General features: G+C 46.0%; 2 protein-coding genes and 2 pseudogenes across 5 annotated transcripts; 1 reads left to right on the top strand and 3 right to left on the bottom strand.

The window, feature by feature from the left end:
- Window positions 1-5,168: 5,168 nt before the first annotated feature.
- St14 (ST14 transmembrane serine protease matriptase) lies at window positions 5,169-47,658 on the bottom strand. Its single transcript, XM_052188767.1, has 19 exons — window positions 47,333-47,658; window positions 21,711-21,873; window positions 21,218-21,345; window positions 20,954-21,024; window positions 19,899-20,056; window positions 19,683-19,718; window positions 19,201-19,441; window positions 16,832-16,971; window positions 16,087-16,184; window positions 14,349-14,458; window positions 14,115-14,245; window positions 11,373-11,477; window positions 10,910-11,020; window positions 10,685-10,798; window positions 10,298-10,420; window positions 9,465-9,651; window positions 7,270-7,544; window positions 6,337-6,473; window positions 5,169-5,814 (listed from the first exon to the last, which is right to left on the bottom strand). The coding sequence occupies exons 1-19, from the start codon at window positions 47,411-47,413 to the stop codon at window positions 5,653-5,655; spliced, it is 2,571 nt and encodes an 856-aa protein (XP_052044727.1). The 5' UTR covers window positions 47,414-47,658; the 3' UTR covers window positions 5,169-5,652.
- A 19,418-nt stretch (window positions 47,659-67,076) lies between these two features.
- Window positions 67,077-133,324, bottom strand: Aplp2 (amyloid beta precursor like protein 2). Of its 4 annotated transcripts, XM_052188763.1 has the most exons (18): window positions 133,116-133,324; window positions 101,374-101,547; window positions 100,481-100,604; window positions 90,396-90,508; window positions 89,242-89,444; window positions 87,903-88,111; window positions 86,821-86,988; window positions 84,100-84,230; window positions 81,776-81,850; window positions 80,054-80,212; window positions 79,542-79,670; window positions 76,189-76,288; window positions 75,468-75,620; window positions 73,968-74,003; window positions 71,204-71,289; window positions 70,304-70,378; window positions 69,836-69,991; window positions 67,077-68,448 (listed from the first exon to the last, which is right to left on the bottom strand). In XM_052188763.1, the coding sequence occupies exons 1-18, from the start codon at window positions 133,218-133,220 to the stop codon at window positions 68,347-68,349; spliced, it is 2,298 nt and encodes a 765-aa protein (XP_052044723.1). In that variant the 5' UTR covers window positions 133,221-133,324; the 3' UTR covers window positions 67,077-68,346. The 4 variants fall into 4 exon arrangements, with proteins under 4 accessions (XP_052044723.1, XP_052044724.1, XP_052044725.1 ...); XM_052188764.1 differs by lacking the exon at window positions 73,968-74,003; XM_052188765.1 differs by lacking the exon at window positions 86,821-86,988.
- Window positions 100,706-101,109, bottom strand: LOC127689492 (40S ribosomal protein S21-like; annotated as a pseudogene).
- Window positions 110,271-111,036, top strand: LOC127689276 (40S ribosomal protein S6-like; annotated as a pseudogene).
- Window positions 133,325-133,650: the final 326 nt, after the last annotated feature.

The raw sequence follows: 133,650 nt of genomic DNA, 5'->3' as shown, positions 1-133,650 counted from the left end.
TGTGTTGTCCTGTAGACTGTCTAGGAACGACCCTCCACGAGAGAGGGCTAAGGCACGCTCTCCTTTATGAAATGGCCTCTGAATGTCGTCCTGTTTGAGGGGACCTCCGCCCTTCGCTGGAGGAACTCCTCTCAAAGTCTCTACCCCTGCATGCCCGGTCCTTGGAGTTCCTGCTGGGCCGGACCTGAAGCCTTGCCCTGTTGAGTTAAGCAGGACCATGCGGAGCGGCAGAAAGCTGGCGCACGGAGAAGCTGTCGTGGATCTCGGGTGTGGTGGAAGACGCTACGATAACCTCGAAGGCAAAGACCGTGTGTGGGGAGCAGATGAGCTCAGGGGAAGGGAAAATTGAGCCCACGCCCCAGGAAAGCAGGGCTGTCGGCTGGAAGACGCTGAGACAATGGAACAGACCGACAATGGAGCCTCTCCGCCTACGCCTAGAAACGCGGAGGGAGGTGGGCGGAAAGGGCGTAGCATTCAGGATGACAGAGCCGGAGTGGAGAGAGAGGTGGGAAACAGGACGAGGCTCGTCGAAACCCTGAGCTGGGAGTCTCCATTCCGTATTCTCCCTGCAGGCCTACAAACCCAGCAGCCGTCGGTGTGACATACACACTGCTTGGTGCGGGACATTGGACGGTCACTCTGTGCAGCGGGGCTGCTTGCTTCCTAAGTCCCTCTTGCCACAAACTCGGAGTCATCTCAGAGCAGAGCTGGACCACAGCTGTCACCTCTGCGCCTGCCGAGTCATGCTATACCTCTATGGAAGAGCAGCCTGGGCATCTTTTTTTAAAAGATTTATTTATTTATTGTATATGAGTACACTGCAGCTGTCTTCAGCCACACACTAGAAGAGGGCATCGGATCCCATTACAGATGGTTGTGAGCCACCTTGTGGTTGCTGGGATTTGAACTCAGGACCTCTGGAAGAGCAGTTAGTGCTCTTAACCACTGAGCTGTCTCTCCAGCCCGCATCATCCTTTATGAATGAAGATCTAAAACCAGGAGAGAGATAGCCTGCTCTCACCGTGGGAGTCGGTCTCATCATTCCCAGGGGTATTCGGTAGCTTCCCAGAATCCCTTTCTCATTGTCACCCTACTTCAAGTAACCTGGCAGTATCTCTGACATACAGAAAAAAGAAGACCCCAAACTTAGATCGTTTACAGACTTGTGTGACGAGTGTGACCCACCTTCATTCAGTCCCAGTGTTAGTCTCTCTTTGTGGAGGAGAGGTAGGCTGTCTACACACCCGAGCGGGCTGGAGCAGACATTATCTATGTTAGCACAATAGATAGTGTGGGGCTTCCGAGTGCCGGCTGTGGGGCTGTGTCACCTGTGTTCAGAGCCTGTGTCCACTTTCCTCTAAGTGTGAGCTTTGGGAACGCCGCCATCTAAAGTCCTGGTCCCCTGGCGTTCTCGGGAAAACATGGGCGTTGGACTATTGTGGGGATTTAGCAAAATTGCATACATAGACCCCTTAGGCCAGCATGGTAGCGCACACTTGCGGTCCCAGCACTTGTGAGGCTGAGGCAGGAGGATTGGAGATCTAAGCCAGGTACACAGCAAGCCCCCACCCACCCACCCAAAGAACAAAAAAGAAAGGAAAAAAATTAGGCAGTGTCATTTTTTTTTTTATTAAATTCTGAATTCTCCTATCATTTTACAGCTTCAAGAAACTCTACCGCCTGAGGCCCACTGGCTGGAAGAGCCAGTCTGCCTCACAGGTGGGCAGCACACAAACTCCATGCCTGGAAATGTGAGGGTTGTATCATTAATTCACACGGCACAGACTCAGAATCCATAGGCACCCCGCATGGTGCTTCAGAAGAGATGCCCTGTGCGACAGCCTGGTCTTATGACAAACGCTAACCTCAGCATACCTCATATACCCGCAGTGTGTGTGTGTGTGTGTGTGTGTGTGTGTGTGTGTGTGTGCAGACATGCCCATGTGTGGTAAGCCCCAAGCTAAGCTGTGACAGGCACCTGTTATGTCCCACAGGATACCGCTGTACCCCTGCTTCTCTCCTAGAAACAGCATCTGGCTGAGGTCATGTGCACCCCAAGTCTGCAGGTAAATGAGCTGTCTGAATTCTAATGCTGAGGGGCAGCAGGTCCTGCCTGCAGACAGAGGGCTGGAAGGCCGACTAGAGAAAGATTGTGCTGGGCCCCTTGGATGCGAACCCTGAGACAGGCCCCGATTCTACTTTACTGAAGGGTAATAAGAAATTAGAGGTTCCGCCTCGTGAGGGACTCTCACTTCTGCGACAGCACAACATCGCCACCTAGTGGACAAAAATCTGAAAGGCCATTTACCAGCCGGTTCTGCGCAGTGGCCGAGTCTGGCTTCCTAATCCTAGATCTGGGATTTGAAACTTTCCCTCTTCTGTTGGGTTTTTGTTCTCTAACCTATCTCCAGGCGTCTCCTGCAGAACCTGGATGGAAGCAGGAGCAAACAGGATCTGAGTTTGTCCACTGAGCTTCTAAGGTTTTGATCAGTGACTAAAATAATTGAGATTCAAGGCAGTTTGGGAGGAACCGGAAAATGAAGTGCTTTGAGATTCCCAGCATAAGACGGCCAGCCAGGGGACAGACTCCATCGTGTGTGCTAAGCTGAAGAGGCAAGCCGAAACCCTGGACGGTCTCCAGAAGCCCAGCTGCAGTTTTCTGTGAACAGGGCGGAGCCAGCTCTGTATTGCCTCCGCCTCCTCCTCGGCCTCCGCCTCCGCCTCTCTTATAGACCGGGCTACAGCCAAGTAACCGGACAGCAACGTGACAGAAGCTAGGTGGTTAGATATTAGACACCAAGTCTGACCACTTCTGACAGCCGCCGGCCCCCAGTCGTCCTTTATCCCACACCAGGCTACCTAGAAACGGCACAGGGTGCAAGGCTGGCTACGTAATCCATGGAGCAAAAGAAAATGCGTAGACCCTTGTCCAAAGGCAAGAGTGGAATGTAGAACCAGCTAGTCCCTATCAGTGATGAGTCTGCCTTCCTGCTGGCTCGGGGTTTGAGCCTGTTTTAATCTGCCAACAGACCTGGCTTCCTAATCTTTATATAATTTTATTTGTTGTTTTCACACATTTCTCTGTGCGTCTGCCGTAGCACAGGTACACAGGGCAGCCCGAGGGAGGTCTTCTCCTTTTTAATGTGTCCTCTTTCCTTCCACTATGACCCTAGGGAGAGATTTCGGGTTGTGAGGCTTGGCAGCACCCACTGAACCATCTTGCCAGCCCTCTGTAATCATTTTTTGGAGGCATCAACATTTGGTTGATTTCCTAGGGATTGAATGTGACTGTCATTCCAAGAGGGTCTTCAGGATTCACCTAGCACCGCGGCGTCAAGAGCACCAGACCTTGCTCAGGGTACCACATGGGTCCCTTGATGGCCACTAGTCCATAGCAAGTCAGAGTGACATGAGCCTCTGCTAACAGTGCTTCTCCAGCTCTGACCCACGTTGGTAATCCTCTGAAGGCCTCCAGAGTAGCCTCCAAAATGAGGTCTCAGGAGCTCTATGTAAAGAGGGGAGTTGAGCCTGTGAATTCTGCAGGATCTCAAAGCTCCTGCCCAAGGCCCCACTGGAGAGGAGGAGAGCGGCCCGAAGGGTAGCTGGCTCCCAGGTGTAACAGAGTGCAGTGACTCCATTAACCTAGGACAGTGGGGCCAGAGGCCGCAGGATCAGGCAGCCCTGCCTATGTGTTTGCTGCGGGAGAGAGTTGTGACTGTGGACGGCAGCTGCGGTGGACACTGGTGTGCTATGTGGGTTGTACTGGCTGGTTTTGTATGTCAGCTTGACACAGGCTGGAGCTATCACAGAGAAAGGAGCTTTAGTTGGGGAAGTGCCTCCATGAGATCCAACTGTGGGGCATTTTCTCAATTAGTGATCAAGTGGGGAGGGCCCCTTGTGGGTGGTTCCACCTTTGGGCTGGTGCTCTTGGGTTCTATAAGAGAGCAGGCTGAGCAAGCCAGGGGAAGCAAGCCAGTAAGGAACATCCCTCCATGGCCTCTGCATCAGCTCCTGCTTCCTGACCTGCTTGAGTTCCAGTCCTGACTTCCTTTGGTGATGAACAGCAATGTGGAAGTGTGAGCTCAATAAACCCTTTCCTCCCCAACTTGCTTCTTGGTCATGATGTTTGTGCAGGAGTAGAAACCCTGACTAAGGCATGGGTGGTCCAGGCTGCGCCAACCTCCCTGACATCACATGTGTGTGAGCTGACTATGTGCACGGGCACATGCACGCGCACACGCACACGGAATCAGCCCACACATATGCCCTGCCAAAATCCCTGGCTCAGTCCTTCTGCCCCATATCACTAGGAAGGAACAACCATGTCAGGAGGACAGGAATGCCACTTACATGGTGACTCTTCCTGGAGAATACTCTGGCTAGAATCAGAGGCACAGTGCAAATACCACATGAGCAGTGAGAACTTCATGTAAACCAATGGTAAGTACAGCATTGTGCGGGAGTCACTGGGAGACGTGAGATGGGGAAAGTGATGGGCAGAGCCAGCTTCCTTCACGACACTGGCACAGTCCCCTCCCAGTCAGCCAGAAGCCACTCCTTCTTCAGCCTTGGCCCACACAGGGCCCCAGGAGCCTTCTAAGAGCCTCTCGGAAGATCTCTAACCTCTCCCCAGGTCTACAGCCCCGTCTCCCTGGGCCACTCCAACTAGGTTGAGAATATTTTATAAAGTAGAAAGAGGCGCCCATCACTAGTGCAACATCATTCCTCCAACTGGAACTCATCCTCCCGTCCCACGCCGGGCCCTGTGTCCAGGCGCACCCTGTGTATGCATATGTGTGGGTACACACAGCATGTGTAAACCATCTGTGCACTGAAAGCAAACCCACAGCACTTCCTCTTCCTCTGACATGTCACCATGACTGCCACCACCTGTCCTCATGACCCAGGTAGGGCGAGGCCAGGGTCAGGCCTGGACAGTCACAGTACCCTCTCTCTACATGACTTCTCTCCCCCTAACTCCCTCCTGACCCACCCTCTGTCGCAGTCAGGGCCCTGGCTTATAAGTGAGCACTTGCTATAACCTTAGGAAGACGAAGCACTGTGGTCTGCACCCAAGATCACACCAGGGTCTGTGCTAAGGGAAAATTAGTTCCAGTCAGCGCAAAGGGATGGGGGAGAGGGGATAGTAGTATAGCAAGAAAAACAAATTTCCTAAAAAGAAATAAAACGTTTTACTCTCAAATACCCACCCCTGGCACCAGCAAAACAATTTCAGCCGCAGGGGTCACTGTTTTCTGGGCTCCCTAGGGATGGAGCTTCCTGAAAAGTGTGACCCCGAGCCCCCCTCCACCCAGAGGGCTCCCAGGAGCTCAACAAGAGTTTTCCTGTCGGGAAGCGGCTCTCCGGGAGATCATCTTCACCCAGCTCAGGGCTAGAGGGGAAGGCTGCCATCAGACCCTTGCCCCCGGCGGGGCCACTAGCACAGAAGTTCTCTCTCCAGATCCTGAGGGGTCCCACTTCGGAGGCACAGGGAAGAACTCTGAGTCCTAAGGATGCAGTTCACAGTCTGGGTTGTGGGGGAAGAGGCCACAGCATAAATGTCCTCAGCGCTCCTCTCCGGTCTCCAGGTGCGCCTGCCGGGGCATCGCTGTGGGTGCTCGTGGTCGGCTGTCTGTCTGTCTGTCCGTGCTGCTAGACCCCAGTTTGCTCTTTGATCCAGTCCCGAACCGCAGGGAGCCTTGTGTACACGCCTGGCTTGTTCCTCTGAGCGCAGCCTTCACCCCAGCTCACCACGCCAGCCTGGAAGATTCGACCCTCTTCCTCCACGCTGGACAAGGGGCCACCGGAGTCACCCTGCGCAAAGTCAAATCCCACGCATGAGGCCATTACTTGAGGCTCTTAGCAGCTGCCTCCACCAAACTGGCTTCTCCCATGGCGGACTGACCTCTCCCGGCAGCCCGACCTCCCCTTGACTCCTGGTTACCCCAGGCTCTCCCAGCCCTACCTATCCCCAGCTCCACCCTAGCTAGGGCCCCGTCCTCCGCTTCCCCTGCCCTGCCTCCTTCCCTTGGCATTGTGCAAGGCCCTTCCTCTCCCTGGTCTGGCCATTCCCCAATATCGGCCTTTCTTTTCTTTTTCTTTCTCTCTCTCTCTCTCTTTTTTTTCCTTCTTCAAAACAGGGTTTCTCTGTATAGCCCTGGCTGTCCTGGAACTCACTCTGTAGACCAGGCTGGCCTCGAACTCAGAAATCCGCCTGCCTCTGCCTCCCAAGTGACAGGCATGCACCATTAGGCATGCGCCATTCCTGCCCGGCAGCTTCCGCCTTTCGAGGTCCCTCCCCCTCCAGCTCTGCCTCTCCGCTGTCAGGCCACGCACCTGGCAGGAGTCCACACCCCCACTGAGGAAACCCACACACATCATTCGTGGGGTGATCTGCTGTGGCATGAGTTCCTCACAGGTGGTCTGGTTGATGACTCGGATCTCCCCCTTCTGCAGGATCAGTGCTCCGGTGCCTGGGGATCACAGCAAGCAAGCCGGGGACTGAGGCAGGCCGCGCCTGGGCAAGCCGGTCTCCATGGACACACACACACACACACACACACACACACACACACACACACACGCTCTGGAGCTACTCCCCACCGGCCAAGTTTGCAAGCATTGCTTGAAAATAACCCAAGAGCCTGCGGCTGACGGGTAAACCGACAACACGCGGCAGGGTACTGTGCAGCCATTAAAAGTAACCAGACCGCACAGCAGAACTGCTGCGGCTGGGTCAGGGATGCAGCAAGGTAGGAGATGCGTGGGAAGCGGCAAAACGCCGAAAAGCCCGCCAAACGCCACGATGATTCTGCCCTTAAGGGACCCCTGTAAGTCAGGGTTCTACTTTCTGTATGAATGTTCACCATGAACTACACCGATCTGGGTCCACAGGGCACAAGGACCCACAATGGGTCACATACACGGGCCCAGCTCAAACACTTATCCGCGCAGAAAAGTAGCGCCTGGGCTCACACTCACTGGACACGCTTTCGCAGATGGATAACCCCAGTTAACAAATTAAGCAACTGGGCCGCTCAGGCAGTTCAGTGGCAGAGTCAGGGCTTTGATCAAGAGCCCAACCTGCAAAACCCACCCTCTTTACTCGGAGCCTCCTTTTCCTTTCCACCCAACAGCTTCATCCTGCCAGGCAACGGGACGTTGCCACCAGCCCCGAAGCCAGGATGGACTCTGTGCAGCCGTGCACGCCATGGCTTTGCAGGAAGGCCGAGGGCTCTCTGCAGGTTCCGGTCCCGGCCTGGAGCTCACCTCCCTCTTCCGTGTGGCCCCAGCCTGTGACCCAGATGGCCTTGCCAGCAGGGAAGACGTGGGTAGCATCAGGCAGGCAGATGGGGCGCACCACGGTGCTGTACTCGGCTGGCTTCTCCAGCTCCAGCAAGGCGATGTCGTAGTCGAAGGTAAAGTCGTTGAAGGAAGGGTGGGTGATGATGCGTTTGAGCTTCAGCTCCTGAACCCCAGACGCCTTGCGCTTGCTCTGGTCCAGCAGGCCGAGGAAGGCCGTCCACATCGTGTAGTCTGAGTACCTGGGACGGCACAGGGGAGGCGGCAGAGCAGTCACAAGTCTGTGGGTGGCTGCGAACGCACAGGCAGTGCCCTAAGCTCTCACCGAGACTCAGAAGGCTACCCACCATAAAGAAGGCCTTAAACAGCTGCCGAGGAACAGGAGGCAGAGGGAAGCTCTCTTACTAGTACGAGGTGTTGGACTCCTCCCGCCCGGAGCTGGTGTCATAGGCAGTTGCAAACCACCCAATATGGATGCTAGGACTTCAACTCTGGTCCTATAGACGTGCACTCTCTTAACCACTGAACCATTGCTGCAGCCCAAGGCCTTCCCCTTCCTATGGTCCTTCTCTCTCTCTCTCTCTCTCTCTCTCTCTCTCTCTCTCTCTCTCTCTCTCTCAAAGATTTATTTATTTATTTCATGTATGTGAGTACACTGTAGTTGTGTTCAGACACACCAGAAGAGGGCATCAAATCCCATTACAGATGGTTGCGAGCCACCATGTAGTTGCTGGGAATTGAACTCAGGACCTCTGGAAAAGCAGTCAGAGCTCTGAACCGCTGAGCGGTCTCTCCAGCCCCTTCTCTAATCTCATATCTATCTATTCCAACGATGCACCTGTCACCTGTCTGTTCATTCACTCAATCATGAGTAGGCGAAGAGTCCTAGGATCAAGTTCAGAGTGTCCCAGAGATGAGAGGCGTGAGTACAAATCAGAGCACCCCACAAGAGGACAGGGTGGGGGGTGACAAGCCCGGAGTGGGAGGTGGGAGGTGGGAGGTGGGAGGTGGGAGGTGGGAGGGAATGGAGCACGCCTTGAACTCACAGCTTAGCCAGCCAAACCCTGCAGGGTGGGAGTTGGGGTAAGCAGACATGAATCCCAAAGGAAAAGTTTCAGGAGATGAAACTGAATATGGAAATGGGCTAATTCTACTTCCTGTTGGAAGTCTCCTCTATGCAAAGGGTGTTCACAGTAGCAGGGGTCGCAGGCCCCTGAGCTGCCTACTGCAGAAGGAAATTCCCCTGAGTCTGTGTCCTCAGAGACCCCTGTGGTCAGTGGCCAGAGCGCCTTGGCTCAGACACAAGTAGCCCCGGCCTCAAACCCACCTGGTCCTGCCACTTCTTTGACCTCGAAGACTCTGACACCAGCTTGCCTTGTCCTGAGAGACCAATTTGAGCCCTCCCTGCAGACACACACCTACTGTGTGCTAGGCACAGTGCTGGGCCTCAGGTAAATTACCACCTTTAGCTCCCCCAACTCTAAGGCTGAGAACTCACTGTATCATGTCATCAGGACCTAGAAAGGGAATAACCTGCCCGAAAGCCAACTGCAAGCCAGACCATAGACTCAGTCAAGGCTCATCATTAACCAATCCCTAGGAGCCACGAAAAACAGGAAGTAAGCAAATAGCTCCTCCTAGTCTGGCTTTACCACAGATCTGTGCAAACCTAAACAAACACCCTTTCCTCTCCAAGCACCAGTATCTGTAACGTAGGGTCACATATAGAACTGTCTAGTTTGTTAGGGGTGGCACACAGTAGATCTGACTGTGGGGTGTGGTACAGCACGCCCTTAATCCCAGCACTTGAAAGGCAGAGTTCCGGGCCAGCCTGGTCTACATAGTGAGTACCAGAACACCCAGGGCTCTGTAGAAAGTCCTATCTGGAGCCGGGCGGTGGTGGCGCACGCCTGTAATCCCAGCACTCTGGGGGGCAGAGGCAGGTGGATTTCTGAGTTCGAGGCCAGCCTGGTCTACAGAGTGAGTTCCAGGACAGCCAGGGCTACACAGAGAAACCCTGTCTCAAAAAAACCAAATCCAAAAAAAAAAAAAAAAGTCCTATCTGGGATGCCCAGTCCTCCCTCCATCCCCCTGCTGTAGTGCCAGCTTACCCTGGCAAAATTCAGACACAGGACACCCTCCCTGCACACCCGGATACTCACTTGAAGTTTCTGTCATCCTGAAAGCAATGAGCTGCAGAGACCAGCCAGTCTGGAGAGATGAGTGAGGCCCCACACAAGTGGCCCTGGCCCAGGGCGTGGAGGCTCACCTGCCAGGGCCACTCGCCCTCATCCGCATTCGTGCCACCAACCACTCGAGCCTGTTTGGTAAAGGATCGCAGCCCACAGTCTGGAGAGAGGACAGAGAATCAAAGTGCAGCCACTCAACCTCCAAGGGGCATTTCTCACACACGGGAGACTCAGCTCAGGAATCGCCAGTGGGTGTGTGCAGCAACACCAGAGCAGAAGGGTCCCTAAGCCTCACAGATCCGCCATCTTCCCCGGTCCGGCTCTCCCTTCCCCACGCTATACTGCACAAGTGCGTCCGGGCTCTAGACACCCGCTGCTTCCACAGGCTTGATTTACTATCACTTGCTAAGGGGACACAGCTCAGAGCCCAGTGCATGGAGACAGGAAGGCCACCCAGCCAGCTCTTCTAGGACACAGGCTTAAGGCCTGGGCTGGTGAGGACGGAGCTTGGGCAGCTGGGCTCTTTCTCCTCCAAGCCACTCACCTGTGGCTATCTCTCTATCTGTCTATGGAGCAACCAGTACGTTAGCTGTGTCCCCAGAGGAGGTGACATGCTGGCTCCCCTCAGAGCTGCATGTTTGTGCCAAGTGGCGAAGTCCTCCTCTCCTTCAGGCAGATGTGCCCTCTGAGTGGGTACTGGGCTGTGTGAGTGAGGCTCTGGGAAGATCTCCACCCCTGGGTGCTCCTTCAGATGCGAACCTTGCACAGTGAACACCCTGGCCCACCGTGCCCAGTGCCCTGCTTACCACAGTTATTCTCATCCGAGCCATCGCTGCAGTCCTTCTTCCCGTCACACTCAGGGTTACCTTTGCTCAGACAGAGGCCATTTTGGCAGCGGTAGGTATATTTGGTACAAGAGACGACATTCACTGTTGACGGGAGAGGACGGACATGTCACGACACCACTGTCCACCTTGCCGGCCCCTTCATCCCATCCTTGTCCCCTGTCCCTTCAACCTTGCTACAGGTTCACCACCTTCTGGATGATTCTCCTCAGACTTAATACACAGGTAACATGTGTTTATAATCTCTGCAAGCCCTCTATAGAGCCTGAGACAGGCTTCTACCTTAGGGTGTAGTTTTAGGGGAAGCGAGACCATCCCCACGGAAAGGCAGCCAGGCCTGGGTCTTACCGCTGTCACACGAGGCCTCGTCAGACCCATCTCCACAGTTGTCCTTCCCATCACACTTCTGGCTCTCAGGGAGACACTTCCCATTGGAACACTTGAAATTCCCGGCAGGACAACCTATGGAGACACAGTTCCTTAGCAACCCCCAGCATGCCCTGACTCACTAGGCCGAGCGGGCACTGGGGAGCCAGGGCAGTGCCCCGCCCCGCCCCACCCCAAGGTACTCACTGCATCCCTCCTCGTCACTGCCGTCCCCGCAGTCATTGACACTGTCACAGACCCAGAAGAGGGGCTTGCAGAACTGGTTCTTGCACGTGAACTGGTGGGTGGAATTGCATCCTGTTGTGGGAGAGCTAGAATCAGCTGCAGGCTCCCAGGGGCAGCCCGGGCAGTCCCAGCTGCCAGGTTGCGGTCCTATCTGGAAAACAGTGAGCTACTCTGCACAGCTAGCTGTCGGTGCTGACAAACACTCATCTGCTAGCCACGATTTCCAATGGTGTGAGGAAGGGATGGGGGCGGTAGGGGACAAGGGGGAGACCAGGATGGATTGCGCAGAACCAGGGGAGGAGAAGGTCATGCCACTAGACAAGAAAAGGGTAGGAGAGAGGAGGAGGAGGAGGAGGAGGAGGCAGGAGGGGACAGGGCATGGTGTGAGAACGGGGATCCTGGGGCAGGCTGCAGCGGGACTCACGGCAGTAACGCTCATCACTGTAGTCCGGGCAGTCTGCCCAACCGTCGCAGCGCAGGTCCTTGCTGATGCACCGGCCAGTTTTGCACATGAACATCCCTGGGCATGCTGTAGGGATGTAGAGAAAGAGATGAAGTCCATGGCTGCCCCCTCTTCCCTAACAGCCACCTCACAGTCCCACTAAGCCATCGGCCTGCAAGCAGCTATAGACACCACCGAGAGCCAACTCTGACAGGGGACCTTCTGTATCAGCAGCCAGAATGGGTAGCAGGCGGGTGGCCCTGACCACTGACTGCGCAGAGCACAGGCATGGGGGAGAGAAGCCAGCTGCACGTGGCCCCCCACCGCCCTGGGTTCCCCCAGACAGAGGCCTGTGACTCGGCACACCAGGGCCACAGAGCAGTGCGTCCATGGGGTGGGTGTGGTAGCCAAGTGAAAACCACATCCTTCATGCTAACAGTTATCTGAAGTCCAACATTCCCGAAACAGCTCCCTGACGATTATCCCTTGGGCGGAGGACGGAGCCGTGAGAGTCTCTCTCACACACACACACACACACACACACACAGCACAGCACAAACACAAGTTCTGCCACAAGTACGTCCTCACGTCAAAGCTGTCCGGTCATCCAGAAAGACTTTTGGAAGCCATCCAGTTGCCTTGAGTTTTTAAGGTTTTATAGGTTTTCATTTTATGTTTGTTGGTGTTTTGCTTGCATTTCTGTCTATGCACCACAAGCATGTAGTACCCCTGGCGGCCAGAAGAGGGCGGTATATCCTCTGGAACTGGTTCCCGTGCGAGCTGAAAACCATACCTGGGTCTTCTGCAAAAGCCACAAGTGCTTTCAATCACTAAGCCATCTCTGAGAGGGCTCTAACAGGCCAGGGGGTGGCAGACACAGGCCTGAGCAAGGCAGACACCTCAGACAGGTTTTGTCCTTTCACCCATTTCCTTCTCCCTTGCTAAGAACCGTTACATTCCTAAAGCTAACCCCAAAGGTCCATTCCCTCTTTCAGCTATGTCCTCCTCCTGGGGCTGGCTACCAAGGCCCAGCAATCAAAAGCCCTCTTTGGCTCTCCTAACTAACATGCCCAATTAAAATTAAACACTTGCCCCTCAGATGGGGTTTCCTCTTTTACATTTATAAACCACCATTTGCCTGTGGGACACATCTGTGTCCTCTCAGTCTAGAACAGCCCTTTGTCCCTCCAGGACAAATATCCCTCCCCGCCCCCCTTGTTCCCTTCTCCCTCGTCCTCTATCGGCCATCTTTCTTTGTCTCTTATTCCCTGCCCTTTGTCTCTCTGGGGCAAATAAACCCCCTTTGGTCTGAGAACTTGGTCTTGGGGTATCCTGAGCCAACTCCAAGACCCCTACAATCTCTCCAGCCCGTGCAGTTACATTTTAAATTAAATGTGACTTTCAGTACTTAGAATGCCTACCAAATGATTATTCCATGATACGGGGTTGAGATTAAAAGTTGCAGCTAGAGGATCCCCCAGCCAGAACACCAAGGCCCAGAAAGGCTGCAGAACCTGAGGTGTTTTCAGAGCTGGCAGGATGCCACGGGTAGGAAGGGACATCCCTGACCTCACCTGACCTCGTGACTGGAGAAAACACAGGTGTGGTGATGCGGTGCTCTGATGAGTCCCGTTTTGGGTTTGTGAGTGCGGTATGGCTATATGTATACACGTTCCTGTGCCTGTGCTTGTGGGTGGATGTGTGTCAGTCTTCAGTCAGTCACTTTCCACCTTTTTGTCAGTCAAGCCTTCTCACTGAACCCAGAGCACACAAATTCAGCTATCCAGGACGGGCCAGAGGCTCCCGGGTCTGCCTCCCCAGCTCTGAGTTACAGACACACAACCCAGTTTCAATGTGGATGTTGGAGGTCCAAATGCAGATTCTCATGCTAGGCAGCAAGAACTCTACTGTCAGCTCTCTCTGCAGCCCCAGATGTCATGTTTAGACTTGGGGCGGATTTCCAAGATCCACTGTGTGTGTGCAAAGGTTTTAAAATCTGAAGTCTACCGCACTTCTAGTCCCAGGCATTTTAGATACGGGACACTCAATCAGTACTCTCTAGGCCAATGAATCGCTGTTCACATAGCTAATCGTGTTTCCCAATGTTTAAATATTCCAGATTAATCCTAAAAGTGCTAATAGATTCTCAAGGGAAGCACAGATTACCAAAGTCACTGTGACACTGAACCAAAGAGGCGTGGCCCCAGGAAGTTGGTAAGGAGGGTCTAGGGCTCCTGTGTCACTATGGGAAGCAGCTTTGAGAAGCACGGGTTAGACCAGCCATTCACTCTCATTTTCTTGTTCTTGTGCTCGGGACTGAACCCAGAGCCTCGCAATCTCAAAACAGAGCGGCACCCTAACCCAGGCTTTATTTATTTATTTATTTATTTATTTATTTATTTATTTATTGAGTAAACAGTCTTGCTTTTCTCTAAAGCTATGGCAGTGGGATGCATCTGACACTTGGTCCTCTCGAAGGAAGCACAGAGCAGGACAGATCAGAGCACTTCCTGTGCCGGGAGGCAGAGGCAGGTGGATTTCTGAGTTCGAGGCCAGCCTGGTCTACAGAGTGAGTTCCAGGACAGCCAGGGCTACACAGAGAAACCCTGTCTCGAAAAAAACAAATCCAAAAACCAAAAACCAAAAGCAAACAAAAAAACCAGAGCACTTCCTGCACCAATGCCACCAACCATCCAACCATCGCCCCCACACTGGTTGACTCACGGTCATTGGAGTCGTAGGAGAGGTACTCAGCCAGGAACCCGGTGTCCGTGTAGGAGTGATCGGACCGGAAGTGGACGGTAATCTTGCTACTGTTACTGCTCACCACAAACTGGGACTTCTCACCACAGTACCTGAGAGCAAGAGTGAGGCTGAGGGAGATTTGACCACTGGGGGTGCCCGGGACCAGCCCTGCCAGCATCCAGAATAGTGGCTGCACCCCTGGGGGCGGCTCACTTCTCCCCGTTGATCTCCACGTAGTCCTTGGTGCAGGAGCCCACCGGCACATCGGGGTCCACCAGATAGAAGAGTTTGAAGCGCACCTTCACATTCCGGTTGTTGGGCACCTGGACAGAGAGATGCTTTGGGGACTCTGGCTTCTGTGGTACTTCTCAACACAAAGGACATCCACAGGGGGGAGGGGGGCAATGGGACAGGATGGAGAGCGGGATCCTGAAGTAACCCCATGCGTGCTATGACTTTTCCTCTTACATATATACACATACATATACATATATGTATACATGTATACATATATGTATACATATACACATACACATACATATACATAGATATGATGAGCGGCTCTCCAGTTTTTAAGTTTTAGTTACTTTAGCTGTTATATAAAAATCATAAAAATGATATATATTATTAATCCTTAAATCAGATTTAAATATATTAACCTCCTTGAACATTTATGATGCTGTTTTTTAAATAGTGAAGACTTTCCTGGCTTTCTGAGGTCTATAGTAGTTACTGGTACCTCTAGTCGGTCCCTCTACAATACATGGCAGAGTGCCTGGCTCCTGTCTAACTGAACATCATCCCCCAAACCTTAATCAGCTTCTCCCACCCCTCCCCCACTCTCCCAACCTCTCTCATAACCATCACTGGTAACCATCAATTTCTAAGAGGTCAACTTCTGGGGATTCCACAAGAGTCAGGTCATGTGACCCTTGTCTTCCCTCCTTCCTTTCTTTTTTTTTAAAAATTTATTTATTATATGTAAGTACACTGTAACTGTCTTCAGAGACCCCGGAAGAGGGCATCAGATCTCATTACGGATGACTGTGAGCCATCCGTACATGGATGTGGTTGCTGGGAATTGAACTCAGGACCTTCGGAAGAGCAGTCAGTGCTCTTAACCGCTGAGCCATCTCTCCAGCCCAGACCCTTGTCTTTCTTGTGCCTGGCTTATTTCGCTAACACAGTGGTCCACAAGTCATAATCACCTCAACATAATGGTTTTATCACTAGTATCGTAAAACCAAAAATTTACATTTTTCACTTGCAGGAAGGACTTTCTATCTTTTCTGTGGTTTATCCAAAGAGCTAATATTTGGGGGCCGTTCTTAAGTAAGTAAGGGCTACTAGAACACAAGCCCTGAGATACAGGTCCCAGGTCAGTGTGTTAGCACAAAGCGTATTAAGAAACTAACAGCCAAGTGGTGCGTCCAGCACGGGCACACCGAACAAGCCCATTTTTCCCAGCGTATTTATTTCTGGAGTTTTCCACCCAACATTTTCAGATCGTGACTGACGACAGGTAACGACATCTTGGAAATGAAAACCATAAGTGCATGTGTGGTGATTTGCACTCCGTGACTTTGAAAGGCTAGGATGGTGTCTCGTCATCTTTAAGGAAAGACCTCCGATTGGAGGATGCGAGAGGCTCCTGGAAGCACTGCCGCTGTGCTGGGGCTTGCTGTGAGGTCATCCTGACAACACCTCTTAGAAACAGATCCTCAGCCTCACTTTACCCAGAAGCAAGCTGACCCAGAGAGACAAATAAGCACCCCACGCTCTCTCCGTTGCCAATCAAAGAGATGAGGCTTGTAAATCTGGGTGTGGCTAGTCCTGCGGCAAAGACTCTAGTCCTGTGGGTCCCGTTAACACGGTTCTTTGGGTTATTAACGTTGTCTTCCCCTCCTGCTTTCCCTCAAGTCCCGTGGCACTCACCGCCACCTCCTCCTACCTTGATATTCCACGTGCAGTTGATGTTGGGCGGGTAGTGGCCTGGATAGTAGGGACTGCTAAATGTCCCCTGGGTTTCGCTCAAAGAGCCGCCACAGCCTAAGAAGAAAAGAGGAGAGAGCAGAGGTGTGGGAAGGGGAACTCACGCTTCGCACCCTCTGCCTTCAAACAGGACGCTGTACTTGGCAAGGTGCTTAAAGTCAGATGCTTTTAAAAGCGGTCCCTTGGGGCTGGAGAGATAGCTCAGCGATTAAGAGCACAGGCTGCCCGCCCTTCAGAAGACCTGAGTTCAATTCCCAGCATCCACGTGGCGGCTCACAACTGTCAGTAACTCCAGTTCCAGAGGATCTGGCACCCTCTCACAGACATGCAGACAGAACACCAATGAACACAGAAATAAATCAAACTTAGAAAGGGGAGGGGGTCCCACAGCGGGGCATGGTGGTACATGCCTTTAATCCCAGAGGCTGGCAGATCTCCATGAGTTGAGGCAGCCTCTTCTACCTAGTGAGTTCCAGGACAGCCAGAGCTATACACGGAGACCCTGTCTCAACACCCCACCCCATCCCACCCCACCCCCAAATTAAAAATTACAAAAAAGAAGACAAAATGGCCTTTGGTCTCAGTTTCCAACCAATTCACAGAAGGGCCAGTCTGCCAAGCGCCTGGGCTCAGCAATTCCTCTAAGACCTGCCCCCTGTCTGCAGCCTAAGGACACGCCCATCTTTGGCCCTGGCCATTCTTACTGCTCATCTTGGGCAGCTGGAAGAAAGTGGCCTCAAAGCCAGGATGTCGCCGGTCAGTGTTGGTTATCAGCGTGACAAGGAAGACGTTCTGGGAGGAGAGGAAAGTCAGGTTGTAGGAGGGCGAGAAGGTGCCACATAGCCTGCAAGAGAGAGAGAGAGTAAGTGACAGGGACAAAAAGACAGAGACCTTTCACACGAAACTTAGCTCCAAGTAGAGAGGTCAGAGGACCCCACTCCTAACCCTGGATGTGAACACTCAAGGGCACAATGGAAGCCCCAGCAAAGGGGGGCTGAGGTATGGAGATTCTGAGTTCAAGGCTAGCCTATGCTACAAAGTAAGACCATTTTGGGAAACAGGTCTCTGTGTAGTGCCCAGGCTAGCCTCAAATCCTCAGTCTCCTGAGTCTGGAGTCACAGGCATACACCACCATGCCAAGATAAAACTTCCTTCTCAGCCGGGCGGTGGTGGCGCACGCCTGTAATCCCAACACTCTGTGAGGCAGAGGCAGGCAGATTTCTGAGTTCGAGACCAGCCTGGTCTACCAAGTGAGTTCCAGGACAGCCAGGGCTACACAGAGAAACCCTGTCTCAAAAAAACCAAATCCAAAAAAAACAAAACAAAACAAAAAACAAAAACAAAACAAACAAACAAAAAACCTTCCTTCTCTTTATTTTGTTATTCTAAATTATTTATCAGGTATAAATGTAATCAATATTACTGATTTTAGTGGCTACAGAGCAGATGGAGCATCTTGTGCCTTCTGCAAGCTGTACAGTGAGAACCACCAGTCTAAATAGAGCGCTCCTGTCTCAAAAGCAAAAACAAAACAACAACAAAACAAGCTAATACAGTGTAATCCCTCCTTGCACACAAACACAAGTCACACACAAACACCAAGTCAGGTCCAACCTAGCAGTGGTTGATCTTAGGTGAGGGAAGAGAGGTCACTGATGACTACAGTTATCAACCTAATCAAATCTAGAATCACCCTTTGGACCTTAGGACCTGCAAAGGAGATGTGACAATAGGGTAGGACAGCTGTGACGCTATTTCCTGGTGGGGACCCTGGACTGTACAAAATGGAGGGAGAGAGACCAGACATTCATCACTCTCTGTTTCTTGATTGTGGATACAATGTAACCAGCTCCCTTCAGCTCTTGCCAATGTGACTTCTCACAGCGGTGGACTGTGGGCTGGGTAAAGCCTTTCTCCCTTAAGTGGCTGTTCTCAGGGTGTCTTATCACAGCGACCCGAAAAACTAAGACAGTCATAGTCACTTACTCTCCTTCTGGAAAATTTCTTTTTATTATTATTATTATTATTATTGTCATTATTGGTTTTTGTACATGTGTGAGACAGAGAAAGAGGACCTCACACTCTTAGTCCACTCTGTTCTAGAACTCACTAGGTAGCCAAGACAATCCTCCTGCCTCAATTTCCTGACTGCTAGGGCTCAGTTCAAACCACCATGCCTGACTTTAGGCTTTTTGGAGGGAGGAGAGTATTTCTTTTTTTTGCATAATTAACAGATGGGAAAATGTTTATAGAGAAATGAGAAAAGGACTTAGTCTTGACTGTTCAGCAGTGGCAAAAGATGGCTCTGTCCTGGTTTGGGTCAAGATGGATAGAAGGCTTTGACCTGCATCAAGGAGAGGCTGAACATCCCCAACACCCTGGAAAGGGTGAAAAGAACTCCACCCTAACACGGGGCTTTCTGGGGCACCCATCTCAGGCTACCCCCCCCCCAACCCCTCCAACAGGTATATTAATGACACCTTTATTTTCTGCGATTCTGATGCTCTGACAGCCGAGACTTGGCCTTCCTGGTATCAACCAATCCCTATAGACTACTATCAACTAGAGTTGCCTACCAACACCTTTCAGAAAACCTACCAGCCAATCAAAGTCCCCAAACCCTCCCCACCAGGCTGTCACATGTGGGGCCCGGTAGCAGCCAGCTAGGGGCAGCCCTGGCACCAGAGTTTGCTGAGATGATCCCAACGAGCCAGGCCTGTTACCCCGGGTTGGCTTCCTTTCTTAAATGACCCTTCACAGTCCTGTCCCGTCTGCTTGGGAACTGTCTCCTGCACTGCAGGCCTGGCTATGCCCGCTTCACCGTACTCCCGCCTTTCTGGAAGCAGTTAGGGAAGCCCACGTCCGTCAGCCTAATCACCGACAAAGCCAAGGATCTCTGGAGCTCATGCAGGTGCATCCCATGCCTGCCCTCCACTGTCTATTTCACAGTGGCCCTGTGGCCAAATGTCACCAACTATATCCCAAATCTATACCACAATCCGTTCAAATGGTTCATCCCAGCAAGGGCCGGGCTCCCTCAGCCAGCGCCGCCCCTGCTTTCCGGGACACTCACCGCACCACAGCATGGGGCTCCACGGGGCTCAGGCTGTCGTACACTGTGACCAGGTCACTGCCATACTCATCGCAGGGAGCCACATCGAAGCTTCGGAAGGTGAGGCTCAGCACAGAGTCGGCGTCCCCCCGTAGGACCCACTGGCAGCGGGCATGAGCCGGGTAGGGACTGTTAGGGAAGCCGGGGGTGGTGAAACGCGTCACTGCCGCACCACTGGCATGCAGGGCAAAACTACAGCTGTCTGCGGGAGAGAAGAAGGAAGGTGTGGTCCCTGCAGGCCCCACCCCGGACCTAGCTCCACCCCCCAGCACGTCTCAAATCACTGAGATCTCTCGTAGACACAAGGAAGCAGGCTTTGGAGGGGAAAGGAAAAAAAAGAGATGCTTGTCCATCGGTACCATCTAACTTCTGGGGACTCCACAGCTTCAGGGGCATCTAGCAAGACACCTTTCTTCCCCACCAGAGGTCAACGCGATACTTACTGTCCTGAGTCTTCTGCAGCATCCTGGGGTCAATGGCTGAAGAACAAGAAAGCAAGCATTTTACCCAGACAATCGGGTCCCTTACTCTTGTCTCCTTATTACCCGAAAGGAGGTGCCAGTCAGCAAGTGCACCCGGGCCTGTGAGTGTAGCTCTCCCAGCCCCACCCCTCTACAGGCTGGCCCGCACATTCCCACCCTGGTCTGCCCCTTACTCACGAAAGGCCACCACAGAGGTCAGCACGAAGGATTTCAGTGCCCGCGCTCGGGGCGGCAAAGTAACAGCTCGCTCCACAGCCATGGCGCGTTCAACCTCTTCCTCCAAGTGTTGGGGGATGCTGAACTCTGACCAGTAGTAGGCGATGACACTGCCCTCACTGGGGGGGAGGGGGGGAAGGGAGAGCCTAAGATGGGGTGGGAACTCCAGAGACCTACACTCTATACAACAGTTACACACACACACACACACACACACACGCACACGCACACGCACACGCACGCACGCACGCACGCACGCTACGCTTGAGCTCACGGCAGCTCAGTAGAAGCCCCCTGGCTCTGATTGCTGATTTGAGACGCGGGTGAGAATCCACCTGCTATCCTGTATTACAGAAGCTTCAACTGAACAAGCAAAATAAAGGTACTTTGGAGCTGGGTGTGGTAGCACACACCTACAATTCCAGACACTGAGCCAAGCGGGCTACAAGTCCGAGGGCAGCCTGAACCACTCGAGGAGGTGATGTTTCCAAAAGGAAGAGGGTCCCACAGTCAACTCTCAGGACCATGTACACTGGGAGCCAGGCACAGGGACCAAAGCCCACAATCCCAACTATTCCGGACGCTGAGGCAGGAGGACAAGTCCACAAGTTTGAGGCCAGTGTAGGCAACACAGTGAAAGCATGTCTCAGATATGGAGGCAGGGGACCTGGAGTGTGAAGTCATTGGTCATTTGCCTGACGTGGGTGAGGAGACGGATTCCACCCCCAGCCCCGCAGAAAGACATTGAAAGCAAAAGAAGTTTGCACGCAGCCTTCCTGGACACCCCCAACTCCATCAAACCCAAATCTGGAAAGCCAATGTCTTTTAAGAATTTAATGCTCCAGGCAGCTTCTGTGAAGATGGTGTTTGTAGACTTTGCCCAGCCAACACCATCAGTTCCTGCCTTGGAGACAGAAGGGCCAGGCCTTCTAAGTCACTTGCACAAAGGACAGATACACTGACCCTCTTCGCAGACAGTCAAAGCCCATGCCACCACACCAACCTCCAGCACCCACCTAAAGCCAGTTACAATGGACTTCGTGTAGTAGGGACCCAGGACAGGGACTTCACTGTACAGCAGCTTCAGCTGAGGGGAAGAGACAAGGCTTAACGCTGGCCAAATAGGAGAAACGACCCCTTCCCTAGACTGCTCCGAGCCCAGCCCAGCCTCAGCCCATCCCCAGCCCGGGGGTCTGGGAGCAGAGGAGAGAGGAGTCCTTTGTGCATGGCATGATGCTGGGGCAGACAGGACAAAGGACATCCCCTGGTACTCGACTCACCGCTTCCTTCACTTGGCTGGCCAGGCTGATAAACTCTGCGGAGGTGGAGTTCTCATACGCATCCAGAAAGTTCTCATTTGTGATCCTCAGATGGCCATTGAAGAGCTTTCGGACTCGCACATCCCGGTCTACCAGAGGCAAAGAATGACAATGGATGATGGATTGTCACCACGTGACTCCACCAGGCCAACCCTGCCACCCTCAGCTGTAAGGGACTCACGCTAAGAGGGGTCAAATCTGACCAGGCACCCCCCCCCCCCCCCGCTGACCAGGCACACCCCCCCCACCAGGCACCCCCCCACCAGGCACCTCCCCCCCCCATCCTTCACCATCATTGCCTGAAACGGTTCAGAGACAGTGCACTGGACCCTTCCCACGCATCCCTCTCCTCCCATCCCCCCTCATCCCTGACCCCGTTCTCTCCTGTTCGTCATAGGTGGCCCTTCGGCCTGCCCACTGGGGGCAGAGGGTGAGCCGTCACTATGTCACTCACAATGGAAGTGCCACACCAGCAAGCCAGCTGCGAGCGAGAGCATGAGGAAGGCGAGCAGCACGGCCACCAGCACCACCCAGCGCCTGGGGCCTCGCTTCTTCTCCACTTTCTTGCCGTTGTTGGCGGGCAGGAATTCCACGCCCTCCTCAAAGCCATTCACGTTCTAAAAGCAAAAAAAGGTTCCAGGATTCAGAAACACTTTCCCAAAGGCTTCTCGCTCAAGGTCAGTGGCGTGAGGGAGCTTGGGGGAACCAGGATGCGCAATGGAGAAGGGGCTTCACCCAGGAGTGCAGGGCCTCTATGCCCAAGGGCCGCCACCTGTCAGAAGATACAAATCACCACCCCAGCGGTAGAAATGGAGGCGCTCCTACCCGTACCCCATTGGCTGGCAGGCATGAACTGTTCAACATAACCCACAGCAAGGCAGGCACTTGGGATGTGAAGGCAGAGGATTAAGAGTTCAAGACCAGCATCAGCTACATAAGGCATTTGGAGCCAGCCTGAGCTACATGAGACCCTGTCTCAAGATAAACCAAGCAAGTTTAAGACTTCAGGGGTCTCTACACCCAGCGCTGAGGATCTGGGCTTGTGTAAAATGTCTTTGGCATAAATGGCTGCCAGTTACAGGCAGAGCGAACAGTCCAGGAACACAAGCGGCATTGTGGACCCTCTGCAGGGACTTCTAAGGCCATCCTCGACTGTACCCAGTACAATCCCCTTGGTCACCTGGGCCAGAAGCCTGTGGGTCAGATGGAAATTGCCCACCCTGAGACTGCAAAGAAAGCAATGGCCCCACCTCAACCTCCTCAGCTGCAGAACTGTTTCAGGTCTCTGAGACACACCTGCTGTCACCTCAGATCTGTATGTCAAGCTCCAACAATAAACATGTCTCCCCCCCCCCAAGTCTGTCTGTCTGTCTGTCTGTCTGTCTGACATGAAGGTCAGGGGATAGCTTGAAGAAGTCAGCTCTTCCACTTCCACCACATGGGCTCCAGGGACTAAATTCAGGTTGTTAAGCTTGGTGACAGAGGCCATCTCCATGGCTGCTCTTCAACAATCTCACCCATGAACATGAGACATTCTCTGGTGATTCTATCCCCACACCCTCCCTTCTCTCCCTCCCATCCATCAATCTCCCTTTGCCTCCTTACAGTCTCACTCCCCAGATTTATGGCTTTTCGTTTTGTGACCCACTTACTCTAACCAATGTCGTGTGTGTGTGTGTGTGTGTGTGTGAGTGTGTGTGTGAGACCCTTGGATGGGAATTATCCACTAGAGACTTGGGAGTCACCAGTAGCCATACAAGTGAAGACAATGACTTCTCCTTTCCCTGAAACTACTAGATGGACATCACAGGAATGAGAAGTAGGGCCCGCAACCCCTCCCCCAACCACACCCGACCGCTGACCGCTGACCGCCCGCGGGGACCCGAGGCAGCCATAATCATGGCCGCCATAGAATCACGATTGCAACGGCCGTGCCTTGCCTAAAGACGGTGTTCGGCAGCCGTCCAGAACAAAGCTCTTACATGCTTTGCACCTTCCTCTAACTCGATGTTCCCTGGGTCTTGGGACTTAGAGGAGAGCAGTTTAGTGCCTTGGAGCTAAGCACTCATCCATCTCTTACCCTCAGCACCCAGAGCGGCAAGAGTCTTCGCATTCACCACTGCCTGAGCCAACATTTGAGGTGTCACGTGACCTCTATAGGCCCCGCGAACTCTCTGCGGGTTAGGCCCACGCTTCTGTGACCTGCCATCCTGATAACGGAGAGCCACGGAGCTCCTGTCCGGCTCCACCGCCAGCTCTCTGGAGCTGCTGGTCTCTAGGCCTGCCAGGGCCTCCGCTGGGCCATCTTACTCGGAGGTCCCTCTGTTAGCCATGTCTCCGTCATAGGACCCCAAGTTCCTCTTGCTTCCCCACACTCATCCCACAGTCTGTCAGCTCATCGTCCAATAACCTGGTAATACACGATCTTTAATCCTAATTAGTTAGCCAATTAGATGTATGTACATTATAAACACAATTACAAGATGCTAATACAGAACCGGGCAGTGGTGGCTCACGCCTGCAATCCCAGCACTCTGGGAGGCAGAGGCAGGCAGATTTCTGAGTTCGAGGCCAGCCTGGTCTACAGAGTGAGTTCCAGGACAGCCAGGACTACACAGAGAAACCCTGTCTCGAAAAAAACCAAATTCAAAATAAATAAATAAATACATAAATAAATAAATAAATTTAAAAAGATGCAAATACAGTAATCTTAGAGCCAATTGACAATGATAAAAACTTTATCCCAATATTTCCAACCTTTTGATAAATGTATGTCAGCCTCTATTCCTCTTCTCCTCCTGTGACCTCTGTCTCTCTCCCCAACTCCTAGCTCCGCCTCCCCTTTCTTGTCCAATCACGGGCCTTCTGCTGCCCCAATGTGATTAGACAGGAAATATCCTCCAACATATCTATACTGTCACTGTCTTCAGACATACCAGAAGAGGGCATCAGATTCCATTACCAATGGATCCATGTGGGTGCCGGGAATTGAACTCAGGACCTCTGGAAGAGCAGCCAGTGTTCTTTACTGCTGAGCCATCTCTCTAACCTTGCCTAGATAATTTCTAAAAAGTTTGTGTAAGTGTTCGTATCTGTGTGTGGTTATGTTCATGTGAGTGTAATTACCCAAGGAGGCTACAAAAGGGTGTCAGATCACCTGGAGCTGGAGTCGCAAGCAAGCATTTGTGAGCCACCTGAGGTGGGCGCTGAGAGACAAATTTAGGTCCTCTGGAAAAGTGGCCAGTGCTCTCTGCTGCTGAGCCCCGATTTACTAACTTGATAATGTAAATCATAATATTGTCCCTTCATTTTTCTCCTCCATCCTCCCAAAGTTGTAGAATCAAGTTGTTGTTGTTTTTTGTTGTTGTTGTTTTTTGTTTTTTGGGGTATTTTTTGATTTGGTTTTTCAAGACAGGGTTTCTCTGTATAGCCCTGGCTGTCCTGGAGCTCATTCTGTAGACCAGGCTGGCCTTGAACTCAGAAATCTGCCTGCCTCTGCCTCCCAAGTGCTGGGATTGCAGGCGTGTGCCATCACTGCCTGGCAAGGTTTTAAAACCTTATATACAACAAGTCAGTCAAATAGCTCACTTCATTTTCTCCCTGTGCCCCCTCCCTATGAATGTCCTTCCAGGATCTGAGGACATCCTTTGCCTTTGACTTGCTCTGAAGCCTGTTTCCTAAAGTCCCATGTTCATCTCTTGTAGCTCAGTCTATTTTCATTTGGATTCTTTTTTTTGTTTGTTTGTTTGTTTGTTTGTTTGGCTTTTGCTTTTTATTGGTCTTGTGAGCAAAGTTCACAACTCTATAGCCTAGGCTGACCACTATTTAGCCCAGAATAGGCTTGAAGTCAATGATTCTCTGGCCTCAGCCTCTGAGTTCTGGGATTGCAATCATGGAGCCACTCTGTCTGAAGCTTATTCTACTGTAAGAAGCTTTCCGAGAAGGAAAAGTTTTGATGCTTTACGTAGTTTTAAATATAGTTTTTATTTCTTCCTTTATATGTGTGTGTGTGTGTGTGTGTGTGTAAGAGAGAGAGAGAGAGAGAGAGAGAGAGAGAGAGAGAGAGAGAGAGAGAGAGAGAGACTTTTAATCCCAGCACTCAGAAGGGAGAGAGGCAGGTGGACCTCTGAGTTCAAGGCCAGACTGGTCTAGATAGTGAGTTCTACAATGGTTTGGGCCTCATAGAGGGACCCTAGCTCTAAAAAAATTCTCTTTTCTACACTCGTATTTGTTGATAGTTGGGTTGGGTATAGAATTATAGGGTTAAAATAATTTCCTTTTTGAACTTTGAAAACACTGTTTCTTTTTTTTAATTTTTTTATTTTTGACAGGTTTTTCATAATTTTTTTAAAAATATAATCTTTACATTTCAAATGGTAAAACCTTTCCTGGTTTCCCCCCTCCCTAAAAACCCCCAACACCTCCTCCCACCCTCTGCCTCCAAGTATATGCCCCTCCGCCGACCCACTCCCACATCCCCCCCTCAATTTCCCTTTGTTGGGGCATCTATTGAGCCTTCACCTAACCAAGGACCACTCCTCCCACTGATGCCCAACAAGGCCTTCCTCTGCCACATTTTTGACTGGAACCATGAAACACTATCTTTCTTTCTTTCTTTCTTTCTTTCTTTCTTTCTTTCTTTCTTTTTTATTTGTTTTTTCGATTTGGTTTTTTGAGACAGGGTTTCTCTTTATAGACGTGGCTGTCCTGGAACTCACTCTGCTGGCCTCAAACTCAGAAATCTGCCTGCCTCTGCCTCCCAAGTGCTGGGATTAAAGGCATGCACCACCATCACCCAAAACACTGTGTTTCTAATTTTGCTTCTGAGAGCCTAAGTCTGTTATCTTTTATTTAATGACTTGTCTTTCTCTGAAAAAAAAAAAACCTCAAGATGAACCCTAATTTCACTCTGAATTTCAGTACACTGAAGTTGCCATATGTCTTCTGAATTTAGAAATTTCCATGTTACAATCTAAGAAACTTTCTTATGATACTTCTTGTGATATTTATTCCTTTCCTTCATTTTTCCTGATCTACATTTTCCTCACTATATCAATCTTTAGCAATCTTATTCTTTTTTTTTTTTTTTAAGATTTACTTATTTATTATATGTAAGTACACTGTAGCTGTCTTCAGACACACCAGAAGAGGACGTCAGATCTCATTACAGGTGATTGTGAGCCACCACGTGGTTGCTGGGAATTGAACTCAGGACCTTCAGAAAAGCAGTCAGTGCTCTTAACCACTGAGCCATCTCTTCAGCCCCAGCAATCTTATTCTTTAACCTTTTTATTGAGGTTATTCGTGTTTGCTGCTCAAACTTTAATAAGGTTTTTTATTTCTTCCTCTTTTATTGTTTGTAGAAGTATGCTTTTCTCTTTATATTTCTAGTTAGATTTTCTACTAGGCTCTTCCAACAGTATCTTGGTCATGCTATGGTATGGATTAATTGCTCCAAGAAGACACAGCACTCTGATCTCCTGACTGGATTTATACACTGCCTCTGGCATTCAGGAAAAGGTGGGAGAATAAACCCATCTTCCTTCTTCCACTCCTCACTATAGCCTCTTCTGACTTTGTGTCCTTAAGTCCAGATGTACTCTGATTAAATTTCTCCAGCTATCCTTCCCATCCACTACGGAGGTCTACAGTAAAGATTTTGAGATTTCCTAGTCTTATTCCCATCTTCTGTAACATTTAGGCCTAGGGACTCAGTGGTTCAATACTTGCCCAACAGTCATAGGGTTCTGGGAAGGAAAAAAGGAAGAAAGGCAGGAACGCAGGAAGGAAGGAAGGAATGAACAAACAAAGAAAGGAAGGAAGGAAAGGAAGGAAGGAAAGAAGGAAGGTAGGGAAAGGAAAGGAAAGAGAAGGAAGGGAGAGTGTCTTAGTTGATCAAGGCAACTCTTGTAAAGGAAAGAAAGCATTTGATTGGGGCCTTGCTTAGTTTCAGAGACTTAGTCCATTATCATCATGGCAGGGAACAGGGCAGCACACATAGTGCTGGAGTATTAGCTGAGAGCTACATTCTGACCCACAATCCCACCTCTAGTGACACACTTCCTCCAACAAGGCCACACCTCCTAATCCTTATAATCCTTTCAAACAGATCTTCTCACTGGTGAGCAAGTATTCAACTATATTAGCCAATGGAGGACATTTTTATTCAAACCGCCACAGAGAGGAAGGAAGCTGGAGCCCACTTCTGAGCTGCCAGAGAACACATCAATGAAATAACAAAAGTACAAGTCCAAGGAAGATCCGAAGATACAAACAAATCTTCAAGTTCAAAGGACTCACACATGGTAAGCAAGATAAAGGCAAAGTATAAATAACTCAATACATCATGATGACACTTCAGAACACCAATGGTGGAGTGTACCTCTGTCTTGTACTCCCTCTCTGTGTTTTACATCATTTAGCTTTTTCTGGGAGCGTTCTAAGCTTACTCCAACAAGACTTTTGGAACAATTTCCCTGAAACCACACGATATACGATCAACAGTGCCTGTTTAAAACTTCTAGTTTGGAGAATTGTTATGGTTGGATCTAAAGTGTCCCCCACAGGCTTGTGTTTTCAGTGGTTGATGGTAGGCTATAGGACCTTTGATAGATGGAGCCTATCAAAGTGGGCGGAAACTTGTCATTAGGAGCTGGCTTCTGTCAGGCAATCTAGTCACAGCAACGAAAAGCTAACAAATACAAACATATATTTATACTTGTGAAGCCAACATCACAGTCAAAATAACCAACATGATACCACCTTTAAAAGTTTCCTCTAGGTCCTCCCTCCTGATCTTCCTGACTCCCTCTCCTGTCTCCAAGCAACCACCACTTACTGTCACTAGAGTCATTTCCTCTTTCTAGAGTTCAACATGTATAAGTTACATTTCTAGTCCTCATAGCACAACGTGACCAAGGCATCTTGTAGAGGCAAGGGTTTATTCCAGTTTCGAAGGGATAAGAGGAATCCATCACCATTACAGCAATGTAGCAGGCAAGCGTGGCAGCTAGAATTTTATGCTTGAGATTTCTATCTCCACACTGAAGCAGAAAGCCAAGTGAGAGGTTGAATTGGGAATGGCACGTGGCTTTGGTGACCACACGTGAAAATCCCTGAGAAAACAGGGGGAAACGCAAACCACCACACTATGTTAATGAATTGCTCAGTGGATACAAACAGCCCTGTAAGAAATCTTCGTATTAGACTACACAGCCATCTCTGTAGGGTGACGATCTCACTGTAGAATGGTGCGTCCATATGATGGGTTGAATTGAGGAACCACCAAAGTGCTTCACAGAATGGTTGGGCCATTTTATACTCTCATCAGCAACTGTGGAAATTCTAGATGTTCACACCCTACCTAGTACTTGGTGTGGCCTACGGGCTGGTTGGTTTATGTCAACTGGACCCAAACTAGAACCACTTGGGAGGAGGGACCCTCAATTGAGAAAACGCCTCCATCACATTGGCCTGTGGCATGTCAGTGTGGCATTTTCTTGGTTGCTGGTTGATATGAGTGGACCCAGGCCACTCATAGTGGGTGGTGCTATCCTTGGGTAGGTAGCTTGTATAAGAAAGCAAGCTGAGAGAGATGGGTCAGTGGTTAAGAGCGCTGACTGCTCTTCCAGAGATCCTGAGTCCAATTCCCAGCAGCCACATGGTGGCCCACAACCATCTGTAATGAGATCTGATGCCCTCTTCTGGTGTGTCTGGAGACAGCTACCGTGAACTCATATAAATAAAATAAATCTTAAAAAAAAAAGAAAGAAAAGCTGAGATAGCCAGAGGAGAAAGCGTCCATAAAAAGCCATAGTCTTTGTTCCGATTTCCTTCAATGACAGACGGGACTGGAACACGCCCACCACCTGAACCCTCTTCCCGTCCACACTGCTTTGGGTTGTGGTGTTTATCAGAGCAGTGGAAAACAAATTAGAGCAGGCAGTCCTCTGAATTTTCATAGATACACGTGGTTTCTCGCTGTGGCTTTAAATGGCTTTTCCCCAACGGCTGATAACACTGAGCAACTTTTCATGTACACCACAGCCATCTGATTTGTCTTCTTGGCTGAAGCGTTGTCTCTAATCTTCTGCCTGTTCTCTCAATGCCTTTCTCATGTTCCTGTCCTTGGATCTGAGAATTCTTTACATATATTCTACATGCACGTTCTTTATACACTTCCCAAAGACTTCCTCCCTCGGGGCTTGTGTTTTAACTTCATAGCAAGGTCCCTGATGAGTGTGGGGATTTTTATTTGAGGATGACCGACCTGCCAAATATTTCCTTTAGAGTCTGTGGGAGATGATTGTGAGCCACCATGTGTTTGCTGGGAATTGAACTCAGAACCTTTGGAAGAACTGTCGGTGCTCTTAACCGCTGAGCCATCTTTCCAGCCCTGTAGTTTCTTCTAAACATTTTATAGTTTCAAGTTTTATGGCTGGGCCTATAATTCCTGGGCCCAGAATTCCTGTGGGTTTTTGTTTTCATGATATAAGATACGAATAAAGTCCTTTTCATTTCATGGACAGATCTCCAATGAATCTATCATCTTTTACTAGCAAACTACTATTTCTCCTCAGTGCCACCTTTGTCACAATTCATGCAATTAGCTATGGCTTTATTTCCAGGCTAACTGGCTCCATCAGGCTACCTACCCGCCTGTCCTTGTGTGACTATCACACTGTTTGTGAGCCACTGAGACGACCCAGCAGGTAAAGGCTCTCTGCCACCAAGACCGAGCACCTGAGCTCTAGCCTTGGAGCCACGTAGTCGGAGAAGAGAACTGGCTCCTGCGAGCTGTCCTTTGACCCCCACGCACCACTGTGCCACGTGCACACCCCCTCACCGAGCCATTGATCAATGTAACTTAAAAATTTTAAAGAAAAGTTACTGAAATCAGTTAGCAAGAAGGCTGCAGAACTTATTAAGATCAATGAACGGGACTGGAGAGATGGCTCAGGGGTTAAGAGCATTGACTGCTCTTCCGGAGGTCCTGAGTTCAAATCTCAGCAACCACATGGTGGCTCACAACCATCCGTAATGAGATCTGACGCCCTCTTCGGGTGTGTCTGAAGGTAGCTACAGTGTACTTACATATATAATAAATAAATAAATCTTTTAAAAAATCTTAATAAGATCAATGAAGAAAATCTACTGTATTTCTGTATTTCCGCCAAGGAACAACTGGAAAGTAATAGTGAAAGTTACCAGTTACAATAGTTCACAAAGACTTCACAAATAGTTCACAAATAGTTGTCACAAAGACAACTCCTCAGGGGAAAGTCTGACAAAGGACATTCATTCAAGACATGCACACTGAAATTACAGGTCAGTGGGAGAAACTCCAGAGACCAGGGAGCTGGGGGATGTGCTCTGTTCTCAGCCTGGAAGACTCCCTATTGATAAGGTATCTGATCTCAAACGTGTTCGTGACTCAATACAATCCTGATCAAGATCCCAGTGTGTTCCCTAAAGACACTAACTGGCTGAATGTGAAATTCATATGTAAATGCAAAGCCCTTGAAAGAGAGCAAAACTGGAGGGCCCCCAGGATATGACATCAGGGTTAATTATACAAGTGACACTTTGTTCCAAAAATCAGACATCTCATTTCCAAGAACATTTTATTCCTTGAAGAGTAGCACTTGAGCACCTTTTGTTAATTAATCTGAAGTCACTGCCTTTCTGCTCTTTTTTTAGAATGCAACTTTTTTTTTTTTTTAGCTCGTTTTTACTTTTCTATTTCAGGAAATAAGCTTTCTCTAGATATAGAATGGGCCTCGGTTGTCTAATAATATTTATGAATGAAAAACGGGCTAGGGAGGAGGACCGGTGGACAAAGTGCTTGCTGTGTAAGTAAGCAAGATGACCCGCATCAGTCCGGACCCCCAGCACACGCACAAAACCAATGGGGTGGAGACAAGACGGTGCCCGGGCTCACTGGTCAACGAGTCTAGCAGGACTGGTGAGTTGCAGGTTCAACGACAGAACCTGTCTCAAAAAACTGAGTAGAGGGAGACTAGAGAGACGTCCCACTGGTTAAGAGCACTTCTGCTCTTGCAGAAGACCTAGGCTTGGTTTCTGGCACCCAAAAAAAGGCTCGCAACCAACCCTAACACCACTTTCAGGTGGAGCTGTCGCCCTCTTCTGGCCTCCACAGGAACTGCATGCACGGTGCGCATCTATCCACGCAGACAAAACACTCATACATCCAACTAAATAAATCTTTAAGTTGGAGAGAAACTGAGGAAGACATCTGATGTTGACCTCTGAACCTTCACACGCATGAGCATACATCCATGTGTACACACACATTTATATACACCTACATACATGAAGACACACAGAATGGGGAAAAAACCCACAAAGGTTTCAGCTATACAATCTGAAGAGACTGTGTATGAAAGATATCTTTTAGAAAAGTCATTATGGGGGCTGGAGAGATGGCTCAGTGGTTAAGAGTACTGACTGCTCTTCCAGAGGTCCTGAGTTCAAATCCCAGCAACCACATAGTGGCTCGCAACCATCTACAACAAGACCCTCTTCTGGTGTATCTGAGGACACCTACAGTGTACTTACATATATAAAATGAATAAATTTTAAAAAGATAAAATAAAACGTCTTTTATTTTCTTTAGAAAGAAAGGAAGGAAAGAAGTTCATTATGTTTAGATGTATGTTAAATCTATAGAGTAGTTTCCCACCTATTTTCTTCCCAGACCGTCACAATAATCCTAGGAACTTTTCAAGACTGGTATTGTCACCCTAATTTACAGAGAAGGCAGGGACAGACAATACTTCTGCAAAGTTACACAGCACTCGAGGAAGATCCAGAATTTAATTTCTGCCTCCCTGCGAGATCACCTTCCAGAATTGAAGGAGTTCTGGGGTTCTTCTCAACCCAGAAACAACTGTTTAATCAGTAACTTGCTTGCCTTTTTTTTTTTTTCCTGGTTCCATTTTCAGGCATAAGGGAGGTCCTCTTACATAACTCCATCAATTTATTGAAGAGGAAACTGAGGCTGAATGAGAGGGAGTGGTCTGATCAAGGTCTCAAAGATAGTAAATCAGACATCCTGGGACAAGAGCCAAGCTCTTCCCACCACAGGCAGGATTTCCGGCAAGTGTGTGCTTGGCCCCAGAGTCCGGTGCGGGGACCAAGTGAGGAGGAAAAAGGTAGGCAGAGAGCCCTATACACCCTGCTGTTAGTTCACACAAGATCTCTATACAGCCAGAGACAACAGAAGAGAAAACACGCTTGTGCCTGTCTCTGTTTCTATTCCTTAAATGTAAACATACCTGCAGGTGTACAAATAGAACACGGGGCTGCGAAGCAGGTGCTTGCTTACCACAAACAGAAGCCTCGTAACTATGGTGGCCTCTTCCTTACCCACAAGCTCCAGTTTGGTGCTGGCCAGAGGAGCCGGAAACATAACATGGCCCCAGGGCACCGAGACAACTGAGCACAGGGTAATTTCCAGGAAAACAGGAGAACGGAGTGGCTTGAAGTGTGTAAGCCAGTGCAAGCCCTGGGGGCACGAAAGGGGAAAGCCCTGGGCTCAGGTGGCAAGCATGACCTCAGAGTATCTATTCCCATTCAACTTCCTGGAGTGAGAGGGAGCCTGGTCCAGAAACCAGGAAAGGAAGAGTACAGAGAAAGAAAATAGTTTCTTTCTTTCTTTGGAGTGTGTGATGTGTATACATATGTACACGTGTGCTCGCAGGTGCCTATGCGTGTGGGTGCACATGTGTTCAAACGTGAATGCCAGAAGACATTTGGTGTCTTCCTCGTCACTCTCACCTTGTTTTTTTTTTTTTTTTTTAAACAAAAATCACCACGTCTGGAGCCCACCTATCTCACGGCACCGGCCACCATGCTCCTGGGATCATCTCATCCCCTTCCCACGCAGCTGCGGGTGTTGGGGATCCAAACTCAGGCACTTTTACTAAGTGACCCATCTCTCTGGAAACCACATTTTTCTATTATTTCAAGCGCACTGGTCCTCAAGACCAGAGCTCGTCAAAACAAACAACAAATAAAATCCTTATTTGTATATTTTATTTGCTTATGTCAACAAGAACCTCGCAACCTCCTTACTCCATCAGGTAGGAAACAAAACACGGCTGAAAGCTAAATGCTGAACCAACATACTGTTGGAATCAGCTAAAGCAGCCTCTCATTAAGAGGCTCCCTCTCCTGGTTCAGACACATCGTAAGGATACAGCCTATCAGAGGTCTCAGAACCAGAGCATCCCTGGTTCTGAGACTAGCAAGTCAAAGCAAGAATTTTTCATAGTTAGCTCAGAGCACGGGTCCCTGTTAGAAAGAAAGCCTGTAAACCCCTAGTCAAATATCAACCAATCACGACTGCTCTCATTTGCATGTCAGATGGTGGTTGGTGGGATTCAGGATGGCTCTCAACCTGAAGCCCTCTGCCTGTGCAGCCAACTGCCCAAGGCAGGAGGGGTGTTGGTTTTTCTTTTTGTATTTTTTACTGAAACAGGGTTTCTCTGTGTAGCCCTGGCTGTCCTGGAACTCACTCTGTAGACCAGGCTGGCCTCAAACTCAGAAATCCGCCGGCCTCTGCCTCCCAAATGCTGGGATTACAGGCATGCGCCACCACTGCCCATTGAGGCAGGTGCTTCTGACAATTCTTTTTATCCCTGTTACATCCTACCAGCGTGCTTTGCAAACTTAACCATTTTCTAGTCTGGTCTGATCTGGGTGAATTCGTACACTCCCTGCCGATTCCTCACCACACTCGACAAGATTGAGAAGAGATTCCACCAGAATCATAGAAAAATAAATAAAATAAACCTTCACTCCAGACGCATATCTTACAAGTTGGGTGTGACATGCTGAAAAGACAGGAGTAATCAATCACGGAAACCCGGAGAGGTTACTCAGACTCTCAGGGAGGGTGAAGGGCCATCACATGATAAGGGCAAGCCAGTCTCTGCAGCTGGAGATCAAGGTCAAGGAGAGGTGCTGATGTCATCTTTTTGGGAACACAGGTGTGTGGCTCAGATCTGCGACTAAGTCAAGGGTGGCTGATGCCTGAGCCTCTGCCAACTGTCACTGATTTGTGGCAGACGGTGTTCACTTAACCTGTGACTCAGTGTATCAACTCCACAGGTGGGACAGATTTCACTTCCATGATATCACCACCACCGGGCTGAGAGCTGTAAAATATCCCTGTGACTTTCAAATCAGGAACCGAGAGCATGATGGAGGTGACTGAGCACTGGGATGGCCAGCGTCGCAAGAAGACAGGGGGCTACTGTACTTTGAAGACATCCGCTTGTTCAAGAATGGCCTACCCATAATCTTGCCAGCCAGCTCTGGGCATCCTGGCCAGAGTCCCCAGAAATGCCACAGAGCCAGAGGCCACCTCAGTCAACAGAATAGAGAATGAACCCTGAAACGGAAGGAACCTGGGTTTGTTGTCTAGACGGGGAGAGCTGAACCTGGGGACGTGGGCAGCTCTGAGAGATGGCAGAGGTGGAGTCAGGGGAAAGCCAGAGGTCAAGTTGATGATTGCAGCATAGCTCATTTTATTACACTTCACTTAAGATATGGTGCTACTTACAGACCAAGGCAAGGTCACCTTCAATCCGCGGGCACCATTTTTACCAAGGCTCAAACAGTCATTTACATCTTTTAGCAAGAGTGTTTTGGTTTTTTGGGTTTTTTTTTTTTTTTTTTTGGTCAGGGGTGGGGGGTAGGGGCTGTTGAGATAGGGCTTCTCTGTGTAGCCCTGGCTGTCCTGGAACTCACTCTGTAGACCAGGCTAGCCTCGAACTCAGAAATCCGCCTGCCTCTGCCTCCCAAATGCTGGGATTAAAGGCGTGCGCCACCACTGCCCAGCTAGCAAGAGTATTCTTTATTAAGTTGGTACATTGGTTTTTGATTTTTGTTTGTTTGGGTTTTTTGTTTTTGTTTTTGTTTTTTGTTGTTTTTAGATTTAGCAGAAAAAAAGGGAGAAATTAACTTTCATATGTACTAGGTAACCAGAATGTCTACTGGGACATTCTGGTTTTCTGCAGGGAGCTGAACTAAACCCACAGTATCCCCCCCAAGACTGTCCAGCCACCAGAACAGTCCTGCTAAGGACTTTCTCCTGTGAACTAGCTGGCCACCTGCAGGCTGCCAGTGCCAGACTTCACCCAACCATCATTGTTACAGTCCAGAACCCAGGAAACTCTCATCCAAAGAGGAACGTTGCATAACAAGAGAAGGAAAAAACCTCCACCTCCCACCCAACCATCAGCCACAGCATTTGATCAGCCAAAGCCCGTCACTCGGCTCGGCTCGCAGGGGACTCTGGTCCCTGTTGAACTTGCTAGCCAGCCCTTCCCCAGACTTGTCTAGTAAGAAACGATCTAGAACAAACACATTGCTCATTCAGCATCGGGATTCCCCCGCCTCTCTCCCGGTCTGCAGACCCTGGGGTATTGCTCAGGGGAAGTGCCTGGGATCTGGAAAGGTTGTAACAAGTGCCTGGGTCCCTTGGGCAGCTGACACTTGAGAAACTCCACCCACACTTCCCAGTTTCTCAGCAGCCAGGCTCACCCACTTCTCACCACTGGTGAAGGAAGCAGCCCGGCTTACCAGCTCCAGCCAGTCTATTTTAAGCCACCCGGGACGCAAGGTACCTGTGGTGTGGGTTGGCTGTACTTCCTGCCATGGGGACCCTCCCATAATAGTTAAGGTATCATCCCCAAATTCCCTGGGGCTACCAGAAACACACACTCCTCATTCACTCAGCCAGCCTCAGGCCTAGCCACGTGGTGGGGGGGAGGCCTCCCCCCCAACCCTTTCACCATTTTCCCACACAGAACCCCATCTTTGCTCTCTGACCCTATCACTGGCTCCCGCTGTCCCATAAGACGTGAATGCTGGATGCAAAATATATCCATGTATCAACTACAGCCCGTCAGAACAGAACACCAACAGAGGGCCAGTAGCTGTCACAGAGTAAAGTAAACAGAAAGTCTCCATACCTGATCTGATCATGAGGGAAAGTCCCCGGGACCTACCTGGCTCTGTCCACAACACACAGAAAAGTGACTCTCTGCCAGGGAACAGCAGGCTCCTCCTGTGTCTCCACTATGCCTCCCCTCTAAACTGAAGCCCACGGTGGCCGCTGTCAACACAGCCTTGGGACAGAAGTCACGCATCCCAGCGGCAAGACACCTTCCTTCTCAGAAGAGATGAAACGCAGTGTGGGGAGGGCCGCCTGACATGAATCCTTTCCTTTTTATTTTTTGTGGGATGGAGTGGGTGTGACCCAGATTGGGGTTCTGGGTTGAGCACCCCTCAGCTCGTGGGGCAAACACTTCTCATTGGGCCTCAGTCTCCCGCTCTTAAAACTAGGCTAATGACCCCTTAGAGAACATAATTAGCTAATTCCAGCTAATGACAGGGGCCTCTCTACTGTGTCCCTTTGATTTTATTTCCCCGCCCAACATGCATTCACCACCCAGAGAAGACCTGACAGGCCCAAGAGGGACCAAGCCCAGGTGTGGGGTGGGGTGCTCGTCGTCAAAAAGAGAGAGAGAGAGAGAGAGAGAGAGAGAGAGAGAGAGAGAGAGAGAGCCCAATGCACCTTTCTGAGCCTGGAAAGAAGCAGGAACTCTTCTACCTCCCTCCCTTCCAGCCTCCATCCTCAATCCCACCAAGATTTATCACGCTTTAATTTGGGGGGTGGGAGGGTGCAGTGGTTGGAGATTGAGACATGGCCCAACGCCACACCACCCTCCCTGCCCAGAGTGGCCAAGTGTAACAGCACAGGCTGGCTGTTCTAACCCACCCTCCCCCATCCCCTTCCCCCCCCCCAAACAAGCTAAACAACAGAAACAGCAGGAGAGGTGTGACCAGCATCTCCTAACATCTTTTCATTCATTTTCATGAATCCACATCCCAATTTCACAGACTACTGTGTCTCTTATTACTGCAACTTTTGTTGAGATAATTTAGATTTCCGCAAAAATGTAAGAATTTAATGAAGCGCTTTGCCCGTTGTACTCAAGTGGCATTGATATACTCCAGAGAATTCACCCGGGTCTCCTGCCGCATGTGTACATGTGTGTCTTTACACGTGCTCTACCCCTGGGGGCGGTCCCTGTACCCACTAGGGACAAGGCTGTGTCCTGCTTCCAACACAAAGCTCCCTCCCATTGTCTTTGGTTTGGAGGGGCAGGGAAGGGGGTAGGGTTGAGGCAGAGTCTCTCCCTCTCAGAGTCCTGATCCTAGCTGTCCTGACACTCATTATACAGAGCAGGCTGGCCTCAAACTCACAGAGATCAGCCTGTCTCTGGCTCGGAACTCCATTAAAGACGTGTGCCACCACACCCAGGCCATTGTCTTTTTAAACCACACCTACCTTCTTCCGGTCTCCCAAGCGTCTCAGTCCCTCAGTCACTAATGTAATTAAACTTCACTGCTGGATCACGTTTAAAATAAATGGTATCTAAATACACCACCTGCAGGATTTGGGGAGGGTTGGCTCCCTTCCCCCAACCCCAACCCCCATTACACAAAGTTTAGTGTATCTCTGGAGAATCATTCAAGGCCTTGTTTCTACCAGAAGATCAGTGACTTTCTTTTCTATGGTTGAGGGACAATGCATGGCAGGCCCCGGGGATCTGCAGACAAAACCCTCAAGCCTCCGCAAATTAGTGAGATTCAGAAACAGGCGCTCCGTGGCTCCCAGGCCCCTAATTAAGGTGCAGATCCGAGGATGAGCTGGAGCGAAAGGGTTGAACAGGGAAACCGGGAACGCGTTTCACTGAGCTCATAATTACAAGCCAGACTCTCAGGAGGCAGCTCAGAGGATCTTCGGAGTTTCATCCTCAGAGCGGGTTAGCAGATTCGAGGGGACATCCCTGCCCTCAATCCCAAAGCTGTTTGCTTCTCCGGGAAATCTCATTCTCACTGGATACCAACATTACAAGGCCTTCCTCTCGCCAGTGTGATCTGCTTCCAAAAGACCACTTCACTACTAGCGCTAGGACCCGACCAGTCTGATCTCTCTGGCTCAGGGCAGCGCCTGAGTCACTCAGTGTGTGTGTGTTCTTGCTCTGCTTTCTCTAGTGAAACATGCTTGATTCCCGCAATCAGTCAAACAGAATGCTTTCCAAACCTCTGGCCACCTGGCTTACCTTCCTCATTAGTCATATTCCTGTGAACATGATCTGAATACGACAGCATAGCACAAGCCATCTGACCCAGCGGGTTCCCCGGTGCTGCCGGGGGTCAGGCACAGCCCTTGGCCTGATGGATGCATCCTCTAACTCATCCGAGGTGCTGAAACAGAAGTCATATTCATCTAGACTAGGTACTGGTCCCCATCCACAGAGGGCAGATCCCAGGTTTCATTGGATTGACAGTCCCCGGGTCAAGTCACTTGTATAAAATGAAGTACTGTTTGCACAGGACTTATACACGGCCTTCTGTATGCCTCACATCATGTCTAGATGTAAATATATGCAACTGGTGATATATGTTTCAGAGAATAAAAGCAAGAAAAGCCCATACAGGCATATTTTTTTCTTCAAATATTTGCAGTCAGTGGTGATTAGATCTGCAGGACAGATACGGACGGTTATGACCGATTCTCGTCCTTTATTAAGACCCTTCAGATGAACTCTCTGGGACAGATCCCTTTCTAGACTCTCAACATGATAGGAGAGGGAAAGAGAGGCGCTATGGTTTAGCTCTACGGTTTCCACACGGTTTAAGAGACCCACAGCTAAGCATTAGGCAGAGCCCAGGGAATCTTATGGAGGAAAGAGAAGAAGGATTGGAGGAGCCAAAGGGGTCAAAGGTTACAGAATTAACTAACCTGGGCCCATTGGGGTTCACAGAGGCTGAACCCCAACCGAAGAGCACGCGTGTGATGGACCTGGGGCCCCTGCTCATGTGTGACAGATGGGACCCCAGGCAGGAGGAGCAGGAGCTGCCTCTGACTCTGTTGCCTGCCTTTGGACCCTTTTACTCTGGCTGGACTGCCTTGTCTAGGCTCAGTGAAAGGGGAAGCGCCTGGTCCTGCTGCAGCTTGATGTGCTGGGCCAGGTTGAAATCCTTGAGAAGCCTCCCCCTTCTCTGAGAAGGAGAGAGGGGGTGGGGGAGGGGAGGTGCGATGGAGGGGAGGGGTAGAGCAGGGAGGGAAGTCTGTCATTGGGATGTAGTGTGGGTAAATAGATTAATAAGAAAAAAAATGGACATTAAAAACAAAAACAGCCGGGCGGTGGTGGCGCACGCCTGTAATCCCAGCACTTGGGAGGCTGAGGCAGGTGGATTTCTGAGTTTGAGGCCAGCCTGGTCTACAGAGTGAGTTCCAGGACAGCCAGGGCTATACAGAGAAACCCTGTCTCGAAAACAAAACAAAACAAAAAAAATTAAATAAAAATAAAAACAAAAGGTATTTAATAAAGGCCAGTGGATAAAGATACTTGCTGGCAAGTCTGACAGAGCTCAACCCCTGGTACCCACGAGGTAGAAGGCGAGAGCTGACTCCTGTAAATGACCTCTATATACATGCTCGCCATAGCGGGCTCTCCAGAAAACAACTGTAGCACTTCTTGTAGGGTTAGGGTTAGGGTTAGGGTTAGGGTTAGGGTTAGGGTTAGGGTTAGGGTTAGGGTTAGGGTTAGGATTAAAGCCTCAGGGAACAGGGGCTGGGGCCACAGCTCACTGGGGCGGCTCACAAGCACCTGTAACTCCAGAGGATCTGATGCCCTCTTCTGCCTCTGAGAACACCTGCACAGACGTGTCTATGTACACAGGGATGCACATAAAAGTATCCAGCACACTGGAGGCAGAGGCAGGCGGGTGTCTGTGTGTTCAAGGCCAGCCTGGTCCTACATAGTGAGGTCCAGATAGCCAGATCTCCATAGTGAGACCATCTTGAGACAAACAAACAAAACAGAGAGAGGGAGGGAGGGAAGGGGGAGGGAGGGAGGGAGGGAGGGAGAGATGGAGCATGTATAAACAATAGCAAATTGCCAGTGCATGTCCTCTCATTTAAAAATTCTGACTGGCTGGAGATGACTCAGCGGTTAAAAGCACTTACTGCTCTTGCAGAGGACCTGGACTCAACACCCAGCACCCACATGGCGGCTCACCACCATCTGTAATTCCTGATCTGGGGGGTCCAGTGCCCCCCTCCTCTGCTCTCCATAGGCAGTCAGCCTGCACACACTCCACATACGTACAGACTGAAGACACACACACACACACACACACACACGAAAAAGAAATAAATCTAATAAAAAAAAAACAAAACAAAATAAAAATACTATCAGGGTCTAGCATAATTTCTTTGAATGTATACTAAACCTTCTTAGCCTTCTAATACTATTTTATTTTTTACCTACTAGTGTGGGGTGTACGATGTGTGTGTGGATGCACCTGTGCTGTGGTGCCGGTGCCTGTGGAGGTTCGAGTGTGCAGCTTCAGGGGTCAGCGCTCTCCCCCTACCTTACTTTGGCAGGATCTTGGGTTTGTTCGTTTGTTTTCTCTCTCTGCAAAGTGATATGCTAAGGGTTAGCTGGCTTTCTAGCTTCTGGGCAATCTTTTTCTTTCTTTCTTTCTTTCTTTCTTTCTTTCTTTCTTTCTTTCTTTCTTTCTTTCTTTCTTTCTTTCTTTCTTAAAGATTTATTATATGTGAGTACACTGTAGCTGTCTTCAGACACCCCAGAAGAGGGGGTCAGATCTCATTACGGATGGTTGTGAGCCACCATGTGGTTGCTGGGATTTGAATTCAGGACCTCCAGAAGAGCAGTCGGTGCTCTTAACCCCTGAGCCATCTCTCCAGCCCCTGGGCAGTTTTTCTATCTCTACATCCCATCTCGCAGGAGGAATGCCAGGGTTACAGATAGGAGCCACTACATGGAAAGCTTCTGGGAGTTTCAAGGATAACACTGTGACGTGGAGGCTTGTTTGTTTGGCAAGTGATTTTACCTGCTGAGCTATCTCACCAATCCTGGAAGATATTCTTTTAACACATCTAGATAAAGATGGGGGGGGGGGGAGTCACTTGGTAAATGACAAGCCTGGCCTATGGTAAAATCACTGTCACCTCAAACCTCTGGATGCACTGGGGTGGGGGAGGCTCCTCACCCCGAGACACGGAGTGGGGCGGTTTCTGTTTCCATCTGGGAGAATGGTGTCATGTGGGCAGCCCTTCCTCCAGACCCAGATGGACACGTTCTGTTTCGACAGTCCACCCAGAGGGCCAGCTAGCTCCATCTGAGTCATTGCTAAACCATCAGTGGCATTGGCCTTTCCCTCCCAGCTTACTGTCACCTCCAGAAGCCAAGAGGCCAATGTCCCAAGTCTGAATGTCCCGACGGAATTGTCACTAGAGAGGAAAAGGCACAGAAGGAAATGGGGGAGAACAGCCCGGAAGGTCACTGCCCAGAGGGACCCTCCTTAGCACAATGCTCACAAACCTACCAGACCTTAAGACTGCCAGTCCCCAGTCCTCCATGGGGCCCAGAGTCAGGCTCGCTGCCTTGCCTTTGCTAGATCTGTGCAGGACAGCATACTGGATCATATCCACACACCAGCTAAGGGTTGGGATGAGGGACATGAAATGGACTGAGTTGATTTGTCAACTTGGGTGACATTGTTGGATGAATTGTTTTTCAGTTGAAAGTTGTGCTATGACATTTAATGAAGGTATATTTCAATGGAAGCCGAGTTGCAATCACCTCTGCTGTGCTCCTGGTCTCCTGGCTAGGTCAGCCCATCAAAAGGAAACCCAGACAGGTTTGGAGTGAGATGACTTAGGTGCACTGGGCTGGCGCCTGGTGATCAGCACTTCTTTTTTTTTTTATGTGCTCACAACACCCTAATGATGTGTTCTGGGATTTGCTGGGGATACGCATCAATCACCCCGTCCTTGGAACCCAGTTTTATAATAGCATTGTGGTTAAGCTCATGGGCTTTGAAGTCACACAGATCAAGGTCTGAAATCTTTCTCTACCTCCCACTGCCTCTGGGTGGTTTACACAAGGCCTTTGCGCCCCCAGAGTTTTCGTCTGTAAACCATACTTCCAGTTTTTCCACGTCAATGCCACGGTGAGTAAGACAACGGACCGAAGCTAGGTACTGAATGAGGCAAGGGTAGAAATGGAATCCTCCACCCTTTCCTCCATCACCATCATGATAGTCATTATAAGCCATCACCAGCAGCGGCCACAGACGGACAAAGGGATCTGAGATTCCGACCAGTTAGACAACAGTCACAAAAACTCCAGAGAAAACATGACGGATCCTTAAGCTCAGGTCGAATGAGCAAAAAAACAAAGACAAACGCCTGGAGGAATTTTCAGTATGGACCTGATTCTAGAAATGTTGTCTGACGGGGAAGGGTGGTGGTGGCACATGCCTTTAATTCCAGCACTTGGGAGGCAGAGGCAGGCAGATCTAGAAGCCAGCCTGGTCTACAGAGCGAGTTCCAGGATAGCCGAGTATTACTCAGAGACAGGACTAAGCAGCTCATTACCTGCTGGGCACAAAGGTCTGGGTTTAACCTTTAGCACTACAGACAACTACTAACAAATAGAACTAATTAATAACTAAATAAAAACTATATCTGTAGGGAACGGGTACAGGCATTTTGTTTATCTCTAATATAACGATTATTGAATGGTATTATATAATATAAGTAATGTAGTGATGACCTGAAGTACATGGGGGCTGTGTTTGGATTCTATATGAATAGTCACACTTCACAAAACAAAAAACCATCACATACAACAGCACACAACATAAAGCTCTGGTATGTGACAGGCCACAGCATGTCACCTTGTACAATCAAGGTGTACACACTGACCAGACCACCTAATGACAAACTTCTCAGAATGTTTCCCTACTGTGAATCTAATCAGAGGAACATCATGACCTCTGAGACAATACTGTAAGCTACCAAGTACCAGCAGCAAAAGTTAATGCTGCACACGATCCTGCCCCGTGGTCACCACAGGGAGCCAGATAACATCTTTAAGATGTGGCCTCTCTCCAGACTCTCTCTCTCTCTCTCTCTCTCTCTCTCTCTCTCTCTCTCTCCCTCCCTCCCTCTCATTTCAATAACACAAAAGCCACCTGGGTAGAACCACACATTAGAGAAGAAAACAGACACCAGGGGAACTCCAAGACCGCAGCACTCTGAGGCCTCTCTCCGCAGAGACCAGGTAAGAGAGGAAGCAAGATCGCTTCTCCTTCTGTAGCCTGTGATAATGACAGCTTAGCCGCAGATGGCCCTAAGCAAGACCACTGGGAGCGGGAGACTCGGGCACACAAAAGCAATTCTTAAAGTTCAGTGGTCTCCTCCTCTGCCTCAGCTTTCCAGACTCCTAAGTGACGTTGGTAGGACCTGGGGTAGAAGGAAGGGTGGGTCTTCTAATAGCCACTGGAGAAAACAGCCTTCCTTTCCCCTCACAGCACCTGCTGTTCCTCACCCACGCAACACGCCCAGACTCCCAGTGCCCACTGCCTGCTCGGTCTCTGTCACCCAGCACCCAGTCCTTAGAGGTTTCTACAGGTGCACTTTGCCTGCTGAAAGAAAAGAACCCGAGGGAATCGGGGTGAGCAGGCCACTCATTTCTTGTCATAGAAGCTGGAGAGAGAGTGAAGTGAAAGGTGAAAGGCCTCAGCAAGATGGTGGAGACTGCAGATGGCTGGGGTGTGTCTCCCCAGCGCACCCTCCCTGGTTGGAGCATTGCCCCGTGCTCAACGAGGCAGCCCAGGGACCCACTCAAGGTGGAGATTCCAATTTGCACCCCCAAATATATCACCTTCCTATTGGTCTCAGGGACTTTTAAACTCAAAATAAATAAATAAATAAATAAATAAACAAATAAATAACAAAACAAAAAAAAAAGAAACCTGATTGATCTGAAAGCCACTTCGGATTTACAAAGGTTTCCTATGCAAAGTACTCCTTTAAGTCTTAGGAATAAACCAGGGTCACACATGCCATCCCCTTTCATAGCCAGGAAAACAGGCTTACTGGGATTGGATAGTGTCTCATATCAGCCAGCCGGGCAGTGGAGGCCCTGGGTCTTGATTCCATGTTGTCTTCCTGGGTCACTACTGCAGCCCAATTCATCTGCCCTGGTAACCAGCTTGGGCTAGACAGATGTCCTTCTAAATGCTCACTCTGTGCTTGTCCACAGTACCCATGGTGACACGGAAGGCAGGCACTGTGACTAGGATCTTTCTCGGTATTGACTAGGATCTTTCTTGGTATCTGGTAAGTGCTTCTTGGTCAGGTACTTAAATAAATACCTGTAAATAGCTGTTATGCAAATGAGTGGCTGAATGAATGGGTGAGTGTTTGAGCAATTAGCAGATGACTCTAAACATTCAGGGCTGTAAGGCCTAGCTCCCAAACACCTAGTATTGACCCACAACATCTGTAAGTTCCCAATCTGTCTCTCAGTTGTTGGGGGAACACGCAGTCTTACCTAAGGAAATCATTACTAAACATATATGCATATTTCATATGCATATATGCAACTTCACAGTCACCATCAAACATTCAACAGTTTGGTTAAGTTTGACCTAACCAGGGCTGGAGAGAAGGCTCAGTGGTTAAGAGCAGGGACTGCTCTTCCAGAGGTACTGAGTTCAATTCCCAGCAACCACATGGTGGCTCACAGTCATCTGTAATGGGATCCAATGCCCTCTTCTGGTGTGTCTGAAGACAGCTACTGTGTACTCGTATACACAAAATAAATAAATAAATCTTTTAAAAAAAAAACCTGAAGCTAAAAAAAAAAAAAAAAAAAAAACTTTGACCTAACCAATCAGTGAGACCGACTTCTCCGTTCTCATTAACAGCCATAACAACTGGTGTCTGCACACCTGCCATCCCTGGGCAGGGCACACACAGTCCCAAGATACATGCAACAGGAAAAATAACACAGAGAAATAACTCCTACCCTCTGTAGGAGCCGTGAGGGGACAGACAAGTCACAACTCAAAAGCTGTGGTAGTGGTGTCCCTAGGACCCAGCCAGACCTCAGCCAGTCTCTGTGACAGAAGCTACCCAAGAGGCAGCAGCCACACAGACTGGTCAGAGGAAGTGTCAGAGCAGATCTGCAGACCCCAACTGTAAACAGACACTCCTGGGTGACGCAGCCAGGAACACGCAAGCCTGGGGTAGAAGTCCGAACTTGAAGATTTCCTAGAGATATAAAAGTGAGCCTCGGCTACTCTCTTGAGGACACAGTGCATTGCGTCGAACTTTGTGTGTGTGTGTGTGTGTGTTCATACGTCCCGAAACACTAAGTTCCTCAAAGAAACCAGCTTCATTAGCCAGGCGTTGGTGGCGCACGCCTGTAATCCCAGCACTTGGGAGGCGGAGGCAGGCGGATTTCTGAGTTCCAGGCCAGCCTGGTTTACAGAGTGAGTTCCAGGACAGCCAGGGCTATACAGAGAAACCCTGTCTCGGGGGGAGAGAGAGAGAGAGAGAGAGAGAGAGAGAGAGAGAGAGAGAGAGAGAGAGAGAGAGAGAGAGAGAGAGAGAGAGAGAGAGAGAGAGAGGAAACCAGCCTCATCCTATCTCTCTCTGAGAGCCCCTTTGGGCAGTGAGTGCCTGGTCCAGCACCGGTACAGGGGTCGTTCAACCAAACTGGGAAAAAAAAAAAAAAACCAGAGTGAGTCGCCTAGGCAGAAAGAAAGCTGCAGAAGGGAGAAACCCAAGGGATGGAGATGAATGAGGACCTAGGAGGAAGGCAACGTGGAGTCACTGGTGAATAGTAATCTAGCAGGAGCCCAGGGACCAGAGCAGTGAGCCCCGCCCTGGGTCAGGGAGAAACTTTGTGCGTCCCCCCCTCCCGTAGGGGGCGGGTACCGTGGCCTAAACAGGAGACTGAATTCAGTCACCAGAGGACCCACTTTCAGTATCAGCATCAATCTTCAAAAGGGAAGTCAGGAAGGGCAAACGGAGAATGAGAGAAAAACAGCCCTGACGACCAAACACCAAAGAGCATGCTACCTGCTGAGGAGGCACGAGCCCAAGCAACCAATTACTAAGGACTCACAAGCACCCCAATTACAGAAAGAAAGAGAAGGCGGCAGCAGGTGGCCTCTCACAGCAGGGCAGAAACCCAGCTTGGAGGGGGACTGGGGGGGGGGGACTCTGGCTACAAGGGGTGAGAAGTGAAGAAGGCAGCAGAGGCCTGGCTCACGGTCCCCGAGATCTGCCCTTCTCCAAGTCACCAGAGAAGGAATGCATGAAAAAGTGGCGGAAGGGGAAACTCGGCTCCAGGAAACGGCCTCCGCCAGAGCAATAAGCCTCGCTCGCCAGCCTCTTGCTGCGGTTCAGAAAAATGCCTGCCCGCTGGTCCCACTGTCCCACCCCGCCCCCGTCCCGTGTGTGTCTTTCAGTAAGGTGACTAACCCCTCCACTGTGTACTGCAAAGTGAAATGCTTCTGAGGTCTTTCAAGAAACTTCTCATGATTTCTGTTTCCCGCTTACTAAAGGCTCCCAGAAGGCTCAGGACACAGGCGTCACCACTCCCAGACAGCCACCTTCTCAACTTCTCACTCTGTGCGGACAAAGCTCTGCTCTGAATTCACCCCTTACAAAAGAGCCAAAGCGCCTTTGACCAGGGAGAGTAAAACGAATTTCTGCAGAGGCCAAGGACAGACAAGTCTCCAACTTGTCCTTGCCATAGACCAGGTCACTCACTCCGAGCCCAGCTAGCCCAGAGCAATGGGGGTCCCCACGGAGGTCCTCTTTTCCAGCCATCAAGAGAAGCCAGAGGACAGGAGGCAGGAGGAGTGCCCCCCTCCGCCCCCGACGCCTCCGGGCCCTGGGGCTTCCCGCCTCCTCGGTGGCCGGAGCTAGGCAGATCTGGGGCCGAGGTCCGACCGGCCCCGCCCTGCCACCAGCGGCCAGGCACCCACCGAACAGGAAATTCCACCTGTGCACCCGAGCTCCGGCCACCCACGGGTCGTAGAGCGGAGCTCGGGCGAAACCGAGGGCCCCGCGCAGGTGACGGTGCGCGCGGATCGGAACTGGGGACTCCCGGCCCCGGGTCCCCAGCCCTCGCTTACCTCTAACCGGGAGTTGTACTTGAGTCCCCCGCCGAAGTCCTGCGAGCCCCCTCCGGCCTTACGGCCCCGATTGCTCCCCATGGTCTCGGCGGCCCGATCGCCGGTCTCAGAAGCGTGGTCCCTGCAGGCAGCCGACTATCATGGCCCGCGGGGTGTTGGGGATACGAGGGACGAGGGGTGCGAGGGGAGGCACGGTCCAAGTTCCGGGGCAGGCCCAGCGCGCCCGGCCGGCGGCGAAGGCTCCCGTTCTCATCCTTCCTCCCCGCGCAGGTAGTTTCAGGGTGTGGCCTCGGGTCGCCCCGCCCCGCCAGCCAGCCAGCACCGGCGCCCGCACACCTGTTGCGGCCGGTCCCGCCAGGGGCTCCTCCTCTCCCGCCAGGGGCTCCTCCTCTCCTGCCAGAACCGCCCCCCCCCCCCCCCCCCCGCAAAAGGAGCACCGCAAAGTTCTGGCTCCTTTTTCCTCTTTGTCACAGGTGGCTCTTTCTTCTGGAGCACCGCCCTTCAGCCCGGCCCTTTGATACCGGCCACCTGTCCACCACCTCTAATACAATTTTAATCTCTCTCCCGTGGACCTTTCCTACAATTAATCATCTTACATGGCTTCCCCATGTGTCATGTCCCCTCCTGGGGACAGTAGCAACCTCTTCACTGTTGGAACCACTGTCAGTGGCCTGTGCCCAGAGAAATGACTGCAGGTCCTCGGAGTCTTCCTCCAACCGTTTGCAACGTCAGATACTGACTGCGCATCCCGTCTTGAAAAGCGCCTTTTCTGGATTTTCGTAATCCTTTCTGAGCCCTAAACGAACCGATCGCTCGTCAACTCCCCTTTTTTGTCTGCACTCTCTTCATTTAATTTGCTGTTATTGTTGTTGTTGTTTATTTGTATGTTTGAGGACAACTTGCAAGATGTCTGGTCTCAGCCGGGCAGTGGTGATGCAAGTCTTTTATCCCAGCACTTGGGAGGCTGAGGCAGACGGATTTCTGAGTTCGAGGCTAGCCTGGTCTACAGTGTGAGTTCCAGGACAGTCAGGGCTATACAGAGAAACCCTGTCTCAAAAAAACAAAACAAAACAAAAACAAAAAACAAAAAACAAAAAAGATGTCTGGTCTCTCCTTCCACCTTGCGGCTTCTAGGGATGGAGGATCATCAGGCTAAGCAGTAAGAGCCCTTACTGGCTGAGTCACCTTGTAAGGCCTACACTTTCCTTCTTTAAGGAAACCTGCCTTCCCAGCACAGACATCAAAGGTGCTCTCTCTACTTTAGCAATCACCTGAGTATTTCTCCACTGATATTCTGCAGTCTTGGCATGGTGAACCAAAACTGAGCTCGTAGTGTGTGCTGTCGGCTCTTGAGAAACAAGAATGAGTAAAACGAAAACCCGGCCAGGCGGTGGTGGCGCACGCCTGTAATCCCAGCATTTGGGAGGCAGAGGCAGGTGGATTTCTGAGTTGAGGCCAGCCTGGTCTACAGAGCCAGTTCCAGGACAGCCAGGGCTACACAGAGAAACCCTGTCTCGAAAAAACAAAACAAAACAAAACAAAACAAAACGAAACGAAATGAAACAAACAAAGAAAGAAAACTCCTACTTTGACATTAACAAGTCCCAAGCTTCTACCTAGAACCCACTCCTTTTTTTTTTTTTTTCTTTTTTTGAGACAAGGTTTCTCTGTATAGCCCTGGCCGTCCTGGAACTCACTCTGTAGACCAGGCTGGCCTCGAACTCAGAAATCTACCAAGTGCTGGGATTAAAGGCGTGCGCCACCACCACCCGGTGAACCCACCCCTTCTTAAAATAATCTCCATGAGTCTGTGTCCCACAGTAGCTACATCAAGCAGAGCTCCCTGCCATTGTATTCCGGATATACGTGAAGTAACAACTCTGGGGATATTAGACCAAAGGCAGTCTACTGACATAGACTTGGCCTATCTGGATGGGCAGCCAGCAGACCCGGGACTGGGTCTTTCTGTACCTCTATCTTTGCACTGCTGTGTCTCCACAGTCCTCCAAGTCTAAGTTATGACAATGCAATGCACAATAAATCTGTCACCATACTGCATGTGAAGCTCTCCAAAGCCAAATGGAGCATATTGAAAAATAACTCCCTGCTTTGGATTACCACTGGAACAAACGCCCTTTAATTAATGAATTACTGAAAGCTAGCCGTATTGGAGGCAGCAAAGACCAGAAGGGGCTCGTGGGTCTGAACCTGCTATTCTCTTGAGAAAAGAATGATTCATTTTCTCTCCCAGCTCCCAGCTCCCTACAGTTTCATCCTTTATCTCAGAAAGCTAAATGTGTATCTGTCTGTGAAAGGCACCTATCTGGTCATTTGACTATAAGGCAATGCCATAAATCTGTTGTAAATCCAGTGGAAGAAGCACCTTTCTGTGTCATGCACACCCTATGTGCATGTCTGAGACATCTCTATGACCAACAGGACAAAGTAAACTTTATGCTACTATCTTAGACCTGTTTGGTTTAATCCTTGTAAAGTAAGAATGTATAAGGCAGATGTGGTAGCAGCACACAGGCCAGCCTTGCCTCAACAAATAAATAAAATAAAAATATACATGATGTTAAGTGCTTTTGTCTCTAAATTGTCAATGAGGAACTCCAAGAGTAGCCAGTCTAAAAACCCAAAACCTGAGATGGAGCTCAGTGATACAGTCTCTATCTATCTATCTATCTATCTATCTATATCTATATATATATAAAGAGAGAGATAGATATAGAGATAGAGATAGAGATAGATAGAGATAGATAGATAGATAGATAGATAGATAGATAGATAGATAGATAGATAGGGTTTCTCTGTATAGCCCTGGCTGTCCTGGAACTCACTCTGTAAACCAGGCTGGCCTTGAACTCAGAAATCTGCCTGCCTCTGCCTCCCAAGTGCTGGGATTACAGGCGTGCACCACCACTGCCTGGCTTAGAGAACATCTCATTTGAGTGTTTATGTGTTTGATACCCAGCATTATACACACACACACACACACACACACACACACACACACACACTCATACATGCACGTATGCACAAAGTCTTCAGTCCTTCTCATCTCTCACTGTACAAGGCTAACTTAGAACCAAATGAGCCAGCCTTCACCACAGGCCTTCCTCAAGGCACAACCACACCACTCCCTGTGCTGGACCAGCTTAGTCCAAAGCTGCTACAGCTCTCTTCCTGGGTTTGAGTTCACATTCCTAGGACCTTTCGAGGGCTTCTCCAACTCACTCATGTCCTGGGGGCAAGTCACTTAGAAGGTGGGCACCTGTGGGCCTGACTCGGGCTAAAACACCTGCTTACAGGGAAGTGGGAGTATTGTAGGGAAGTAAGCATGTAGACCTAGCTCAAGTTTAAAGTCACCAAGACTCTTAAGACAGCAGGACCAGGAAGTGCAAGAGCCACTCCTTCATGAAAAGGAAAACCCTGCAGCAGTAAAGATGTGTAGGGGAGATTTAGAATGAGCAGAACAAGCTACGGACCCCTCACCCACGAAGAACATCTTTGTGTCTCCGGGTCTATCTGACGCAGTGCTGCTGGTTAGCCTGTGCAAGCTGCCTTGTGTGCCGACCCTGCACTTGCAAGCACCAACTGTGCAAATACCTCCACGCTAAGTGTGCCTGTCGCTGCCATCACAGACCCCAGCTTTGGCAAGCCACTTGGTCAATCCTATTTGTCCCCAGCCCTCCCTGTTTATCATAACCACATTGCCTACTCCTGGTGAGGCCCAGCTGTCATGTGGCACATCACACCTGTGACATTCTTCCCCAGCAGAACAAATCTCCTCCCCCCTGAAACTACTGCCCAGCTTACAGAATGTTTTTATTTCCCTCCTGACTCTCAAACTGCTGTTGCAAAACAGAATGGCTGATGACAGTTCACGAAGCTAACTATCAGTTTATTAAGCCCTTGCCGGAGCTGTGGTTGAGTTGTTTCGCAGTCACAGTTTAGAAACAAAAGCGCACTGTAATTTTATGGGGATTAACCCAAATGGATTGAACTTAATTAGTGTAAGGCTAAACGTCTGTCATGGGCAGAGTGTACTCAGTGTCTTGATCCTACACAGTGATTCCCTAGGAAGGGCCATGGCTGGCATCTGTAATGAATGCACTGTGTTCAAATTGCCACTCGAGTGCCTTCCCTGGGTTAGACACCTATGCAGTTCTATGAACTAAAAGCAAAAGTTCCAGAGGCCTGAGGTGGGCTGTGGAGCATCTCTGTGCACGAAGAACAGCACTTCTGAGCAAAGTCTCATTGTCGGTGGCTTTGCACGGTGGTGGCTTTGAATGGCCGTCTCACTCAGTGGTTTCCGTCAGCCTGTGCTAGAAGTATGGCGCTCTTCTTTCCTTACCGATCCCACCCACCTACAAACAACAAATGCACTAATCAATAGCCTGGCGGTTCCACTTCCAAAATACGCTTGCAAATCTATCTGCTCAGCCTTCTGCCCCGCCCTGCCCCGCCCCGCCCCGCCCCGCCCCGCCCCGCCCAGGCTCCCCTCCGGAAAGATCCACGTTAGTCCCCGAAGGCTTTCTTTATCCACTTTGCTCCACTCAGATGCATTTGTTCCCTTGGTGGCAGTGTGGAATCTCAGGCGCTCTTCCATTGTAGGTGACTCAAGAGAGTCATGGTCCTCCTCCCAGTTCCAGTCCACCGGGATCACAGTCCGAGACAGACTGCATCCAGAGTGAGTCTGTTCTCAAGACACACTTGGTCAAACCTATCTGTCCCCAGCCCAAAGGCAAGGGTTAGCGTCCGTCTTCCCCGCACATGCAATGAGTCATTGTTATTAAAAGGTGAGTGTACAAAAAAAAAAAAATGACAACACTTCCTAGTTTTCTGATATCATCTAACTTTTCAGGAATAAATGTGGTTTACATTAACGCATAAGACGAACAGAGTCTACACCCCACCCACTGGCTAACTGTAAGGCAACACCCCTGTGATGGATAGTGGCGTGAGACAATAGAGGTCATTTCTCTCCCTCATTGGAAATACCTGGGCCCGGAATTTTCTGGGCTTTGAGAATATCTGCATATGGAATTAAGGTCATATCTTAAGGACAGGATTCATTGATTTTTCATATATATCTTATCTGTGTAGCTGAATGTAATTTTATGGACCATTCTTAATGTGCCTGCAGTCCATCTCAGGTGTGGAATTTTCCACCTGTGGATACTGATGCTTAAAAATGTATTTTTCTCTTTTAGAACAGGGTTGTGCTTGACCTGTAGAGTGAGTGAGTTTCAGACAGAATCTCACTAAATAGCCCAGGCTGGCCTGGAACTCACAGAGATTCCTCCTGTGTGTTGAGATTAAAAGACATGTGCCACCATGCCTGACAACCTGAAAACCTCACTCCCCCTCAAGCCACACATCTGTCACCTGTCCCCAAAGTAACCTCCTCTCTTTCGGCTATGGGAAACTGCTAAACCATTTTTCTGATTGCTTCTTTGGCTTTACTTAGTTTAGTAACCTGTACCTGGATATCTGCACACTAACATCTATCTTTTTTTTTTTTTTCTTTTTGAAGACAGGGTTTATTTCAAGACAGAGTTAGTTCTGGCTGTCCTGGAACTTACTGTATAGACCTGGTTAGCCTTGAACTCAAAGACATACGCCAGCCTCTGCCTCCTGAGTGCTGGGATTAAAGGAGTGCACCTCTACCGCCTGGCTTACTTGGTTTTTTACCCTTCCCTTTACAATGTGTGACCACAGTTCCCCCATTTGTGTTTTGTGACTTTCATGCTGGAGTTTTTTCACTGGGCTCCTGGGACTTTGGTTTTCCCTGCAGGTAAAAGAGCAGCCTATTCCGAAACACCAGACAAAGGCTTATTTTCTTTCTGTCTTTACACATTTGCGTATTTACTTTTGCGTGTATGTGTGGGTGTACTCTGCCTCAGTGACACACGTGTTAAGGGCAGAGGACAACCCACTGAAATTTGTTCTCCTTCCCACTCTGTAGGTTTGAGGGATCAAATTCAGGCCATTAGGCTTGGCTGCAAGCACCTTTATTCAGTGAGCCATCTTGCAGGCCCAAAGGTTGCTTCCTTTCTTTGGAGAAAATTATTGATTTCACAGGGAGTCGGTTCTTTTTGTCTCCTAGTATAAGCTTTATACTTCAATTCTAAATTCATTAGGAAGTGGGAACAATAACATTGAATCCGTCATTCCTGATAATTGACTTGTTGAATACTTAGAAAGACTTCAGAATATCTGCTTATATTAGCACAAGCATCTGTGTGTGTGTATGTGTATGTGTGTGTGTGTGTGTGTGTGTGTGTGTGTGTGTTTGTGCACGCGCGCGCATACGCACAAAAGGCAGGAGAATAGAAAGGAAACCTCTGCTCATATTTCGCTTCATTTTTTAATGTTTAAAGGGTTGATTTCTTCATATCTTCCGAGGGTATCTCATAGCTTTCCAACACCACTGTGACCAAACGCCTGACATCATCAGTTTACAAAGACTTTGACTGTTTCTGCACATGCATTGCTTTGGGGCCCGGAGTGGCACGGTCCAGCATGGTGGAAGCCCACTGTAGACCAGAAATGCTCATCTCAAGGCCAGAAAGAGAAAAAGGCTAGAGTCCCACAATCTCTTTCTTAAAATTTCCACCGCCTCTCTTTTCTCTTTTTTAAAATTTTCTTCCTTTTTCTTTCTCTTTTTGAGACTGATTTCTGTGTAGCCATGGCTGTCCTGGAACTGGATCTGTAGACCAGGTTGGACTCGAACTCAGAGATCTGCCTTAGTCTACCTCGGGAGTGCAGGGGTTTAAAGGCCTGTGCCTGCGCCACTACGTGCCCTGCCTCTCAACAGCACCAGGCACTGCGGCCATGTAGGGCCCTATTTATATCCAAGGTGTTGCAGACTAATTGGTTTTGTTTTACTACTTTTCTTTTTGGTGTCTGTTTCTCTTTCTGTTTTCCGTGTTGGGGCTTGAGCCCAGACCTTTCTATTCGAGGGGCAAATGCTGCACCACCTTGGTACCCTTCCCAGCACGATCCGTTGCTTTTACGGGTAGGACGCTGAGGATTTAAACGACTTCCTTGCTTCACTGCCGTCGTTAAGTACATGTATGTTTAACTACCTTCTCCTAGAGTCGCATACAGCTTTCGCTTTCAGCTGCTGAGTCCTAGGCACCTCTACATCCACTTCCGTCAACATTCCGCAGACGTGAAGGTGCCCGACTCAGTCCCAAGCATCTCCGACTCCACATTTACAGTGTAATTGCTCACACTACCCATCAGCCATTTCTTTAATATATCCTGATGTCATTTAGAGAATGAAATGTCACCGTCATGTCATCGCCTGTCGTCGTCGTTGTCGCCCCCACCCCTACACCCCATCCCCGCCCAGGCAGAGCTTCTGTGTAGCCTCAACTGTCCTGGAATCTGTAGATCAGGCTAGCCTCAAACTTACAGCGATCCATCTGCCTCTGCCTCTGTCTCCCCAGTTCTGGGTTTAAAGGCTTGATCCACCACCACCCTGCTTGAAATGTCAAAGTCTATGCTTTGGTCCCTTGGTCATTGTTTCTTGGACTTCCAATAAGAAAGGTAGGGGTTGTTATTTATTTTTATATTGGTGCTGGAGATCAAACCCAGGGCCACACTCATGCTGAGCTGTGTGCTGTAAGTCAGAAGAGCAACCTTGGGCTTGGGAAGCTGGAACCTTTACAAGAAATAAGGCCCTTCACCAAGTTCCAATGGAGACTTCCATTTACAATGTAGGAACGCGCGACAGCAACTCTGTAATTTTCTCTCCATTCAGAAAGCCCTCACTTGACTTTGTTGCTCTAGCAACACTGAGGATTAAACCTGAGGTCTCCAGCATGGTGGACAAGTACAGCCCCAGCCCTCAGTTTTTATCTTTTAAAGATTTATTTATTTTATGTACATGAGTGCACTGATGCTATCTTCCAGACACACCAGAAGAGGGCATCAGATCCCATTACAGATGGTTGTGAGCCACCATGTGATTGCTGGGAATTGAACTCAAGACCACTGGAAGAACAGACAGTGTTAACCTCTGAGCCATCTCTCCAGCCCCTTGAGTATTTTATTTATTTATTTATTTATTTATTTATTTATTTATTTATTTATTGAATATCATCTTCATTTACATTGCCAATGGTAAACCCTTTCCCAATTTTCCCCCTCCCCAAAGACCCCCAACCCCTCCTCCTACCCCCTGCCTCCATGTATATGCCCCTCCACCTGACCCACTCCCACCTCCCCCGCCTCAATTTCCCTTTGTTGGGGCCTTTATCTATTGAGCCTTTACCTGACTGATGCCCGACAAGGCCTTCCTCTGCCACATTTTTGGCTGGAACTATGTGTACCCCTTGGTTGGTTTAGTCCCTGGGAGTCTTGGGGCATCTGGGTGGCTGAAATCATTTTTCTTCCCATGGGACTGTAAACCCCTTCAGTTCCTCCAGACCACCCTCCAGCTCCTCCATTGGGGACACCACACCCTGTCCAATGGTTGACTGCTAGCATCTGCCTCTGTATGTGTAAGGCTCTGGCAGGGCCTCTCCAGAGACAACCATGGCATGCTCCTTTTGGTATACACTTCTTGTCATCCATAGTAGTGTCGCGGTTTGGTGACTGTTTATAGGATGAATCCCCAAGTAAGGCAGTCTCTGGGTGGCCTTTACTTCAGTCTCTGCTCCACACTTTGTCTCCTTTATTGCTCCTCTGAGTATTTTGTTCCCTTTCTCAGAGGAACCAAAGCACCCTCACTTAAGTTTTCCTCCTTCTTGAGCTTCCTGTGCTAGGTGAATTGTAACTTGTTTATTTTGAGCTTTTGGGCTAACATCCACTTATATTTTTTAAATGCATAAAATGTGTTTTAGTGCAGGGCCAGAGAGATGGCTGTGTTTAAGAGCACTGGCTGCTCTTCCAGAGGTCCTGAGTTCAATTCCAAGCAATTCCACATGGTGGCTCACGACCATCCGTAGTGGGATTCGATGCCCTCTTCTGGTGTGTCAGCGACAGGGTGCCCATGTACATTAATGTGTTTTGGTCAAGGCTATTCCTCATTCTTTCCCTCTAATTGTCCTGCTAACACTCCTCCCTAGTATTCTCACCTCCAGATTTCATGTGTCTGGTTTTCTATTCCACTGAGCGCACTTCATGCTGCCAAAATGTGCACGGGTATCAGGGCACCTACTGAGCATGCGCAGACTCTCAGAGGCTGCGTCCCTGAAAGGAATCGCCTCTCCTTCTTCCAGGAGACATCAATTGCCAATTAACTCCCCAGCAATGGGTGGGGCCTCATGACCTCTCTGCTCCATCCTGAGATTTTGTCTGGATTCATCTTCAGGAGGCCTTATGCATGCAAATGACAACGGCTATATTGATAAGCCATTAGGAGTTGGTTTAATATCATGTCCATTTAGCAATCGGTAGTAGTAGCTCTCTCCTAGGCGACAGATATGAATTTCATCTTGTGCAGTGGGCCTTAAATTCAAATGAGAAAGTACTTGGTCTGTGCCAGGTTGTTCAATTTCTAACTCCCAGGATTCACATCAGGGTAAGACCGTTGGTTTCTTTTCTCTTCCAGGGGTGTACACAGTTCCTACGATAGCTGGCCAATAGGAATAAAGATTCGAGGTCAGTACCAGTTTGATCTTTCAATATCCTATGGCTCAAGTATTTGCGATCTGCAAAAATAGGGTCTCACCATCAAGTCTAAAAGGTAAACAAGAGGATGGCAGTAGCCTATGTTTGGGGTCTACAGAACCCTGTGGGCCAATAATTGGAAAATATGCAACCAATTCCTGGCACTTGACCTTTATATTATTTTTGAGACAAGGTCTTATGTAGCCCTGGTTGGCTGAAGTTGGCTATGTAGACCAGGGCTAGCATCCAACTAACAGAGATCCATTTGCCTCTGCCTCCCATGTTCTGTAGTGATTCACACCACGAGCATGCTCTCTTTCATTTGGTACCGATGGTATCCAGGAGAGGCTTCATTTTCCTGTCATAGGGTAAAGCCTTTAAGGTCCACACGTATACATATGCATTTTAGAAAGTTTCTACAATATTCAGTTTGCATGTGGCATTTTCAGGAGTCTTTAGCGTTAGATATCCCTCCCTATACTTTCTCCTCCACCCTGCCTTCCCATCTCACACCTCATTTAATTCTTGTTTTACTCTTCAGGGGAGGGGATTATTAAATGACCCTAAAAGTCACACTCTGTCTAAAGAGTCAGAGAGGCAAAAAGGGCAGGAACAGCCAAAAACAAGACCCATCACACTGAAAACCACATTGAAAGTCCCTTCCGCTCCTACCACTACAGTTCATCAAGCAGAGTCCAGAATCTAGACCCCAGCAGGGATGCCATTCCAGCCCACACCACTAGGGGCGTCTTCCTTTACTCTCAAAAAGCAGATTACCCAAGCACCCGAACCCTTTCTTGGCTTCCTCTTGGAAGTCTCTCCTGGTATGTCTCACTGCACTTGTGACCTCTCTATAGGTAAGCCAAGAATTCAGAGGGCAACTCAAAACCCAGAGGGAGTCTGAGGCTGTATAGATGATGAGGCACCAAAGGCCCCTGGGCTGAGGTGTGTCTTAAGCCTACAGTGCTATTAGGAGGGCTGGGACCTTTTGGAGGCATGTCCTGGAAGGGAATACTGGGACTCAGGCCCTGTCCTGTCTCTCTTTCACAGTCCAGTGATCAGGAAGCAGTGAAGACACTCCCACCTTGATGTAGCCTGCTGCCACAGGCCACAAGCACAACAGCCTAAACAGTGGTTCTCTATCTTAGGTCTTGACCCCCTTTGGGGGTCCCACGCCAGATACTTACACTATGATTTGTAACAGTAACAGCATAGTTACACAGTAGCAACTAAAGCAAGCCAGATACTTGCACTATGATTTGTAACAGTAACAAAATAGTTACATAGTAGCAACAAAATAATGTAATAGCTGGCCTTCACCACCACTCGGGGAGCTGGACCAGAAGGCTGAAGCGTTAAGAAGGTCAAGAATCACAGGCTAGAAGCTCTGAGAGCCACGGCAAAGAAACTGAACACATCTGAAATGTCTGCTTGGGATGCATTCTGAGCTGATCTAGAAACGTCTCACTCTGGGCTCCTCCATGTTCTCCTTCCCTGACTTTTGCTGCCGTTTACCTCACTGGCACACCTGAGCTCATCCTTCCTTCAGGGCAGTGTGTGTGGCTCAGACCAACCTACTGCCTGGTCCACAGTGCCGCATGGGATTTCATTAAAACCAAAGTCCACTGAGTCATTCGCTCACATGCTTCTATCAGTGCTTAGGTTAAAATGCTTATCATTCGATAAAAACATGGCCAAATTCCTATTTAAAACACACACATACACACACACACACACACACACACCACCCACAGATGTATTTATGGATGTTTTATCTGAGTATGTCTGTGCATATACCCTGGGACTGGAACTACCAAAGCAGTGCTGGCAACTGAACCCAGGTCCTCTAGAAGAGCAGTCAGCACTCTTAGCCACTGAGCCATATTTCTAGCCTCCCCAATATTTTGTTAAATCATAAAGACCCTGGAGCTATCTTTATAGTAGCCCCACCTTATCCTCATTTTCACTTCCAGATGTTTCAGTTATCCTTGGTCAACTTTGGTCTGAAAATACAAAATGAAAATTTCTACCAAAAATCATTTTAAATCATATACCATTGTGAGTAGCTTAATGAAATTTCTTTCCTTTTTTTTGGTTTTTGTTTTTTTTCCGAGACGAAGTTTCTCTGTGTAGCCCTGGCTGTCCTGGAACTCACTCTGTAGACCAGGTTGGCCTCGAACTCAGAAATCCGCCTGCCTCTGCCTCCCAAGTGCTGGGATTAAAGGCGAAATTTCAGATTATTCTACTCCATCCCACCTAAAATATGAATCCTCTTATTTACTTGTTTTAAAATTTTATTTATTCATATAGGGTTTCAGATAACCCAGGCTAGCCTCAAATCTGCTATATAGCTGAAAGTGACCAGATTCCCCTCTCAATACCATTCAGGGACTGTAGTTACAGGTGCACATCACCGCAGCTGGTTCATGTGGTGCTGGGAATTGAGGTCAGGGCTTCTACTTACTAGGCAGACCCGCTACCAACCTAGCTACAATACCAGCCCAGGCCTCACGCTATCAGTGCTGTATGGATAACTGTCCCACTCAGTTACTTAGTAACTATTGTAATTCTCAGAGCAGCTGTCACTGTATCTCAGGGCCTGTGTTAAAGTAACTCTTAGCCGCTGTGTCTCAGTGCCTGTGTGACTTACCTCTCTCCATCACATCACACAGGCTCTGGACTGTGTCACATTGTCTCAAGAGAAAGGGGGAAGCACAGTAATGAGAGACTATTGGCATTACTACAGCAGCTGTACCTGTTCTAATCTTGTCAGTCTTACTGTATGCAATTAATAAATTGAGCTTAATTATAAGTATGTTAGGCAGCTTTCTAGCACTGTAATAAATACCTGAATAGCAACTTACAAGGAAAAAAGATAGTCTATGTTGGGGCAAATTGCTTACCCATGACAAACCAGGGAGAGAAAAACGAGTAAGCCAAAGCCCCTTGATCTCCTTCAGGGCATCCCCTAGCGACCTAAAGTCTTCCCACTAGAACTCTCTTAAAGATTCCAACACATCTCAGTACTGCCAAGCTGGGGACAGATGGTCTTAGTGAGATATAAGGATCCAGGCAACAGCAGCAGATCGTACTAACTCCTGAAGGTGCTTCATCTGCACACATACCTGCTGCTGTGTCTGGATCCTCTCTATCTGTGATTTCAGGCAGTCAATGGAGGGCTACCTGAAAGTGCTTATAACCAATGAGGCTAATAAGGCTTAACTATTAAACGCCCCAGGGTGTGGTGGCCACACCTTTGATCCCATCCCAGCACTCAGAAGCCAGGGCACACAGCTCTTGGTGGGTTCCAGGCTGGCCTGGTCTATATAGTTAAGTTCCAAAACACAGAGCCAAGTGTAGAATCTTTATTATTACTCTGATTAGATCTCACTAAGTTGCCCACAGTGGCCTCCAAGTCCTGCCCAGTGTCCCAAGAAACTGGGACTAACAAGTCAATACTATAGAGCTCAGCTTTTCTGTATTGTTAAACACACACACACACACACACACACATACACACACAGGGAGAGGAAGGACAGGGAGAGGGAGGAGAGGGAGAGGGAGAGGGAGAGGGAGAGGGAGAGGGAGAGGGAGAAGGAAGTAGCCATGGCTGTCCTGGACCTCACTATGTAGACCAGGCTAGCCTCCAACTTAGAGAGATCTGCTTCCTGAGAGCTTCACTCTATTTTTAAAGTAGTCTGGATTTGACCAAGAAAACACTTTATAGAGTCACTTCATGATACAGTGAGTTTCCAGTTACTCAACTTACTTTTCTCTTGCTGCTGACAAACCACCAAGACCAAAGGAACTTAGAAAAGAAAGCATTTAATTGGGCTTATGCTTTCAGAGGCCCGATCCACAGATATCAGATCTCTAAAAGCAGGGCAGTAGCTGAGAGCTCACTCCTCATCTGCAAACAGGAGGCAGAGCGGACACTGGGAAAGGCTAGACATGCTGGGTCCCCGGGGCTGGAATTAGGAGCAGTTGTCAGCAGCTGAATCAAGGTCCTGGGAACTGAACGTGAATCTTAACCACTGAGCCATTTTTCTAGTTTATTTGTAATTTTTTATTTATTTATTTTTGAGAAAGTGCCTTTAGCCCAGACTGCCTTCAAGCCCCCTACATAGCTAAGGATAACCTTAAACTCCTGATCTTCCTGCCTTCTCTGAATACAGGCGTGGGCCTTATTTATGTGGTGCTGCCAATGATGGAGCCCAGGGCTCCACGCATGCTAATCAGACACTCCTCTAAGCGTGTTCCATCACCAGCACTGCTCTGCCTTAAAAATAAGATAGCTTTTATGGAGTGTTACAGTTTAAATATGAAATGCTCCCATGGGCTCACGTGGTGGAAGATTTGGTTCCCAGCTAATGGTGCTGGGTAGAAGTTATAGGACCTTTAGGCGGTGGGGCACGGCTGAGGAAGGATGGCATTGGGATCAAGCCTTGAGGATTTATTTTGATACAGTGTCACTATGCAGCTCTGGCTGGCCTTGAATGACCAGAAATGCATCTATCTGCCTCTGCTTCCCAGGGGCCAGAACAGACCCACGAGTGGCTGAACTATGAGGTTTCGTAACCTGACTCCATCTCTGTCCATTCTCTGAGTCCACTCCTGACTGCCCACACCTTCCCCACCAAGATGGGCTTCATCACCTCAGGAGCTGTGAACCAGAATAAAGCCTTTCTCCTCACAGTGGTTTTGTGCCTGGGTACTTTATAACAGCAACAGAGGAGCGGCTAGTGCACTACAGAATCTCGGACACACAGATGTATATATGTGTGATCTAAGTTCTGACACATGCTACCCGCGAGACCACCACCATTATCTAGAATGTTCTTTCAGTTTGGATGATCATTAAGTACAGTGTTGCAACAAACTGAACTTAGGACCAGGCTTTCCCACTGCTCTACTTCATGGTATCAAAATACAAGTTAAAAAACAGTAAGAGAGAGCATTAGTCAGCTTTGGCACCATTGTGACAAAATGCCAAGTGAACGGCTTATAAAGAGGAAGAACTATTTTTGTTGGTACTTGCAGTCCATAGTCACTTGGCCTTGTGGTGAGACAGCCCGTCACATTGGAAAGCATGTAGCAGACATCTGCTCACCTCCTAGAGACCACGAAGCAGCAGCAGCGGCAGCGTCGTGGGAAGGGAAGGGGCTGCAGCCCCAATCTATCTCCCAAGGGCCTAACTTCCTCATACTAGGTCTCAACAGTATCACATGCTGGGGGGGGGGGGGGTCAAGCCTGACAAACAGGCCTTTAGGGAAACATTCGGGATCCAAACCTGACAGAGGCCACCAGTCAAGCATGAAGTTTCAAGGTTGAACCAGGAGTGGTGGCACACAGCTACAATTCTGGCCCTTGGGAAGTGGCGGCAAGGGGAACAGAGTTAAACATCTAAGGACCTCTCTTGGCCGTATCACAAATCGTGAGGTCCGCCTGAGCTACATGAGACCGTCTCAACTCCTCTCCCTTTTAAAGCTACAACAGAGCTTAACTCCCTACTCTTTTAAGTGTAAGCTACAGTATCTTTCCAAGGACAGCTTGGGAGAGGGGTAATTTTTTTTTTTTTTTTTTTTTGGTTTTTCCAGACAGGGCTTCTCAGTGTAGCCCTGACTGTCCTGGAACTCACTCTGTAGACCAGGTTGGCCTTGAATTCAGAAATCCACCTGCCTCTGCCTCCAAAGAGCTGGTATGTGCCACCACTGCCCGGTTAATGTAACTTTTAAAGTAGATAAATCTGAAACCACCAGGCTACCCAGATAATCAAGGTCACTATCAACCTCATTATGTGAACAATTTTTTTTTTTTTTTTGGTCTGTGATCGTCCATGATATATAACTCTAGCTCAGAGAGCAGACTTGCTTAGTGTGTATGATGCTTTGTACATGCTTGGCCCAGGGAGTGGCACTATTAGGAAGTGTAGCCTTGTTGGAGTAGGTGTGTCGCTGTGGGTGTTGGCTTTAATACCCTTGTCCTAGCTGCGCGGAAGTCAGCCTTCAGATGAAGATGTAGAACTCTCAGCTCCTCCTGCACCATGCCAGCCTAGATGCTGCCATGCTCCCACCTTGACGATAAATGGACTGAAACTCTGAACCTGTAAGCCAGCCCCAATTAAATGTTGTCCTTATTAGAGTTGCCTTGGTCATGGTGTCTGTTCACAGCGGTAAAATCCTAACTAAGACAAGGTGTCTTGGGTTTAATCACACAAAACACAGAAGTAAAAAACAAAAACAAAAAAAAACAAAACAAAAAACCCATAACCCCCAGGGAGGCTTTTATAAGACAAACATAAAACACACTGTGATATTGCAACAGTGGAATATCTTACAAGACAGCTAAGCAGTACTCACCTGTCAGGACCACCAAAACAATGAGGGTCACATCCTAGGAGGAAAAGTGGATTGTAGGTATAAAGCAAGATGACCTGAATCAAGGACGGGCAGGGAGACAGGGAGAGCAAGCACTTCCGCAACGCACCTCACACAAGGAGCATCTGGCCAGGTGCGTGTGGGGCCAGGACCAAGCCTGTAATCCCAGCACTGGGGAGGCGGATGGCTGTGAGGCTAGCCTGCGCTATGTAGCTTTATACACAGGCACACGTATACACAAAGTAGCAATATCTGGATCCTAAAGGCTTCACCCCCTCCTTATAAAATGAATTATTTGGTGGGGAAAAGTACTTCATCTTCTGTCTCCCAGGTTTCCATTTTGGATTTGGTGCATACATAATTTAGAAATAACCATAAATATCTACATGGTGCTGGTGCTGCTTCCTTAAAAAAAAAAAAAAAAAAGCCGGATGGTGGTGGTGCACACCTGTAATCCCAGCACTTTGGGAGGCAGAGGCAGGTGGATTTCTGAGTTCGAGGCCAGCCTGGTCTACAGAGTGAGTTCCAGGACAGCCAGGGCTATACAGAGAAACCCTGTCTTGGGGGGGGGGGCATTGGATGAGGTTAGGCTGAGAAAATGGTTGTTAGTGTGCTTGTGTGAACGTGAGCATCTGACATCAGTTCCCAGGACTCACACAAAGGCCAGAGGCTAGGCAAAGCGCACCTACCTGTAATTCCAGCCCTGGGAGGTAAAGGATTCCCAGACCCTGTCTGATCTGTCTAGCCAAAGGGGAGATCCTGGTTTAGTCAGAGACTATATGTGGATTGGGCTACAACAGTTAGTTAGAAGAGTACTTGCTCTTCCGAGAGACCAGGATTCATTTCCTAGCACCCATGTTGGACAGCTCCCAAACCCTGTAACTCCAGGTCCTGGGTGTCTGATGTCCTCTGCAGACATACACAAATAGAGCATATATACACACAGACTTTTTTTTTAAGGTGGAGAAAGCAATTGAGGAAGACATTTGACATCCGTTGCAAACTTCCATGTATAGGTACCATCCATACATAAACATATTCACAAATACACATATTTTGTTTGAGACAGGGTCTATGTAGTCCTAATTGGTCTTGAACTATGAAAACCAGGATGGCCTTGAAGTAGTCCTCCTGCCTCAGCCTCCCAAGTGCTGGCATTACAGGGGTGCACCACTGTGACTCAATATTTGACTTTAAAATTGTTACCTACATCTGGATTTTCCTGGCCAGAAATCTACAGACTTCTCAAGTCCTCTCTAATCTATTTCAAAGGTTTTAGGGAAAATGTAATTTACGCCTAATCTCTGGGCTGCTTACCAGAACTGACGTCTGTGACCAAGAACAAAAAGGGAACAGAAAGACATCCCTAGCTGGGCAGTGGTGGCGCACACCTTTAATCCCAGCCTGGTCTACAGAGTAAGTTCCAGGACAGCCAGTGCTATACAGAGAGACCCTGTCTCAAAAACCAAAACCAAAAGACAAAAAAAAAAAAAAATATATATATATATATATATATATATATATAGAGAGAGAGAGAGAGAGAGAGAGAGAGAGAGAGACAGACAGACACAGACAGACATCCCTATTTCATAGGCAAAAAGGAAAGAGAAATCGGTCTCTCCATTTTATAAATGAAGGGAAATACTTTTTGTCAGGCTCCGGTTGTGTCACTAGGTACAGGTGACGGTGTGGTAATGTTTCAGCTACAATCAAGATGACCCCTTTACTTCTTTTTGCTCTGCCTTTGGTCGTGACTTCTCCTAAGAATCTGATAGTATGTTTCTATGGATATGCCCCCCTGGATCCTCTGGAATCTCAGGGACTTATTGCCCTCTGTCTTCTAAAATAAGAGCCTCGATTGTCACAGCAACCATCTACACAGCTGGGTCTGGCACAGACCTCAGCCATTGGGCTTGAGTTTGCTACTGAGAGCGGACAGGCAGACAGATAGGCAGCCTTCACAATCCATAGCAGCCAGCACCCGAGGTTCACTGCAAGGTGGGTAGGGCCACATTCCCCGGAGGTAACAGCTTAGTCATCCAAGCAGAAACCAGGAGATGAGTAAGTTTCTCTCTGTGCCCATGAGGGAGCCGTACTACTCGGGTGAGGTCAAAGGGCAGTTCCTGCTTTACATTTCTGTGGGTGTTTCCTTACAAAACTTAATCACTATATGGCTATCATAAACGCAACTACCTCTACAGTTTAAGGCGAATTCAATTGAGCTAGTCGACGCCTTGCTGTGTGCAAAGCCCATCTGTACAGAGTAAGAGACACACAGGCCTGGCTGCAGTCATTCTTGCCTTCTGATCCAACCTCTGCCGTAGCTGTGCTAGTCCACTGTGGGTTATGCACTATCCTCTCACAAGCTCTGAACACCCAGGGGTAGTCCATTGTCAGCAGTGCTGGCTACAAGTTCTGAGAGCTGACCAGTTGGCTAGAATTGGACGGGGGTTGGCTTGCAAAGATGACCAAGCCACACAGTACTTGAGAATCTGTGGGCAGACAATAGGCACCAAATAAACAAAGCTGCAGTTTGGATCAGATAATGAATGGCAAAGGAGCTTCCCAGACAGCCGTGGAGGGCCCGGTGATACTTCTTTAAAGTCATCTCAAATATAAAGGTCCCCCTTTGTGACTCTCTTGAGCAGCAACCTGAGGGGACATCATAGAAGCAGCCGCACAGTGTTGACTGTTAACAGACTGCTGGCAGCGTGTGTCTCACACACACACACATACACACACACACACACACACACACACACACACACACGTCCCATGCTTCCTGGCTTAGAAACTCATACAATGAAACTCATACAATATGACCCCAATAAGTACATGTGTCAGACCATGTACCAACTCTGTAGCACAGCATTTAAGACTGAGTGCTAACAGTGCTCAGGCACACAGCCCTGGAAGCAGCTAAAGACCTGAGTCACTGAGCACAGGGCCGCCTAGTGGCAGGCTACTTACACACAGACACAGCTTCCTGAAAATCCAGCCATAAGCTCTATTAACATTATTCTCAATGCTGGAAAGACGTCTTGACTTAAATTTTGCAAAATGCCACAGGTGGGCTTTCCTTTCATCTTTCTTTGTTCGTAAGACAGGGTCTTGCTACATGGCCAATACTGGCTGCCTTCAACTCATCAGTCCTAGCCAGGTGGTGGTGGCGCATGCCTATATAATCCCAGCACTCTGGGAGGCAGAGGAAGGCGGATTTCTGAGTTCAAGGCCAGCCTGGTCTACAGAGTGAGTTCCAGGACAGCCAGGACTATACAGAGAAACCCTGTCTCGAAAATACCAAATCTAAAACACACACATACACACACAAAAACCCAAACCAAACCCAAAAAACCCTCATCAGTCCTTCTGTTAGTAATCCCTTCCCCAAAGTGCTGAGATTAATCCAACAACACCCAGCTTCTTGGGGGCGTAGGAGTTACGAGTATGACTGTTTTATTCGCATAGAGGCCAGAAGTGGATGCCAGATTCCCTGGAACTAGAGTTACAGACGGGTCTGACACCCCAACCTGAGTCCTCTGTGCTCTTAACCACCGAGCTGACACTCCAGCCACTTCCTCCTTCTTTTTTTTGGAATGGAAACGAAGCTCTTGAGGCCACTGGAATACAGACTAATAAGTCTTCACAGGAGGAGGATGCCCTTCATCCCCAGAAGCAGGACTAGAAAGCCTCATTCGTCATCACGGCTCGGTGCCATGGTCAGCAACACAAGGGGCTCATGGGAAGTTAAAGTGTTTATTGATGTAGTTGAGTTTTGTACATTCTCCACAGATCATACTCAGGAGTTTGCAGGTGAAGTTTCAATCTGTGCATAGTGGGAAGACATGGCTGGGGGGAGGAGGGGAGGTAAATCACAGAAAAAATACAAAATACAAAACAAACAAAAACAACAGCAGGTTACCAGAACCTTCAGATTAAATCAAAACAAGCAACAAAGCTAAAGGCTGGGGGCATCAGCCGCGGCTACACAACATTATAGAGTCATGTGAGGGAAACAGAAACTGTCAAAGATTTCCACAGTGTCCACAGATCCAATTTCATGTACAGCCCAGACCACTGTCCTTGCACATAGTGAAGCCTCCCGTGAACTCTCCTGGGTCCTCGGCCATGTTTATTATTCTCTGAGTGGACAGCAAAGGGCTGGAGAGCGGTGGAGGGAGTGAGGTACAAAGGCAGGCAGGGTCAGTGCATGGGGGGGAGACGGCCAGTGGAGAGGCGGGTGTACACTTGGATGCACCCGGGAAGCCAAGTGGCTAGGAAAAAGCTACCTTAAACAACTGTGGAAGAACAGACTGACTATGAGCTAGTTACTGTGGAAGAACTGGATTTGAAGGAAAGCACAGTGGATCCACATTTGCATCCGGCTAGCTCACGGTGCCTTAGCCCTGCTTGGTCGCGGCTGGTACAGAAGCACCCACACACCCAGCACTGGAAACGCTAGGCTTCCAAAGAGATGATGCCTAAAGCAGTCAGGAACTGTATACAATGTACTGCAGCTCCGCTTAACATCTCTCAGCAACCTGAAAAGGGAAATACTGCCTTTATACATTAAAAACAAATAATAATAAAACCAGCACAGCAAATGAGCTTGAAGAACTGACTTACATAACGGGAATAGCCTGTGTATATAGTCTATCATCAAAAAAATCAACATTTCCATTTATATAGAGCATGTGTGAGACAATACAATAGAAGTGGCATTTCTAATTTAAAAAAAGAAAACTACATCCATCAGATATCTGCAATAGATCTTTTTTTCATTTCACTTAAGGTTTATATATCATATAGTTATATTAACATCTTTTTAACCCATTTAAAAGAATGGAAATTGCAATCCTACAGTAGTACTTTATAGTCTTAACAATCCAGGAGCGCAGGATGTAGGATGAGGCCTCTGGCCCCACTGGGGGTCAGCAGCCAAGCACAAACGCTGGGCCTCCTCCAGCCCTCCTGCAGCAGCCTCGGCCAGGGTGTCACGCGCTGTCCTTAAATCTGCATCTGCTCCAGGTATTTGTAGGTTGGATTTTCATAACCATGGTTCTGCATCTTGTTCAGATGACGCTCTTCTGGGGTGAGCATTGGGTCAACCTGTAGGAACAAGGACTGCAGGTCACTATGGGGTACTGAAGAGGCCTGGCTAGGACACCAGGCTAGTCACTGGCTAACCCCGTAGGAATCAAAGCAGCCCAGCATCCTTTTTAACTGGACAGACCAAACAAGAGCTGGTATCAAGGACACAGGGAAGGAAAGAAGGAGGTCAGAGAGGTAATGCTTCTTTCTGAAAGCTTGGTCCCAGTGAAACAGTCTGTTGACAAACTTGACAATTTCAGTTTGGTCCTTGGGATCCCTGTTTTTGTCTCGTTTTTTAACACAAGGTAGCAGTACTGTTCCCTTTTTCGAGTTGCTGTAAAACTGAAGCACACATTTACTGAACATTTTTGTTGTTGTTTTTAAGATCTATTTATCTATTTATTTTATGTGAGTACACTGTGGCTGTCTTCAGACACACCAGAAGAGGGCATCAGATCCCATTACAGACGGCTGTAAGCCACAATGTCAATGCTGAGAATTGGACTCAGGACCTCTGGGAGAGCAGCCAGTGCTCCTAACCCCTGAACCACCTCTCCAGCCGTTTACTGAACTTTCAAAGGACCAGTTTCTTGTCCACAGGGACAAGTGGCTTCCAACCAATTAAGTTCTGGGATAGCAGGCAAGTCATGTCATCATTTGCACCTCGATCTCTACAGCAGAGGTCAGGTCCCAGTACCGCCATGTGCATAGCTCCAGTACTCTTCCAGTGTCTTACATCCCTTAAATGTATTTATATAACCAAGACGCAAGAAACTAAACATTTTCCACCTCCACTAAACACTGAGCTGCAAACTACTCCAATTCTGCATCAGCAGATACAGACACAAACAGCTGGCACTTGCTTCTTGTCCCCATCTAACCGTTCTAACAGTGTCACGGACAACAACATATCTAGCACATTCAGGACCCCTGGTTCAATCCCCAGCAGCATAAGCAGGTGGGCAGCACACACACTCACCCGTCATCAGGTATCTGGGCAACCAAGTGAAACTGAAGCAGGCTGCAACAGTTACTGAACGTTTAAAGGACAAGTTTCTTGGAAGCCACAGTGACAAGTGGCTCTTTGAAAACACATTCCAAGAAAATACTGAAAAACCTTCTTGCTTTCTGCAGCACATATTATGCCCTCCTAGGACTGACCCATTTAACTGATTAAAAGCCATGCTGAAAGTGGGTGACAGTCCCTTGAAATAAGAGCAACATAGCTCAGCAATGGCTCATCTCCAAAGCGTGACCTAATAACCCAGTGCTTGATACGAAGGGCAGCAGCACCGTGCCCAGCACTCGCTAAGTCCAGACCTTTGAGTTACTACAGTCTCAGCCCTAGGCATTCCTCCGACTGACAGCGCAGCGCGAGCCCTCATCAGCCTGGGCCAGTCCTCACCTCCACGATCCCATGGCTGATGGTGCCGTACTGCCGCCTCCTCAGCATCACCAGGCTGATGACGATGACTGTAGCAATGGCCACCGCGATCACCAGCAAGCCAATAAGGGCATTGCTGCTCAGACTGAAGTCCTCCCTTAAAGGTCCCACAGATTCCTAAAACAACAAAGCACACAAGAAACAAAGTCCAGTGACGGCCTGGGACAGCGTGAGAGGGCCGTGTGCCTCTCAGCTGGTTTCACGAGCTCAGGGCAACACACGGGTCCTGCTCTGTCACCGTACCAGGGAGGCTGCCCACTTTTCTAATCAGCATGGGTATATTTATATTTTGTATTCTTACTCGAAAATATGGGAAACCGGGACGAGAACCCCTGGGTAACTGAAAATACCACAGGTCTCTCCTTTCCACTTGGACTAAGATGGCTGAAGAGCCAAGAAGACAGCCCCTCCGTTCTGCAGTAAACATACCGGCTCTTCCTCAAGGCCACCAACTCTCTCGGCATTGAAAATCATTTCCTTAACATCCAGAGTCTCGTCAATGACCTGAAAGTCACAAATACCGGCATTTACTCAGTGAGTGGGAGGGAAATGAGCATACATGTCACTTCTTTACAATGCTACGGGGCGACGGGAAGCTGTGTTCTTCCATCACACTACTGCAGCTCCTCTCGGCAAACCTCTGAAGGGAGGCATAAGGGTAGAGCCCACGTGCTGTACGGTGGCTCCTCCAGCCCGGGTGAGGCTCTTTACCTGAGCTTTCTTTGAAGTAGCTCTGGTGGTGACAAAGCTCAGGACAGACAACTGACAAACATTTAAACACTGAACCCAGGCCCAGCAAACACTCAGCAGGTAAAGGTGCCTGCCAGCAAACCTGACAATTTCAGTTTGGTCCTTGGGATCTACATGGAAAGGAGGGAATGACTCCTAATAGTCCTCTGATCTTTCTGCAAACCACGGCATGCATGTGACACCACCTATACACACACACACACACACACACACAACTAAAAAATCTAGTTCAGCTGAAGGCAATTAAACAATCTAAATGGAGAGACAACACCAGAAGAATAAAAGGTGTAAAAAAAAGAAAACCAGAAAACTCAGTTTTATTCAATTCTCCATCTAATAAATATTTACTTACTTGAAAATAGCCTCTAATATATACATTTTGCTACAGGTATGTTTTTTTCTACTGTATACTAAGAAAAAACAGCAGCTTCACTGGTCCCCTCATCTGAAATCCGTGGGTGTGGCTGCTCCCCTATCATCTACTAGTGGAAGACTGGCACACATGGGCCTGGTACTAGTTAGTGCCTTTTGCTCCCCTGTACATAAGGAAGTGTGCAATGCAAGAGACAAGCGGCTCACCATATTTTCGTCCATTTTATTCTTACTGTTAATCACTTTTTCTTCTGCACCAATCAGTCCCCCATCTTGCTCTGCCATTCCAGATCCTGTGTAGAAAATGTTCACAGTTGAGTTTCTCAGCAGCCTACCTTAGGCCAGTCTCTCAGAAGCAGCAAATCCCTGCCTGAGGGCCAGAAAGCTTCTTACCAAACACCCCCACAGCTCTGAAAACAGTCACTGCATTGGCATATTTGAGGATGCACTGTGCTTTGCAAAGATGAATGGTACAAGCATTTTCGAAAGAGTGATGCATATAATGAAGGAAGATCGAGAGCTTCCTGGTCTCCCCCCTGGAGGGATGGAATGTGAGCTTTGGGGAGAAGCTGAGGCTGAGGGTGTCAGAGTATAAAGCATGTTCCGTCCCTTACATGCGACTCTAGCAGCACTTGCTGCGCAGCCACACAGTTCTTTGGTACCTGGAGCCTACCGAACAGATGCACGTGTGCACTGAGCATGACAGTTTACTCCAAAAGAAACTGTTTCTGCTTCAAACCCCTGCCACCTTCTACCCCTTAGGTCCTATTTGCCCTTCAAGCTTCAGGTTCTCTAGGGAGCCGCTTCTAGGTCATAGGAGTTAACACACGTTTGTAATTATCTGTGTCCTATGTCCCCACTGGGTGTCTGAACTCTCAGACCTGATCCTGGAGTTATATCTCAAACTGCAGTCAAGCCCAGGTGAACGGGAAGAAAGCAGTTTATCCTTGTGGAGAATGTTGGTTAACCAAGGTGAAAGGAGCAAGAGCAGCACCTGCCCTTTTCCAAGTCAGCAATGGCTTGAGCCAGCATCACCCCTGTGTGGCACATGCATACCAGCAGCCAAATACACACGTCTGGACTCAGCAGACGCAGACAGAAAAGTCCCTTTTATTTTTAGCTTCAAGAATGTGATTCCTGGCTATCACAAGTTTCTTATTAATAAGAACATATTTAGTTTATATATATACTATATATACATACATATAGTATATATATATATATATGAATGATCTGAATCCTTTATATCAAGAGACTCGGCAGCCAACCTGACATGCTACGGTAACTGCCTCCAGGTGAGTAGATTCCAGCGTAAGTTTCCATTCAGCACTTCTGTCCTGGAGATGCCAAAGGCAGGCAATGATCCAAAGCCCAGTCACTGAGAAGTTTTTCACTTCACAAGTAGACTTGTTTTCTTAACACAGTCCAACAGGAGTGTTTAATAATAGCCATGAGGCCGCTGAGCTTGCGGCCTCGATGATTTATTAACTCATTACACTGTCGCCAAAGTGATGCATTTTTTTCTAAAGCATTTACTTCAAAAGAAAAGCATAACCTGATACCAGTTATTTGTGTCTCAGAGGAAACAACACTGCCTGCCTACGATTCCAGAAAGAGGAATTAGAAGGTGCTGGCTTACTTAGCACAAGTGCTCATCATCGAGACTACTAACTTCTAATTCTGAGCTCCTCCCACCTCATGCTCTCTCCTTGGAGTTTTAAAAGTCGCAAGGGCAAAACTCTCAGAACATGAAGAAATACTGAATCAACTCATCTAAAGGCTTGCTTTGGTCCAGGCTATCCCAATACTGTGTTTCTGACTAAACTTACTTTGGTTTCATAATGCGCAGAAATTACTTTAAGAGACCAAAGTTAGTAGTTATGTTGTCCCAACATACTTTTTTTTTAAAGTAAGAAAGCTAAAGACAGTGTAGCTTAGTACCTAAGATGTATACCTGAGATGAATATTAGCACAGTGACTTCCAAGAAGAGGAGGCACTGTTGAATGCACAAAGTTTTCAAAAGAGATAAATCATATTTTTTGATTCTAAGAATAAAATATGGTATAAATCAGAACACCAAATTCTGAGCCTGGGAATCTCACTTGGTACAGCCATGACCACACTACTAAAGCCAAGAAAATATACTCATAAAATACACTAAGAATAGGCACAGTTCTTACTTACCCATGAACATACACTACCCATGACTCAAGAGAGAGGACCATCTAATCATTTAGAAGATTCTGTAGCTGTCACTAGCAACTCAGGCAACAGAAACCACATGGGCCGTGACGGACAGCCATGGGTCCAGACCGTGATCCTCTAACTTCTTAACTTGCAGACTTGGGAAAACAACACGTTATCTCAGAGGCTTTTCAACTGCCTGATCTATAATACCGAACCAAAAGTCCTGCCCAGGAGGGAGGTCTGGTGGGTGAACAAGGTAACACAGCTGGCATGGTGCTTTCCGCACACAGTGTTTGTGAAGACTGGAGACTCACTCGAGTTCATCTGTTTCTATCTCCCTGACCAACAGCATCTTGTGTTTTAGGAAAGCTCTCACTCAGGACCTTGAGATAGCGGCATGGCCGGGAGGTGAAAGAGAAAGGAGACGGCATTGGTAATAACAGGGAGAGGAGAAAGGGAAATTACAGTCCACCTAACTGTACAAGTTAAGCACGTCCTTACACAGACGAGCTACGAACAACAAGTGTGTTAAGCTGAACATCCTTTTTCCACATTCACCCAGACAAAGACTTAGGAAAGCACCTGTTTCTCGGGCAACTAGACTATGCAAGCAGGGACTTGTTAGTAACACGGAGGCAGGCTACTCTAGCTCCACTCACAGCCATGGCTGAGGACATGAGGCGGGGAAGTCAGACGGTGGCATGAAACAGAAAATGAAACTTCCGACACACCGGGGAAGTGAGAAGGGATGGAGGTCTTAAGGAACGTCTGTGACAAACCAACCTTTTTTCATTGGGTGGTACAACTCCGGCTGAGTGTCTAGCAGAAAGGAAAACAATAAAAAACAAAATAGCACAAAAGGAGATTAAGAAAGAAAATGGTTTCCTTCTAAGTTCCTCTCTATAATGTGACCAAAAGGCATTTTCCTTAAAAACCATGCCTGAGATACCCATAAACAAACTGACTGTGATCTAGATAGCAATGGCTACCTGTATTCCTGAGGAGAGAGAAGCAGGAAGTCAGGATCCCGCCATTGAAGAGACATTTGGAAGAGTCCCATGTTATTTAGCTTACCCCATAAAACTATTTTTCTTCTACTTTTTTTTGTTTAAGAAAACAGTAAAAAATGAAGTTAGTATTGTGGTTCACTGACAGAGACACAGCTTCCCTGTAACGCTCCAATTCCAAACAAAGCAGAGAGAAGCTGTACATGCATGGCCACCCCACTACCGCATGGAGGTTTGGGATCTGTGGAGTGGGAATTAGGAATGGGGTGACATCACTCTACCCGCTCAGTTCTTAGGTATTCAGTATAGGAAGGTCGGGTGCCCAGAGTCGGAACCTCTGAGCTAACTAACTGGTTCCAAAGGTGTTTCTGTTGAAGTCTAAAAGCTGCCTTGCATGCACACCTTTCCACTGGTCTGGCACTTCACTGGACTATTGTATCTAACCAGTCATGTGACTATCCCAGAAGCTACAGGAACTGAACTGTCAGTGTGGATCCAAATGTACTTAGAATCTAAGCCACATGACACTCTGGACAAGTACTTAATCTGGTCAAACCAAATGGGACGCTCACAGTATCTACCTTCAAAGAGTATTCTGAGAATTGAGAAAAAGGCATCCAAGCAAAACGCTTAACTAAAGCTGGCACACGGTTAGGTCTGCAAAGCCACGGGCCATTTTTATCCTTACCACCCTCACCATCAGAAATAGCAGGAAATAGAATCTGGTTATACAAACTAGTCTGAGGGCACAAGTCTCAGCAGCTTGTTTATTTTTGGTACAGACTCATGATTTTCAGGGTCACTTTTAGATACCGAGAATTACCAAGAAAACCATGCCCACGAATCAAAGGATACAACTCCTCACTCACTTCAGAGATGTGACCCCGAGCCAGGCAGGGCACTGCTGCAGCCTCCCCCCTAATCCACCTCCCAAGACTGTTAGGAAACAATAATGATGTAATATAACAAACATGAAGGTTCTGCTCAACTCAAAGGGATCCCCTCATGTAAGGGACATCACACAAGCAGACGGCTTGCTACAAAATGTGAAAAAATATTCCTGATTTCCTAATGATATTGAAGTGTATTACTTCCTCATAGAATCCAGCAAAATATCTGCACATAGGAGGTGTTTAGGGAATCCATGCCTTCCCTTTACCCGCCTCTCACAACACAACCTCCTCAACTCAATCAGGTTTTAAGAAATGCATTCCAATTTTCTAATTGTAAGCTCTTCTTCTCTGCTCCTAGGGATGGCTCTGAGGACCATACATACCTTCATTCTCAGACAAGGATGGGAAGGGATGGAAGGGGTGGAACGGCGGGATCTCCTCACTCTCCTCAGAGCTCACCCGGACATCCACAGGGTTCTCTGAGATGGAGGAGGTAAACTGGTCCATATCTGCTCGCTGTTCCTGAAGGAGCTCATCTAATAAAAACACAGGAGGAGCAGACAAGCAACTTTTAGACGTAGGTCTAAGTCCAGGACCTAAGACCCGGCAAGAGCCCTCCAGTCTGCAACCCACCGCCCGTCTATGTCTAGCTCCCGCCTATGGCCTGACTTTATAGGACATGTGGTCCATCTCGAGGACTCCTCATACACAACGACAACTACACACCTTTGAATTATTTCACTATCTATCTCTACTATAGTAACCGGAATTCTAGCAGATATTGTCTACGGGTAAATCATTTTACTCTGGAGCACACGGCAGAAGATGAAATGATATATAATGTCTACAGGGTAAATTGGCAACAGGAAACTTCCCAGGCCCCTGCAATTTCACACCCTAGAGTTTCTTCCGTTAATAAGAGTGAAGGTCAATGAAATTCAAGGCTCTGTGGCTCCAAGCCAGTACATCTGTCTCTGGAGACTCCTCAGCCTTGTCATGTAAACCTCTAGTCAACCCCAGGCTTTGCCTACCCCCTACATAGTTCATCCTAGCCAGCCACCACTCCTTAGCCAGCAGCCTGGCTTTGATACAATTAGCACCCACCAATTTCCTCTTGAATTTCTTGAGCCACATAAGGAACTTTGTACAGCAGAGAAAGACTTTGGTTCCTTCTTTCTTCAATCACATGGAGGTGTGTCATCACCTAGAAGCACAGTATCAGGAGAGGCCCTGTCACTGAAAACTGTGAGGTCAGGAGGAAAACCACCCACACAGAGTTCCAGAAACTCGAAGGTTCTTTTTCCTGCTCAACACAGCAGAGCAGGAAAGCCCTCAACAGCACAGTACGTGAGTGATGCATTCACTCAGTCTACAGAGAGGGCTAGAAGTTAAAGCAACGTTCACTTCCAAAATATGGTCCTGAGGAGCCGGAGAGATCCTCAGTGGTCAGAGCACTTGCAGCTCTTATAGAGGACCTGAGTAATACCCACTACAACTGGCCATAACTCTAGGTGCAGGGGGGATCCTAAACAGCCTCTTTCTGGCCTCCACAGGCACCAGGCACACATGCAGGCAAAACACTCATCCACATAAAATAAATACATTTAAAAATTAAAAACAAAACACCAACAAGTTCACTAGTCAGTTGACGTAGCTTTCATACAAGACAGTCGTCACTACAAACACTGAGTTCTGAGCAGAAGCCCTGGCTTGGGGTTGCTAGACCTTAGTGAACTGATTATGGAGTCTGAGGAGGAGGGAAAGTGCCGGCCCGGCCGCTGTTTTCAACTGGTCAGATTAGAGCAGGTAGACGGACACAAACTATAGTAGGAAGGACGGCTGTTCATGGACCTGCTTTAGTAAAGCAATTGCCTAAAATACATGGTTACGGTCAGGACTGATTTGCTCCCTTTTAAATTATGGTTCTTTAAAAAATGAGAAGGCACATATAACTCGTTTTTAAGTTAGAGTTGAAGAAAGACTTATCCATGTAGCTCAATACTTTTCTGAATGCAAAGGTTGTTAATCCAGGGAGCTCTGGTGCAGCAGTCAACACTCAGCTCCCAGCCCTGTCGCCCGCTCAGGCCGAGGTCTACACTTGCTGAGCTTTTTCTAAAGAAGGCACTCAAAACCAGTGTACTGTGTGGCCCTGAGGCCATTAACATGAAGGGTTGAAATGGAAGAAAAATTAAAGATGCTTTTACTGTAGATTGATGTGCTTCTGACCTTTAAGAGCAAGATGACAGTAATTTAATTTTCTATTTGCCATTCTGCCAATCAAATATACTGATGGGAAAGCACAAGCGTTGAGTGCCTTGGCAAAAAATGCAAATGGAATTGCAGTGTGCTCCCAGAGTCTGTGCACATGCAGATGCCATTAACCTCCTCAGAGGAATTAAGGCCCTGTGACAGGATAAGAACCGCAGGATGGAACAGTCGGAATTAATCATGATAGAAACCTTAGAGCTAAAGAGCCCGAGTGGCAGGAACAAAACACAGAAGCACTAAAAATATCACACGGCATGAATTTCAGGCTATGAAGTATATATGGAACATAAATCAATTTCAGGCTTAAACTTGAGTCACACCCAAGAAAAATATTTTACGAGATTTATTTCACTTTATATGTATGGGTGTTCTGCCTACATATATGCCTGCATACCAATTTGTTCCTCCAGAGGCCAGGAGAGGGCATCAGATCCCCTGGAACTAGAGTTACAAAAGGTTGTGAGTTGCCACATGGGTGCTGGATATCAAACCCAGGTCTTCCAGGAGAGCAGCCCGTGCTCTTAACGATACAGCCCCCAAGAATCTTATTATGTACACAGCAGACATTTTTTAAAAGTTACCAATCAGAAACAGGGCCCTGACTGTTTTAAATAAGGGATTTCAGTCATGCAGCAAGGAAGCTCAAGCATCCGGGAACAGGCACAATCAGTGCAATTCAGTGCCCTATTTTGTTGGAATCACAAGCTGAAAACAGACACAGCTCCCAGCAGTCTGTCCACAGAATTGCTGGGATGAGCTCTAATTCTCCATTTAACTGCTGTGGGGCTTCGTCTCAGAATTTGCTAAAGTTATTTCTATGCTGATCAGACACAGGGATGTGTAACTCAGCTATAGACTACTTGCTTAGCATGTGTAAGGCCCCAGATTCTACCTTTAGCACAACACCAACAATATACCCACCAAACACAACCCTCCTCCATTTCATTATTATATATAATATATATTATTGTTATATAAAAATAAGATACAACATGGATATAATAGAGGACGCGGGTCACGGGTTTGTTTTCCTGCCTAGCCTCCAGAGGCTGCCCCAGTTCTTAGTTAGCATCCCCCCTTCCACTCTGTGTAAAGTGAAACCCTAACTCCCCGCTCGCTGCTCCCTGGCCCCAAAGTATCCTTCCTATACTCCCACTCTTCATACATCAACATTCTTTAATTCTCTCTTAATTAGTTCAACTACTAATGTGAACTCTGTACCTTGGAAGAAAGTAAATCTATTTTAAAAAGATTTATTTATTTTATGAATGTGAGTATTCTGTCGCTGTCTTCAGACACACCAGAAGAGGGCATCAGATCCCATTACAGATGGTTGTGAGCCACCATGTGGGAATAAAACTTAGGAACTCTGAAAGAGCCGTCAGTGCACTTAAACTCTGAGCCATCTCTCCAGTCCTGGAAAGTAATTCTTCATCTTCATAATTAACAAAATTAATTTTCTATTACTCTGTGAGCTGTACACAACAAATCTAACTTTGCGGCATGAAACTGTATAATTTCAGCATGTACATGATAACACATACAAGCCCAACAAAGGAGTGAAACTTGGCTGCGGCACTCCTAAGACGTCAGGTGAACCACTGTATGATCTTACTGTAAGAAGCTGGGAAGGCTTCTGGAGTGCACAGAGCACTCACAGTCTGTGCAGCTGTACATTAAAACAGGAGCATAAAAGGAGGATCATGGTGGTATTACGCAGCCCTCTGAAAAGCCAATAGACTATTAGAATGTGCAACAGTATGCATTCTGTGAATATATAGACAGTAGTAAAGAAACAAAAGACATCAACAAACGATAGTGGGGTAAAGCTGGACTCAGCACAAGGGAAACTCAGAAGTGTCTGCCTAATAAAAACTTCAAAGGCTACAACAGGAATAAAGTGTTTTGCTTTGTGGCTCAAGAGATCAGATCCTGGGACTCAAACACAATGGGCAAGTGTCCCAAGCAGTGAGCCAAGATCAACTTTTAAGACCCACACAATGTGTTTGCCTAGAAAGGGAATTACACTAATCCAGGTGATAAACTGAAATCAAATGAACTGACATAAAAATCTGATTTGAGAACTGGCTTGTCTCTTTTGACAAAACTGCAACTCACGTACAAAATGTCTTCTAACAAGCACAGTCAGTGGCATATTTCTGCGCCAACTGGGAATCTGTCTAGTTTACCTGGGATTTCATCTGGGCAGCTTTTTCTGGGTCAACAGCCAACACGTGTTGGTAATGACGAATGGTGTGCAGGCGATCTTTGTTCTCAGCACGGACATAACGACGAAGAGCTTGAAGAATTCGATGTGGCTGCAAGACCAGAAAATTCAAAATATTGGGGGAGGAAAGCCCACAGCATGCATGGGGAAGTCTGGGGAATTCTGGGCCCCTTCTGGAGTTGCAAGTCTGGCCATCAGGTTTGGGCAGCAAGTGCCTTTATCCTGTGTCATTTCACCAGCTTCCAACCCAATACTTTCTAGGGCCCTCATAGCAGGGCAGCTTTGATTTAAGCATTAGAAAAAGCTTGAGACCAATTAACTCAAGAGTTTTCCTATGAATTAGTTTACCCAACTCCTTTTGTTTGTTTACTAGGCTGGCCTCAGGCTTGAGACTCTCCTGCCTCTGCCTTCCAACTTTAAGCAGGCAACACTAAGAACATGACTTGTCTATGGTTCTGCTCTGACCCGACTCACCCGCGGAGGGTCAGACTGCAGGGCAGCCAGGTAATTCTCCAGAGCTATGCGCCGGCGGTCATTCAGCATGGCTTCTACTCGGGCCAAATGTGTTTCCACAAGCTGCTGCTTCTCGCTGGCTGCTTCCTTCTCTAAAGCTTTAACCATAGCTTGGAAATGCTAAGCCAAGAAAAAAAAGAACAACAAATCATCTGTGGCATCTGTAGGAAGTCTAATCATAAGCTCACACCCTCAGAACTCAATGCTTTTCTTTGCTTAGTTCCTCTGTGCCTGAGTAAGACAGTAACAGATTCAGGACTAGGTACACAATCTCTTATTTCCATTAAGATGCTTCCATTCATAAAAAACCAAATTGCACTTCTGTATTAGAGAGATTCTCATGTTCCTATAGCTGACATTACTAAGTTTGCAATTTCAACATCTGGTTTTTCAATGCCCACAATCATCTTTTCCATGTTCTAAAAATAAAATAAAAATAAAAATAAAAATAAAGAAATACCACCTTCTGAATCCTGAAGCCAGTAACCAACAGGGTTCGTGTTTTAAAACAAACCACAGTTCAGTAACATGCTGGCTCACACCGAGTCGTACCTACTAAAGCTGTGAAGGGAACATTATCTGTCAGCTGCCTGGCCATGTTTACTGGCAGCTTAAGGTTGCTCAGTCAAATATCCCTATAGATGAAATTGCTTGTGTAAGAATTAAAGCTTGGCTAGAGAGATGACTCAGTGGTTAAGAGCACTGACTGCTCTTCCAGAGGTTCCAGCAACCACATGGTGGCTCACAACCATCCATGATGGGATCCTATGCCCTCTTCAGGTATGTCTGAAGACAGCTACTCTGTACTCATCATAAACATAAAATAAAATCTAAAAAAAAAAAAAAAGAAAGAAAGAAAAGAAAAAAAAATTACAGCTCTGAGATTTTTAAGTGACTAATTAAAACAAGCCAAGGTCCTCCAGGATACTTGGCAAGAACTAACCTGACATATACCTACATTAAAATGTATGCTTAGAACTGGGTGGTGGTGGCACATAGGCAGGCGGATTTCTGAGTTCGAAGCCAGCCTGGTCTACAGAGTGAGCTCCAGGACAGCCAGGGCTATATAGAGAAACCCTATCTTGAAAAAAACCAAATCCAAAAAAACCAAAAAGAGTAAAATGTATGCTTAGATCAGGTGAGGTTTTGTTCAATTCCCAAAACTGCCCCAACTCACAAGTTAAAGGAATACCATGATTCATTTCATTTTTCAAAACTGAATCAGTCTTTAAAATTGCTATTCTAATGCTAACCCCTCCCTTCTACAGAAGGATGCAATCTGTTGCTATGATTTTGAAGTTACATTTTTTACAAAGCAAGGAATAAACTTGCATTAAAGATCTTTGTTTTCTGCCTTTTGCCTTGTCAACAAGTTTGCCAGTTTCTTTTTAATCTAGTAGTGTTGAAAAACAAGCCACAACCCATGAGCAAGGGGCTTTTGCCAAGAAAGCAGAATTAAACCAAGGTTACTTCCTGACAAGTTAGGTGTGCTCTGGGAGAGGATTTGGTTTCTTTCTACCACAAGTAAACAATACTAGTGGTGAAATAGAAATGGGGAGGAAAGGAGAAAGGGAGGGGGAGAGGAGAGGGACAGGTATCACATTCCAATTCCCTGGGATCGATCGCCACTCTGACTATATGTTCAACAGGCCAGGTCCTCTGTCCCCCAAGAAAGCATCCTACCTGAATGAGGGTCTGCCTTTCTGCCTTGGGGAGGTTCTTGGCCTGCAGTTCTGCTTCTTCCCATTCCTTCTTCACCTAGAACAAAGATCAAAAGCACTCTTCAGAAAATAATCCTCTGAAACAACTTCCCCATTTTCTAAAAATACTGCTGGGTGCTGAATCCAATGCCGGAAGTTGTGCAAGAGGAAACCATATCATATGATCCTTGAGTCCAGATTGTTGCTCAGAAGTTTCGAGGCCTCAGTCATTCCCAGATCCCTTCAATACCATGATGTTCTTGTTACATACCTTAGGCAAGTTATTCTTTATGTTTATTCTCTCTTCACTTAAAAACTAAAGAGTAATGCCCATTTCTATCAGAAATGATAGGGAAATGGAATGATGAGCATTTCACTAAGGATAAGTCCAGTGTAGAAGACACAAGTCCACAAGCAATCCCTATTACGATTGCTGTTCTGAGACAGTCCTTTGTAGTCCAACCTGGCCTCTGGCTCTCAGTACAGTGCAGGGATTACAGCTGTGTCCCTCTAACCTGGTATCCGTGGTGCGTTGAACGAATCCAGGGCTTTATGCATGCTAAGCAAGTACTCTTAGAAGTAAGCTACATCCTAAGCCCCCAGGCCAGGGCAGCCTGGGTTAGGCTAAACATGATCCTGGAGGATGAACTATGAAATCTCCCTACTTTTAGAATGCCTCCAAGCAAAGAAACATCCCTGGGACTTAAGACTCTTGCCTTTGCAATTAGAAAGTATTAATAACGGTTTTACTTCATCTAATTTACTTTTACAGTTTTATAACCCAAGTCTTCAATATTAACAGTGACAAAAAATGGATTTTTGAAAATGAAACGAAAATCAAAATTTAAAGTCAGCAATAGCAAAACAGTAGCAAGTGCCCACAATGCGTTCAGAAGTATCTGCAATGCCACTCAGATTAATGTTGTCACATGAGAGGCAATGGTGAAGAAGAGATTCATCCGCCTAGGAGGTAGCTCTTCAGAACCTTGTGGCATTTTATCCAACAATGTCCCTCTCTTCAACTATAAAAACATGCCTTATCTAATAGAAAAGAAACTGGGGAAGACCCTTGAAGACATCGGTACGGGGGAAAGTTCCTGAATAGAACATCAATAGCTTATGCTCTAAGATCAAAAATTAACAAATGGGACCTCATAAAATTACAAAGTTTCTGTAAGGCAAAGGACACCATCAAAAGGACAAATCGGCAGCCAATAAATTGGGAAGAGCTTCACCAACCCTACATCCGACAGAGGGCTAATATCCAATATATACAAAGAACTCAAGATGTTAGACCCCAGAAAACCAAATAACCCTATTAAAAAATGGGGTACAGAGCTAAACAAAGAATTTTCATCCGAAGAACTTCGGATGGCTGAGACGCATCTTAAAAAATGCTCAACTTCATTAGTCATTAGGGAAATGCAAATCAAAACAACTCTGAGATTTCACCTTACACCAGTCAGAATGGCTAAGATTAAAAACTCAGGAGACAGCAGGTGTTGGTGGGGATGTGGAGAAAGAGGAACACTCCTCCACTGCTGGTGGGGTTGCAAATTGGTACAACCACTCTGGAAATCAGTCTGGCGGTTCATCAGAAAACTGGGCACATCGCTTCCCGAGGATTCTGCTATACCATTCCTGGACATATACCCAGAGGATTCCCCAGCATGTAATAAGGATACATGCTCTACTATGTTCCTAGCAGCCCTATTTATAATAGCCAGAAGCTGGAAAGAACCCAGGTATCCCTCAGTGGAGGAATGGATACAAAAAATGTGGTATATCTACACAATGGAGTACTATTCAGCCATTAGAAACAATGAATTCATGAAATTCTTAGACAAATGGATGGAACTGGAGAACATCATACTAAGTGAGGTAACCCAGTCTCAAAAGATCAATCATGTTATGCACTCACTAATAAGTGGATATTAGCCTAGAAAAATTGGAATACCCAAAACATAATCCACACATCAAATGATGTTCAAGAAGAACGGAGGAGTGGTCCCTGGTTATGGAAAGACTAAGTGTGGCAGTATAGGGCAATACCAGAACAGGGAAGTGGCAAGGGTGGATGGGGGAACAGGGGGAGGGAAGAGGGCTTATAGGACTTTCGGGGAGTGGAGAGCCAGAAAAGGGGAAATCATTTGAAATATAAATAAAAAGTATATCAAATTTAAAAAAAGAGAGAGAGAAAAAAAAATGCCTTATAGAGTACTTGCCCAGTGTGCACCAGATGCTGGATACAATCCCTAGCACTACAAACCCAAACCAATATAAACAGTATGAACTGGTAATGTTTACCCTGTCCATTCGGTTGCGATGTCGAATTTCCAGCTGTTCCTTAGCCTTCTGGAAGCGGGCGTGCTCATTATCATCAGCTGAGGTCTCAAAATACACATCAACATCATTGGTAGGCAGGGGAGTCGGGGGAACTGAAACAAAGTCACAGAGGGAATTCTCCTTGGCAATCAGGTAAATAGTCAAGCACAAGACCCACGAGATGGATTCAATTTGTTTTAGGGCTTTGCAAGAAAAACACAGAGTGCTCCATTGCAGCGGGCAATCTTCTTGCATAATATTCACTAACCATGTCAGTCCATGCTAGTACAGTAATTTATTGGCAGCCCAAAGCCCTAGCATCTTCTGCACTCATGAGGCATTTACCTATAATTAATTGCAGAACAAAAAAGGGACCTGTTTCTACAATCTTCCCTTCAGAACTTGAAACCTGAAAACCTAAAATAAGGCCACCATGTTTATTCCTAATGGTGTGTAATGTAAGCCAGGATTGAAATTAGACCTCATGGAGCCATTTCCACAGAAGTGTTGCCCATTTTTAAGGATCAGGCTCCTATCTATCTCTCTCTTAAGGCCATCTCCAGTCTTTGGAAAACTAGTTCAAGTGCATATTATTTGCAGATAGGTTGAGTGGACAAAGTCCAAACCATGCTAGCGTCTCTGAAGGGCTCTTATGCCTCTGTCCAGTAACAAGGCTAATGGCAGTTAAACTAAATTTCTATATTTGATGGGGACACCTTCTACTGATGGGAAGATGCCTTGGTGGTCTTGATTCATGATGCTGACTGAGGATGCTTCCAGGTGTCCTCGGAGCACAGATCCATTAAAACAGAAACCTCTTATCTCACTGCCGGTTAGGCAGGAGCTGTTCCTGCCCCCAAGACTACTGATTATGTGCACAATGGACTGAGCGGGCAAGTTTGCTTTGTATATTTTAATCCCTTAGAATATGCAACTAATTAAAAAAAAAACTAGAAATTAGCCAGCCACTCCACAAAATTATCAGATGCAACTTCCCTGCTTCCCTTTATTTAGTAAGCCTTATAAGTATAATTTTGTGATCTTTTGTCTCTTTGTTATTTAAAAAGGATCTCAGTATCTAGCTTTCAGATCAACAAAATTACAGTATGTTTCTTAAGAAATTATATTCTTCTAGTGTTTATGCAAAGTTTGGTGACAATTTTCAAATCTATTCTAGCCAGTCATCAGAAGTATAAAGGCTTTTCATGCTGCATGGATAGGTTCCGTCTCTGGGCTAGGAAGATGCACAGTGGGTCTAAACACTCCTAGAAACTAAAAAGGAGACTGACTTCTAGAGACACGACCTTCGGGTCAGAGCCCTGACAGGCTTAGCCCCACTCATCTCAGATCCCACGATGCAATAACAGAATGCCTGGGATCCACAGGTACCCGGCTCCCAGCACAGAGAAAGGTACTCCTCCTCGACAGGGCTCCCCTGGAGCACAGAAAACTTCACGAGGTTTCAAAGCACTATCCGAGCTTTAGGCAGGGACGGTATCTCCATATTCAGTGAGATAACTAAAGGGCCTCAACTCCCAAAACAATGTTTTGATATTCTTTAGCTAGGTCATTTTTAAAAGCAGTACACATCACAAAAATTCTTCTCTAAGTCTGTTCTAAATAAACTGTTTATGGATGGGAGTTCCAAAGGCTCATTCTTTACCTTTTCAAGACTATTAAATAAAAACAGCCTTTTCCTAGTGTATCGGGAATGGAAGCAATAAAAGCACACCACACTGGATTAAAATCTTAAACCTCTTTGAATAAGCAGTGAAGATATCTGAATAAAAAGCCATCAGAAGCTATAGCAAACACCAGGGACAGGCAGCAACTCATTCCAACGAATTCCAGAACAGAAAACAAGGCAAACTGTCTGGTCTGAGGATTTTCCTAGCACATGAATTAACACCACAAGACAAGAGTCTTAACACAGGAGTACTTATGAGAAAAGAAAAACTTTCTCCATGTTTAACATAAGTCCAATACAACTGAACCGCTGCCCTTCCTCTGAAAGCAAATCATACACAAACAGAAATGCACTCACTTCCTAAGGCCCTGCACAAGCCATGTGACCACAGCACCGACAAGGCTGAGTCAAGACGTTTAGAACACAGATTTCTTCCCACTAGAATGCACAAAACAAGGTGCTCCGATATCCTAGAATCCCACAAGTACTCCTGTCATTACTTTTGACGATAGGCAACCTAACAGGTAGCAGGTAGCACACAGGTCAGCAAAAGGCTATAGGTCAAAGACAGAAAAAGGGGCAAGGCCCAAGGCACGTGCTTGAGCATGCTCAGTGCTATCACATAGTGGCTCTGTGGTACCCCTCAACCACAGCCGACCAGAGGACCCGCTGCCTTCCCTACCGACCCTAACCCCCCAGCCCCCAGCCCATGAACTCCAAGGCCCACAAAAAGAACAAGCCCTGGTTGTGCCACCCACAGCACAGAGTGGGAATACCACCAACAACAACCATCGGTAGACACACAGGGAACACAGGACAGCAAAAATTGAGCTGACAACTGCCAAGCGGAAAGCAAAGCCTTGGTCTAGAAAGCACAAAGATGAGGGGGAAACGACTGACAGCAAACACCTGAGTCGGCATAAACATGACAGATGCAGTCACAAGGACGGCCAGGAGAGACAGAAGGCTGGACAGGATGGCACTGCTGTGCAGGGCCAGCACAAGGCGGGACTTACTCATCGCTTTACACACAGCCATACAATAATCCTCAGACTCAAAATTGTTCCTGTTGCCGCCGCAGCCGCCATATATAAAGCGTACGCACTTTCCCTTGGAGAGGTCGAAGTACCAACGAGGCATCACAGCCCGGCAGGGCCCCGTCATGGCCTCCTGGGAGCAGACAGCTGTGTGAAAATGGTCAGAGTGTCAGCAGGGCAGAGGCAGTGCTTGAAATACTTCACAGTGCCCCAGGCCAGCTGGGGCAAGGCTGGAGCCACAACGGCCCGGAAGGCCCTGACTAACCTCACCAGTGCAGGCAAACAGAATCACTTTCCATGGGATGAAGATATTTAGAAAGAAAGATAACTTTGCTTTTTTGGTTTTGCCCTGAGTCTAGGTTAACACCACAGGCTGACATAAAGGATCTTCTTGTGAGCCTCACACTGGTGATCTGTGGAGACAGGTGCCTGCTCTGTTTGCTCTGACGGCCCCTAGGATCAAAGGAGCCAGTGTGAGAAGAAAGGCCATTTAAATGTAATACCTGGGGCAGGGCTGAAGCACCTGCAAAGGATCAGCGTTTCCACTGTCATAATCTCCAAATAAATCGCACACTTCTACACCAGTCAAGTCTTTTCCTAATCCTTCAGGTCTGACACCCTCTCCAACATACGATCAGCAGTATATAATAGCTCTAAGCTATCATAGCCTCCTCTTTTGCAATTTCATCTCACCCGCTAGAAATGCCTGACAAGAAGGGAAGACTATAGACAGGAACATACACGGGGAAAGAAAAACCAAGCATGTCACTGGAGTGGGAACCGCCTGGGAGGACAGCACATCTTAAGCTGGCTGTGAAGAACCTCAAGTGTTGCTGCTGCTGATTTTCTAATGTGATCCTTAGAATGCCAAACCCTGCTTTCTGGCTGCACTTGGAATCTCTCCTGGTGTGCCACCTGCTCGTGCTGACAGCGCCACTGCCACATTGATGGTGTAGACAGTACTTTGCCTTCTGAGACTTACCCACGCTGAGTGGTGAATGCAATGCAAGCACCAGGTAAAGAAATGTGGACTTTAGAGCCATGGCTTTATACTGTGTTACCTTTAACATCGTGAGCAATCTCCTTGTCTGAAATGGTGCCGTCGCTGCTGGGTTCAGTTGGGTTCTCCTCATTGTAATCATCTCCTTTAAAGGAGTCATAGTAGTAATCACGGTCTTCTACCACTTCCTCCCCTTCCTCCTCATCCTCATCTTCCTCATCTGCAGCTGCTTCTGTGAAGTCTTCCAAATCTGCTTCAGTAGGAAATTCACTAGAGGTCATAAGCCAAAAAGCAAAGTTAGTAGCAATTTCTATACACAAAGCATGATTTCTATACACAAAGCATGATTTCCTTCCCTATTGTGAAACACAAAAACAGAGACAGGAAGTATGCTCATCTCACATGTAAGACCAAAGCCCTCAGCCCAGCTTTACGTCAACACAGAATTGCATTAACCTGTAAAAAATACTGTGGCCCAGGTGCTGAACCTGGGTTCAATTCCCAACACTTGGATGGAGGTTCACAACTACTACTTACTCTAGCTCCAAGGGATCCTGGGCCCTCTTCAGACTTCAAGAACACAAGCACACACACAGGGCACATACATGTACGCAGACAAAACACTCATATTTGTAAAATAACAAGTAATTAAAAAAATAATGTGGTCCAAACTGATGGAAAGAGAAAAGTCACGGGTTTTCATATATTCAGTTATGACTAAGATAAAAAGCTTGATGAAATTCAGCTCAAGGGGATATTCCTGCCTGACGGTTGGGCTCTAGGCAAGTCTATAGGGCATTCTCTTAATGACAGATTTCAAAGGGCGAGTCCACCGGGGTGGGTGTCACCTTAGACAGTGGTTTTGGAGTGCATAACAAAGTAAACTGAGCAAGCCAGTAAGCAGCACGCCTTCGTGGTCTTCAGTCCCGCCTCCAGATCCTGCCCACCCCCTTCATGAAGGACTGAAAGCTGTGAGGTGAAGTAAAGCCTGGCTGTGGCCACTGTTTTATCACAGTGGTAGAGACCTAAGACTTCCCAGCCTGCTATCCCTTGCAGCATATTCAATATCAATAAATTCTTCTTTGTATTTAGGAAAAAAAGAAAAGAAACCTAAGACACTGGCCTTTATCTTATGTAGCAAAGAGGGACCAATAGCCACTTTTACAGAAATGCTAAAAACCAAGGCTGTCATGGCGTCCTACAACTTTAATCCCAAAACTCAGGAGACAAAGGCAGGCAGATCTCTGGTCCAAGACCAGCCTGGTCTGTATATGGAGTTCCAGGCCAGCTAAGGTTACAAAGTGAGACCCCTATTTCACAAACACAGATTTAAAGGCCCCTACCTCTCCCAAATCAAATAAAACCAGACAAAATGAGTCCAGCACTTTAAACAAATTAACCTTTTATCAAGATCATAGTCTTCCTCTTCCTCCTCTTCCTCTTCCTCCTCCTCCTCTTCCTCCTCTTCTTTGGACATAGTCGAGTCAGAGTCAACAATCTTTGTCTGAGGGCAGCACACATACTCGGTGCCGTGGAACTGGTCGACCCCACAAGGCAGCAGCATGCCATAGCTATATAAGGTCATCCCCTCAGTCAGACACGCCTACAAGAAATCCAAGATCACATCAGGACATTTTCATAAGCTCCCTGGAGCCTGGCTTCATCCAAAAGAAATCTTAGGTGGTAATGCATTCTCTTCTGGACACGTTAACTGTTCTGTCAAGAAGTCATCATACTATTATTTTAAAAAGAATTGAAGTTTCTCTCAATTTATAATTTCATCTTAGACAAAAACAACTGAAAGACCAAACTAATATCTAAGGAATGATTTAAAGGAGTTTCAGGATTTAACAAGTTAAGACTATCCAATGCCATTACTCCTGGGATAGCAAATCATCAAGAATCTGACCAAAGGCAAATTACTGGAAGATCAGCATAAGAAAAGGTAGTCCTCCCTACAGAAGAGTGAAGTGGAACCCACGATTGCTTACTAAGTTTGTGTACCTGTGCACACCCAAGCCTGCCTGCAGTGCTTGTGTGCATTCACATAGCTAGGTTTTCTAGCTAGTTCTGCACTGAGGAGCCAGGATGCCTTCTTGGAAGCTCTGCTGAGGACATATGTGATCTTTGATTCAACTTTCTTTAACACCTCCCACCCCATTCTGTGGTGCTGGGGATCAAACCCAAGGCTGGCACATACTAGATAATTGCTATTTTAATAAGTTTTATCCCAGCCCAAATGTAGGAGGAAATACCACTATTTTCTGTTCCTTCTGTAACAGTGCTAGGAATAAATTGAACCCAAGGCTTCAAACATTCTACGCAGGAGCCCTGCTACCAGTTCATATTCTTAGTGCATCAACAACAGTTTTAACTTAGAAACCAGACTTGCTCTGCTGTGCCCACCCTCTGTACAGAAGACAGCTGCTAGTCCTCTCCCATGTATCTTTTTATTATCTTTATTTATGTGTCTGCCACATATATGCAGGTGCCCGTGGATGCCAGGTGAGAGAGAGCATGAGATCCAGACTGCCCGCTCCACATGAGCTCTTACCTCCTTGACTAAGGTGTGCCAGCGCTGGTGCTTCTCACACACCTCCATCCGTTCTTGGTGGAAAAACTGGCAGTTTTCTGGAACTAGCAGAACATCACTTACAAATTCACCCACTGGGAGAAACAAAAAGCCTTTGTCAGAAGCAAATCTGGTTGTGATTCAGGGTGAGAACAGCCTTCAGTTCAGGTCCTCCTACTACATGTTTACAGATAGCAGCACATCCAGGCATACATAAGCACATAGGGCACCAGAAGAACTCCCTATCCCACCTGTGGCTTTGGCAGTAACATTTTCTGGATATAATCCTGTGAAGAAACTACTGCAATACCTTTCTGGGAGATGTGACAAGATCCCCCTTCATGACCACCTCAAGTGACACACCTCATGACTAGTAAGTATGTTGAACTCTTCACAAAACTATTGAACAACTAATACAGGTAAAATTTTAAGTGAATGATTAATCACAAAAGAGCAAGGAATCTTTTCAGTGGGAAACTACCAAAGCTTAATGACCAAGATAATGTTCCAATTCAGGACAAGCCTGCCGACATGTGCAGTGCCCTGAGAGTGTATCAGTATCATCTACAGCATGCCTGCCAAAATAATTTGAATGTAATCATAACAAAAAAATCCAAATTCTGAGATAGTCTACATTTCAAGGATTTTTTAACATGCATGTATGTACATGAGTCTATTTATATACACAGGGGTGCAGGTGAGCACAGACCCCAGGAACTAGAGTTACAGGGGGTTTGAGCTACCCGATGTGGGCATGAGGAATCCCACTCTGGTCTTCTACCAAGAGCAGCAAGTGTTAACTGTTGAGTGAACCATCTTTCCAGCCCCCAGGAACAGTTTATTAAACAAATGGTCTGGACTCAAAATATATTGTAATTTGAGATTTAAAAGACTGAGAAACTCTCCTGTCAAGTATAATGTGTGATTCTTTATTAAAAAGGAACCTATGAAGATTATTTCAACATTTAGGGAAATTTCTTAAAAGGGTAGTGACTGCCTTATCGTTATACAGTAATTGTTCCTGTTTTTAGAAGCAAGCTGTTTCAATGTCCCAACTTGTTTTCAAATAATTTAGCAACCAAAGTGTATGTGGAAGGCGCTCAGGGGCTGGGAGAAGTCAGGCAAGAATGTACAAAAGCAGGTAAAAGGTGGAGGTGGTCACTGTTTCTTTCTCTTTAGGTCTCAGCTTTGAAGGGAGGGAAGGAAGTCTGCCTTTCTTCCAATACAGTGATGAAGGCTCCTGCACTGACTGTCACACAGATGGAAAGAGGGATGTGAACTTAGTATCATTACTAATTTTAAGTATTTAGATGTTTATTAATTTTCCATAATTGAGAGAGACAGACTAAGAGCGCGCGCGCGCGCGCGCTTGTGTGTGTGTGTGTGTGTGAATGTGCACGTGTGTAACTGGATTTCTGTTCAGAGATTCTGATTAAGCCTTGTATGGATGGACTCACTAACTTGCTTTGCAGGTGATTTTGATATACCTACATGTCCACACAGGATCTAAAAGGAAAAAAATAAAGAACGATGTGTGCTTTCTTTTCTATAGCAAAGATGCAAATAAGGAATATGGGAGAGCAAACGAGCTAGCCTGAGGTTAGATGCAGGGACTGTAACAAAAAAGCCAAGGGAGGCCAAGTTTGGTGGCACAAGCCTTTAATCCCAGCACTCTGGAGGCTGGGGCAGGTGATCTATGAGTTAAGAGGCCAACCTGGTCTATAGAGGGAGCTCCAGGATAGTCAGGGTTACACTCAGAACTTTCTCAAGAAAAAGAAAAGGAGAGTGTGCGAGAAGGTGCAGGCACAATATACTAAGAAAAGATTTCTAGCTTATCTCTGAGAAAACTAAGTAGAACCATGACTAGTTCTGACATCAGCCACCTTAAATCTCTCAGTTAAGAAAAGGAGTCACTGACCTTACCGAGGGGGCTGTGTTGGTGTGAGCAGGAATGGCTCCCACAGGCTCCTGTGTCCAGTGCTTAGTCATTAGGGAGTAGCAGCATCAAGAACGGATTAGGAGGTGTGGGCTGCTGGAGGAAGTGTATCACTAGGGGAAGACTTTGAGGTCTCAGAAGCCCAAGCCAGGCCCTGCCTCCCTGCTGCATGCACATCTGGATGCAGAGCTCTCAGCTCCTCTTCAGCACCATGTCTGCCTGTGTGCTGCCATCCTTTCTGCTATGATAATGGACTGCACCTCTGAAACTGTAAGCCAGCCCCAATTAAATGCTTCCTTTTTAATTTAAGAGTTGCCACGGCCAAGGTGTTCTTTCACGGCAATAGAAGAAGGGGTGAAGCAAGTGCCTTTCTCACACATCTCAGCAGTAAGAAGTCTCCCTACACAGAAACATGTTATACAAGACAACAAGGCTCACAACATTACTAAACTCTTATTACACAGAAAAGAAGAAATCTAAGTTATACAATGGTGCTGTCTTTCAGGTGAGACTGTATACAGTAAGCTTTAATGCACTTTAATTTGTAACCTCTACCTTTTTATATATAATTGCAGCATCAGAAAAAATAAAATCCGCAATTTCATTACTTCATATATATTTCATAGAAACCCTAAACAAATATATAATGCCTATATAATGGAATATTACACACCTGTCAGGTTTAACTGTGCTAACCTTATCTACTTACATAACATTTTGGATAAACTGCAAAATGATGTCAAATGCAACTCTGGTAGTGGTTACTTGCCAGGAGAAGGGTAAAACAAAAGAAGGGCCGGGCTTTCAAATGTTTCTGCCCATGGGCCCCGCCCATGGGGGTGAGGAAGAAAAAGCACGACGTTAAAGGCCTGATGCACGGATGGCACACCCATGAATACTGCCTTGTTTTAACTTTTCAGCATGCTTGAAATATTTCAGTATTAAAATTTAAAAATTTTTAGGCTGGCGAGATGGCTTGGTGGTTAAGAGCACCAACTGTTCTTCTGAAGGTCCTGAGTTCAAATCCAGAAACCATGTGGTGGCTCACAACCACCCGTAATGAGAGGTCCTGAGTTCAAATCCAGAAACCATGTGGTGGCTCACAACCACCCGTAATGAGATCTGACGCCCTCTTCTAGTGTGTCTGAAGACAGCTACAGTGTACTTACATATAATAATAAATAAATCTTTTTTAAAAAATTAAAAATGTTTATAAATATCAAGTCTTATGGTATTATAAATTAAACACCACCATTCTTTAGCTACTCAATAAATGAATAACCCACTTGCCTCTGTCTCTTGAATGCTGGGATCAAAGTCATGAGCCTTACTGTAAACTAAATTCTTAAAAAATTTTACCCTAAGTAATAAAACAAAAATTGCCAGTGTTATTAATACAAAAATAGGATAGTCATCAATAAATGAATTAACTGCTGATACCTATGCATGAGAGAACACTATGAGCTTAAGAAATACAGTTGTATTTAACATGGGTTTTCTCCCATGGCTTAATATAATTTTAAAAAATCAGTAAGCAAATGTTGGACGTAGCAGCAAACATCTTTAATCCTAGCACTGGGTTCAGGGTGGTGGTGGCCAGGGCTACACAGTGAGACTTGTCTCAACAGAACAAAACAGTATCATTAAACAAAAACAAAAAAATTTACCCCATATCCCTTTTCACTCTTCCTTCAAGTTAACCCAGGGCCAGGCCTGTCTCAGGCAATGACATGCATAACCCTAAAAGTAACACATAATAGCTGACCAAGGTCAATTGAAAAAGTCTATACAATCTTATCCCATCTAGAAAAAAAGATTTAAGCATATATATGTGCACTGGAGGAAAACTTGGCATTTATATAACAAAATGTTGATTAGGGCTAACTGAATACAGAAACTGGAATTGACCAATTTTATTTCTGGCATCTATTGCAAGCTCCTTTTATTAAAATAAAATAAAATAAGATAAGATAAAATAAAATAAAATAAAATAAAATAAAATAAAATAAAATAAAATAAAATAAACTTTCCACATAGTGAACTTGGAGGGAGAGCATCTGAATTTCAGCACCAGCTCCATCAATTCGCTGCCCCTTGCCTTTCTTAGCATTTGCTAGAGACTCTATGGAGAAAACTTACCTAAGCAGATTATTACTGATTAAGTTTTACAAACACTGAAATGTTTTTCTTACTTGAAAAGTTTACATCAAATCTGTAACAACAATCAATTTACTACCTACTTCCAGTACAGTAGAGCAGCATTTAACTTCCTAAGTCCTTGTACAAACACAGAAATGCACTGGTTGGTGCACACAAAACACAGACCATGAACAGAACCCACCCTGCTTCAGATAAACTGCAGCTGAGTTACCTCCAACTCAGTCTTCCTCACCACCTCAGTCCAGTCAAGCAACTGATGTCTTCCAGATTTTAATCCCTTTCCTGAGGCACAGAAGTCTCTTTTACAACAACAAAGGCTATTTATCACTTGGGTAAGCGCCCAACACTACTTACTACACATGTAAATAAATCTACAGCTGACATATTGCCAGCTGCAAGTAAGAGGGGGCTCCTGGAGGCTATAGCTAGGTGGCAGAAAAACTGCAGAATGAGATCTACCTGGGAGATCCATTGGCAGACATCTCTAAGGTTAGCATAGCTCTGTGAGGCTGACTCACTACAGAAACACTGACCTTGCATAAGGACCATTCTGGCAACAGAGAATGGCTACAGTAAATTCAAAGGCTAAAAGACTTGCAAAGGAATACCTGTAATGATGCACAAGCCATATAATATCAGATGACTAAACTTGTCCCCCACAGACGGCCTAAGTTTTACTTTTGCCATTCATCATCGAGTCTATTTATAATGTTTTATAGATAACCAAAGGCTCACTGTGAGGCAGGGAAGGTTGAACTGCACCTTCTAACTGAATATACCACATGTCATCTAAAGGAGTCTCACTTGGTGACAGCACGGATGAGAGATGCAGTGAACAGGTATCTACAGACATTGCATCACTAGACAAATCCTGCTAGCAGTTCACCTTTAGTTTGTGATCAAGACATTGTTCTTGGCACTGGGGATGTAGCTCAATTAATAAAACGCTTGTTCAGTATGCAAGAAGCTCGGGTTCAGTCTCTAGTATTGGGGGTTTGGGGGTGGGAAAAAGGAAAACCTGATATATGGCATGTGCCCATAATCCCAGAGGGGGGGGGAAGGATTAGAAATTCAGGATCATCCCTGGTTACATACCAAGTCTGAGGGTAGCCCAGGCTATATATACCCTGAAAACAAAACAAAACAAAAACAAAAGAAGAAAACATAATTCTTGTTCTCAACCTAGCAAAACCAGTAAGCACAAAACATCACAACAGTAGGTGGGGCAGACAGTAGACTGTGTAGGGCACTGCATGAACCCAGACACATACTCAAACTTTCTTGTTTGGTTTTTTTTTTTGTTTGTTTGTTTGTTTTTTTCCGAGACAGGGTTTCTCTGTATAGCGCTGGCTGTCCTGGAACTCACTCTGTATACCAGGCTGGCCTCGAACTCAGAATCCGCCTGCCTCTGCCTCCCAAGTGCTGGGCATACTCAACTTTCAAAACCACAAAATAGCAACAATGAAACAAAATGGGAGAGGGGGCTGGAAAGATGAAACAGCTGCGGGAGGGAGGCCTTGTTGCTTTTCTAGGACTCAGAGTCAGTTCTCAGCACCCACACAGTGGCTCGTGCTTGTTTAGAACTTCAGTTCCAGGGAACCTAATGCCCTCCCTTCTGGCTTCTGAAGGAGGAATCTGGCACAAATGTAGCAAACACAGGCGTGCAGGTAAAACATCCATACACATTAAACAGCGGTGGGAGGAAAAAAAAAAAAAGAGTTGGATTAGAGATGGTCAAGAGTGTATATACTGGGACTGGAGGTTAAGAGCATTGACAGAGCAGTTAAGAGCACTGACTGCTCTTCCAAAGGTCCTGAGTTCAAATCCCAGCAATCACATGGTGGCTCACAACCATCCGTAATGAGATCTGATGCCCTCTCTTCTGGGGTGTCTGACAGCTACAGTGTACTTACTTACATATAATAAATAAATGAAATAAAAACAAAATAAAAAGAGTGTATATACTGATCTTACAGAGGCCCTGGGCTCACAGCGCCTGTAACTCAGCTGACTCTGACCTCCACTAGCACCTGCATTTGTGTATGTTACTCTTACCCATAATTAAAAATTAAATCTTAAAAAGAAAAACGGAACTAAGAACTCTAGGACATCCAAACCAATTAGTAGAGGTATCTAACAAAATATATAGCTACTTTTCATTCATTCTCTCCATCTCTTTCCGGTTTACTAGGCAGAAGTTTTTTTGGGGTTTTGTTTTGAGATAGGGTCTCTCCATGTCGCCCTAGCTGTCCTGGAACTCAATAAAGATCAGGTTTTCATGGCAGATTCTCCTGCCTCTGCCTCCTAAGAGCACGGCAGTGTAGCTTTTCAAAAAAATATGTATTTATGATTACTTAGTATGTGAGAGTGGTGTATGTGTGAAAGAGTGAATGTGCGTGGCAGTGAGAAGACAACTTTTGGGAGTTCTTCCCACATCCTATAGTTCCCATGTTGTGTGCATGGCACGAGGCCCTGAGTTCCAATATCTGATTTCTTTTCTTTTTTAAAGATGTCACTATGTAGCCTGGAACTATACAGATCAACCTGACCTCAAATTCAGAGAGCCACCTGTTTTTGCTTTCTGAGAGCTGCCTCCATGTCTGGTTCTAGGCTTTATCTAAAAGAGATTTCAGGCTGAAATCAAATATCCTCTTTCCTCTAATAAATAATATTCATCTCAGTATATTAAAAAGACCCCACTGTGACTTTTCTGGTAAGTAAGGATATAGGATTCTCACTTTTGACTTATAATGTAAAAAGAATTATCAAAAGATGACTCAGCAGAGGAAAGTATTTACACTGAGAAAATCTGTTGTCTGGGGCTTGGTCTTAGCGACTCCTCCCCCCACAGTGGAGGGAGAGATCTACAAGCTGTCCTCTGACCTGCTCACACATACTGGAAAAAAACTAGTAATAGTCGTTATTGCTACAGTATAAACCATTTAACTTAATTTTTCAAAGGCGCAGATTATTTAGCAGATAAAATGGATCTTTTCAAATTTAATCTGGAAGAAGCAGAGACTGATCACTTATAGGCTACATAGAGCAGAATATCTGAACTGGCGCTCTCACTGTGCGCACATCTGCATTTCTGTATGGTGAACATACACTCAGTGTGTGCATACACTCAGGCCAGAGGTCAGGCTAGGGCCTCCCTCTCCTCACCCTACATTGTGAGACAGGGTCTCTCTCACTGTTCTGGTGAAGACTGGCCATCCAGCAAGGCCTGGGACATCAGTCTACAGCCCAAGCCCACCCTCGGCTGTTAAGACACATGCTGTCACATCTAGCTTTTATGGGGGTTTTGCAGCAGCCATCGTTTCTAACACAGAGGTCAATACGAAAACAAAGATCTAGGTCCATGTATATGTAACACATCTTTCTTAGTTATGTTTAACAAATGGACCAAACAGTAAGAGCCTTGACAGAACTAAGTTACAATTCATGTCCGTATCTCAGCTAAATATAATTACCACTCAAAGAAATTACCACTCAAGGCTAATTCCTGGGGGGGAAAAAAAAAGGCTGACTTCAGAAGAGAAATTCCTTGAAGACATCCTTTTGTTTTGTTTTGTTTTTTTCGAGACAGGGTTTCTCTGTGTACACCTGGCTGTCCTGGAACTCACTCTGTAGACCAGGCTGGCTTCAAACTCAGAAATCTGCCTGCCTCTGCCTCCCAAGTGCTGGGATTAAAGGCGTGCGCCACCACTGCCTGGCAAGACATGCTAAACAGGCACAGGAAGCAACAACATAAAGGAGCACACTCAGAGGCCATATGTGGGCAACCAACATATGACCACACAAATGCAGGCAACATCTGACCCAGCTAACAAGTTCTCACAGTCACATAACAAGCTGACATCACACAACTCCTAGTAATAAGTTCTGATGCTGTTCTCAAAAATACATAAACCAGGGCTGGCAGTATGGTAACGGGTAAAGGCACTTGTTGAACCCACATGAAGCGGAAGGAGAGAGCCCAGTCCACAGCCTGTTCTCTGACTTCTACATGTATGTATCACATGCCCTCTCTGCCCTCTGTTGTTCAGGCGCACAGACAATACTAGTTATGTGTTTCCAAAAAGGCAGCATAGACAGTCAAACCCAAGCTGCCCGATGTTGGCGAAGTATAAAGCAAGGGCCAGACAGTAGTTAAGATGGCAGGCCTGAAGGAGGATCAAATCATGGAGTTTTTACATCATACTTAGTAAAGAGCTTCAACATTCTTTACCTGGATAAGCAATAGACGTCATAGAATTTTATGCTAGAACATAATTTGATCATCCTACATCACTGAAGGCAACAAACTGCGAACATGACTGAGAAACATGCGTGAAGGCTTGCAGTCTCAGTCCAGACAGAGAGAACAAAGTAGCAATCTGAAGGAGGATGTGTAAGCCAGGAGTTCACACATTTCTGATCCTCAGTCCCCCAGGGTGTCTGAATCGTTTTGTTTCTTTGCTTGTTTTATCAAACCACTAAACCAACACAGCTTTTAAAGATAACTATAAGTCTAATAACAGCTTACTATCAGGGCCTATCTCCTTAGTCCACGATGGACACTGGACAAGCAAGCTCACAACGCAGCACTCAGATCAAATGCTGCCACTTTCATTTCACCTCTGGCAATGTTCATGGGACTTACTTTTTATACACAGAAACCATTAAAAAACACAGGGATGAAGACAGAAGGTTGTTGAAAGACTCAAGAACAACCAAACTAAGCTGGGCAGTGGTGTCACAAGCATTTAACCCCAGAGAAGGTCAAGCTGGTCTTCACAGAGTTCCAGGACAGCCAAGGCTACAGTCACAGTTTCAAGGCTCAAAAAAAAAAAAAAAAGATAAATTAAAAAAAACCCTCTCTGAAACTGGAACCACATACACACAGAGCATTCAGTTACACTTTGAGAATTTTACAGGTAGATTCTCAGAACCTAATGGACGGGAAGACCATCCTTAAACTCTATCATGCAAATATTTTCACATACTCCATACTACACAGCACGATGTCCAGACTTAAAGGAGGTGGCTAAGCATACACAATGTCCCTCCTTCCTGCTGAGGCAGGCTGTCCAGCAGTACAAGAGTGGCTGCATGCTCCGACTGCTCGGGTCTAATACACCTCTTGGCAATACTTTCTCGCTACGTGTGAGCCTAATAAAAGCAACAGACTCCGTTTTGCTGATGTATTTTAAGGGAAAGTTTTAATGGAGTGAGGGAGAGGAATAAATTTAACAGATGGCTCATTTTAGATCTAAAGAGGTGTCAGTGTTAGTGCCTTACCTGTGTTAATATGACTGTACCAAGCACAACTCTTTCACCCTTACTAGCATATGAGACCCAATCTGTTCTTGAATCACCCAGATTATACTGTGAGTTAACCATTTCCATGTCAGGCAACAAAGGATTAAAGAGACTACATTCACTAAGCAACAACCCTATTTCTGAGGGACACACTCACTCACAGCTTTGTTCAGGCTGGCACTATTGCACCAGTGACTGAATGACAACACTTGGGCAAAGCCTTGGCCAGCCCTTGAGAATGGCCGGTCCACACAGCACCTGGCCCTGGCATCTGACCGCATGCTGAGTCAGGTTCTCTCTCCAGAGAACTACCCATTGCCTGATGTGACTGACAGTGCAAATGTGAACAAGAACTGCAGGGACACAGGACCCTTTCCCTTGGCTGCTTTCTAAGTGCTGCTCCTCAACCGCCTTTCTTACCACTGATTTCAATGGTTAACGGTAAGGGCGAATCCACACTGCTTTGCAGGTAGTGCTTCTTTCCGTTTGGTGTCCTGTGAAAGGCTCATCCTCTAGAGGCAAAGTCCACCACCAACACAAGGAAGCAACAGGAACTCAGAGGAAAAATCCCCCCAGTAACTTTAACAGATGCAGATAGTTTACCGGGATCGAGAGCAACATTCAGGGGTTGGGGAGGCACTTCTAAAAGGCAGCCAAAAGCACTTACCAAGACACTTGAATGGTATAACAATGTGACTCTTGCACTGCTTTTTGTCCCTTCTGCACCAACTATCAATATTGACTGGCTGATTTGCTTCCATCACATTTGTGATCTGCAGCTCTGGATATATCTGTTTAAGAACAACAACAAAATCCACAAAATAAAACTGGCTGCAGATGGGTAAGAAACCTCCGGGACCACCCATATGCTCTATCAACCTCAAGTTCTACCTCACGATTCCACGTTCTAACAAAATAAAAATATACTGAACTACTAAGTACTTGTCTTTTGTTTTCTACTTTTTTAACAGAAATTAAAGAATTTCCTCCAAAGTTTTTTGAGACGGCATCATCAGCCTTAGCCAACTGGAGAACAGAATCATCTGACTTGCCTGTCTTGTGATAGCATAAGTTTTAAACCAGTCATTAAACCTTCCTGTAACCTTGTCGACCTCAGCTGTATTCATCTTGATGGACATGGGGTCCCCTGGCACCAATGATGTGGTTGTTCCCTGAGAGTTTCTGTAGTATATACAGACCCACAAATTCCCCATCATCGTTCTGTATGTGGGGGCTGCACCTGCTCCCTCCAGTTCCAGTGCAAGCAGCTAGGACAAAGGCTAGTTGTCTTTTCATAGCTTATATTCTGACTCCTCCCATAGATTATATTTTAAAATGGAATATGCATGTAAGGCAAATGCAGCAGGCTTTCAACCCAAAACAAATCTGACTGGGTATCAAGAGGCAAAACCTCTGCAATATCTAAATCATACCACACATACTTAGAAAAAAAGGGGCTAGAGCTCCAGTTCTTAGTACTTGGGTCTTGGACAGGGAAACACATGCAACCCTGACACAGAAAGGGGGGGAAGAGGAGGAACTTCCTGGCAACACTCTTACCTCCTGGCAGTACTGAAGAACTTCTTCCTTTGTTCCGAGGCAGCTCTTGGTGCCTGTTGGGTCAGGCTCCCACTTCCCAGTCTGAATGTTCACATGCATATTCAACTTCCCACAGAACATTGCAATCTGAGGTTCAGCAACAGCAAAGCCTGTTCCAGCATTGGCTGCAAGAGCCTATCAAAAGATAAACCAGAGGTTTCAGATTTATTCAAAAGGTCTGCAGAGGTAGTCATTTAACACTCATACACAACCGTCTCACAACTAGATTGCTCGGTATAGTTGGAAGGTGCTTCAGAGTCCGGTAGGAATACTCTGATGTGGTGGTGGTGGTGGGAGCTGGCAAGATGGTTTAGCAGGTAAAGGCACTTATTGACAAGCCTGACGACTGAGTTTGATCCCCAGGACCTACATGATGGAAGGAGAGAGATGACTTCCATGTGTGCCGTGACTCTTGCATCCACTCAACTGCCACCCACCTGAGGGGACAGGAGGATACAAAAGAACTACCACAAACTACACAGTACTGAAGTTTCGTCAAGTTCGAAAGTAAGCATTTCCAGACAAATAAAAGAAAAATTCAACTCTGTTGAATATGAACAGGTTTATACTGACTGACATATGAGATCCACAACAAGTGCCTGTAAATTAGCATCCGAATATCAAGACGGCCATAGTCTCTAACCAGTAGCTCTTACTGGCCTGGCTCAAGCTAAATTTGGTAGGAATAGGAATAGGAATAATAATGAAGGGGGGTGGGGTTGCTGTATCTCTTTTTAAAAATATTTTATAATCTCAGATATCTACTTTTTGTCTTTACCCCACTCTGATACTGGGTCTCACGCATGCTAGCCCTGAACTCTACTACTGAGTTATATCTGTACCTCTGTTTACATTTTTTATTCTGAGATGGCATCTTGCTAAGTTACTCAGGCTTGTCTTGAAACTCACTCTGCCCAAGCAGGTTTTGAACTCCTCGTGTCTCAGCATGCTGAGTGGTCGAGATAGTAAGCTGTGGGGCTTTACATAAACAACCCTGTGCTGCAGGAAGTGTGCCAGACTTTAAAAATGACTTTTGGGTATATATGAAGTGAAATGGGAAATCTAACCTCTACTGAGCACTCTGAATATCCGGGACCTGACTAGCATCAAGTCTAACACAAGCTACTCATTCCTTCACAGGCAAATCATGAGAGCCGAAAACAGCTAAAATGCCAAATAATTTCCTTAATTCACTCATATCACAAAAAAAATCTCCATCAAGTAACCATATTTAACAAATAGACTTCCTCAGTTCTTCATCTAGTGTCAAGTCAAAATTCACTAAAAATGAACTAGATTCACAGTCCTAAAGAGGAAAATAACCCAGCACTGGGTGACCACTAGGAAGAATGTGACCTCCATTCGAGTGGGGAACTAATAAAGGAAGCAGTAGAGCCAGTCTACACAGTCTGGCACTGGAGGGATCTCAGCCTTCATCACATAAGTGTTGAGAGATTTAAACACAGAGCTCTAGTTCCCAATGTCTCTCTGCTGCTTACAAAGTAAAAGTAGACTGTAGTAAGCAAGGGAAGGGCTCAGACTGCTGGAAGTATGTGGGCCAACAGAAAAAGAGTAGTAGCTTGGGCTAAGGTGGAGTACATAAGAAGAGGCTCACACCATGATGCTCAAAAGTCGCAGGGCTAGCAAAACAGAGCATGAACTGAAGCTGCCTAACTTGTTTGGCAATAGAATCATTTCCTTTTTAAAAGCTGACTGTCACCAGGCAGCGGTGGCACACACGCCTTTAATCCCAGCACTTGGCAGGCAAAGGCAGGTGGATTTCTGAGTTCGAGGCTAGCCTAGTCTATAAGGTAAGTTCTAGGACAGCCAGGGCTAAACACAGAGAAACCCTGTCTTGAAACACCCCCTCCCCCCCAAAAAAAGCTGATTGTCTCAGGCACTTCGTTATAGCGTAATAATATAACAGTAATTAACAATATTCAGTATGTGGCAGCCTCAGTCATGGAAACAGAATACTGAAAAGGATTTCATAAGTTATGCATGTGTCTATTGTCCTGGTTCATCAAAAGGCTGAGGCAGAAGTCTATGAGTTTGGAACCAGTTTGCTCAACAAAGCAAGATCCTAACTTTTTCAAATAGAAAAGGGGATGCAAGGACCTCATAAATGAATTTACCTAATTCTGCATAAAAAATATCCCAACCATTCTTTGGCAATGTTCATGTTTTATGACAAGACCATAACTAGTAACAGCTCAGAAATTGCCGAGAAGTAGTATTTAGTATCCTCTCAAGCAATGTGCCCTTGAAGACCACAAGCACGTGTGCATAGTGTTACAGTAATCCTTTATCCATGGAAGTTATGTTCCTGGACCCACAGTAGATGCCTAAACCTATGAAGGACACTGAACTGTATACATGCTTTTTCCATGTCATAAGAAAGCTTAATGTAGCAGGGCGGTGGTGGCGCACACCTGTAATCCCAGCACTCTGGGAGGCAGAGGCAAGCGGATTTCTGAGTTCAAGGCCAGCCTGGTCTACAGAGTGAGTTCCAGGACAGCAAGGACTCTACAGAGAAACCCTGTCTCAAAAAAAAAAAAAAAAAAAAAAAAAAATCCAAAAAAAAAGAAAGAAAGAAAAAGAGAGAGAGAGAGAGAGAGAGAGCAAGCAAGAAAGAGAAAGCAAGAAAGCTTAATGTATAAAGTAAGCATAGCAAGAAAAAAATAAACACCAACGAGCTGGAGAGATGGACCAACAGTTAAGAGGACCAAGGTTCAACTCCCAGCACCCACATAGTAGGTCACAACTATTTGTAACTTCACTCCTCAGGAAATGGACATCTTCTGGCCTCTGCAAGCACTAGGCATATACGTAGTGCACAGACTTACATGCAAGCAAAACACCCATACACATAAAATTAAAATAAAATTTTAAAAAGAAAAAAACAAATTTGAAGTAAAAGAATTCTTAGCAATGTTTCAACTATATATGATCTTGCATGAATCTAACATTGAAGATACCTACTAAACATATAGGATTTAGGGTACCACATCTAATCATACGGAATACCGGAAGGAGAGGAGAAGCATTTACCCTTAAGTTCTCAGAATGAACAGGGGTAAGAAGTGTTGATTAGTTGTGTAGGATCACTGAGCCACAACATCGAAATGGTCGATTCTAGGGCATTTATCAGCCAAGACTATGTTCCACATGTTACTCATTATGGTTGCTGGCGAAAAGACCACAAGAATTTCAACTGTATAAATGCTCAGTTAATGGGTCAACCGCGGAGGTCAATGCATCAGTGTAAGTGCATTTGATTTCTGCAGTGAGATGGTCAGTGTTATCTTCCCTAAAGAGTCTAAAGTATCAGAGGTTAAAGCAACAGGAAGGAGAGCAAAACAGCCAGATCTCACCATCAGTTACCACCAAGAAAGAGAGTAACTGGAATCAATCCAGACAGCTAATAGGATACAGTGATTCACTTCTGAGTTCAGAAAGATTAATCCTTGTGGTCATGAGAGACTCTCAAGACAGTATCCTCTGAAATATAAAAGGCCTCTGTGGGCCACATGTAGGAATCAACTAATCAAACATACCCCAACCTCACCTAGCGTGTGACGGGGTCACTGTTGTATGATGTTTGCACTTCTTTACTTGGAAATGCTGTTATTTAATGCGCTCTCCATTTTCTTAAGCACCGACAGCGCCTTGACCCATTACTTCAACATATAAATCAATCCGCCTCCTAAACTAACGTTACAAATGGGACTTCACTGCCAAGTCAGCACTTCTGATATCCTGTGAACTTAGAATCCTCTACAAAAGAAAATTAATGGCCCCACCCACACACTGGCACTTAAGCAGTCCCTGCAATCTATACACACGTGTGGCAGCACTTTCAAGGCTTTGAAAACAAACTACATCAACTGATTTCCTAGCCAGTGCCTCTACATACTTAATAATTCATTCTTAATAAGAAATCCCATTTTATTAATTTGGCTCACAAAGAATTCAGCTATCTAAGGAAAGAAATTCAACTTAGTAGACAGTGCTCCTAATAATCTGAAGAAGCTTGAAGCATTTTCAGACAATATCTGAAACTTAAGTCTGGGCCTGCAACAAGTCTGTCCTTAATATCATTTCAGGAGCCCAATCCCCAGCTGGAGCTCATAAACCGTCTCCTTCTCAAGGCTGCTGGGACCAAAGCAGCTCTCTCCTACCTCGGAGCTGGTATGTAGCAGTTACTTCTTTCTGCACTGAAACTACTGCCCCCAAACTGGCCTTACAGTTTGATAAAGAGCCTACTAAACTGGCAGCATCTTCCCCAAGGGCAGGGTTTTCTCCTTACAGCTGTGGAAGTGAGGTTTCCTTAGATGGAAAGGCACTGTTCAGTGAACATTCCACCACTTTAGAGCCAACAGCTCAGTTCTTATAAAGAGTGAAACAGATCTCTGCAGCATCTAGCTAGGCTTACACGCTAGTGAAAAAGACACTCTTATTCAAATGCTCTTACATCCTTTTCAAAAAGAAAAAATAAAAAAAAACTTGAACATATTATTTCATTTCTCTTCAAGTATTGAATAAACCTTCATAACCACCAGGCAGTGGCACACACCTTGGGCAGAGGCAGACAGATGATCTGAGTTTGAGACCAGCCTGATCTACACAGAGTTCTAGGACAGCCAGTGAAACCCAATCTCTAATTATAACAATTTAAATATATGTTCACAAACTTTTCACCAAATATTTATTTGTCTCAGGAAAAAAAAAAAAACAAGTTAGGTGGGGGATAAATCTGGAAAGAGCTGGGAAAAAAGAAAGGATATAATTAAACAATATTGTATGCAAATTTAAAAAAAATAATAAGCAAAGTTTATTTGCCATCCCAGGTTATGGCTAACTACAAAAAGGAAGACAATTGGGAGTGAAAACACTAACCAGACACTAGTGTGCACTTCACCAGCAACAAGACATTAAAGGAAACAGGTCAGGGAAAAAGGCCAGAACAGTTACAAATCAGGAAAGATCAAGCACAAACAGCAAATGAATACAATGTGGGAGATTGAACAGGATGCTGGGACAGGAAAAGGCCACTGGTGGGGGAAACCAGAGCAACCACTTGTACAAGCTGTGCCAACACAAGCTCCTGTACTCCATCTATGGGTTATGCCAGATAGAAATTCCACGGCTGGGCATAAGAGAATTCTGCAATATCGTCAACTTTTACTTAAGGCCCAAAACACTCAAAGTAAAACTATTTGAGAGCTGATGTAGCTTATCAAAACAGCACCCAATGAGCATGCACAACCAAACCACTGGGTTACATCCCAGCATCACCAAAACAACCACGTGGGTTTGTTTTAATCTTGATCAAACTGTCTAGATCCCACTCTGGAGGACATAGTTTCACTTTTACAAATCCAATCTGTCAAAAAGGCAAGACCAGATGGGTCTGGTATCATGTACCTATGTCCCAGCTCCTGGGAAGGCTGGAGTGGAAGGACTGTTTGGGTCCAAAAGCTTGAGGCAAGGGTGGGCAACACAGACAGACCCTTCCTCAGAAAGGGGGAGGGAAGTAAAAGAAGTGAGGGAAGAAAAAGACACACTTGTAGATCAGACAACCAGTGAAGATGATCAGAGCACAATCACCTCCTGAAAAGCAAATGTCCTAATATAGCCTATGATAGATACTATACATATGAAACATATGATACATACATATGATAGATACTATACATATGAAACACTTTGGTTGCTGTTAAGTGGGACAGGTTAAACCTGTCAATTTGACATTTAGATGCCACCTCTAGGCATGTCTGGTCATACCATGTGGTCATACCCACAAGGTGTACATTTCATAGACAGGGGTGTCAGAGGAAGAACAGAGACGGCATAGCACAGCATTGACCTGTGGTTCCTAAGAAGCCAATGTAATCCCAAGTCCCAAACTCCTGCTGTCACAGCTAGAGCCACTTTTGCTTGTTTTTTTTTTTTTTAAAAAACACTTATATATGAATGCTACCTGCATGTACACCTGATAGCTAGGAGAGGCATCAGATCCCATTAGAGACGGTTGTGAGCCACCATGTGGTTGATGGGAATTGAATTCGGGACTTCTGGAAGTGCAGCCAGTGCTCTTAGTCACTGAAATATCTCTCCGGCTCACCTAGAGCTACTCTTAACACATGGCACCTATCATAATGTACTGTGCCCTCAAAATATTAGCCAAAAATACACTTTTTTTTTTAATTGCCTTTGTCAAGCATTCTGCAGGAACAACAAGAAAAGTAACCGATATACTATGGTTTAGAACACTGGTTCCTAATCATCCTAATATTTCAACCTCTCAAGGGTAACAAGCCCCCAAGCCTACTTTTCTATAATGAGAGGTCAGGAAACTTGGAGAGATGGCACAACAGCTAAATGCATTGGTTTTTCTTCCAGAGGACTCTGGTTGAAATCCCAGCACTCACATGGTAGCTCCTGGCTGTTACTCTAGTTCCAGGGGATCCAATGCCCTCTTCTGGCCTCCACAGACGCCATGTACACTCATGGTCAACAGACACATATCCATACACACAAAAGTTAGATGTGGGCTACAGTGTGAGATCAGGGGGTTGCAGTGGAGCACAGCTGAATTAGGAAGAATAGCTTAGTTAATAAAGTGACTGCCTTGTAAGCATGAGGATCTGAGCTGAACAGCTATTGTGAAAAAGGCTATGCGACAGCAGGGGCTTGTAACCCCAGCAGTGGGGAAGCAGACAGGAAGATTCCTGCCACGCTGAACTGGTGAGTCTGGGTTTTAGTGAGGCCCTGTTTCAAAAAGTGGGGCAGGGCACATTAACTACAGAGGAGTAACACCCGAAGTGAGCCTCTGGTCTCCCTGAGACTGTATATCCATGTTCTTCTGTAAGCCTGCCCTCAATGGCCAGAAACACATACATTATTTAAAACAAAACAAAACAAAATCTTTTATGATATTCATGAGCTTTATACATTCGCCAAAGAAATATAACAGACCTTCAATAAATGTTTTAAAATACATTTTAACACAAAGTGTTTGAAATATTGCTTATCACACAAAAGGAATTCAAGTATTTATAAACATCATTATCAGGATTTAAATTTCTTCATCTGTAGAACAAGGCTACTAATATGCCTACTCCTCTCAGACCTGTTATGGGGATTAAGATAGTGCACAAAAGCACTACATGCAATTCCTGCAGCAGAACAAGCGTCATTATCACTGTGCTCCTGAAGATCTCGGTCTCTGGCTGCAGTTACACACAACTGGCTGGCTGAAATGAGAGGCAGTACGTGAAGAGCACAGGTGGCCGTGTGTTTATCCATCTTTCAGGAAAAAAGTTGGGAGGGGGGGGGCTGGCATCAAACTGGTTTAAAAGACATTTTTTTAATTTATTAAATTTGGAAATGGATTAAAAAGAAAAAAACAGGTTGCATTACTGCTCCATACTCTATTTTGTGGGAACTCAGTCATAAAATATTTATATGAACAGCCTGCCATTTTTAAAGAAAACTACCAGAGCTGCTTGTTTCCTGGCTCTGAACCACTTTCCAGCTGGCTCACAAGTGAGGTCCTTCCTACTACCAAGCTCAGAGACTGAGCTATCACAGGGCCTGGTGGGATGGCTCAGCAGGCAAGTGCTTGCCACACACGTTAGATAATCCACATTCACTACCCAAAGCCTGTATAAGGGTGGAATGAGTCCACAAAGTTGTTCTCTGACCCCCACACAAGCACTATGGCTGCACCACCATATACATCCCCGCCCCCCCACACACACACAATTTTAATGACAGCCTTGAAAGTTACTTCTTTATGGTTCTACCTTTTTGTAAACTTCATACATACTCATGAAGTACTTTGATCATATTCATACCCAATTTGTTTTCATGGTATCCTTCCATCTACTTTTTAGCTACAAAATCTTACAAGAAGTTAATCCTTCATCTTCTAATATTTTTTACTTTGATGCAATATAAGTGAATTTTAGTTTATAAAATAGGTAAGAAACCTACCATCTAAAGGGTGAGGCTTTTTTCCCACACTGTAACAGATAAAAGTCTACTTTCCCAGAACTCCCCCAAGGACTACCTCTTGGAAACTCACTGAATCACATTCCCCTATGATGACACAACAGCCATTTGCCAAACTCTGCAAAGCATGCTAGCAAACTGCAGAGATCAAGAAGCCAAGGGGCTTCTGTATTAATCTAGTATTACCTAATCATGTGGACTTGGGCTTAATCTTTTAACTCACCAGCACTAGCATTACTCGAGCTCTTACTAAGAGCTGCGTGTGCCGGGTTAGAGAGAATGTACAGAACTGAATCTACTTAAATCTTAACGGAGAGAGGTGATTTCAAGTAAAAACCGCCTAGGAGATGCTATGCATTAAATATTTCATAATGAAATGTGTTCAATCTAAATTATTCTTAGTGAGACACATAATAGAGATGATGGAGAGTTTTCTACAGAATATCCAAACACAAGCCTGGCAATCCTCTTAAGTTATAAGCAGCCTTTGGATGATCTGATGCTCTAGGGTGTTTTGTTTTTATACGAATCAAATCACTGACAATCTAGTAATTGTAAGCATCTTTAAGTTCTTATAAATCATATTCCTTAAAATATTCCACTTACCAGATAATTCTACTAAAATGAGTATTTAACTTGGAGATTTTATCAATGTTAAGAAACTACCCAACATTCCATTTTAGCCAAAAAATATTTAACTATACAGTGTCAAGACTTAATATGAATGACAGTGTATCAGAGATTTGAAACTGGTTCCATGTCAGTTTACTTGTAATACAGCTGGGAAGATGTAAGAAAACTAATCCAGGCCTCCTAGGCAGTCGGTCGGCTGTGTCAAGATGAAGCTGAGAATCTCCTTCCCTGCCACTGGCTGTCAGGAACTCACTGAAGTCTATAGAAGACAAACGCAAGCTTCAGATGGTCTATGAGAAGCACATGGCCACAGAAGCAGCTGTTGCTGCTCTTGGTGACAAGTAGAAGGGCGTGGCCCGGATCAGCCGTGGGAATGACAATCAAGGTTTTCCCATGAAACAAGGCATTTGACCCATGGCAGAGTGCGCCTGCCGTTGAGTAAGGGGCATTCTTGTTATAGACCAAGGAGAACTGGAGAGAGGAAGCACAAGTCTGTTCGTGGGTGCCCTGTAGATGCCAATCTGAGTATTCTCAACTTGGTTATTGTAAAGAAAGGAGAGAAGGATATTCCTGGACTGACAGATACTACTGTGCCTCGTCAGTTGGGACATTAAAGAGCTAGCAGAATCCAAAAGCTTTTTAATCTCTCCAAAGAAGATGATGTCCACCAATATGTCGTCAGAAAGCCCTTAAAGAAGGTAAGAAGCCCAGGACCAAAGCACCCAAGATTCAGCGTCTTGTTACTCCTCGTGTCCTACAACACAAACTCCTCGTGTCCTACAACACAAACGCCAACTGCTCTGAAGAAAAATTTGCACTAAGAAAAACAGGGAGGAGGCTGCAGAATACGCTAAACTTTTGGCCAAGAGAATGAAGGAAGCCAAAGAAAAGCACCAGGAACAGATTGCCAAGAGACGCAGGCTGTCCTCGCTGAGAGCTTCTACTTCTAAGTCTGAGCCCAGTCAAAAGTAAGTCTTTAAGAGTAACAAATAATGACCTTGAAAAAAAGAAAACCAATCCATGTACCTTGAAATACTGATGATTTCACATACAGGATTATTTTTTATATTTATTTTCACATGTATGCGTATTTTGCTTGCATGTATGTCTATGCGCCATGCACACACAGAGGTCAGAAAAAGGGGGGGTCAGATCCCCCTGGAATTGGAGTTAAAAACCGGTTTCAGCTGACATGTGGGTGCTGGGAATTGAGTATGATCTTCTGCAAGAGCAGCCAACTCTTCAGCCCTAGATTAATTTTACTGATGCTTTAAATCAAAAGTTCCCCAAACATGAGAGACATAAGCTAAGAGGCAGAATGTTTGCCTAGCCTGCACAAGGTTCTGGGTTCAACCTTCAGCACTGTGCATGGCTGAGGGGTTGCGCATCCTGCATCTGTGTATGTACACTGGTATGCAAGGCATAGATTCACTGGCGAGATCGCGCTAGACTGAGTGTCCAGAAATCTGAGACACCTTCTTTTTACACTTTGTTATTAAAAAGTCATAATGACATCACTAGTAAGCAGGTAGCCCTTTTTATAATGTGAAGTAGCTGCATCCTTCTCTACCCAAAACATCCTTGTTGGGTTTGTGAGGTGGTCAGAGGTAAAGTCATCTGCTGCTAAAATGAATTGATCCCTGAGGCCCACACGATGAAAGATTAGAATAGATTCTCAAGTGGTCCTCTGGTTGCCACACACACACTGCAGTCAACAAAATAAGTATTTTAAAAATTATAAAAAACATATACTGATGTTTTGCTTGATATTTATAGTATCAATTTTGAAGATGACTTTATAAGTTACTCTTTTTCTGAGATGAATGCTTTTCAAAATCATCACAGCCAATGAACCAGAATCTTACCCTCACCTAATGTCTGTGCCACCCTCCAAGCAGAACCATTGTTCATTGAAACAGTTGATGACTGACTTCATGGATAGACCATCTTAATATATTTCTTAAATGGATGTAACCTGTTCCCTGTGGGCTGAGAATGATGACAATCACTCAAGTCAAATAGCATTGACAATAGCAGGAAATCTGTATCCAAATAATTGTGCCTACAATTCATTCTTTGGTGCAGCAGAACTGTCAACTCTTAGCTATTATAGAGGTAAAATCCTTTAGTGATGTGAGGGACATTGAAGTACAGTCTTACGACAATGAACTTTGATATCTAAAAATTGTTCTTATTTTGGGTTTATAACTCAGTAAGAACCAAGATTTTAAGCTCTACTAAAAACAAAACAAACAAAAAGACTGTATCTTTTGTTTTGTTTTTGTTTTTTTCTGAGACAGGGTTTTTCTGTGTAGCTCTGGCTGTCCTGGAACTCACTCTGTAGACCAGGTTGGCCTCAAACTCAGAAATCCACCTGCCTCTGCCTCCCAAGTGCTGGGATTAAAGGCGTGCGCCACCACTGCCCAGCTAAGACTGTATCTTTTTATGCTCATTTAATAACATGTCTATCATTTTTATGGTTGGTATAAAAATATTCTGTTGAATGTAATAAAAAATAAAAAGTATAAAAAAAAAAAAAACAAATACTGAAAGCCACAAACCTAAATCTTTATTCCCAAGTGTCTTCTTGGGTGAATAATCTATATCTTTCTTTGTAACTGAAAAAGAATTTTTTAACATGACTAAATGATTTTCATAGGGCAGGGAGAAGTTCACTTTTTAAAAGAGAAATTATATGTTCAAACAGTTCTGTTACATATTTCCCTAACTGCAAGCAATATTATATATAAATCTTGATTAATAAATTTTAACTTTTAATGTCCATTAAAACTGGAAGAATAAGAAATATGTGAAAGTGTTCCACCCTCTTCAAGTTCAAAGCAAGCCAAAAGACATCTTTCTCATGATTTATGTAGCATTTAAATTTAAAAGTAAATAGACTGAACCATCAACATGCAGCAGATCTGCTTTCAAACAATAATTCTCCCTGCCTTGGACCAACGCCCATGTGCATTACTGTAATTATCAGCAATTAAAAAAATAAAGTAATAAAGCTAATACACTCCATAAGTCAGTATGTTCACTTGCTGAATGGGCCATTAATTAGCCTTTCTTGGTACATGCCACCTAACTACTAAATAAATGCATAAGGAGGAACAGGAAAACTTACAGGCAATATGGATTAAGTAAGGATGAAGACGCATAAACACCCCTCCTGGGCAGACAATGCAGCAACACTTCAGTGATGCTATTCAGGTGGCCACCAGGGAGCTGGTCAGTCTTTGCCCTTCAGGATCCTGTCTCCACCCAACTCTGCGTCCCAGGAACACCAGTTAGTTCCAAGACATCAACAACATGACTATGACCTACAAGGCCCACAGGGCGACAGTCCCTGACTAAGGCCATTCCTATACACTCCAGACCATTTTCAGTGTAGACCCAAGTCAAGGTGCCTGGCTCCAAGTCCTCACCTGGACTCTCTTTCCCCGGTCCTCCTAAAGCAGACCTGTGCTCACTCTCGGGGCTCTGCTCAGTGGATAACCTCAAAAACTGCTTCAGTCCAATCCAAGCAAAGGTCCCTCCCAGTCCCTCCTGTGCCTGCCACGTCAGCACTAACACTTGAGTAACTCTTTCTAACCTCCATCTAGCAATAGTACCTAGCATATAGCAGGTAATCAATTCTGTTCTGATTCCCAGAACACAATCAGGCTCTAAACCCAGAGCTCTTAAATTCTGTTTTATATATTTCCCTAAACTACAGTCAGCAGTGGTTTCTAAGTCAACATAGCATTAGCATCCATATCAGCATATGAGAAATGTGTGCTGAAGCAACGTTTAACAGCACTCGATGCTCATGCAGAGTTCTGGCACCTATCAGGCAGCCACCGCACAACCACTGCAATTCCAACTCCAGAGATCTGGTACCTGCTTCTTACCTCTACAGGCACTTGTCTGCATGTGGCTCAAATTCAGACATACACACACATTAGCTAAAAAAGTCTTTTAAAAAAAACTATGCAAAAAGAAATGACTAACTGAATAAAAAAGAAATCCATACAGGATGATAATCTTCAATTTTGAAAACCATTATGTTTGCCAAATGACTTTCTAACATACATGGTTTGAACAGGATCAATATACTAGACACATACTCACATCACATAGTTCCCCGCCAACACAAACACAGCCCTCAGAGGCAGTACCTGAAGGCTGTCAGTAGTTCAGCTGCTGTTTACCTCCTCTCGTCTTCACACACCCTTAACATTTTTTCTCCGTCTTTTAAGACCAGACAACAACAACAACAACAACAACAAAAACCAATTTTTTTAAAGCTCAATATGTCATGTTTTATTTGTGGGACAGGGTGTTTGTGCCATGACGCATATAGAAATCAAAGGATAACTTACAGAAAATTATCTCCTCTACCTTGTGAGTCTTGTGAACTGAAGTGGGGTTGTCAGGCTTGGCCCTAGCATCTCTACCCACTGAACCCCCTCCCCCCTGGCTCTCCACTTTACAACTTTTCACTCTTAAGCCATCACACTATCTTAAAGTATCCATTATCTTATCCTGTTAGGGACTCATTTCCGTAACATACATGTGTGCTGTGCATTACAATTTGCTGTTTTTATTTATTTTTATTTTATGTGCATGTTTTACCTACATGTGTCTGAGCAAGGGTGTCAGATCTCTTAGAACTGGAGTTACAGTTGTGAACTGCCATGTGAGTACTGGGACTTGAACCCAGGTCCTCTCTGGAAGAGAAGCTAGTACTCTTAAACCAAGCCATCTCTCCAGCACCACAATTTCTTATTGTTAAGATTCTTTTTCAGGGCCGGGCGGTGGTAGCGCACTCCTGTAATCCCAGCACTCTGGGAGGCAGAGGCAGATGGATTTGAGTTCAAGGCCAGCCTGGTCTACAGAGTGAGTTCCAGGACAGCCAGGGCTATACGGAGAAACCCTGTCTGGGGGGGGGGGGGGGCGGGAAGATTAAAAAATTCTTTTTCTATGTGTGTATGTTTTGTCACATGTATTTTGTGTACCACATGCATGTCTGGTACCCTCTGAGGCCATAATAGGGTGTCAAATTGCGTGAACTGGAATTACAGATAATTGTAAGCCACCATATGGGTACTAGGAATTGAACCTGGCTATGTTGTTCAACAGTCAGTGATCTGAACTGCTGAAACATTTCCCCAGCCCATACCTAGGTATCCATTTCTCCCAATATGTCTTAATCACTGTTTTATTGCTGGGAAGAAACGCCATGACCAAGGTAACTGGGAGCTTGCTTATGGTTTCAGAGGCTTATTCAATTATTATCATGGTAGTGACCCTGGCAGTATGCAGGCAGATATGGTGTTGGACAGTAGCTGAGAGTTCTATATTCTGATCTGTCTATCCACAGGCAGCAGAAAAGGGAGAACTGGGTCTGGCTTGGGTTTTTGAAACCTCAAAGGCCACCTCCAGTGATATACTTCCTCCAACAAGACCACATCTCCTAATCCTTCTCAAATAATGCCAGTCTATTGATATCTGATGACTATGCATTCAAACCTATGAGCCCAGCCATTCTTATTCATACTACCATACTGGAACTACCAATTTTATCTTTCCTTTACCTGCTTGGTGCCCAATAGAAAGACCTGACACTGCCAGAAAGGTCCATGAATGCCCTGCAGTGCACACACTGAGGTTGTCTGTCTGTCTGTCCGTCCGTCCGTCCGTCCGTCCCCCCCCCCCATCTCCTGAAGCCAACCCTCTCCCCTCTCCCCATGGCCCCACCTCAAGAGGAGCCACTATTCTCCAGGCCTGAGGTTGCTAGTCCTCCAGAGTGCTTTGTCTGGTTTCCTCACTGTTTTGTCATTCTTGACTGACTGCCCTTTTAGGAGCTGACAACTTTCTCAGAAAACACCTAAAAATAGAAAATTTCAAACATAATATGTCAACAGGCCTCTTATTTTATATATGCACTTTATGGGTCATATACATAAGCCCTAAATTGTGGCTGGAAATTACATTCTCCCTCAGAATTTGAGAATCTGGCACTGCTACTGAGAAACCAAAGCCAATCCGACCCTTCTGTGCAGGCCTACTTCTCTCTAGCTTCCCAATTTTTGGTACTGTTTAACTTCAGCCTAATGTGCCTTGCTATGGCCTTTGTGTCCATCACCAGACCCAGCCCTTAGTGGACTGAGCAGTTCTCCATTCATAATCTGTTCTTTCCACTCCCTGGATTTCCTAGACCAAGCCTCTAGTTTCTCTTCCTTCTCTCTTCTTACAGTTTATTCCTTCTGACTTTTTTCCTCAGTGGTATAGTACATGCCTGGTAGGTATGAGGACCTAGGTTCCATCCTCAGCGTCACAAAAAGTAAAAATAAAATTTTTCCCATTAATAGACTATGATGGCCATCTTGTCTGTACATATTGTGACGGGTTCAGCTTCTTCACCTGCGTACGTCATACACACAAATTCACAAAGACCAGTTCTGCTTGGTGAGGACCTTAAATCAGGCTCGAATCAGTCTTTTACAGCAATACTAAAGATATTTTATTCTGTCTTGAGTATTATTTCTATTGCTTTAAAAAACACTAAACACCATTCAGCTTCTTTGACTTTTATCAATTCACAAGTATAATCATTCAAAATAATACACAACAAGATGTTTATTAATGTAGAACCCAAGGAAGCTAGCAAAACCTCAAATAACCTTTTCTCTAACAGTTTCTACAAAAGATTGAGCGAAAGATTTGTTCTAGTTTCTTCTATTATGATAAAAACACTCTAACCAAAAACAACTTAGGGGAGGAAAGGATTTGGCTTACAATTCCAGATCACAGTCCATCATTGTGGGAAAATCAAAGCAAGAATTCAAAGTAAGAACCTGAAAAAGCAGGCCTACTTGCTATTCCATGCAGAATTACCTCTCACTTCTGAACTCACTCAGCCTGGGAAGTACTGCAGAAACCATGGATTATTCACAAGCACAGGCTTGGCTAGTGTTTTTACAAAACCCAGGACCAACTGCCCGGACAGTACAGTTCATTAGGTAGGGCTGAGCCAGCACACATCCATTAGCAATCAAGACAATCCCCCACACGCCTGCCCACAAGGCCGTGTGATATGGGCAATCTCTTATAGACTCTCTTCTTGGGTGAGAGCTAAAGCAAACTACAACAAGGTTGCACTAAAAAAAAAAACAAAACAAAACCATGTAAAGTTAAGCAGAAATATTGGTTAAAGGGGGTAAAGGAGTTAGCAAAGGCTCTTGTTATAAATTATGGCTCAGGTAGCACACGTGCCTAGCATGCTCAACAATTCAAAGTACTGTGGAATGAGAAAAATTACCAGCAGCTCATTACTCAAAGTTACATTTTTCATTGTTTCCATTATCTACAGAGAACCATGGCCCAAATGGAAAATTCTAGAAATAAACAATTCATAAGTTCTGAGTTGCTTATCATTCTAAGTTACAAAATAAAATTTCACTCTGCTCCATACCCAGGGCACAAATCATTCCTTTGTTCTATGTTGCTATCCACCTAAGTCATTTAGTAGCTGTCTCAGCTGTCAAACTATCCCGTCACCACAGCATGCAAGCCAAAGTAACCTTTACTGTTCACATAACCTTGATCCCACCTAGACACAAAAGTCATGATGGTTGCAACTCAAGCCTGCTTTTTTATTGCTTTCTCCATCCATCCATCTATCCATTTTTTTTTGGATGTACATTAAAACTAGATCCTTATGTATACCAGGCATGCACATTATACAACACTTCTTTCACATACCAAATTAAACTATCACAAAGGACAAGCTCAGTAAGATATACTCATGCCATCTTGATTACAGAATTGTTAAAACTATCCTGCTTAATACTTATAACTAATATAACTGCTGTGCCTAATTTATTAATTAAGCTGTATCACAGATACACACACACAGCACATAACTGTATATGTATATATACACATATATAAACACCTATATATACATGGGTGTAGAGTTGTGTGTGTGCTTATTTCAGGAAAAAAACAGTCCATAGAGTTCAGGACACCAGTGCACATTTGGGAGCAGACCTCTCATAGGTGAGGGAACCATTATAAATGTCAGATCATTTCTCAACCAGCTTTCTCCCCTTTCTTTTTAACAAGGGTTGAAAAGCCAGATATCTATACATAACAAATAGAGGGAAAACAGGATAGGTGGACCACAGCATTTCTTCACCAACTAAAGGAGCCTGTTGCTACCTGGCCCCTGCTGTCAGATGTCCACATTCTTCAAAAACTGGTAAGAACTTTTTAGATTAAAACTATTACTTGAGGGCTAGAGAGATGGCTCAGCGGTTAAGAGCACTGACTGCTCTTCCAGAGGTCCTGAGTTCAAATCCCAGCAACCACATGGTAGCTCACAACCATCCATAATGAGATCTGATGCCCTCTTCTGGTGTGTCTGAAGATAGCTACAGTGTACTTACATATAATAAATAAATAAATCTTTTTTAAAAAAACTATTGCTGGGCGGTGGTGGCTCACACCTTTAATCTCAGCACTCTGGGCGGCAGAGGCAGGCGGATTTCTGAGTTCAAGGCCAGTCTGGTCTACAGAGTGAGTTCCAGGACAGCCAGGGCTATATAGAGAAACCCTGTCTCGAAAAAAAAAAAATAAAACCAAATCCAAAAAAAAGCTATTACTTGAAAATATGTACCTAGAACTTAATTACAGTTAAGTCTAACATGGTGAGGACAAAACAAAATAAGGATGCACTATTTGTAAGCTGCATTTTTTTTTTCTTTTCTTAACCTAAATTTAACACACTAGGTTTTAGAGTAAAGAGACCTGAAAATCTAAAGAACAAAATTTGGAAAACCAAAAGACAAAGTATAAACTAAAATCTATCTGATGGATCCTGTTGATTACAAAATACTGTAATAATTAATTTAAAGATCTTAGCATTTGGGCACAGGATATAACTCAATGACAATGTGTATGCTTAGACTGTATGTGGCCCTGGATTCATCCTCAAGATTGAAAAGATCTTAATACTGTTAAGATTAACACCACTACCCAAAGCAATCTGCAGACTCAGTGTAATCACCCATCAAAATCTCAACAGAATAGAAAGGCCACTGCAAAGGTCATTATGGAATCTCAGAATCTTGAAAAGGAGCAGTTCAGAAATAAACCTTTATATATATGGCCAACTGATTTTTGACAAGATTGCCAAGACCATATAATAAGAAAAATGGAAGAGTCTTTAAAACAAACGGTCTTGTGAGAATGAAATCTGATCCCTGCCTTAAATTACATATAAAAATAAACTCAAGGGCCTGGGGAGGTGAGTCAGTGGGTGCACGCACGCTCTGGGAAAGCAGAGAGACTTTCTGCAGTGTGCAGACTTTCTGCAGTGTGCTCCATCCATCCCTGGCATCTGCGTGGCCACGGCCGCCCGCACCTGCAGCCCAGCTTTGGGAGGATGGGCAGCCGGATCTCAGGGGCTCACCAGCCAGCTTAGCTGAAGCAGTGAGCCTCGGATCCAGAGACCCTGTTTCTCAGAGGAACTGGACACCCTCCTTTGGTTTCTTCAGGTATGCATGTAACACTCTCACAAATTAACTCAAAACAAGGAATACCTTAAGCTCAAAGCTACAACTCTCAGAAATCTTACAGGAAAAGCTTCATAGCATAACTTCTCAGATATGACATTAAGACAGGTAACTACAGGAAAGAAATACAAAGCTTCCCTTTATCAATTTTAAAAATGTTGTACATCAAAGAACACTACATCAAGAGTGAAAAGACATGGGAAGGAGTACTGCAAGTCACCGCTCTGATTCACATCCAGAAAAATAAAAGGAACTCTTGCAATTCAACAGCATCAAACTGTCTAGATATAAAACAAACATTTTGAAAAGACATTTCAAAGGAAAACTAACAGGAAAGGACATTCAGCACCACTAGTTACAGGACTAACCTCGAACCCACACCACAGCCAGATGCTGCTCCTCACAGTTAGGATGCCTGCTCCCAAAACTACGAATCCTGAGAGGAACGAACTACCACCAAGGATATGGAGAACCTGCAACCCTTGCGCACTGCTAATGGAAATGTGACATGTACACTCACTGTGTAAAACAAAATGAAAACACAGAACTACCAAAGACCTATCATCTCACATATGGCTACACAGCCAAGGGAAGCATGATCCGGAAGAGACACTGCTCACTGCAGAACCAGCATGCAAGGCAGTGAAGCCCACTATGCTACAGCCACAAGGACAAGCAAACCAGGTAACTGTCCATTTAGACCTGTAGTCCTATGCATAGCTAGGTGAGTGCTGGCTGGGAAACCAAGAGGAAAACCAAAAAGGAGCCCGTGGATGAGAGTGGAAGGAGGAAACTGTCTGTGTAACTGGACGTTAGTGAGCAGGGGACACGCTGTTCCGTAAGCATAAACCAGCCAGAACTAGTCAGAGAACAAATACTTAGTGATTCCACTAGTGTATGTCATCTGAAATAGTAAAATTATAGAAACAGACATCAAAATTGCAGTAACCAGAAGATGAAAGGGAGAAAAGTTTGCTATTCAACAGGTAGAAGTTTCTTTATAGACCATTCATAAATTCTAGAGATTCACTATACAACCCTAGCCAATACTTAACAGTGTATCATGTACTTAATAGTTTAAGAGAGTAGAGAGCTTGGTAAGCAATGTTAGTATTGCATAGAATATAGAACTGAGTTTGATCCTCAGAACTCACATAAAAAATGCCAGGTGTGGGTAGAACACAGCATAAATCCCACAGAGCAGACAAAATGCCAGGTGTGGGGAGCACACAGCATAAACCCCACAGAGCAGACGTGGGGACAGACAGCTCTGGGGCTCACTGCCAGCCAACTTGGCCTACCTGGCAAGCCAATGAGACATTGTCCCAAAAACCAAGGTGAAGGTGACTGGGGAACACATGCACTCACACACATCTGCACCAACACATGAATATATATCCATACACAAAACAATACGGGGACTGAGCTCACTATAAATGTTCTTGCTGACAATAAAAATGTTTACTTTTAAAATGATACATTTTCTATTATATATAATTTACTATAAACTCAAATATGTAGATTTTGAATTGTGCAATTTAAAGAATTTTTGCATTTTCTGGATGACATGTAAACTTTAGTATGAAATAAACATCTATAATCAATAAGGAGGAGGTTATGATAGATGGAAACAGGTCTGGGTGATGGTGACACACACCTTTAATCCCAGCACTCAGAAGGCAGAGGCAGACAGATCTCAAGAGTTCCAGGCCAACCTGGTCGGTCTATAGTGTGAGTTCCAGAACAGCCAAGGCTACAGAGAAATCCTGTCTCAAAAACAAACAACAAAACAAAACCCAAAACCCATGGACTAGGCACTGGCTATCAGCTGCCCCACAGAAGCATATTTTCATTCATCTCAGGAATTACACCGTGCAGCACGGAGATGAGACTAGCCTGGTCTACGTGACTTTTTGACTCAGAGAAAAAAAATTGCAACATTCAGTGGGGCAATGTTTGAGATATTTTTGGAGTCCTATAGGAAAAGAGATAATTGGGCAGAAGCAGTATTTAGACTTTTTAAAAGAGCTAATGGCTGAGAACTTCCTGAAAGTAAAGAAAGCCACCAAATCTCACAGATTTAAAGAGCTCCTCAATCAGAACTCACACCTAAAAGCCAGGCGACGGTGGACACTGGCAATCCAGCCACTAGGCAGCAGAGGCAAGAGGAGCAATCCGTGCGCTGACCCCTCAGCGAGGGGAGTTCACAGCAAGCCTGGGTACACAAGACTGCCTTAAAAAAGCAAAACAGAACACCGCAGAATAAAAAATACACACCTATATACAGCAGTAAAATAGCTAAAGGCAAGACTCAACAAAGTTTTTCTTAAAGAATGAAAACATTATTGATGGAGAGTTTGGGGAGATGGCTCAGTCAATAATTGATTCATGTAAGTGATTTGAATCATTCAATACCAGGAATGGACCATGATCTTTATGTCAAACAATTTTACTGTTTTTTTAATTAAACATTTTTTCGATTCATGTGTTATGTGTATGTATGTGGATAGGCATGCTTGTGACGTAGTACAAGGTGGAGGTCAGAGGACAACTTCAAGAGTCTGTTGCCTCCTACCACGTGGGTCCTGCAAGTCATGAAGGCTCAGTGGTTATATGTCAAACCCATTTTTGGGGCATGGAGGTGAAATCCTAGACAAAACTTTAGCAAAACAAATCTAAAACAGTAAGTAAACAAAGTGGGGGTAAAAAGAGGACAGTGACACCATAATAGTCCCGGGAGTGGAGAAATAAAAGACATGCACAGGGCTGGAGACTCAGCTCAGTTCAAAGCACTGGCTGCTCTCCTAGAGGACCCAGGTTCAATTCCCCGCAACTCCATGCTGGAGGATGTGACACCCTCTGCTGGTCCTTGCAAGCACTGCACACATGTGGTGCACACACAGGAACACAAGCCAAATTATACATACACATTAAAAAAAAAAAAAAAAAAAAAAAAGAAAGAACGAATGAAAGAAAAGACACTCACACCAAGCACTTTTGTTAAGTTTACAAAGACCTCTTATCTGATACAAGCTGGGACCTGTAAGTATCATATCAATGATAACCACAGCTTCATTCTGAGACTAATAATAGAAGATATTCTACCAGCTCTAACAGTTGCAACTATATAGAACATTTACTAGAGTTCTCTAACCAGTGCAATTAAGAAAAAATGGGGAAAAAGAAATGTTTAAATGGTCTGGTCATTACATAAAAGTAAATAAATAAAAGCAGTCACCAATCACAGAATATACTCCCCCCAAGAAATTTCAAAATTACAAGTAAATTATTTCAATTTGGACACAAGCAAAAGTTGTTGGACAAAAGGACAATTTTACAATATCAGACTGCAATTGACTTAATTGATAAACTTGGTACAGTTCCAAACAAATTCCAACAGATATGTTTTTGGTGACATGTAGTAAACATACAAAGAAAGTGGGTTTAAAAAATAGAGACAAAAAACAAGATGCAAGGGCTTGTTCTAGTAAATGTAAAACATTACTTAGAGCAAGAGCAGAGAGGTCAATGGAATGTGAAATTTAAAACTGATTCACAAATTTTTAAAAAATTAACAAAAGTTAATTTTGGCACAATAGAGCAAAGAGGAAAGACTTCTGGTCGCATAGAACTGTAATTCTAGCACTGAGGAGGCTGAAGCAGGAAAATCACAAGTTCAAGATCTGGGTACCTTATCATCAAGACCCTCCCTAAAAATAAAAAATGAAAGGGCTGAGACTGTCAGTCAGAAAGCCCCTGCCTAGCAGGTGTAAAGCTCAGCATCCACAGCCCGGCCCCAGTCAGAAAGAACAGCCCTGACAGTAACAGCAGGCTCGGCACCTCTATGATGCCTGTTGGTTACCTATGAGAGCAGAGCTTCTTCAAGAGACAGAATTAAGAGAGTAAGGGGTAGGTTGGAGAGATGGGTCAGTGGTTAAGAGCACTTGTTCCTGCAAAGGACTCAAGTCCCAGCATTCACCTGCAGCTTGTAACTAGCTATACCTCAAGTCCCAAGGAACCCTATACCCTCTTCTGGCATCACAGGGCACCAGGCAGAGAGGGCACACATACATGCAGGCAAAACACTCATATCCATAACATTTAAAAATAAATCCTTTGATGGGGCTGGAAAGATGGTGGTTAAGAACACTGGCTACTCTTTCAGCGTGCCGAGTTCAAGTCCCAGCACCCACATGGCAGCTCAGAACTGTCTAACTCCAGCTCCAAGGATTTGGCACTTTTGCATAGACATGCAGGCAGAACACTGATGCACATAAAATAAATAAACCTTAAGAAAAACATCTTGCCGGGCAGTGGTGGCGCCTTTAATCCCGGCACTTGGGAGGCAGAGGCAGGTGGATATCTGAGTTCAAGGCCAGCCTGGTCTACAGAGTGAGTTCCAGGACAGTCAAGGCTATACAGAGAAACCCTGTCTCAAAAAACCAAAAAAAAAAAAAAAAAAAAAATCCTTTGGGGGGTTGGGGTGGGTTGTCTATTGATTAGTTCAACCGTAGAGTGTGTGTGTAGCGGCTAGAGGCCTGGGTTCAATCTCCAGAGCCTAAGAAAACAAACAAAAATATTTTTAGTAAGCCACAGAGAGAAAGCACATCTTAACTCCAAGTGCAAACAACTCAACTGTCCAAGGGCAAAGTAAATTGTGGTTTTATTCATACAGAACAGCAACAGAAGCCAGTGAGTCACAAGTATGCTCAGTACAAACAACTCTCAAAAACATGTTCAGTGAAAGACACCAAACAGTCAGGGATACATTGAGTAAATCCATTTACATGATCTTTTAAAAAAAAAAAAGGAAATGTTAATGAGGACGTCTGTTAAAACTGCAAAGGCAAAGAATAAATGTGTAAGAGCTGGGGCTTGGTTACTTCTGGAGGACAGAAAGAAGGCGTGGCTCTGCTCTTCTGACCTTGGAGTGATTCCTGATAATATGCCTGGCAACTGTGTCTGCAAGTTTTAAAAGCTCAAAAGTGAGCAACCGACAGCTAGGGCTGTATCTCAAGTTGGCAGAGAACGTGCCTAGCATGGTCAGGGCCCCAGGTTCCGTCTCCACCAACGTACAAACCAGGCTTGATAGCACACAGTTGTAATTCTAGCAAAGAGAAGTAAAAGCTAGTGGATCAAAAGCTCAAAACTGAGCAGTGCTACCCATCTTTGAGGGAGAGGCAGCGGCAGGTGGACCTCTGTGAGTTCCAGGACAGTCAGGGCTACACACTGAGGCTCAGTTTCTTCAAACGTAGCGTAGTTCAAGGTTTCCTCTCCTACATTTGCTGTTGGGCGTAATCCCTAAGGATCCACGTGCTGAAAGAGACCTGACTCCTGCCATGCACACATGTGGACACATGCAATCTCTCTCCCTCTCCAAAAATGCTAAACAGCAAAAGGCTTACGAAAGCCTGGTTAAGGAGGACAGCAAGGGAGCAGGCACTTGACACTCTGACCTCATGAAGTCCTCACAGCAGACTCAAATGAGTCCTGCACGAATGAAAAAAAAAAAATTACAACTCATTAAACCCCCAGGAAGTGTTATGAAAACATAAAGAAACCTTGGAATGCTAAATGACCAAGCTCAGGGAAGAGTTACTTCTGGGAAGTTCAAACAACTACTTCCTTTGTAAGGCTTCATTTCTGTCTGAAGTGTGTTAGTCTTAGTTTTGCTCTTTGTAGCCCAGGCTGGCCCTGAGTCCCTAATCCTCCTGCTTCTATTCCCTAAATCCTGGAATCACAGAGGTGTGACCCTTGTGGGCTTTAACTTCTTATCCTCCTGCCTCAGCCTTTGGAATGCTGAGATTACAGGAGTATGCTACCATGCCTGGTTAATTGTTTTTAAGTCTAAGCAAGCATTATAAATGTTAAGCTAAACAAAAATAGGTGTTGGGTACACGCATTTTCAAAGATGCCTTGCTGTGATTAATTAAAGGAGGTAAAATAAATGCTGCTCTAACATTTCATCTCTTAAAATGAAATCCTATTTCTGCCTTCCCTAGTCATAAATTTATCATTCCAGCAGAAAAAAAGGGTATTTGACAACAGTTATGCTCTTACCATACTACTAAATCTTCATTTCCTTCTTCAAGTCCAATCATTTATATTCTTCCAACCATTCTGCTGTGGGTGATGTCTCTCAAAAATGAAGTATAATGTCGTAGAAGTCGCCTGCCATGCGTGCAGCAGGACCTGTTCGCTTCCTCAGCACCCATGTCAGGTACAGTACTGACATCTATGGTCAGCTTGGGACAGGAGAACAGAGACCGCCTCAGGTTGGCTGGCAAGCCAGCCAGGAAGTCTAGCCAGAGACCTTATCTCAAAAATAAGTGAACAACAGGACAATTCCTGATGCTGACCCCTGGCTTCCACACCACGCATGTGTGCACACGCTTGTATTTAAAAGGAAGTGGGACAGGGTAACATGATAACACTCATCAGATAACTTAACCCACAATAACTCAGTAGAGAGGAATTACTTGTTTCTCTTTAAGCCAACTCAAGTTAGAGCTTCCCAAGTGGAGAGTGCTCTAGTAACAGACAGGCACTGGGTTGCTACCAACAATATCTCTTCAATCTAAGCCGTTTGATTCAAGGCTGCTCCATTCTCCTCCAAAGCAGGTCTTAAGAGACCCGAGACTACTGAAGTGGGACTATCCCCCTCTACAGAGGAGCCTTGAATTGGTCAGTCTTGGGCTACCAAACTAGGAAATGTTTCTTTACCACAAAAGGAGGCATACAAGGCAATTTCCTCTCCCTCTGGACATTACCATCCTCAGAGAAATGAGTCTCAGGAAGGCCAAGTAAAAAGGTTGATGGTGAGTGAGTTGCTCAATTAATAAGCTAGCCTTATTGCTGTCCCATACCAAAATCTAACTTTTTTTTTTCTGAACCTCAATCTACTAATTACATAGCACACTGATCAATATTTGTAAAATGCATCTGGAGTTGGCAGCCTCTTCTCTGAATAATGATATAACCCCTGGTTCTGATACAACCCTCCGCTGCGGTCCCTCACCCCCACCCAACACAGGATTATGTCTTAATTGTTTTCTTGTTAGAATACAAAGAAAAGGACTGGAGAGATGGCTGGGTGGTTAAGAGCACTGGGTGCTTCTCCAAAGATCCTGAGTTCAATTCCCAGCAACCACATGGTGGCTCACAACCATCTGTAATGGGGTCTAATGCCTTCTTCTATCATGCAGACATACATGCAGAACACAGATGCATAAGTACGTAAATCTTTAAAAAATACAAAGATAAAACAAGCTTACTTTTAAAAAAGAGCTTATACTAAAAGGTCTTTATAATCAGTGGAAAATGTAAAATGGTAAAATAACAATGACTTCAAAGAGTTAAGTTTGGTATGTACCAGTCCATAACATAAATTACAGAAACCTACAGCCAATAACAACAGGGAAACTCCCTGACAGAGAGGGAAAAGGAGCAGTGAACTTAGAATAAGACGTTTTCAAGCCCTGGCCAGACTGCATGATCTTCAAACCTTGGCATCTACTGGACTCACTTTTTAGGTGGTAGTAAGAACACCTATTTCACCAGACTAAGCTGGTGTGGGAGCAGCACTCATCTGCTGGTTTCCTCAGTTACCTAAGACACTTTGGGAAATAGCATCCCTGATGCAGCCAATGACACCCTTAATCACATGCAGTGTACCTGGACCACAGGAAACAACAGAAGACACAGCTTCCACTGCTGCAACACTTGGCATTCAGTACTGTACCAATAAGGTTAGTACTAGCTGGACAAGTAATAAATGCATACTCAGCTCTCCAATCTTCCTATTTTAAAATCAGATTACAGGAGCTGGAGGGAGGATTTGTGGTTAAGAGCATTGGTCACTCTTCAAGAAAACCCAGGTTCAATACCTAGCACATACAAGCTGACTCACAGTCACCTAGCTCCCAGGGATCTGGCACCCTAATGTGGCAACTTTGGGTACAGAAGCACATGTGGTACAGACATACATTCAGGCTCTACCATATGCATATGGTAATAGTAATAATAGAAACGACAGGTTACAGTTGTGTTTAAGACAACCTCATTTTAAAAACAACTTCAGCTAGAGATGCAGTTGTAGAGATGTCAGGAGTAGAATGCTTGTCTAGCATGTTTTTACATAGTCATAAGATTCACTTCTCAGCTGGCTGCAGTAGCATGCCTTCAGACAGAACTCTTGAGTTTAAGGCCAGTCTGGTCTACATAACAAGGCTCCAGGCTAGCCAAAGCTACATGGTACATAGTAAAAACCTGCCTCAAAAACAAACCAACCAACTTCACTTCTAAAAACAACAGAAAAGTAAATATTTGTTATGCTTGATATACAGGACTGGAATCCCTTCTATCTGAATGCACCTACACGGTCTACTTTTCAATTTAAGCTATAAATCAAGGTACAGTATACTAAACTCAATTAAGTTTCGAAGTAATCTAGTTTGTCTCACTAAAACCAACATGAAAATTGAATTAGAGGCGATGTAGAAGCCTCCTCTCTCAGCTGCTCTCATAGCAACTGCGGTCTGAGCGAAGACCTGCCCTAGGCCCACGGATGGGATTTTCTCTAAGTAGTTCATTTTAAGAGAGTTAAAAGTGCTGATATCAGGGTCCATACACAGTGTGTGCCACTTTTATAAAACTTCTACACAGCCTGTATTTAGAAATCACCAAAATGTTTTCCAGGTATCCTTGAGTGATACAATTTCAAGCTATTTTCATTTATTTTCTGTTGTTTTTTTAAATCTACAATGACTATGCACCATATATACAATTTTTCTTTTGTTGCATTCGAAGGGAAAAACTGCAAGCCGGGTGTGATGGTGGCGTGCTGGTAGTCCCAGTCAGCACTCCACAGCCTCAAGAGGGGTGGGGATTGGGCCCCCCCCACACACACAAGACCATATATCTCAAGTAAGCAAGAAATGTGAAAATTCAGTAATAGTAAATAAAGAATCCTGAAAGTTATGTTTTGCTTTTCAAAAGTAGAAAAAAACACTATTAGCTAAGTTAAAAATCTGATCTTTGTATTTGGAAAAATTACATAACCTTTCACATACTAATGCCAATAGTTCTAACAGACTAATACACAGACAGAACACAGAATAATGTGTCAGTATTGAATCTCCCAGATCATAACTGTCCTGATGTTATTTATGTAAGAGAATGCCTTTGCTCTGGGTCTTCAGGGGCAAAGAGGGTGGTGCGCACAACTGACTTCCAGGCAGATCAGCAACAAATACAATAATGGTAACAGAACAAATGATAAATTCTTTCCCCACTCCAGGGTGCTGGGCACTCTGCCACAGAGCTACAACCAGACAAGTGAAAGCCAATTCTAAATATTCAGAATGTCGACACTGAGTGCAGGTAAATTCCACAGAGTTGTTTGCACAATTTTGCATTTTTGTAGGCTTGAAATCATTTCTAAAACAATTTGAAGACAAAGCTAACAAGGAAAAAATAGCATTCAAAACTGTGCTTTAAGAAAAATAAAAGGCCGCTGGCACCCATCCTCTCCGCCCCCCCCCCCAAAAAAACCCCACACAAATAAAAACTAGGGCTCATGCCAACAACTTGAAGCAAGACTCCTGGGGAAACATGGCAATGTTCTCAGCAACTGTGCTAACAATGCCTGTAGGGCCAGAGGTGAGCAAATTCGTGCAAGAGAAAGATAAAGGCTTGCATAGGTTGTGCTTATTCAGTTGTCTAGCAGCCACATCAGAGCACAAAGAACTGAAAAATAATGGAAAGGCATGTTAGCCAATGCACTAATACAAAAATTGGGATACTTTAATTTTTTTCATACTAAGTTTTCACATCTGGTGTGTGTTACACTTCATAGCACATCTCAATTCAGAAGCTACATTTTCATAGAAAAACACCTGATTGGCATTTTATCTCAAAAAATAGGTTTTTAAAAGCAGATTCTGGGCTGGCTAGTGGCAGCATATGCCTTGCACTAAGGAGGCAGAGGCAGGTGGATCTCTGAGTTCAAGGCCAACCTGGTCTACAGAAAAACCCTGTTTGGAAAAACAAAATAAAATAGATTCAGAAAATTCAGTGACTTCAGAGTTTGTTTCCCAGCAGTGATGTCCCAGTGGATAAAGGCAGTGTTGCCATGCCTGACCAACTGAGTTTGCTCTACAGAGCCTACACAGTAGGAGAGAAGCAACTCCCATACTTCATATGTTGTCCTCTGACCACCACAGTGGCCTCATACACAAAATAAATAAATGAATGTATCTTTAGAATATCTTTAAAAGATTTATTTATTTATTTATTTATTTTATGTTTATGAGTACACTGTAGCTGTACAGATGGTTGTGAGCCATCATGTGGTTGCTGGGAATTGAACTTAGGACCTCTGCTCTCTCCAGCCCCGCTCACTCCGGCCCATAGATTTATTTATTATTATATGTAAGTACACCTAGCTGTCTTTAGACATAGGAGAGCGTCGGATCTCATTATGGATGGTTGTGAGCCACCATGTGGTTACTGGGATTTGAACTCAGGACCTCTGGAAGAGTAGTCAATGCTCTTAACCGCTGAGCTTAATTTAATTAAATTTAAAAAATTAATATTTTTTAAATATTTTAAAAATATATTTTAAAGAGGGGACTGGAGAGACTTAGTATTCGAAAGCAATTCCCACTCTCTCAAACTGGGACCTGAAGCCCATAACCTATATCAAGCAGTTCACAATCCCTTGTAGCTCTCCAGCTCCAGAGAATCCAAAACCTCTTTTGGCCTCCAAGGGCACACATATGCCATGCTCTTAACACAGATACACACATGCATAAATAATACATCTTTTAAAATGTTTTCTTTTTAAGATTTATTTATTTAGTATATGTAAGTACACTGTAGCTGTTTTCAGACACCCCAGAAGAGGGTGTCAGATCTTGTTAGGGATGGATGTGAGCCACCATGTGGTTGCTGGGATTTGAACTCAGGACCTTCGGAAAAAGCAGCTGGTGCTCTTAACCACTGAGCCATCTCACCAGCCCCCCTTTAAAAATGTTTTAAAGTCTTTTCCCCTAACTTTCAAATATCAACGTCAATGAAGAATTCCTTCCTCAACCATTTAAGTCCTATTATGACTGCTTAGTTTCGATGGGAATGACATAAATTCTTCTACAGAAGAGGACCAGACTGAAAAACAGTTTAGTTCCTCTGTTGCCAGCACCTTGTAATAGAAGCATTACCCTGATACAACGCCACCTTTCACAAGGATCTCAGAAAGCAGTTTCCACCTCAGTTGTCATTCTTGTGTTTCCTGGACAATGCCCACCGAAGGATCACTTTCAGATGTAGCAAAGAAAATTCAAGTTCTGGCTTTCAGAAGCTTAAACATCCATGGTGAAGGGGGCAGTTTGGGCACACACTTGGGACTTGCACACACGAGAACGTGCCCTGGGATTTATGAAAGGAAGTGCCCAAAGCAGAGAGGTGTTTAAAAAAAAAAAAAAAAAAACAGGTGCAAAAGATTAATTTAGTCAACACCAAGCAACACTAAAGATCCGCCAATCAATAATTCTGTGCCAAGCAACTTGATCAGGGATTTGGCCGGGATCCCCTTGGCTAATCTCAATAAGAGCCTTCTCAAAGACATCATGATTTAAACCATTCTCATCTGAATTAAGGCTTTAGCAATCCTTTGCTTGGCAGCAAATAAACAAAGAGTACACATGTGAAAAAAATTCTGCCAGTCAGCAAAAGGAAAGACCACTTGAGGCAATGTCAGCGTGAGCAAAAATATTGTTCCTATCCTAGAAAATGAAAAGTCCACAAAACTCCATTTTAAAAGCATTCTGCACATTTTTTTTATTTTGTTTAGCAAAACTTTTCAATTCAACAGTGTGTCAAACAGTCAAAATTAATTCATAACAACTAATTCTGATATTGGTATTTCCCCCCTGGAGACATTAAATATTTAAATGGATTCTTTAAAAAATGATGAATCCTTTGTTGTGAATTCTCTAGAATCTAAAGTTTCTCACAGCACTGGGAAGTGAGGTGGAATGGAACCATGGTTTTTGACATGGACCCGTTAAGTCCCACCTGAAAAATAAAACTCGGTTCCCCCCCCCCCTTCTCTTTTTATCCTGTTCAATGTAGCAGTTTCCCAGTGGCATCTTATCAGGGATCATAGATACAGCCCTACTGACTGTGTGGAAGCTGAAAGAATATAAAACTTCGTGTGTATAAACGTTAACTATTTCTACTTAAGACTTATCTTTTTTTCCCACCTCAGTCAAAAAAGTTTCAAGCAAGATGAATACAAAGATTGTTTTGAGCAATTCCATCCGGAGGGTTTTTTTCTCATTAGATCTTTTTACCAGAAAAAATATTCACACATTCTGTAGAAATTAATTTATTCTGAGCCGGGTTTTTAATCAGAACGTTCTCAGGTCATGCCTATTTAATCATATGCAATCTCGGACACTAGCGCAACATACAACAACCCTCGGCATTTTTGCTTTGTATTTTTTTTTAATACAACGAGCAGGCACAAGAAGAAATAATACACCAGAAACACACATTCCAGTCCTACAGTTCAAGCACTATTTCGAGAAAGTAAAAATAAAGTCCCACGTCTCCCTGGGCGACAGAGGGTTCTTGCGGGGAGGCTAGGTGCACAGAGTAAGCCGCAGTACCGGTTCCACACCCGACATCCTGCCTCTTCCAGCGGCCTGAACTCCCGCCAACCACCTGGGACACTAGACGACTTCACCAGGTTAACGGGGGTGACCTCCGGTGCAGAGCAATCACTGTGATCCTGACCCAAGTAAAGTAACCCCTAAAAGGTTTCCAAATGGATGGCTTCCCTGAAGGCTCAACGTTACCCCCGGGAGCAGGAAAGCCGCGCTCCCTAGTTTGCCAGACTTGTGCAAATGGCTGGGAGGCAGGGGAGGGCGCAGAGCGCCCCGCTGCCCTGGCGGCGCCTCCTCCCCCGGCTCCCTCGGCATCTCGGCCACTCGCCAGGGCTTGAGTCGCATCCCCGCTGCCAAGTCCACCTGGTCAACGACGGCTGCGCGCCGACAGTCAGGTGCGAGCCCGAAGCCCAGGGCCCCCGACCGCTGCGGGCAGCAGGGACCACAGTGCGGGCCGCCCCATTTAGAGCGCCGCGGGGCCGTAGGGCGCACGGCCGAGGCGCGCACGGCCCCGGGGGAGGGAGGGCGCGCGGTGCGGTGTCCCCGAGGATGCGGCGGCGCCGGCGGCGGGTAGGGGGCTGGGACGGCCCCGCAGCCCCGACGCCTTTCATTTGGCCTCTGCGGCGACGGAGGCAGCCAGACCACGGCGCTAAGCTCTGCGCAAAGCTGAGGCGCGCAGGCGGGGTAGGGGGGAAGGCAACCCGCCGCTGCGCCGAACCTCGCGCCGCGCCCCCGGCCACGGTCCCCACGCCCGCCCACAGGCCGCGCTCCCGGGCGACTGGAGGAGACGCCGCTCCGGCGCTCGCCTGGTCCTCACCTCGATGTAGCCAGCCAGAGCCGCAGCGGGCGCCGTGAGCCCGAGCAACAGCAGGACAAGAAGCTTGCCAGTGGCAGCAGCGGCCGCGGTCCCGGTGGCCGCCATCCCTCTCCGGGTCGCTGTGGCGCTGGTCTCTCTCCTTCTCAGGCACTGCCAGACCAGAGCGCTTTCCCACCGCGACCTAGAAGCGTCTGAAGCCCGTTCGCCGCCGCCCCGGGGGTTTTACACCGACCGGAACTGACTTCACAAAACCACGCCCTTCTTCGACAGGATCCAATACGAGCCGGCATAACCGGCCTAAGATGCCGCCCCTGTTTAGCCCAGGTCCAATCAGAGCATGGATGCACAGGCTTCCCTCCCCGCCCAGCGCGTGCCCCCTCATGGCCCCGCCCCTAGCCACAGCCAGCCCCGCCCCCGCTCCAGACCTGAGGCCGGGGGCGCAGGAGCTTTCGCGGGTAGACTGTGGGCTGCCGTTCCGCGGGCGGGAGGCTCCTGTTTGGCTATCTATTGGGGTGGCTCTACATTATCCACCTTC

Source organism: Apodemus sylvaticus, chromosome 7 (assembly GCF_947179515.1).
Source record: "Apodemus sylvaticus chromosome 7, mApoSyl1.1, whole genome shotgun sequence".
Lineage (NCBI taxonomy): Eukaryota > Metazoa > Chordata > Mammalia > Rodentia > Muridae > Apodemus > Apodemus sylvaticus.
This window is presented reverse-complemented; position numbering and strand designations above follow the sequence as displayed.

Coding starts and splice junctions, on each gene's coding strand:
- St14 (XM_052188767.1), bottom strand. CDS start 47,413: ATGGGGAGCAATCGGGGCCGTAAGGCCGGAGGGGGCTCGCAGGACTTC. Junction 16,972..19,200: donor GAGCCCCATGCTGTGGTGCG/GTGAGTGTCCCG, acceptor TCTCTCTTGCAG/GCTATGTGGCACCTTCTCGC. Junction 5,815..6,336: donor GGGGTGTGGACTCCTGCCAG/GTGCGTGGCCTG, acceptor GACTTTGCGCAG/GGTGACTCCGGTGGCCCCTT.
- Aplp2 (XM_052188763.1), bottom strand. CDS start 133,220: ATGGCGGCCACCGGGACCGCGGCCGCTGCTGCCACTGGCAAGCTTCTT. Junction 80,213..81,775: donor AAAGGCAGACCCTCATTCAG/GTAGGATGCTTT, acceptor TTCTTGGCTTAG/CATTTCCAAGCTATGGTTAA. Junction 69,992..70,303: donor GTGGCCTTGAGGAAGAGCCG/GTATGTTTACTG, acceptor TTGTTGTTTTAG/GAATCTGTGGGACCTTTAAG.